Source organism: Mustelus asterias, chromosome 23, assembly GCF_964213995.1.
Source record: "Mustelus asterias chromosome 23, sMusAst1.hap1.1, whole genome shotgun sequence".
Taxonomy (NCBI): Eukaryota; Metazoa; Chordata; class Chondrichthyes; order Carcharhiniformes; family Triakidae; genus Mustelus; species Mustelus asterias.
Window position 1 is genome coordinate 44,627,516 of NC_135823.1, and position 144,179 is coordinate 44,771,694.

Sequence of the window (144,179 nt, forward strand, 5' to 3'; positions counted from 1 at the left end):
AGAGATTTCAATCCAACTGTCCAATTTCAGACTGACACCATAAACTTTGCCACTTAACTCATGTCAAATTCCATGATATTTCATATCTGTAAAAGACTAACATCCGGAACTTTCCTGAATGCCTTCTGGAAATCCAATTAAATTATTGACTGAATCATAGAATCTTACAGTGCACAAGGAGGCCATTTGGCCCATCAAACCTGCACTGCCAACAATCCCACCCAGGCCCTATCCCCATAACCCCCACATATTTACTCTGCTAATGCCCCTGACACTAAAGGGCAATTCAGCATGGCCAATCAACCTAACCCGCACAGCTTTAGACTGTGGGAGGAAACTGGAGCACCCAGAGGAAACCCACGCATAAGCAGGGAGAACAAGCTCCACACAGACGGTAACCCAAGACCGGAATTGAACCCGGGTCCCTGGCGCTGTGAGGCAGCAGTGCTAACCTGACTGGATTGCCTTATCCACCAGTTTAGCCACTTTTCAAGAATTTCAAATCAGTGACATGACAGAGTTTTTAAATGCTTGCTGCTATTCCCCATTACGTTCCCGCTGCTATCAGATGTGCACTGACAACAGATTGCGACTTTAACATACTAAAACATCTCAACAGCATTTCACAGCAGAGTTATCAAAGAGAACTTGATATCAAGCCACGTAAGGTGACATTAAAATAGAATTGTAGAATCCCTACAGTGCAGAAAGAGATCATTCAGCCCATCCAATCTGCACTGACTCTCCGAAAGAGCATCTCACCCAGGCCCACACCCTGCCCTATCCCCATAACCCTGAGCATTTACCCCGCTAATCCCCCTAACCTACACATTTTGGGACATTGAAGGGGCAATTTAGCATGGTCAATCCACCTAACTTGCACATCATTGGACTGTGGGAGGAAACCCATGCAGACACAGGGAGAACATGCAAACTCTACACAGACAGCTGTGGAGTTGTAGAGTCAACCAAATTGCTCCAAACCAACTCTCTGACTTGTAGAGAACAGGTGACCAAAAACGTGGCCACAGAAGTAGGTTTTAGAGTATGTTAAAGGAGGTGAGGTAGAGAGTCAGACAGGTTTAGGGAAGGAATTTCAGAGCTTAGGATCTAAGCGGCCGTGGCCAAAACCACTAATGGTGGAGAAATTAAAACAGGGGATAGGCAAGAATTGGATCATCGCAGATACCAGGGAGCGTTGCTGGGCTAGAAGTGATTCCAGAGACAGGAAAGGGCGAGGTCATGGAGGGATTTGAAAACAAGGATAGGAATTTTAAAATCAAAGCATTTGATTTTCTGGGAGCCAGTGTAGGTCAGCAAGCACAGGGGTGGTGGGTGAACAGGACTTCATGCGAGTTAGGATATGGGCAGCAAAACTTTGGATTAATTCAATGGGGGGTGGAAGAGGCTGGCAAGGAGGATGTTAGCACCGGCAAGATAACAAACGCATGGATGAGGACTCATTTAACACTCTCAAGTATTTTCACCACTAATGCCTTCAAGATCAATCACAGTACTTACGAATTCGCCACCTGGTGCAAGAAATGTCCTCTATTCATCCTCTGTTCCTTTCCCCCCCATCATAAATAGTTGTATTTTCAGCCATCAGGCCCTCATGCTCTACAACTTTCTCTTTGAAGCTCTTCACCCTACCAGCACCCACCTCACCGTTTCCTCCTAACAAGACTCTCTTTGGAGCCCCTCTCTTTGACCAAACTTTGGTTACCTCTCCTAAACATGCCCTCTTTCATAGATCATAGAATCCCTACAGTGCAGAGAGAGGCCATTTGGCCCATCACGTCTGCACCGACCACAATCCCACCCAAGCCCTATCCCCATAACCCTAGCTAGTCTCCCTGACACTAAGGGGCAATTTTAGCATGGCCATTCCACCTAGCCCGCACATCTTTGGACTGAGAGGGGAAACCGGAGCACCCGGAGGAAGCCCACGGAGACACGGGGAGAATGTGCAAACTCCACACAGACAATGACCCAAGCCGGGAATCGAACCCGGGTCCCTGGCACTGTGAGGCAGCAGTGCTAATCACCGTGCCATTGTGCTGCCCTTTGTCTCGGCATTTCTTCATATGTCCCTGTAAATTAACTTGAGATTGTTTTTATATTAAAGATGCAACATATAGCTTTGGGGGCAAAAGAGATCAAAGGAATTGTGGGGGGAGGGCAGGAAATGGCTATTGATTTGGATGGTCAGCCATGATCAGAATGAATGGCGGAGCACGCTCGAAGGACTGCATGGCCGACTCCTGCTCCTATTTTTTATGTTTCTATAAATGTAAATGAAAACAATTGCTGTGTAGCATTTTGCCATTTTACCCATTTCTAACCTATCTCTCCTTCTGTTCTAACCACTTTCTGAACAGTTGCTATATCATCTCGTGAATCCACCATTTGATGAACATAACTCAAAAAGACAATATTAGCATAAAAAATTTAAGTAGCCTGTATTACATTACATGTTGTAGAATTGGTTCCAGCGGAGATTCACACGGATGATCCCAGGAATGGTAGGCCTGACATACGATGAACGTCTGAGGATCGTGGGATTATATTCATTGGAGTTTAGGAGGTTGAGGGGAGATCTGATAGAAACTTACAAGATAATGAACGGCTTAGATAGGATGGACGTAGGGAAGTTGTTTCCATTAACAGGGGAGACTAGGACGCGGGGGCACAGCCTTAGAATAAAAGGGAGTCACTTTAGAACAGAGATGAGGAGAAATTTCTTCAGCCAGAGAGTGGTGGGTCTGTGGAATTCATTGCCACAGAGGGCTGTGGAGGCCGAGACGTTGAGCGTCTTCAAGACAGAAATTGATAAATTCTTGATTTCTCGAGGAATTAAGGGCTATGGGGAGAGAGCGGGTAAATGGAGTTGAAATCAACCATGATTGAATGGTGGAGTGGACTCGATGGGCCGAATGGCCTTACTTCCGCTCCTATGTCTTATGTCTTATGGTCTTATGGTTCTGAATATAGACCTAGATCTCTGCAATTTATTTTTTTAAACAATTCATTTAAAATACCTTTTATTTTTTTAAAAAGTGCTCCAAAAACAGAAAGAATTGTAAACAATATTTAGCTTTTCAACAAAAAACAAATTGGTGAACAACCAAGTTCATGAAACACATGCGCTGGAATTCTATCGCCGCGCCCGCCACAGAATCGGAGCGGGCAAGGGGCGGACAACGGAAATGTCTGTTGACCTCAGGGCGGGAATTTCTAGTCTCGCTCGAGCAAGGTTGTAAAATCCCGCCCATTATCTAAATTCAACTAAAAAAGTAAAAAGCACATTTTGTAGATATGTTTAATTACTTATTTTTTAAAAATCATGCACCTAAAAAGCAATTTATTATCCCAGATTAAATTGAACAATCAACACTGCCAAGACAGAATTAGTAATATCACCTTGCCAGACAATTTCCATCCCTTACACAAGCTGATCATTTGGAGCATGACTTTGGGAGCCCCATATTTGCTTATATTCAGGAGTTCCAATTTCAGCCACCTATGATTTGTTCAGAGGCTGACCCTAACCCTACCTTCACAGAAGAGATACAACTTGAAGTGTCATTTGATAAAGTGTCAGGATATAAATTGCATACGTTTTGCAAAGCCCTTTTGGAAAAGGATGAAAAAATTAATTGAATTACAGAAAGAATATTCTCAATTTGTTTTTACAATATTCAACTGAAAGTAGAATTGTTCAAAGAATCCTAGGAATTATTGTCCATCACATCATGTGTACAAATACATTGGAACCCTGTTTAAGATCACATCTACTCAGCTTTTCCTTTGCTTCAGCATCTCCAAGTACAGCTGGAGCGACTTCTGAATGGAATCTTTAGTGATGAAATTAACAAAAGCTTGTATGTCTGATTCCCTGTTGGCCAAAAGTCGATCAAGTGTTGGCTTTCTCATCATGGATTTGGTAATTTGCCGAGCATGATCTGTAAAGTAAATGATTAAGAAGATATGGGAACAGAACTGGAAGACGTAAACCTAACGACAATAATATGTTAATGTAGTAATTTCTTCCACTTAATTAAAAAATTGGGAATTGAAAAAAATTGCCATTCCAACTTATGTCATTTTTTAAAAATGTTTTACTCCATCCAGAAAGTTACAAAGCCAATGCTCAGAATGGACCGGGCAAACCCAAATCCATTCCTTGCCTGCTCCAAAAGCCAAATTCGAAATCAAATTAAATCCAATTCAGGGTCAAAGAGAAGAGACAAACAAGAGTCAAGCCGACAGGATAAGGCACCGTATCCCATCTTGGGCTTGATCTGATGCTTGATCTTAGTCAGTAGGCCGAGATTATGTCATGTCAAGTCAAATATTACACCGTGGTATTTTTCTTTAAGAATTGTATGCAAGTTGGGTACACCTAGTGAATTGACCCCATTTTCAGCACAGAGTAGATCCTACAAAGAATGTGCTGCCTTACAACAAAACTGACAGCAGGTTACAAAGTTGTGCATAAAACAATTTAGTTCTCAAACAGCATACCACTCATGAAAGACAACCAAATTCTCAGAAGCATGCTGAGATACTGACTCATTGGAATACCAAATGATGATGGCATGGAAATTACACAACTTAAATCTGTAATTTTTTTTAAAATTAATTTTACGGAACATGAGCATCGCTGAGTAGGCCAGCATTTATTCCCCATCCCTAACTCCCCTTTCAGAGGGCATTTGGGAGTCAACCACATTGCTGGGGGTCTGGAGTCACATGTTGGCCAGACCGGATAAGGCAGATTTATTTCCCTAAAGAACACTCGTGAACTAGATGGGTGTTTATGACAATCGACAATAGTTCCATGGTCATCATTAGACTTTTAATTCCAGATTTTTATTGAATTCAAATTTCACCATCTGCCGTGGTGGGATTCGAACATGGGTCCCCAGAACATTACCCTGGATTACTAGTTCTGTGACAACACCACTATGCCACTGCCTCCCCTTAATGTTGCTCAGTTGCAGATCTCAGCTGAACTACTCTGGTGGTGTGCCAAGGTGCGAGTTCAATTATTAATTTGGGGATGTAAAATATATTTTATACATAAAGAACATGCAGCATGAGTCACACGGTTGTTGTGACATGCTGGGCATTTTAACTGCACCCTCGGTGTAAAGAGGAACCATTTACATGAAACCCATGACCTAAATTTGTAAAAGGTTTCTGGTGTACTCTAATTCTCTGCTTTATGCAAAGCAATTTCTAAGTATATTCAGCTCATTTTCAGCAAAAATTATAAAGTATTTTACATAAGTATTTTAACAATTTTTATTCAGGAACAACAAGATATTCCCCAAAAAGATCAATCAGAACTATTGTACATTTTACACTTCAAATTCAAAACAGCTTTACCTGGAATAGCCAACCATTCTGACATTACACTCAAAGCTGTTGGCATAATTTTATCTTGTGCTACCAGTTGGTCAACAAGTCCATTTTCCAAGGCCTCTGAAGCACTGTACATGATACCAAGCTGGAGAGAATACTCTGTGGCCCTCCTTCCAATGGTATTGATCATGGTGTCCTTGAACCTTTGATATTAAAAAAAAAGCTACAACTTGGAACCAAAACAGCAATAAAAGTTCAGCTACTTAATCAAGCACTTACGGAAAAACAATTAGAATGTGAGAATATGTGAGAACACCAAGGCCTCAATCATCATTAGTTTATTTTTAAAATATTTTTTTTCTCCCAAACAATTAGTTGGTAGCCCAATAACCCTCTCTTTGCTCCCAGACCTAATCTACTTCTCCTCCACTCCCTTCCCAATACAGTCTTGAAGACAGGACTAGAAAATAAAATATATAGAAGACTTTAAAAAACCAGGTGAGTAGATGGGTGGCATGGTAGCACAGTGGTTAGCGCTGCTGCTTCACAGCGTCCCTGGGTTCGATTCTCAGCTTGGGTCACTGTCTGTGTGGAGTTTGCACATTCTCCCCGTGTCTGCGTGGGTTTCCTCTGGGTGCTCCGGTTTCCTCCCACAGTCCAAAGATGTGTGGGTTAGGTTGATTGACCTTGTAAATTGCCTCTTAGTGTCCCGGGATGCGCAGGTTAGAGGGATTAGTGGGTAAATATGTAAGGATAGGGCCTGGGTGGGATTGTTGTCGGTGCACACTCGATGGGCTGAATGGCCTCCTTCTGTACTGTAGGGTTTCTATGATTTCTATGAAGCGGGTTTAGAAATAAACATGGATACCGAAGGACCAAACAAAAGTACCGTATATACACATATAAAAGTTGAGTTTTTGAGACTACATTTTTAAATGCATGGACCAACTTGTACAGGAGCAATATTTCTGAGATGCTGCAATCCACGTATGGTTTCTCCTCACTGTGAACAGTGCTTTTTCCTTCCATGTTTAATATTAAATGACTTTTTCTTTGTATGTTCTATGCATGTTCTTGAGTACAATCTTTGTGACTTTTTCTTCAGTGTTGTTTCGCGCTGGGACCAACAAGTTGTGCATGACCAGATCAGCACCATTTAGCCAGAGACAATTCTCCCCTCTAACACCTTCCCCTTAGTTTTGAAATCACTTTACCTGTCCAACCTTGCGACTGCCCCCATCCCACTTGCCCATACAGTTCACATTAATATTTTACCTCCTTAACGTGCTCCTTACTGTCAGCCTTGGATGCAGCTCCTACCTGCTGTTCTGAGATCAGCTTCTGTACTGCAAGTGAAAATTGCCATCGGCAACAAGAGCCTGGTCCCAGACCAAAGCAGCAGTTACCAAAATGGAACATGAGTGAATGGAGTGCAGCAATCTCCTGACCAGATTTGTCAGGGCAGCAAATCAGCTGTTGCAACATAAAAACTGATCCTGCAACTGGATTTTTGCTCTGATTAAAAGGTGCGTAAATTGCATAAGCTTTACAGTGCCAGAAAGATGAATGGAGTGTGTGCCAGACAAGGAAACACGCATACACAAAAACAGATACAATAATACAGAGAAGTTAAAACACAAAGAGGGATACAGTGGAGACATCAAACTTACTGAGAAATGGAGACAGAAGTGTGAGAAATACTCCAACAGATTTGGAGATGACAGCAAGAGTAAGAATTGGAGAAAAAAAATAATGAATTACAAATAAAGTTCAAGGGTAAAAGATAAGCGGAGATGAACATTATGAGGAAAAACAACTTTTTCTTTCCTATTGTGAATCAACTAATGCAAGTAAAATTCAACCGCTACAATTTGTGAGGTCATACCAGAAAGGTGCCACAATTCCAAGCTTGGTCTCATTTAGGCCTATTGCATATTTTGGATTATCTGCCATAATTCGGTAATCACATGTCATCGCCAAGAGGCACCCGCCAGCAGGGCTCATTCCCTGGAATAATAATGGGAACCGCATTATACACCAGTAAAATTTTGTCAAGACATCAATGGGTAAAATATAGGCATCAATAGATTTACACGGGCTTCTTCTTCTGCTTAACAAAATCACAATAATGGGAAATTTCAAAAGAAAATTTCAGAAATCAATGGCACTAAAACACTGCGTTACTTCAACATTGAGATATTCAAACATGTTTTTTGTTAAAACAACAATTGTTGGAATAAAATGCCCATGATACGCTAAGCGGCTGTGGACAGGAAACACACTGAAATAAGTAAGCCCACTGAAGCAGACCTGGTGTTGCAACAAACGTGTGCAGGGCAGGTGATTTGTGTAAGACACTCTATTTATTGTTTCAAAGGACAGGAAGCTTTGCTTGAATCAGGTAAAGCCAATAGGCAAAAGCAAAATCGTGCGGATGTTGGAAATCTGAAATTAAAAAGAAAGAAAATGCTGCAGAGACTCAGCAGGTCTGGCAGCATCCGTGGAGAGAGAAAGAGAGTTAACGTTTCGAGTCCATATGACTCTTTTTTGGAACTAAGAGGGGTAGAAATGTGATGGGTGAATGGGTGTAGCAAAGGGGCAATGGTGACACGCTTGACTGGTTTCTTAACAACCTACTTTTGTGCAAATTACAAAAAAGATTGCTTGTCTACTTAGTTTATTGGTTGCTGTCACACTGACGTAGGCTTACAGTATTGTGGTCCAGTAATCAGGCAGGAACGTTCATTAGGCAGCAACAAGGATAAAAGTTTATTTATTAGTCACAAGTAGGCTTACATTAACACTGCAATAAAGTTACTGTGCATACAGATGGCAGTGGGTTTAACAAGGACCAGCTAACTACCTCATGTGACGTCCTCCAGTCTAAACTTTACTGCTCACCTATTTTTTCCTTTTCTTTCACCTATTTGTGTTTCAATTTTAAATACTTTTGTTGCGATAGCGAATGATAATCATTAATGATGTCAATTATTACTTCATAATGTTGGAAATATTGTTCAGTAAGAAGTCTCACAACACCAGGGTTAAAGTCCAACAGACTCAACTCCACTCCACTCACCTGAGGAAGGGGCAGCGCTCCGAAAACTAGTGATTACAAATAAACCTGTTGGACTTTAACCTGGTGTTGTGAGACTTCTTACTGTGCCCACCCCAGTCCAACGCCGGCATCTCCACATCATGGAAATATTGTTGGAGACACACCTTCTTCAAAAACCTTTTTGATTTCACAAATTGACATTGAAAATGAGTCTGAACTGAGTGTGGATCCAAACTTTTCCATATTCTAATATACTACTGTTTTTAACAGTTATTCTGTATGCAGCCTCAGTACTAGACAATAATCGACGCAGATAATGTGCAAATTGTAAAGACCATTGTGTCACTTACATTGATTGCAGCTATTGTCACCAGATTGGATCCGTACAACTTCAACCATATTTCTTGAACAGCTCTCCAGAACTCCCCAGTATGCTCTGGTGTCTTCCCATACATCTCATTGATGTCCAAACCAGCAGAAAAGATCTTAGGAACAGACTAAAATGAAAGCATTATGATTAAATTTCTTCCTCACAAAACAGAAAACAATCTATATTGGAAATAAGCTCAGATAATTTTATAATTTGGTGTGTCACGGTAGTTAGCACTGCTGCCTCACAGCGCCAGGGACCCAGGTTCGATTCCTGGCTTGGGTCACTGTCTGTGTGGAGTTTGCACATTCTCCCCGTGTCTGCGTGGGTTTCCTCCGGGTGCTCCGGTTTCCTCCCACAGTCCAAAGATGTGCGAGTTAGGTGGATTGGCCGTGCTAAATTGCCCCTCAGTGTTGGGGGATTAGCTCGGATAAATGCATGGGATTATGGGGATAGGGCCTGGGTGGGATTGTGGTCGGTGCAGGCTCAATGGGTGGAATAGCACTTCTGCACCATAGGATTCTATGGATTCTACGATAATTTGCAGTCGTTTAAGTTGAAATTTCTCAATCTACTTCATGTTTTTCTGCTGTTGACACTTCAATGCAGATACCTAATGTTCACAGGGAGCATTGTTTTATGCAGTGATAGGATAACTGCATAAACAATGCTGTACCAGTATACAGCAATCCAATTTTGTCAGGCATATATGAGCAAAACACGGCATCAAAAATTTACACAGGCCTTTTCTTTTGCTTAACAAAATCACAATATTTCACTTCCTCTTTTTTCTCTATTTTCCAGTGGAAATAGTTTGTCTATTTAACTTAACTGTTCCCGTTAATATTTTGAAAATTAGATCAAATCACCCCTTAGTTTCTATATTCCAGGGAATACAACTCTGGTTTGTATAATCGCATCCTCGTAGCTTAACCCCTGGAGTCCAGGTATCATTCTGGCAGATCTACACAGCACTCTCTCCATGGCTATTACATTCTTGCTACATTTTGATGTCTGAACTTCTCAGAGTTAACCAGGTGTGGTCTAATTGGGCCTTAGCACATCTGCAGCATAACCTCTACTCTCTTATATTCTAATCCACTGAAGGCCAGCATTCCATGAGCCTTTTTTGATTATTTTCATGTACTGGTTCATGACATGTTAATGATCTATGCACCTGGACCTCCAAGTCTCTTTGGACCTTCTTTGTTTCTAGCTTTTCACCACTTAGAAAGCACTCTGTTCTATCCGTTTTAGGTCTAAAGTGGACCCACTCACATTTTCCAGAACTGAAATCCATTTGCTGTGGTTTTGCCCATACGCTTAACCTATCAATACCTCCATAATTTTATGCTTTCATCTACACACTTTACACTGTGGCCTATATTTGTGCATCAGCAAATTTGGATATGTTGTTTTCTATTCTATCATCTAAATCGTTAATAAATATGGTGAATTGTTGAGGCCCCCAAACATATCCTGTGGATTACAGGAGCTGATGGATAGGGCAAATTTCAAAATTTGTGAATGATACAAACCTTGGAAGTACTGTGAGCAAGTTAGTATAGAACTTTAAAAGGACAGAGACAGGTTGGTGGAATGGACGGACGAGCAGCAGAAGAAATTTAATGCAGAGAAATGTGAAGTGATTCCTTTCTGTCAGAAGAATGTGGAGACACAATATAATAGAAAAGATACAATTCTAAAGTTGATGCAGGAGCAGAGGCATCTGGTTGTATATGGACATAAATCATTGAAGGTGACAGGACAGGTTTGAAGAGCAGTCAATAAAGCATATAGCATCCTAGGCTTTACTAATAGGGACGTAGAGTGCAAAGGCAATGAAGGTATGTAAAACTTGTGTAGAAACTAGTTCAGCCTCAATTGCAGTATTGCCTTCAGTTCCGGGAACCACATTTTAGGAAGGATGTGAGAGCATTAGAGAAAGTGCAGATAAGATTCACAAGAATGATTCAAGGGAAGAACTTCAGTTGCATAGATGGATTGAAGAAATTGAAATTGTTTTCCTTGGAGAAGAGAAGGTTGAGGGAAGATTTAATCCAAATATTCAAAGTCATGGGTGGTCTGAACACAGTAGATAGGGAGAAACTGTTCCCACTGGTGGAAGGATCAAGAACCAGAGGGCACAGTATTAACGTAACTGGCAAAAGAAGTAATAGAGACATGAAGAAAAACATTGTGACACAGCGAGTGACTAGAATCTGGAATGTAATGCCTGAGAGTGTGGTGGAGGCACATTGACACACCATTAGCTGAAAAGGAAGAATGTGCAAGGCCTTGGGGAGAAGGCAGGGGTTGGCACTAGGTAAATTGCTCCATCGGAGAGCCAGTGCAGGTATGATAGATTGAATGGTCACCTTCTATGCTGTAGGGCAGCATGGTGGCACAGCGGTTAGCACTGCTGCCTCACAGCGCCAGGGACCCGGGTTCAATTCTGGCCTTGGGTGACTGTGTGGAGTTTGCACATTCTCCCCGTGTCTGCCTGGGTTTCCTCTGGGTGCTCCGGTTTCCTCCCACAATCTAATGATGTAAAGGTTAGGTGGATTGCCCATGCTAAATTGTCCCTTAGTGTCTAAAGATGTGTAGGTGGATTAGCTCTGGTAAATGTGCGGGGTTACAGGGATAGGGTGGAGGGAAAGGCCTGGATGGGATACTCTTTCGGGGAGTCAGTGCAGACTCGATGGGCCGAATGGCCTCCTTCTGCACTGCAGGAATTCTATGATTCTATCAGGAAGTTATGTTAAACCTTACTAAATCATCAGTGAGGCCGAAGCAGGAGTGTTATATCCTATTCTGGGCTTCACACTTCAGCAAGGATACAAAGACCTTGGAGAAGGTGCAGAAGAGACTTAACAGAATAGTACCAGGATTGAGGGACTTCAGTTATGTGGACAGACTAGAGAAGGTAGGGTTCGTTTTAGAGCAGAGACAATTAAGAGAAAATGTGTTCAAAATCATGTATGGTTTTGATAACAAGAAACTGTTTCCAGTAGCAACCAATAACCAGAGCTCACAGATTTAAGGAGATTAGCAAAAGAACATGAGGAGCAATGTGTTGTACACAGTGAGTGGTTGTGATCTGGAATGCACTGCCTGAAAGGATGGTGAAAGCAGATTCAGAGCAACATTCAAAAGAGAATTGGCGAAATACTTGCAGGAGGGGATAAAACTGCAAGGTTATGTGGACTAATTGGATAGGTCTAAAAACCTGGCACTGGCACGTTGGACTGAATGGCCTCCTGTGCCAGATCATTCTATGATTCCATCAACCAGAAGTATTGTTCAGATTTTCATACATACCGAAGTGATGACTACACCCCGACACTCTCGGTCCATCTCAAGTTTCTCCAGACTAATAGCAAATTCTGTGAGGAATTCCAGGCTTAGACTGTTAACTGGAGGTTTCTTCATCTGAATTACTGCAAGACCTAATAAAAAGTTATAGGAAAGGTTTTTAGTCATTAATGCATTAAAGAGATCATATATAATCAAATTGTATACATTCAATTGTTAAAATTTGTAGTTGCACTTTCAAGAGGCTGCATGATGGCATAGTGGTTAGCACTGCTGTTACAAAGGGTAAGATGCACTTTCAGAGAGTCAGTGCAGACTCATTGGGCTGAATGGCCTCCTTCTGCACTGTAGGGATTCTATGGTTCTATGATTTAATTGGTCCACTACTGCTCTACTAGGTTTGCTGCCCACTTTGGGAACACCAATAGTGGAGATGCTTAAAACCACCTTCTCTATGTTGTCAGCTTGACTCAGTTAGAAGTACTCTGCCCTCTGTGCCAGAAGATTTAATCCCCATGCCAGAGCTTTACCATATAGTTTGCCAGTTCAGTGTAGCACTTAGCCAAATCCAACTTGCTAGTTTGCCTCATTCCCCTTTCTTTTAACATTCAGACACATAATTGCAGAAATTGTTATAGATAATACAGGTATTTACAAATTCACATATATTTAATAAAATCACAGCACAATCAAGGAAACCCTAATTTAGAATATCTGTCATTGTACATTTAACAATTCACACTCTCATACATGCATTATGCAGTCACCGTGCATCCCAGTTATATAGCTGCCTGTCAGAGGAAAGCATCAGTGATCAGCTTGCTTGCAGTAGATGCAATGCAAACTTGCATACCCAGGGTTCTCAAGATACTTAAGTTACAGGACAATGGGGAGTGCCCTGTGTATTGAAGATCACATTGACTGGGTTAGTGCTTCCATAGTTAGCGGTTGCTTCCCATGGGGCTTAATTTGTGCTGATTGGGCCTTCACAAATCAGACTGGTGTTTCCCAGTTCCAGTGGATACACATTTAATCAGCAGATACCCCACCTCTGTTTCAGCCACATTTGATGTAGAGGGGGCACTCAACCAGGAGAGAGGGTTGTGCATCTTCTTCCAGCTAGTAACGAGTTGTATTACCTATTAGTGATTATGGGGTCCTTTCTCTCCAGGAGACAAGGATAGAAAGTACTAAAATAGATCTTCTAGAACCATGAGATCTGTCTTATTTCTGATGATCTTCCAAAGTGCTATTCAGAATGGCCAGATGTGGCGAAATGACCAACATATGAGTAGGGAGTTCTCCCTCTGCCCATGTCCTGCCAGCAATCATCTGATGTGGAGGGTTGGAACTGCGGAGTAGGTGCAGGGTTGGAACTGCGGAGTAGGTGCAGGGGTGGAACTTGCGGAGTAGGTGCAGGGGTGGAACTTGCAGAGTAGGTGCAATGTGTGGTACCGATAGGTGCAGGGTTTTATTCTGAAATTGTCTTTGTGATTTTGCTGCAGATGGTACTAAGGGACTGACTGTATTTTCCTTTGCCATTTCTCCTACCAGACAGCCAAGCTCATGATTCCAAGGATTCTTTCAGGTTTTCTGTCCTGTCATTGACTATAGAGGAGTACATAAAGTTTGGAGTTGCTTCAGTAAGGGTTAGGGTAACTAGAGGAAAAGCTCCGACAGGGTGTATCACACTGACATTAGTAAACCATTGAAACTTCTGAAGGGTCAGCTTCATCTGGACATATTAATAGTAGTCATGTTGGGTGAAACGAAAATTGTCAACAACCAGTAGAAGTGCACAGTCTGGTGATCCCTTTTTCAGGTCAAACTTTGCATTCAGCACAGACAATCTTTTCTGCGAAATTCCCATTATTCTACATTGGGGAGAAGGCTGACGTAACCTCGGGAATACTTAAAGAGTTTGTACATTTGCCTCGAAGAAAGAAGCTTGTAGCAACGGTAAGTTACTTACAGCTCGCTACTGGTCTCCCCTGAGGGTTTATGAACAATGTGCTGTATAGGGGGGGTTTGAAAGGAGTTCCTGAATTCCATTCCCAACCACAGTGATGTTCTGGGGAGGAGATTGGGAATCAGGTCACCTGTAGTTAAGGAAGTTGCCCAGAAATAAGGGAAACTTACTTTTTCCTCTTGTTTTGGGAACAAGGGGTGTTTGAGGCATATTGCTACACAAAGTTTAAAAAATAAATGTCTCTTAAAAAATGTTTGTGCTGCATGGTAGGTTCTGTCCTGAGTGATATTCATAAAGTTTATAATGAAAAGAATTCATGTAAGAAAATTCAATAGCTGTTGAAAAATAAAAGTTCCTTTGCAAACCTCCTATGATGGAGGAGGTTTAGCCGTCAGATAGCATCTCAACTTTGACTTCAGCCCCGTTTCCATAGCTTGCAGCATTCATCTTGACTTTGAAACAGAACATTGTTCTGCCTTTCAAGAATGACTACCTTTCGTTATCTTTCTGAATTGTGTGTTAATGAGTTGTCAAACTGTTTTGTGTGTGTTTGTCATTAATGCCAGCCACCCTACTGGCTAAATAACCATAAAATGAATGTGATGGTTATCAGGCATAACTCCCATGTAATTTCTGCAGATAGTACAACACCTATTCACTTTACACAATAGGTACATCCTGAAATACCACCAAAATAGCTTATTGCCCAACCATTGATAGGTACCATTCCTGAGCAATGGAGTGCAAGGATATGGACAGCATAATAGGCACATACCAACTCATCGAGCCCGAAGCTGTTAATTCAACTAGAAAATAAAACATTCAAGGGTAGGGGTGCTTTTTCTTTCTGTGCCTGAGGGAGTGGTGCCACCGTTGTTCTTTGTTGTCCAATGGCAGTCCAGACAGCAGATAACACTCACTCGTTCAGCTGAGACGTCCAAGCGGAAACTGGATTATTATCTGAAAAGGATGTGCAGGGCTACAGGAAAAAGTCAGGGGAGTGGATTTCTCCAGCAGAGCTGTAACATTCTATGTTTCTATTTAATGATTCTGCCCTGAAATAACTACTCCTTGAACCTTACTAGGTACAGATGAGAAGGATCATTCAGCCCAATTATCCCAGGGTCTACTTCAGAAGGTCTCTTTTGCAATTACTCCATGATAGAAATATGAGAGACTTTGCTTCAGTTTATGAAATGCTTGCTGGACTGAACGACTACATTCCACAGAAATTATACATTTATCATTCCATACTGGAAAATAAATGGTACAATTAATGTTCTTAAATGTAAAATGATCTCACAACTGACTGATTATCATGCACCATTTTTACATATCACCTGTTTTGGACTGCAACACATTATATACATACATGCACATAAATCTGAAATTACCTGTGCTGCTATCCAGTTCCACGATCAGATTCTTATTTGTGAACAGTCTCCTCTGGTATGATGACTTGCATGGCGACTGGCATAAAATCCTTGTTGGTTTACAGTGTAAACTTCTAATACCATAAAGTGACAAGTGTCCTGAAACACACAAAAAAAATCACTGCTACTAAATGCTCAGGGAACGGGGCATCTGATCCCAAATGCTTCCCATTCATTGCAAATTAACTTAGGTAACATCAAAATGTTAACGTTGAAATTTGAGTGCAGTAGCAAGCCCAAAGACAGCTTCCAAACAATAACAAATGACAGACTATGATGATAGGTAGACCATAGAACCATTCCCAATCATAAACCAAATAGTAATTCCCACAGAAAAAAACTGCCAATGTTAAATATAGGATGAAACCAGCAAAACAAAAAGTCCCAATAACTATCAGTGACAAGTCCCAGTAACAAATCCTTGGTAGAAAACTCTAATAATAAATTCTAAAGCATCTAAACTCTACTTGAAACAGAGCAGAGAGGATAAATAGAACAGTAGGATGGTTTTAAAATAGATGGTCGAGAGAAGAGCAAGAAATGAGGTGTACCCAATAGCAAGCGTACTGAAAGTCGGTACTTTGCAGAAGAATATGAAGTGAAGAACAATCAAAAGGAGTAAGAACTTAAGAGTGGGCTGCACCAAGGAGTGGAAACAATTGTCTTATAATACAAACACAAGGGACACTCAGAATAATCTAGTGATCTGATGTTCCAAAGTGACAGAATTACATTACCCTTGTGCTTAAATAAGTACAGTAAGAAGTCTCACAACACCAGGTTAAAATCCAACAGGTTTATTTGGCAGCACAAGCTTTCAGAGTCTCGCTCCTTCATCAGGTGAGCGAGGAGTTCTGTTCACAAACAGGTCATATATAGACACAAACTCAATTTACAAGATAATGGTTGAAATGCGAGTCTTTACAAGTAATCAAGTCTTAAAGGTACAGACAATGTGAGTGGAGAGAGGGTTAAGCACAGATTAAAAGAGATGTGTATTGTCTCCAGCCAGGACAGTTAGAGAGATTTTGCAAGCCCAGGCAAGTCATGGGGGTTACAGATAGTGTGACATGAACTCAAGATCCCGGTTGAAGCTTGTGCTGCCAAATAAACCTGTTAGACTTTAACCTGGTGTTGTGAGACTTCTTACTGTGCTTACCCCAGTCCAACGCCGGCATCTCCACATCTTAAATAAGTACACAGGAGGGTGGCAATGTCACAGGACATAAATTGGACCAAAGAGACAGAAGGACTCGGCCAGAGGCAACATTGCATTCTATACAAAACAAATGGAAGTAAGGTAAATAATTAAACCTGGTCTCAGTGTAGGGGTGTTGTGGACAGAGATAAGAAATTAAAAGGCACTATCCATGCCAGGTCATGACGGCAGGTTTCGATTACAGATGCTGAACGATTCAAAAAGAATTAGGGAGGTCTATCTGAGCATGAATATGACTTTCTGGGGGGAATTTTAAATGACCATAAATTAAGTAGGTGAATGGGGAAAGCAGAAACAAAAATGATTTATATTGGGGAGGTTGGGAAGAGACCATACAAGAAGAAATGATCAGAAAACCTGATGATTTAAGTGCAAGCCATATAATTACAGGCAGGAGAAAGAAATAAAAGATTTTTTTTCCAAATAAGGTTAGATGCAGAGGGTTGGGAGAACACTCAGAAAGTTGGACTAAATGGTTGGTTTCTATGCTGTACATTCTGTGTACTTCGGAGAGCTAACTCAGCTAGTGGATAAAGAGAACTTGGTAAACATTGGTTATTTAGATTTCAGTGAGGCTTGTTAAAGGACTGTTTATGAAGTTGGCCAATAAAGTTAGAATGTATGGGATAGTTGGATGGATATTGAAGTGGATCGGTATAGACGCAACAAATGTGTCAGGGAAACTTAAATAGCAGGAGGTGATTAGTGCATTAGCTGGAACACTTTATCATTCATGTTATATATCAATTCCTTGGAGACAGATGAATGCAAAACTTCAAAATTTACTGAACGTGGATGAGAGTGGGGATCAGTCAAGAGCAAATCAGTCAAGAGCTTGAAGAAGATCGAAAGGCTGGCTGAGAAATGATGAGTTCAATGGTGAAAATGTAAAGGGGAAGGGGGTGGTGAAGGAGAGCCTATTGGCTAAAAGCAGAGATTTACAGACACACTGAAAACAGTGCAATAAATGAACCAAACACAGATCAGGTAGTGAGCTGTGTATTATCGCTATGTCGGGACTATGGTATTGGCAATGAGCATTGCGTCACAGGGTGCTATGCAGTGTGAACTGGCAGTTAGTAGGGTTCAAGCACTGGCCTGTAGGTCAGTGGGGTGCAGTAGCTGGGCTGGTGGTCAGTGGGCTGCAGGCGCTGGTCTGGAGGTTGACGGGGAGCAGGCAGCCAGCGGGGTGCAATTTGCCAGCGGGGTGCAGGATGCCTTTGGGGTGCAATTTGCCAGCGGGGTGCAGGTTGCCAGCGGGGAGCAGGCAGCCAGCGGGGTGCAATTTGCCAGCGGGGTGCAATTTGCCAGCGGGGTGCAGGTTGCCAGCGGGGTGCAATTTGCCAGCGGGGTGCAGTGAATCTGAATTTCCAGATAATTTACCCAATTCCCTGTGGTGAGCCCCAAACTCCGCCGTGGGGAATAGGCACGGTCTGATTTTAGGCAATACGGAGTTGCCTCCGTACGTGCGGGATTTGGGGACAGACCTGAGCGAAACGCCTTCAACACAGCCGCCATTTTCCACCGGAAACCACAAACCGGAATTGGGGAGCCGCTCACACTGCCACCAATCGGACTGTGTGCGTATTGCAGCCTGGTGACAGCATTGGCTTATTATAGTGCTGGAGTTATGTACTCTCAATGACTATGTACTCTCAATGGCTATTTACTCTCAATGACTATGTACTCTCAATGGCTATGTACAGCCAATGGCTATGTATTCTCAATGGCTATGTACTGCCAATGGCTATGTACTGCCAATGACTATGTACTGTCAATGACTATGTACTCTCAATGGCTATGTATGGCCAATGGCTATGTATTCTCAATGGCTATATACTGTCAATGACTATGTACTCTCAATGGCTATGTACAGCCAATGACTATGTACTCTCAATGGCTATGTACCACCAATGGCTATGTACTGCCAATGGCAATTTGATTTGATTTGATTTATTGTCACATGTATTATCATACAGTGAAAAGTATTGTTTCCTGCACGCTATACAGACAAAACATACTGTTCATAGAGGAGGAAATGAGAGAGTGCAGAATGTAGTGTTACCGTCATAGCTAGGGTGTAGAGAAAGATCAACTTAATGCAAGATAAGTCCATTCAAAAGTCTGACAGCAGCAGGGAAGAAGGTGTTCTTGTGTCGGTTGGTATGTGACCTCAGATTTTTGTATCTTTTTCCCAAAGGAAGAAGGTGGAAGAGAAAATGTCTGGGGTGCGTGAGGTCCTTAATTATGCTGGCTGCTTTGCCGAGGCAGCGGGAAGTGTAGACAGAGTCAATGGATGGGAGGCTGGTTTGCATGATGGATTGGGCTACAACTCTCAATGCCTATGTACTCTAAATGGAAAGACAGTACACTATTATAGACTTTAACTGCCAATGGGAATATTTTCCATATCCAGTTCACACCATCACCCAGTGCCTCTGAAATATTCCAAGGAAATGCAATCATACAGCACTGCCTTTTTAGTTTATCTGACTGTTTATTTTCTTTTACTGGTTTAACATTATATTCTCCACCCTTTCCTTTCCTTTTCTTCTCCCCATGCACTCTATGAACGATATGTTTTGTCTGCATTGCACACGAGAAACAATACTTTTCACTGTATCCCAATACATGTGACAATAATAAATCAAATCAAATCAAATAATTATAAAGGGCCCCAATGCTTTGTGATTGATTGATCAGTATCAAATAAATTACAAATCCTGAGGAAAAAAATTGTTCTGAGCAGATGTAGCAGAGAAATGTTCATCTGGGATCTTGCTGCAGGATGAGGATAATCATCTGATGATCCACAAGTGATGTCAAGTGTGTAAAAAAAAAATCTATATGATAGGCAAAACTCTGTCAATTATCCAACATGCTCCAGACTACCAATGAGCAGAGCATGGAACAATAAGAGTGGTTGTCTCACAATAATTAATTGTGTTTGATAGTATTCATTAAGGAGGAAAACAAAGAGGTGAAAAGGAAAAATGGAGAAAGTTAGAGGGGGGAACAAAGGTTTGGTTAAGAAGAACAATTTTGAGGAGAATTTTGAAACCAAGGAAATTGGTTTAGCATATAGCTGCAGAGATTTGAATCGGTGGTGCTTGAAGACGATGGGAGAAGGGTGACTGGTTAACAGAGCACAAGAGACAATTGAGATGTTGACTGAGTTGTTTCAGGGGTTCATGGGTGGAGAGGGACACCAGTCAATCTTACAGGAGTGGAAGGAAAAATCTGAGTGTCAGAGCAGATGTGGCAAGGAACCTGAGCTTAGTGGTAGGCATACAACACAATTCCACTGCTATGTCCCGCCACTGACCTCCTCCCCCTTCGCAAATTCAGTTTGCGACCACCAGGGACGTCTTTAAGAGGAAATAGAACATCAGTAAATGTACTGTAATAGCAATCAGCTGCCTTCTTGAACTTTCAATATGGTGTAGGTACATCCACAGTGCTGTTAGGGAGGATGCTCCAGGATTTTGACCCAGTGACATTGAAGGAATGGCAATATTGTTCCAAGTCAGGATGGTCTGTAACTTGTGGGAGAACTTGCAGGTGGTGGTGTTCCCAGTCTTCTTCTGCCCTTGTCTTTCTAGGTGGTAGATGTTGTGGGGTTTGGAAGTGCTGCCAAAGGAACCTTGGCAAGTTGCTGCAATGCATCTTGCAAATGGTACCCCCTGTGCCACTGTGCTCCAATGGTGGGGAAAGTAAATGATTAATGTGATTGATGCATCCCAGTACTACCCAAATACTCTCAGATGTTGAGCCTTCATTCTACAAAGCCACCGGTTTGCAGGACCAAGGAGGTTCTCAAGGCCTCTCTTTCCAGCATACCAGAATCCCATCCTTCCAGTGGCTTCCTATTTTTTGGATCCCGATTTATTATGTATGCCCACCTTGTTAGTCTCCCTAATAAATACTGAGACAATGCAATTATTCAGTATTTCTGCTATTTACATCATTACCTATGAGATTGTCTTGTGCCTCAATTTGTATTCTGATTTTTTTTGTTCTTTATGTGTCTGTAAAATACTTTATTTTTATCAATAGCTTAATTTTGAGTTCCTTTCTTGCTTTCCTAACAGCTTTGTACCTAAAGTTTATTTATTAGTGTTACAAGTAGGCTTACATTAACACTGCAATGAAGTTACTGGGAAAATCCCCTAGTCGCCACACTCCGGCACCTGTTCGGGTACACTGAGGGAGAATTTAGCATGGCCAATGCACCTAACCAGCATGTCTTTCAGACTGTGGGAGGAAATCGGAGCACCGGGAGTAAACCCATGCAGACATGGGGAGAATGTGCAGAGTCCACACAGACTGTGTTCCAAGCTGGGAATCAAGCCCAGGTCCCTGGTGCTGTGAGGCAGCAGTGCTTACCACTGTGCCACCGTGCTGCCGTGTCCTTTTGTCATCCTGTCTTTAATGTCCACATTTTTAATTTATGCCATTTTCTTTAATTTCAATTTCATCCTCATCTCTCCATTATTTCAAGCTATTTCACTATGGTCTATTGTGCAGTCATGTTTAGTGGAATATACTTCTCCTGGACTCTATTGATCACAACTTTATATCTTTTCCTTTATGGTCCTTTTTTTGTTTCATTTTTTTCCCAGATTTCTAACTCCAATTTCATCCCCTCAAAATGAACTTGTTCCAATCTATTAGTTTGGTCTTGGCCAATCATTATTTCAAGCTGTATTATGTTCTGATTACTAAGGCCTAGATGTTTCCCCATCTCTTACCAACTCTGGCTTATTTCCCATTGCTAAACTCAGCAACTCTCTTGTTGGACTGTTTAACATACTGGGTCAGAAATGAATCCTGAACACAATAGTAAGAACTCAATTCTCTTTTCCTACCTCTCCTTGCCAGTTGGGGGTAGTCAATATCTTCTGTAATTGTTATTCTATGTCTTTTTACTCACTTGATAAATTTACCTACGTATTTCTAGTCTATCTTCTCCTAGGCACTGGCAAGCCACCACTGACAATACAAACTGCCAAGCAAACAGCTCAGGATGAAGCTTCAGCAGACAATAGCCTTCAGGCACAACACAGATCAATTAATGAAGAGTGAGATACTTTTCTTTCACTATTAAGTGGTTTGTAGTATATACCCTATCAATGATATCAATCCTTCTCTACCGTTTGTCTCAATCCATATCTGTTTCTATTTTAATGAACTTACATTAGAAGCAATAGGAGCAGGAATAAGCCGATACGCTCCCTCAGTATGATCATGGCTGGTCTGATCTTGGCCTCAACTCCACTTTCCTAGCTGTTGGTCATAACCCTTGATTCCCATATATTTTTAAAAATCTGCTTATAGAGTCATACAGCACAGAAACAGGCCCTTCGGCCCATCATGTCTATGCCGACCATCAAGTACCAATCTATACTGATTCAATTTACCAACACTTGGACTCAGCTTTGAATATATTCAATGATTCAGCCTCCACAACTCTCTGGACTGGAGAATTCCAAAGGTTTCACTATCCTCTAAGAAAATAAATTCCTCCTTATCTCCCTTTTAAATGGCCGATTTAACCATGTTTCAGTTATCACTGTAACATCTGGCTCCTGGCTATGGATTGTTGTCCCTGGGTCTCACCATTTTATTCAGATACTGTCCAGCTAATTTAATTTGATTTTCTTTAGGTTTAATTATTTTCACTCACCTCCCCACCACTTCACTAATTTACAATTCTAACCACAACCCTATTTATTCATTCTGCCAGTACTCTGGGAAATCAATCTAATCGCTATTATTCTTGGCTAGAATGTGGAACAGTGGAGGTGTAAGTGCAAAGAACTGTACAGGAATTCGGAGGATTGGAATGAGTACAGATAACAAACTGTTCTATTATTTTCACAGGTCTGCTTTACGCGAGGTGTCCAGCCAAGCGGGTTGTTGAAAGAAAATCATTGTTTTTTGTCAGACTCGACTATATCCACGGCATGTAAGGAAACTGAATTCAAGAGGATCAAATGCAGGAGGCCTCAATTGAAAAAAAACAAAACTAGTCTGGAACTGTGTCTGCTTGTCCATGCCTTGACTTACTGATATTATGTGTTTCTAACAAGTGTGCATTCTGTAACTAATGTGAAAACATTTGCTTCAACAATTGCTGATCACCGGGATGGCACATAAGAAATAGGAGCAGGAGTAGGCCATCTCGCCCCTCGAGCCTGCCCCGCCATTCAATAAGGTCATGGCTGATCTGAAGTGGATCAGTTCCACTTACCCGCCTGATCCCCATAACCCCTAATTCCTTGACCGATCAGGAATCCATCTATCCGTGATTTAAACATATTCAACGAGGTAGCCTCCACCACTTCAGTGGGCAGAGAATTCCAGAGATTCACCACCCTCTGAGAGAAGAAGTTCCTCCTCAACTCTGTCCTAAACTGACCCCCCTTTATTTTGAGGCTGTGCCCTCCAGTTCTAGCTTCCTTTCTAAGTGGAAAGAATCTCTCCACCTCTACCCTATCCAGCCCCTTCATTATCTTATAGGTCTCTATAAGATCCCCCCTCAGCCTTCTAACGGTGACACAATGGTTAGCACTACTGCCTCACAGCGCCAGGGACCCGGGTTCGATTCCATCCTCAGGTCACTGTCTGTGTGGAGTTTGCCCATTCTCCCTGTGTCTGTGTGGATTTCCTCCGGATGCTCTGGTTTCCTCCCACACCCCAAAAGATGTGCGGGTAAGGTGCAATGACCAGGTTCAATTGCCCCTTAGTGTCAGGGAGATTAGCAGGGTAAATATGTGGGGTTAAGGGGATAGGGCCTGGGTGGGATTGTTGGCTCGATGGGCCAAATGGCCTCTTTCTGCATTGTAGGGATTCTATGAACTCTCCTGTTCTTCTGGTTAACTGATCGCGCCTGTTTTAGCCCAACTAAACGATTCAACGCACTGTGATTCAACTGACAGTGAGCTGCAGAATGTAGAAAGGAATTAAAAACCTCAAACTGCTGGGATTCCTTGATCAGATGAAGAGTAAACACCTACCCTCCTCCCCCTCACCCCCCCTCCGCTCCCCCTCAAAAACAAATTCCAAACCTGCTTTCCTCTTCAGGGACATTGCCCTCTCTGAGTATTTGCAGCATGTTCTGTTTTTACTATACACTCCCACCCGAGAAACAGCTCAGGCACAGCAGATCAAGTTGTGGTACTTCAAGGGCGTCACATCTCATTACCGGAAAGCCTTGTCAACAGTTGGAAATCATTTCAATGCATTCGGAGGAGTCTGCAAATCTCATCTTATTGAACTGACTGCCTTTATTCCCATTCCACCCCGCCCCCTCCCCACTCCAGTAACAGAACCCAGGGGAGGTGAAAGCCATCAATCATGTAAATGACTTAGCTGCCAAATATAAATCAACCCCCGTCCCAATCCCCTCCCCACCAACACCACATCACCACCAGCCACCGTTCATTTACAGGTTTAGTTCCGTCTCTGCAGGGAGAGCTATTCTATTCCACCGTTAAGGAATGGGTTTCAGCAAAAGGTTTCACTGGATTTTTGTCACCTGGATTTGTTGCAACCTGCATGTCAGCGGCTCGCTGCCTTCTGAGAGTGCGAAGCAAAGGAAACCTTTCTTTGAGCGGCTCAGACGGCTGGAGGAGCAGGTGGGTCCAGGAAAACACACCTGGCGGGATTTATGTCACATTATCAGTAACCCCCACAGCTTTCCTCCTGGTCTTGCAGAATCTCACTAGCTGTTCTGTCTGGAGACAATACACATCTCTTTAACCTGTGTTTAATGTTCCCTCCACCCACATTGTCTGTACCTTTAAGACCTGGCTGGCTGTAGGGATTCGCATTCTAATTAGTATTCTGTAACTTGATTTCTGTGTCTCTGTGCACTGTTGGAGAACAGATTTTCACTCCATCTGACGAAGGGGCAGCGCTCCGAAAGCTTATGGTATTTGCTACCAAATAAACCTGTTGGACTTTAACCTGGTGTTGTGAGACTTCTTACTGCAGCCTTTGGTGCAGCCCCAGCATTTTCTCTTTTGGTTTCAGAGTTTGCTTTTGTCCAGTGTTTAACTCACTGCCACTTCCCTTCCAGAGCTTTGACAAAAAGGGTCATCTGGACTCGAAACGTCAGCTCTTTTCTCTCCTTACAGATGTTGCCAGACCTGCTGAGATTTTCCAGCATTTTCCCTTTTGGTTGGGTTGCAGCTTTTGTTGGGGCTGGCTTTGTATAGAGTGCGCCTGTTGTATAGAGTTCCTCTTGGTGGGGGGAGGGAGGGAGGATTGCTAGCCTGCCCTGTCTGTCCACAATGCTAAATCTTTTTAGATCCTTTCTCATCCAGACTTGGCTCTATTCTCCCTCCACAGAGGCTGTCAGACTGGCTGAGATTCCCCAGCATTTTCTGTTTTTGCTCCAGATTCCAGCATCCGCAGTAATTCTGCTTTCATCTTGGTATGTTGAACATATTAGTTGATGGGGCTCTTCCCCGGTTAGTTGCTTGAGTGAGATAGAAACGAAGCTTTGACAAAGGGTCATCTGGACTCGAAACGTCAGCTCTTTTCTCTCCTTACAGATGCTGCCAGATGCTGAGATTTTCCAGCATTTTCTCTTTTGGTTTCAGATTCCAGCATCCGCAGTAATTTGCTTTTATTATGATAGAAATGAAAATGTCTTTCATCTGCCTAAGGGGGGGTTTCAACTAGTTCTGATCAATTGGTCCAAGGCAATATTTGCTAAAATGCATTTAAGTGTGGTGTTTGGTAAAGCTTCCTTTTTAATGTGTATCTCTCCCGTTTCATTGCCACAGTTTCGGCGATTTCAAGATCTTAGCTTGACCCGGTTACAGATCATTTCGGAAAACTTCAATGTTTCTTCCAATGTAGACCTTCGGCTCCAGTCGCTAACCGACCAGTTCAATAACATCAACGCCACGGCGAACAGGTTCCACACTGCAGCAGAAAGTGACATCGGGAGCTTAAAATCCTGGGTGAAGAAACTGCAGAAGAAAGCCAAGAAAATCGACCTGAAGATGTCAACCTTGGAGAAGGTCCTCAACGAGCGAAGCAAGCAGGTGTCGAGGGACAAGAAAGAGCAGGATTTGCTGGTGACCAACCTGACCAGGAAGGTGGAGGAGCAGAGGGAGGCAATCGGTGCCCTGGCCGCCGGCAGGATCAAGCTACAGAAGGAAATGGAGGGCATTCGCGATGAGGTTAAGGGCCAGGGCGTTAAAGTAGCCAGTTTTGAGGAGCAGATGACAAGTGCCTTGCAGAACGACGCCCTCTCGGTGAAGCCAAGCCCCATGCAGTCAGCAGCAGCCACAGCACCGCTGGGGCACCGGGCAAAATCCTTCAACCAGGCACCCTCCACCAAGCAGCCACTCTCCAAAAAAGAAGGGTCAAGTATGTCTGAATTCCAACAGGGCTGGGGAGATGATATGGTTAATTTACAAAGCAGAAGTTGATTTAAGTAAAAAAAATACCCATTCTGTATTCAAACATTAGCCTCTTTTATATATCATGGTTGGCATGGTGGCACAGTGATTAGCACTGCTGCCTCACAGCGCCAGAGACCCGGGTTCGATTACCGGCTTGGGTCACTGTCTGTGTGGAGTTTGCATGTTCTCCCGTGTCTGCGTGGGTTTCCTTCGGGTGCTCCGGTTTCCTTCCCAGATGTGTGGGTTAGGTGGGTTGGCCATGCTAAATTGACCTTTAGTGTCAGGGGAACTAGTTAGGGTAAATGCATGGGATTATGGTGATAGGGTCTGGGTGGGATTGTGGTTGGTGCAGACTGGAGGGGCTGAATGGCCTCCTTCTGCACTGTAGGATTCTATGATTCTATGATCATTCCTCAGCACTTCTTAAAATGTACTTGTCAGCTTGGATTAGGTTAACATATTTTCCAACCCCATAAAATCCAACCCTTCAAATGTAACAAGAGATAGTTCAGTTCCTGCTCACCCTGGGACATTTTTAAAACAAATATTTAAGTCCGCATTTAAAAGACTGCAGTGGGGAATGTGACACAAAAATGAGGGACTTCTTTTTAGAAACACCAACATACATTTGCAAAGGCAAAGTGAATTTTGGGCAGGGACATGTCAGCACTGTACTGCATGTAGGATATTTCCTTTAGGCAGCATTCAAATGATTGGGTGTTTCAGTAAAACTAATACTTTCAAACTGCTGATTCTTCAGTAACCGCCCCCCCCCCTGCCCCACCCCCACCCCCATCTCAACAATATAACTCAGCTCCAACCCCAACCCCTGAATAGCCACCCTCTTAAAGAAACCGGAGCCTGCAGAAAGGTCAGGGGTCCAGAGCATGTGACTGCCAAATTGCTTCCACAGCATCTAAATTAACTTTCTATAAATGCAGAGGAATGCATATTAATATCACGCAACTATTTATGATCAATGCCACTCGGCAGAGACTTTAAAAAGTTCAGCCTGAATAAGTGTAAAGTCATGGAGTTGACTTGTAAATGAATAGTAAAGAGATTGGAGATTTTGGTACATGCATTGTTAAAAATCATAGGCTCAGTATGCACAAACGGTGAAAAACAACACGCATAAAATTTTGAAATATCTACTGCGACTTGTAAACCAGAAGGGTGGCACGGTGGCACAGTGGTTAGCAGTGCTGCCTCACAGCGCCAGGAACCTAGGTTTGACTCCTGGCTTGAGTCACTGTCTGTGAGGAGTCTGCACGTATACCCTGCGCCTGCGGGGGTTTCCTCCGGGAGCTCCAGTTCCCTCCCACAGTCTGAAATTCGCGCTGGTTAGGTGCATTGGCCATGCTAAATTTCCCCCTCAGTGTACCCGAACAGGCGCCGGAGTGTGACGACTAGGAGATTTTCACAGTAACTTCATTGCAATGTTAATGTAAGCCTACTTGTGACACTAACAAACTTTAAACTTTAAATTGACGTGGATCTTGGTGAAGCCACACCTGGAAGTGCAGTGTTCATTGTTCTCTGAATGACAGACAGGTTTTATAGGATGATTGCAGCAAGTCTGAACAAGGGCTGCAATGCAAATTCATTAATTCAGAGGGCGAAATGATGAGGACATGTTGTCTAAACCGAGTCATTTAGTCCCTGGAGAAGAGAAGGACAAGGAGTGACCTGAGATCATGAAAAGTTTAACAAGCTTCGTAGAGTTTGAATTCACAAAATTTCTTCTGACGGACACAGGATTTGGGTGATTTGGGGACCATTTAAAATGAAGCATACCCATCGGAACCTGAAAATGTATGCAACCTTTCTTAGCAAATGACAGATTTTAGAACTTGGAGTAGTTGAACAGAAAGTACTTTGTATAAAGGAATTATATAGAAATTATAACAGATGAACGATTCATTTGACTGAAACAATACCTATGTGTATACACAGTTCGGTCGCTTCATGACAATCTAGAGAGAAAAGGGAGTGCTAGAATTTGTATCTGCTGACCTGCATTCTACAACATACTGTTCTCAGACTGGTAACTTTAGTACAGTTGTAACTTAAGGTGAGTTAAGAATCTTCAGTGAAGCCACAGCACCTTACACTGAACATCTTGTAACAAATTATGGTTCAACTGAAAGATTAACATTTTACAACAGTGTAAATATTTATTAGTGTCACAAGTAGGCTGACATTTACACTGCAATGAAGTTACTGTGAAAATCCCCTAGTCGTCACGCTCCAGGTACACTGAAGGAGATAATTTAGCAAGGCCAGTGCACCTAACCAGCATGTCTTTCAGACTGTGGGAGGAAACCGGAGCACCCAGAGGAAACCCACGCAGACATGGGGAGAACATGCAGGCTCCACACAGGCAGTGACCCAAGCCAGGAATTGAACCCAGGTCCCTGGCGCTGTGAGGCAGCAGTGCTAACCACTGTGCCACCATGCCGCCCTGAATAGGCACTGAAATAAACAGTTAAATCAAATTAATTAATTCATTAAAATCAGTTAATGAAAAAAAAGTTTAAAGTTAAAGTTTATTTATTAGTCACAAGTAGGCTTACATTCACACTGTAATGAAGTTACTGTGAAAATCCCCTCGTTGCCACACTCCGGCACCTGTTCGGGTACACTGAGGGAGAATTTAGCATGGCCAATGCACCTAACCAGCACGTCTTTCAGACTGTGGGAGGAAATCGGAGCACCCGGAGGAAACCCACGCAAACAAAAGGCGAAAGTGCAAACTCCACACAGACAGTGACCCAAGCTGGGAATCGAACCTGGGTCCCTGGTGCTGGTCCCTGGTGAATACAGTTTATAAAGGAAAAAAGTTAGATTGCTAAAAAAACAAACAAAAATAGCCCAACATTAACTAATGCTTAACATTAGACATTATTACAAAAACCATCAATTTATATAGGATGATGAATGCACAGAGATGAGTTGAATTTAATGGATCTTCATTCCTAAGAATGGATACAATAATAGGGAAAATGAATGGTTGTAGCTATGTTGATGTGGATGATGTTTACTAATACAGATCTTTCTGGCAATGAAGAGTCTGAAATGTGTTACAAACTTAAGATCAAATACTCTGGCTATTTTTTGCAGGTATTGTACTGATTTATCAGAAGGTCATAAAAGAAAAAGTTATAGTGCAAACGGAGGCGATTTTGGCTTCAGGCTATGACAGCTCTCCAGCAAGAGCTTTCTATCCAAATCTCATTTCTCTATGTCTTAATATCTTCCTCCTTAAATATGTATCCAATCTTTCAAAAGTTATATTATTTTCTCCATGTTTCAAGCATTCATGGTGTAATAATCTTCTGCATGAAAAAGTTCTCCAAACTTTGTCCGTTGCTGTTCTATTAATAGTGCCCTTGTCAATGATTGACCAACTGAAGGAAACAAGTTCTGATTACCTACCATTTCAAAACCTTTCATAATTCTGGAACATCCATTACATACCCCTTAACCTTCTCTATTGGGATCGAGTTTGCATAGAAGACACAGAAATAGGTGGAAAGGTAAGTTGAGGGAGGGATACAAACAGTTTACAAAGCGATATTGACAGGCTAAGTGAGTGGGCAAAAAGTTGGCAAATGGATATAATGTGGGAAAATGTGAAGTTGTTCACTTTGGAAGGGGGAACAAAAGAACAGAATATTACTTAAATGGAGAAAAACTGCAGAAAGATGCAAGATAGAGGGTACTTGTGCACAAAACACAGAAAGCAACAGGTAATCAGGAAGGCTAATGGAATGTTAGCCTTTATTTCAAGGGGTTTGGAGTATAAGAGTAGGGAAGTCTTGCTGCAACTGTACAATGTACTGGTGAGACCACATCTGGTCCCCTTATTAAGGAAAGACATCAGCCATGATTTTCTTACCATATTGCGCCTGGCACAGATCTTGCTAATCCGGGAAAATTGCATGCGGGCCTAAAGATGGGTTTTGCGCCTGGCGTCTTGCATTCTTCCCAGTCCCCTTCTCCAAATCTTGCCCAGAGAGGGTGCAAGGCTGGTTAGCACGAGATTGACTTGATTTTCTCACCTTAAATGACACAATCATTTTTTGGGAAAATTCCAGCCATTATTTCATTTGAGGTCGTTCAGAGAAGGTTCACTAGGATGTTCCGCGGTATGGAGGGATTGTCTTATGAGGAAAGGTTAAACAGGTTCTGACTCTACTCATTAGAATTTAGGGATTTTTAAGGGGCTCGACAGGATAAATGCTGAGAGGATGTTTCCCCTCATGGGAGAGTCTCAGACCAGAGGGCATGGCCTCAGAATAAAAGGGCACCAATTTAAGACTGAGATGAGGAAGAATGTCTTCTCTCAGAAGATTGTGAGCCTTTGGAACTCCTTGCAGCAGAGAGCTGTGGGGACATAGTCCTTGTGTATATTTAAGGCTGAGATGGATAGATTTTTGATCTGTAAGGGAATCAAGGGTTACGAGGAAAGGACAGGAAAGTGAATGTGAGGAATGACAAATCAGCCATGATCGTACTGAATGGCGGAGCAGGCTCAAGGAGCCGAACGGCCTACTCCTTTTCCTATTTCTCATGGTCTTATACTCTGATATGTTTTAGAAGACTTCCCAATTTGACCACAAAATATCAATTTGTAAAGGGGCTGCAAAGACACATCATTCTTTGCTTAATCAATATGTTGTGCACATTCTTATCCCAGCCTTCCTCAGGAGCCTACCCAAGCATTCCCCATTCTTACAACTCTGAGACTATAGCAAACCTCCAACCGGCCCATAAATCTTCTTAATTTCTTACCCTCTAATTATTGCTGTATAGTGTACACCCAAGATGGTAACAGATCCCTTATTATTTACTAACATAGACAAGACAGACTCTCCCTGAGCACCCACAGCACTAATAGAATCTCCACTTTGATAATTGTCATTGTGCTCTTAATTAACAAAGCCACCCTTTTCCCTTCAGTATCAATCCTGAAAATGTAAATGTCCACTTACATTAATTGTATATTTAGTTGCAAGCTTGATCCATATTTGGCAGAGTTCCTGCGTAGTGGATTAAGTTCAGGGGTTTAAGGTATTAAAAATATATTCACAGAAAATTAGTTTAACTTTTTACAAAGGCTGCAAAAACCCTCAATCTGTTTTACACTTAAAATTTGCATATTATCATAGATTATGTAAATGCTTCCATTACATCGCAATGGGTGATAATATTTGGTGTCATGTGCAACAAAAGCTGGCATACTTGATACCCCAAAGAAGATCTGAAAAGTGAGGACCAATGAATATTTATCGCTTAGGATGTGCATTACTTGTAATACTCACATTTAATACTCCCCAAAGGTAGGGAAGTCTAAAACTAGAGGGCATAGGTTTAAGGTGAGAGGGGAGAGATACAAAAGGTTCCAGAGGGACAATATTTTCACACAGAGGGTGGTGAGTGTCTGGAACAAGCTGCCGGAGGTAGTAGTAGAGGCGGGTACAATTTTGTCTTTTAAAAAGCGTTTAGACAGTTACATGGGTAAGATGGGTATAGAGGAATATGGGCAAAATGCGGGCAATTGGGATTAGCTTAGGGGTTTAAAAAAAAAGGCGGCATGGACAAGTTGGGCTGAAGGGCCTGTTTCCATGCTGTAAACCTGTACGACTCTATGACATTTGATCATCCATGTGTTTCTCTTCTTGCAGTCTGCAATGTGAATTCAGTGATGCACTTTCCCAATTCTTCCACTGAGAACTATGCAACCTTCGGCAAAGGCTTTTCAACCGGGCTATTTGAAATGACCATCTGCTCCTGGCTCAGAACCAAATCAAACTATTTGGGAACTATGCTGTCATATGCAACAGAGGATAATGACAACAAATTGGTACTGCACGGCCGAAATACAAGCAAACAAACCACCATCCATTTTGTAATTGGAGATCCGGCATTCAGGGAACTTCCTGTGATACCACTCTTAGATGGCCGGTGGCACCATATTTGCATAATTTGGTCTTCCTTCGAGGGTAAGTACTGGTACTATATAGACAGGCGTCTGGCAGCAGCTGGTTCCAAATTCCAAAAAGGCTATGAGATTCCAGCTGGTGGAACACTTATAGTAGGCCAGGAACAGGATAATGTGGGAGGAGGCTTTGACTATACTGAATCCTTTGTAGGGAGTTTGGCTGGATTCACAATTTGGAACCGGGCTTTGGTTCCTGGGGAAATCTCGAGCATCACTACAGGAAAGTCATTACCTGGAGGCAGAGTTTTAACTTTCAATGATGTTTCCACACTTAATGGTGCAGTTCGACATCAGAATTGTACATGCCTAGAGCATTGTTAGTAAAAAAAAACATATTGGACAGGGAGGACTCATTAAACTCTACTTTATACTCAGTATTCCGGTCACTTTGTTTGCAATGGCTACATTTTCTGTACAGCAATTCAGAGTTGTCGTATTCACGTCTCTGCAATGTGCTTTAAAACTCAAGATCACTTTCATTCTTTGAGAAATCAACCAGTAATATTTGGCTATACATATGGGATTTTTAAGGGACTTGACAGGGTAAATGCTGAGAGGATGTTTCCCCTCATGGTAGAGTCTCGGACCAGAGGGCACAGTCTCAGAATAAAGGAGTGCCAATTTAAGACTGAGATGAGGAGGAATTTCTTCTCTCAGAGGGTTGTGAATCTTTGGAACTCTTTGCCACAGAGAGCTGTGGGGGTAGAATCCTTGTGTGTATTTAAGGCTGAGATAGATAGATTTTTGATCAGTAAGGGAATCAAGGGTTTCGAGGAAAGGACCGGAAAGTGGATGTGAGGAATGTCGGATCAGTCAGGACTATAAGCAAGTAATAGAAAGAAAATCTTTGGAGAGAATTAATGGTTACATCCAAATAAGGCCAATGCATTTTGAATAATCATTACAGAATGTAATACAGAAGTACGTATAAGACCAAGTACAGCTTACTGCGGTTTTAAAGACTGAAATAGCCTTGCAGAATGTATAACACACCTAATTCACTCTCTCCACCAATGGTGCACTATCAATGCAAGATACAAGGCAGCAACTCAACAAGGCTTCTTGAAAAGCACCTCCCAAACCCATGAACTTTACCACCTAGAAGGCCAAGGCAGCAAATGCATGGGAACACCACCACTGGCAAACCACACACCATCCTGACCTGGAAATAAATCATCATTCCTTCTTCGTCACTGGGTCAAAATCCTGGAACTTCTTAACTAACAGAACAGTGATGTACCTACAGTGCATAGACTGCAGTGATTTAAGTAGGCAGCTTACCACCACCTTATGTGCATTTAGGGATGGGCAATAAATGCTGGCCTTGTCAGTGATGCCTACATCCTGTGAATGATTTAAAAAATTATAAACTTTGTGTATCTTACTAATTTGAATACTGATAAAATTTAGTTGTGTACTTTAGGGCTTTCATATTATGTCCTATAGTTTCGTATGAAGAAAATTCTTATTGAAATGATGTATTGGTCTTGTTTGTGCTTTCTATTTTTGTAGAATGATTTGCTCATAAAGTGATTTGATATCAAACAGCTGTTAACTGTGTCAAAGTTTCTTATCATCGGGAGTATTCTGACCAAGTTCAAATGCTGGATGATGCGTTGTGCCCTAAAGGCAGCTAAGCCAAGAATCTCCCGCCTGTCATAGTGCAAGAATCACTGATGGACAATAACAGTCACCCTGAGGCCATTGCAAAAGCACGTGATATATAAGATCCTTACCTTGTGCAATGTCTTTGTCTGACCACATCTATAATATGATTTTCAACTTTGGTCCATTCACAAGGTATTAAGGCCTTGGCAAAGGATTGACTGATTCCTTGTTTAAGGGCTCTATGTTATCAGGATAGGTAGCTGGGTATTTACTGCTTAAAAAATGGAAGTGTCAAGGGGATATGATTCAGTTCTCTCAAGTTATGGAGGGGTTAGATTTTGTCCATGTGGATAATTTGAGTTCGATGAGCAGGGGAGAATAAAGTACAACAACAGTGGAAAATGCTGGAAATAATCAACAGATTTGATAACATCTGTGGAGAGAGAAGCAGAGTTAACATTTCAGGTCAATGAACTTGCATCAGTTCTAGTGGAATAATGGAACATGCTTGAGGGCTGAATGGCCCACTCTTGTTCCAATGCTCCATTTCCCTACCCACACCAATAAGAAAGTAAGAATTTGGAGTGAAAGTAGGCCTTTTGGGCCATCAAGCCTGCTTTGCCATTTAACATAATCTTCCACTTCAACTCCACTTTCTGAAGCTATCCCCATATCCCTTAATTCCCTCAGTATCCAAAAATCTATTGATCTCTTTATTGAACATAGTATGTTCTGAATTCTCGCATTTTTGTTAAAATAATGTAAAATCTTGTTGAACACCTCCAAGAAGGCCATGTAAATAACATTCATTCACACTCACTTATCGAGCACATTGGTTACGTCCTCAGAACATTCCACTAAGGCTATAGTTAATCCATTTAGCACCGTTCCTCCTCAGAGTTAGTTTCATTATTTTTTCATATGTCTATATGCAAACATTCAATAACACAAAACATCCATTGTTTAACCTTTGAAATATTTATATTTAAGTTATTTAAATTGTATCTCAGCCACCTATGAATAATCAGATCAATAAAAATGCTAAGTGTGATTCAGTTTGAATGAAAGAGAAACTAATTCAACATTTGTGAATAGATTACAATGATGACCATAAGAAAATTGTGCTGACATTAGCCAAATTTGATTCAGATATTGAATGCCATACTTGATTCTATTCACCTGAAGTTCACCCGTGATAAAGGAGTTGGGGGCGTATTGACAGAGCAGAAGATGCAAATGGCGATGGATTTGCTGGAACCAGTTTACATTGCTGGTGCATCACACAAAACAAGGCACATGTATTCTCTGGGATTGTATCAGACATCTTCTCTATCGTGCCAGAAGCATGTACAGAACTGATCAGGAATATTCTTGGTACGTGGTGTTTCTATTGCCAATTATCGTAGATACAAATACCATTTTTAATATGAATAAACAGGTCAGTGATAACATTGAAGATGTACTGCACCAAAAAGAGGAGTCTTAGCAACACAGAAAAAGTAGCTGGAAGAGGTATTGAATTGTCTTGTATATCTTTTTTTGAACATAGAATAGATTTATTTTAATTCAATGCAACAGACAATGAATCTTATTTAGATATTTGCAGATGATTTTGAAAGTTCATTTGGGGACAGTAGAACTCTGGCACATGTGAACAAAGAGCACAGACTAATGGCTCCGTCCTCCAGCTTAAAGGTTGTAATTCTCTTTCTGTTCACTTCAGCTGACTCATTTTCTTATTTATACAACAGAATAAACTTGAATTTACACAGTACTTTTAACATCAGAAGTGCTTCACTAAAGGATAATCAGACACTAATGGATGCTGAAGAACAGAGACATCAGGAGATATGACCAAAATCTTTGCTCAAAGGAGTAGGTTTTGAGGAGGATCTTAAAGACATAGGGAGGTGAACCAATTTTGGAGGGAATTTCATACTTTCGAAGGTATGGCTGCCAAAGTTGAGCAGGGTGGGGCGATGGCAGAGGCAGAGGAACAGAGAGTTGGCGGGCAGTGTGTATTGTAGGGCAGCAGAACGTTACATATATAGAGTACAGGGCGAGAATTAAATAATTTAAACATGAGGATTAATTAGGGGAGTTCAGCCATTGATGACAGCAAGGATAGGGATAATGGGTGAGCAGGACATGGTGAGGGATGGATACTTAGAGCAGAGTTCTGAATGAGCTGAAGTTTACATGTGGCGGAGATTGCAAGGCCAGCCAGAAACAATGGAAATAAGCAAGTCTTTTGGTCAGAGAGGCAGGGATTTAGGTTTCAGTGGCAGGTGGGCTGAGTCAGGGCTGGAGACAGACAATCTTTGTGATGGAGAGGATGAGATGTCAGAAGCTGATCTCATGCTTGAAGAAGATAGAGATTGTGAACAGTAGGATTAAGCAATAGTTAAGAAAGTACTGCACTGTCAGACTCTGCCTATTAAACAAGACATCAAACTTGAGACTCCTTCTGCCATGTAAGGTGGGAACAGTAGATTCCATGTAAGAATTCAAGGAAGGACCAATATCAATCGATACCACTAAAACAGATTATCCAGTCATTCATCTCATTGTCATTTGTGGGACCTTCATAGGTGCAAAGTGGCTTTCATATCTTCCGACATTACAACAGCAAGTATGTTTAATTCACTATGACGCACTTCAAGACATCCTGAGATTATAAATTAAACTATACAATGCAAGTCTTAATTTTTTTCTAACACTTTCCAATAATTAAATTTCACTGTAAAGATGTCTCCTAACCTTTCTCTAGGGCCGTATGAAAGTGTAATTATATCCAGCAGGAGAGCTCTAACCTCAAAACATTGAACCTTGATAACAATAACAGTAATGCTGTACTCGTGACAATTTTGTAATAATAAAGATTTCTTTGTGCGATTTATTTGTTCATGTTGTCATACTGATAATATTTTCCATGGCTCTGTGAAGAGATCTTCACCCCCATGGGCAATTTTAAGAAAAGTTGTCATCTTTTCACACACTCTCAGAATTAGATTCAGCCTACATGATTATATTTTTGGTTAAACAATGCGAATCAATTTTAAGTGAAGTGCGAAGCTTTAACAATATATGATCAAAATGAACATTAATATTCAGGACTGCTCTACATTTATGTGTTTGGCAAATTATCTTGAATTAATTTTGTTCTTGTACATTGCTAACACATATCTGCATGCAATCTGAAAGTGCCAACAGACAAGAATAAATGCTGCCATGGACAGAGCTTATGGATGGAATTTTCCTAAAACATGACTAAGTATCATTTTGGGTGAGAAAACCAGTGGTGCAAATCATGCCCCCTTCACAACCCCCCTTCACAACCCCCCTTCATGACCTCCCCTTCATGAGCCTCCCTCATGCCATCCCTTCATGACCCCCTACATGCCCCATCACTCGCAGGCCCCCCCCCCATCAGGACCCACACCCCCTGTAGATCCATGCCTCCCCCCAAGACCCAGCTCCCTTGGAACTGCCCCCAGCATCCTGGCAGCACTGCCAGGGCAATAGTTGGCACTGCTGGATTGGCATTGCCAGAGTGCCAGTTGACACTGCCAAGTTGGCATTCCCACATGGAAGTGGCCCAGCCATTTCCCCGACTAGCTAAGGGTTGCAATGGCCTCCGAGCCCCCGACCCCCACCACCCCACCCCTGCGCTGGCATGGTCATCATGTCTTGTCTCCGTTTGTGTAGATCAGTAGTAATTCTAATTGGGTTCCCGCTATGCCCAAAGATTGGAGAATCTCAGGGGCAGGGAGAATCTGGCTTCAAAATGGACTAAGCATATTTAAATGCTTATTTAAATCTGCTAATCTGGTTCCCTCACTGGGCAGGAATCAGATTACACCCAGGCACAGTGGCTGGGAGGATTGCAACAGGGTTTTGCGCCAGTGCTGAATGTGCTAGACCCCTCACTGCAATTCTCCAACCTCACCCTGCCCCAACACAATCTGCGCCAGGCATGATGTGGCCAGTAAACTGCGGCCTATGTGTTTAATATTGTCTGTGATCAAAGCTTTTTTATGTGTGCGGTTAATGAGTGTTCTTACCCGGAAAGTGGTTTGTCCTGATTTACATAATTTCCAGCAGCAAGCTTTTGTGAATTTAAAAATAATGAAGGTATTTATTATCACAATATTGCCCAGAACTTTAACATGACATCTCACATCTTATCTCATATGTACAAAGGCCCATAACTTCCCAGCTCTTGGGTGTGATAACTAGGGTGAGGAACTGCCTACCCTCCAGATGTCACCAGGTAATGTTGCACAGCAATTTCCTGGGGAGTTCAAACTTTTGTTGCATAATTGCAGTTGGAACCATCCGAAAATATGATATAAATCACAATCTTCAAATGGTTCCACCTGCATTACCAGCACTGTTAACAGAAAAGGTTAGAAGAATTAAAATCGCTTTTAATGCCACCTTCTCTTAACCCCCCACGGAACTCCACCTGTCTATCCCTTAACTCCCCATAACCCCCTCACTGATTCCCTCAGCCCCTCTTGACTACATTCTCCTAACTGCCCCATGGGACCCCCTTGATCACCTGACTCTCCAATGGACCACTCACCCACTGACCACTTGAGCATCCTGAACACCTAGCCACCACCCAGCCAGTTGACCAATTGTTCCAGACCCCCAAATCACCTGAACCCTACTCCCGAACAACCTACCCCCTCCATTGACCACCCAACCCCCAAACATCTGATACCCTCACTGAGCACCTGATCCCGACCCCCCCCATTGACCATTCAACATACACACTCACCACCTGCTCCCGCCAACCACCTGGTCCCCCTCGACCAACTGAAGCACCCCCTAACCAAGCAACCACCTGCCTTCCAAGAGACAGCCTCACCCCCAGCCCCCAACTCTAGCCCACCCATGCTCCTGCCCACTTACCTGACAAACTTACTTTCTCCATGACTTTTCAAACTGGCTGGACCTTTAAAGTTGTTCTGCAAGAAAAGGGGGCATAATGTCCTCACTTTCAATTCTGCTGCCAGTGACACAAGATCTTGAGAACATGATGCACAGTAGACAGTTCTTGCCCGGCCTGAGTTGGAGGGTGAGGAGAGAAAGAAAAAGTTGGATTTTAAGATGTGAAAATAGGGCCAGAATTCTCCAGCCGTTCATGCCAGTGGGATTCTCCAGTCTCGCCTGTGTGTTTTGCAGTGGTGTGGGGTGAACATTAATGGAAAATCCCATTGACAATGGTGGGACCAGAAAATTCCATCACTAGCAAACAGCATGCTGGCTTCCAACACTGGGAAACACGTGGAGTGGAGTGGCAATTGCACTCCATGGGAGTTCAAGGCCAAAGAATAGAAACAGACGAAAAAAAATAACATTACAAGTTAAAATGATTTCAGCCTCTTTCATAGCATGTCTATAGCTTCCTCAAAGAATTATCATAGAATCCTACAGTGCAGAAGGAGGCACCGACTACAATCCCACCCAGCCCCTATCCCCATAACCCCATGCATTTACCCTAGCTAGTCCCCCTGACACTAAGGGGCAATTTAGCATGGCCAATTCACCTAACCTGCACATCTTTGGATTGTGGGAGGAAACTTGAGCACCCGGAGGAAACCCACGCAGACACGGGGAGAATGTGGAAACTCCACACAGACAGTGACCCAAGCCGGGAATCGAACTCGGGTCCCTGGCGCAGTGAGGCAGCAGTGCTAGCCACTGTGCTGCCCTTGGTTGAACTAAAGCTACAGATGGAATAGAAGTCAGGTGAAAGTAAAGGATTCTCAGTAAGCTGCAATGTTTCTTGCAGTTAAATTGCCAGGAGGTCAGCACTCAAGTGAACTTGTAGCTGGAACAGTTTGGGGATAGATTCATTGGGTGGGGTTTTATGGCCTCGCTCGAGAAAAATCCCACTCAAGGTCAACGGACATTTCCATTGCCCACCCCTCGCCCACTCTGATTCCCTGTACATTCTTAGGTGAGAGCCCAGAAATCCATTAGCCTGCAGAAACACCTGCACCCAGGAAAAACATTACTCGATTTACATATTTGGCTCTCTGATCTATGCTGTCAATTGCACATTTTTTTATTTCCATAAGATCAAGAGATTGCAAGTGTTTATAGTTTCTGCTATTGATACTTTAAATTGTCTTGGAGATTGATACTTCTATTGCCCTGTAGTAAAGCTTAGTTTATTTTTAAGGGAGTGGAAAACTGTCAATGAAAAACAATTTTTAAAGCATTTTTACACACCTTACTGTAACTATAGCATTAATTGCTTCTATACAGTGTATAGTGTGTGAATGGGTATTTAAGTGCCATGGCTTGGCATTGGGAGGGGGTCTATAGGGTTGTTTGCATGGTTGTTTGGCATAGGGAGGATGAGGGGCCATAGGGGTTGTATTGTAGGTTTATCGGGGATTTATAGGGGAATAGAAGCATTTACGTGTGATACAGTGTAAGAGAATCAGTCTTGTAGCAGTCATAAGTATTTGAAGTGTTTTACATTTTCCCAATAAAGATGTTATTTGATGAAAAGATAAAGATTTTATGTCTATCTGGAGCAACGTTCTCGGTTAACATCACACTGCAAGCGTTCCTCAATGAGAACATTCTCACAGCTACCCGTATTATCTACATGAGCGCCACAGAGCTCAGCCCAATCTGCCATATGCTGCTGCCAAAGGCCAGGGATGCTAGGTAGCGTATCTGGGCAGGAGAGACTCCCACGACTGAAACAATGCTAGCCCAAGGGGCTGGTTGTATGTCAGTCAGAGAGAGAAGGCGGGACAGACATCCTGAGGGCTAATATCTGACTCCCCATTGGGCTACAAGTCATAGTCCATCACTGACTGCCCGGGTGTATTGAGTATGATAGCATGGCAGTTTCATCCTGGGGCACTTGGATATCCCCAAGGTCTTCACAGACCACCCCAGGCCACTGGATGGCTCGTGGGAGTCAAGGGCTATCTGCTGAGGTTGTGGTTGATGACACCAGTGTGGAAGCCTGAGACTGAGGTGGAGACTCAATACAATAAGGTCCTTGCTGCCACCTGATCTGTCATTGGGCGGTATATTGGCATGCTGTGCTCCGCAGTATTTGCATCCTACCCTTTATCTGCAATTGCTCAACTCTTTCAGCTAGGACTGTCTCTCAGCATAATGTATCTCCTGATCTGCTCTGCCATACAAATTGTATGGCTGTTGTTTCACAACTTCTGCATTTTGACACATGTCCTTTTCTTTCTTTAGCATCAGTTTCTCATCTTTCAGTAGACTTGCTCTTACCAAATGGTCTCTCAAACCTAGGACTAATCTATCTGAAATCAGATAATCTTTTAGCTGTCTGAATTCACATTATTCTGCTAACTATATTACTGCTGTGACATACCGTTCAATGTTCTCAGCATCACCGTGAATTCTAGTGTTGAATACATAACGTTCATATATAACATTTACTTGAGGTTCTAAATGTGCATTCAAGGCTTTCAAAATCTTTCTCCTCTTTCTTCTTTGTTCATCTTTAGACTTACAGTGGACTTTGTAGCACTCCCTCCCAGCAATGTTAAAAGTATTACTCCTCTTATCATTTCAGTCTCCTTAATTGAGCCTGTTGCAATCTAATAGTCTTGCCATTGTAATTGGAAAAACTCCCAGTTTTGCATGGAGATGGGATTGGAAAGTTTACTGCAGCCATTTCTATTCACTCAGTAATTTACTTGCAGTCTTTGTCCTTGTTTCCTTTTTCTCTGCAGCCAGTAATTTCACTTGCAACCTGAGTGTGCTTTTCTTTTGTCTTTTTGTTTTTGCAGATTTTGAACCTTTCTGTACTCCTGGGTTCTCAGTGTCTTCGCTGAATCATTTCCGAGATTCAAAATTCTATTTTTTGCCACTCTCTAGCATCATGTTGTAAGCATAAGGACAGTTGTGCCCCTCCAATGTGTCTCTGTAAGATTTAACTTATCTCAGGATGTCTGCACCCAGAGGCAGACTCATGGCATGGCCACCTGAATACAGAAAGACTGAGGTGTCAATCAGACTGGTTACATTTTAAAACCCCAACATCAGCCACCCCAGATATTTTGGGCTGGGAAGTAGGAGCTAAGGAGCATGATAATTGTTAGTTATTGCCAATCAAGCTCTCTGGCACTGAACATTAACTATTACTAATGATAAGTCTCATTGATACAGGTTTTGAATCTTTCAGAAAAAAATTTAAAAATCCCATTTTTTTCTAACTTTCCTTTTGGTCTCTTTTCTCTCCCTTTCTCTGTTAATCTAATTTCTCTTACCCTCTCTTTATTTATATTTATGTACCTGATTTGACATTCAATTCACTGACCTTTCTAGTCCTTTCCATGTTTATTTCTCAATCTTTAAATGTCATTAGTTAAGGAGATGCCCTGTTCACTGAGGACCCAGATGCCCCATTTCTCTCACTATTGTTATTAACTCAGAGTTTCTGCAACTTTATGGGATTAAGCTGAAGGATGTGGGAGCAAGGTTAACAAATAGTAGACACAAGTAAATGCCCAGCTCCTGGTCCAGTAATTTAAAATTACTGATACCAAGGGATTGATGCTTGCAAGCACATTCCAAGCACCTTCATAGATGATCTGGGATGCATTAAAACAATGCAAAAGACCATGCAACTCCACAGCAGCGTGATGAAGCCATGAGGGATATTGAACATTTACTTGTTTTGAGTTGGTAGGAAAGTCTTATAAATATTGTTCAGCTGATATTCTCCCTATCTCTAATGTTACATTGTTGTATATAACAATAATGTTTCCCATCAACGGGAAAAATGCTTCCAGGAAAATTAATTTCCTATAAACGCAATTATCTGCTCGATCATTTTAAAAATGAAATTAGATAGCATTGCAATGTTCATATTATTACGTTTGTCTGGATCTGGATATATTTGGATGTTCAGTCACATGTTTAAACAATAAGAGGTTTGTATTCATACAGGACTCAGTAATGGAATCAATAAAGATATGTTACTCAATCACACAGGAGGAAAAAAGGACTTTGTTTGAAGAGGAATGAATAATTAGCCCACATGATAAGAGTGCTGCAAAATATTAAGACTACTTTCAAGTGAGAATTATTTCACATTTACGCTTGTGCATAACTATATCATTCAATAATAACCAGTGTGTTTTAAGATATTGTATGTACAGGTTTCTAGTAAAGATCAAAACTGCATTGTGTTCTAGTTTTTATAGTTACTAATCTGGCATTGCTCGTGCCTTTTTCACTTTGCCTGGCTTCTCTTGACAAACGATTGACAAACTAATTCCCACTATAGTAAGAGTGATTTCCAACACCCACCTTCGTACTAAGCGGGTGAAAGTCAAGTTTCGTTTTGCAAATCATTGATACATGCTGTCACATCGGGAACACAACTTTAATAGCACAACATGAAGGTAATAAAACAATATTCTTAAAACTAGGGGCTGAGAAAATATAGTCAGATTCCCCTACTTGGGTATTAGTTCTTAAAATATTTGTGAAAGCAGAGAGCATTGTTTAAGTTATTGTTCAAGTTGTGTTAGAAGACACAATGAATGCTTTGCAATGTATAGTACAATACAGATTCAGCATGGCTGATTTGCAGGATTAAATCAAATTGTGTTTTATTACTACTGGAGTGTTGTTTTCAGGCTTAAAGTTCTTTTGTGCATAAATCAGTGCCCAAATTGTTATTAAAAATTACTTTAACAGTGAATTTGATGCTATCACATAGCTTTACAAGCACGTGTGTAAAGAGAAATGGGACCTACAACAATTGTTGTCAGAGCATCCCACCCGTCCTTTCTCACCTTCAGCTAATTCCTTGCCTGTTACCAGTTACTTTTTCATCATAATTATTCCTGCCAATAAATTAGTAGCTTTCTCTGAGAAACATTCAAAGACTTTTTGAGTTCTTGGTGCAGTTACAACACACAAAGTTAACAAATTGTACATGCTTAAGTATATAAAATAAACAATTGGAAACAACTATTCTCTTCCATGTCCTTCTGTCGGGGGAAAAAGATACAAAAGTCTGAAAACACATTCCAACAGATTCAAGAACAGATTCTTCCCTGCTATCATCAGACTTTTGAACAGTCTATCACATATTAAGCTGATCTTTCTCTTCACCCTATCTGTAACTGCAACACTATATTCTGCACCCTATCCTTATGGCTGGTACGCCTTATGGGCGGCACAGTGGTCAGCACTGCTGCCTCACAGCGCCAGAGACCTGGGTTCAATTCCAGCCTTGGGTGACTATCTGTGTGGAGTTTGCATGTTCTCCCCGTGTCTGCGTGGGTTTCCTCTGGGTGCTCTGGTTTCTTTCCACACTCCAAAGATGTGCAGGTTAGGTCAATTGGCCATGCTAAATTGCCCCTTAGTGTCAGGGAAACCAGCAGGGTAAATATGTGGGGTTATGGGGCCTGGGTGGGATTATTGTTGGTGGAGGCTCGATGGGCCGAATAGCCTCCTTCTGCACAGTCTATGATTCTTTTCCTTTGTGCCTATGTACTCTATGAACGGTATGCTTTGTCTGTATAATGTGCAAAAGGCAATACTTTGCAATGTATGCCAGTACGTGACGATAATAAATCAAATCTTATTTCACAGTAACTTTCACAGAAACTTCATTGCAGTGTTAATGCAAACCTATGAGAGAAGAGAGAAAAAAGAGAAAGAGACAGAGAAAAAGAAAGAGAGAAAGGAGAGAGAGATAAGAGAGAGAAAAAGAAAGAGCGAAAGGAGGGAGAAAAAGAGAGAAAGGATAGAGAAAAGACAAAGAGAAAAGAGAGAGAGGGAGAAAGAGAAAAAAAGGGAAAGAAAGCTAGCAAGAAAGAAGAGAAATCTCATTAAGCGCGGTTTGCAGTATTTGTCTGTGTTGCTGTCTGGTACAGTAAGAAGTCTCACAACACCAGGTTAAAGTCCAACAGCTGTCTGGTTGCCAGCAGGAGTGGACACTGTGCTGGGGATGTGCAATGGGGAGATGTTTCGAGTTGCAGCGCAATGGGCGGAGTGAGCGCACTGAAGCCCGGGGCTCGCCGTAGAGGGGGGGAGGGGATCACGGGACCGGGTCTCTTGGCAACAAACCCGTCGGCACCGGCAAGATGGCGAACGTGGTCAACAAAGTTTCTTGGTCCAGCAAGGATGGCGAGGCGAGGCCCGGGGAGGATACCCCGTTACTGAACGGCTCGCCCAGCGCCTCCCAGAGCCCGGCGCTGCCCCGCCAGGTAAGCCAGCGGCCGCCAGGTGTGCCCATCCCCTCCCCTCTGTCCCCCAGGCCGCTCAGTGTTCAGACCCAACACGCCCAGCTTCTTACCTCCTGGCTGGCTGCTGTTTGTGGAACCACTCACAGGCTCAATCACTCTGCTGTTAGCAGTACAAACACAAAACAAAAGATCTGGAGATCTCTCAGCCCCGGGCTGCCTGATTAGCTCACATTTAAAACCATCTTTCTGCCCTCCCAACCCCACAAACAAGAGGAGAATTTCGACAATGGGCTTCAAACTGTGATGGATTAAAAAGTTGGGTATTGTTGGGTTAGTGGATTCCCCCCCTCCCCCCTCCAATCATTCAGATGTTTGAAATTAGAAAGTCGCTTCAGGTTTTTTTTATAAAAAACATTTCATGCTTGTGTTCTGATTCATGACCTGTAATTTAAAAAGGGCCAGTGTACCGCTGTAGTTGCTCTAATCATTCCATTCTCTACAAGGCTGTGATTTAATCTCTGGGTTCTGATAGTATTTGTAAACAATCAATGGTCACATAAATTTAGATTAGATTACATGATGTGATAACCGCGAATGGTATTTGTGCTCAGATTCCAACTCTGAAATCATCTTGAAAATGTTGATTGTCTTGCTCTTCTTACATATCATTAACAATCATATGGATGTTGTGGACCTGTTGGTGTTGGAAGCCCCAACTAGAGCATTGAGAATATTTTCTCACACAACTTGCTCAGTGTGGCAGTCTGTCTTTGGGTAGGGCACCCTAAACTTGCTTTCACCAACACTAGTCACACACATTTAATTGACAATTCTTCAGCAAGTCCTCAGATTGCTTGGCATTGTATCATAGGTGTCTGCTTGTTTGCAGCTTCAGTTGTGTAACTTCTAGACTGTTTCAGAACTGTACAGATGAAGTGTTTTTCTTTCATAGAAGGAAGGGGCATTTGGGCAAATTCTAGATTCTGGGGCTGATGACAACAGGAATATATTTGATACGGAATTGTAAATGTCACTGTTGCAACCGAACTTTATTTCATGAACTATTTGGTCTATCATGCTGATGCTGGCTATTTGATAACATTTGTGTTTTGTCTTATATCCCAGCCTGTGCATGCAGCTCAGCAACATTATTAGCTATGCTGTGAGCATTGATGTACATATAACTTGGTACAATCCTTCAACAACTTTCCTTAATCTGGTCCTTGTAATTTTTAGGATGCTTCCAATTTTACTGCTGTTTATAACCTGTCATCGGGAAGCCTTTTTGCTCAAGTCACAGGCTTCTGGGTTCACGTCCTACTCCAGGTCTTGAGAACAAAAATGAAGGCTGACTGTGCAGTGGAGTACCTCGGGAGATTTGCATTGTTAGAGGTGCCACTTTTCAGATGAAATATTAAACAGAGTCACTATCAGCCCACTCAGGTTGAGGTAATGGATCCCAAGGCACTATTTCAAAAAATGGTAGTGGAGTTATCCCTGGTGTCCTGCGCAATATTATTCCTCAATCGACATCACAGAAAACAGATTCTGGTTATTATTGCATTGCTGTTGTGGGAGCTGGCTGTGTGCAAATTGGCTGCCATGTTGCTTACATTACAACTGTGAATATACTTCATTCAATATAAAGAGCTTTGTGTCCGGTGGTCATGAAACACTCCATATAAATGCAAAACCTTTTACTCCTCTCAGATATTTTCTTCTTCCCCTCTCCCTGCTTCACACCAGCTCCTCCCAATCCTCCTCTTAAAACCCCGTAAACATATCCTTTTATTTCTTTCGCCCTCATCGGTTTTAAATGCCTCAATTACTCTTTGTGGTAAAACAATTCACATTTTTACTACTCTCCTGACACCCCTCCTGAATTCCCTGTTGGATTTAATAGTGACTATTTCACTTCAATGAATTAAGTTTCTCTTGAAGTGGAAACATTTTCTCTGTCTATCTTGAAAAAAATCTTTAATTTTCAAGACTTCTTATCAGGTTATGCCTTGGCCTTCCCTTTGAGTGAAAAGACCTCTAGTCTGTTCAGCCTTTCTCGATAGCTATATATGGCCTCCTTATTCTTGCCACCACAATGCACAACCCTGCACTTGCATCATTTTGACACTAATTTGCCAAATTGCACACTATTCTGAAAATCTATTAAGATATTGTATTTTGTACATACTTTCCCAATATTAGCTACATCCCAAATTTGGTGTTTTCTGCAAGTTTTAAAAAACGATACTGGCGATTCCCAAGCCTAAATTCCGGTGTAAAACTGTGAAGTTCAGTGGTCTAAGCACTGATGCCTGTGAAATACTACTTCTGACCTTTTTGCCATTGGAGTAGTTACCCTTAAGCACTACTGTCAGCACTCTGGCAGTTGGATAAGAAAAATACATTGTGTGTGCATCCAAGGTGCAAGAAAAACATGGAAGCCCTTTAGAATTACTAAATAACACTGCTAACAATGTGAAATGAATGGATCTCAATGTGATCAAGCAGACTTTGGGTTCATATCTCGATGTCAACAAGATTGGTTTAATGTGAATGGTGAAGTCAGCTGACTTCATGATAGGAACAGGAGAGCACATCAAAATCCACCTGTTGATCCTTGTTTAATGACTTGAGATGGTTGTTTATACAGATCCTTGCCTCAAAGTGTAAATCAGATGGCATCAAGTGCAAGACTCCTGTTGGAAAGCTCACAAAACTGAGTTGCAGGGATATGTTGACAGGCAACACATGAGACACTTGTAGACAGAGTTAACAGCTGTTCATGGTATCAGTAAAGAGCCAAGATAAATCACTGATAATGAATTGAGATGTAATCTGTTAGGAATGGGTGATCAACAATACTAAGTAGCTCTGAAGAAGCATTTGATCACATTCTGCATGTTGGATGTTTCACTGATCATTATGAAATAGAAGATGCCATGAAATCAATGCAAAATGGCAAGGTACCAGGATCTTTGTTCCTTTTAAAATTTAGTTGTTGTGTGCAGGCAGATTTTTCAGGCCTCTTTTAAAATCTTTATATGTGGTTTTGCATGATTTAGCATAAAACTAGGGCTGTGCGGTACCTTCCAGGCTGCTGTCCGGTTGTGAGCTGTGTAGCATAATGGGAACCAGGATTAGGACAAAATAACATTCCTGGAGATTTACAAGATTGGACACAGAACTCATGTTTTCCCTATTTGCTGTGCCTAATCTGGAGAGAGAATGTCACGTAGCACCTATAGGACGCAATGTGATATCTGAAAAATGTCACATTTATGTTTCAGGATCAATATTCTGTTAGCTTTTTCTGCTGCTTAGTATAGTGGGTAGGAAGTTCTTGGAATCACAATGCAGATTTGTGGCTAGCCTCAAGACCATGAGAAAAGAAAACCCAAGATATGATTTTTGGTGTGCATCCTAAATCAGACAAATGAATGAGAGAAACAGGAATTTTAGAAAGAGGCAAGAAAACAAACATTGTGGAGAGGGAATTATTGTCTTGAAGGATGTCAAATTGCACATTACTGCATGAAAATAAACAGGAATTTAAATACTTCAAGAACAACGCAGTTGATGATATCCATCCATCCAGCAAAAGTATTTTAAAAACATATTCAAACAATTGTGGCACTAAGTAGCTCCACAGTTCCACAATATGCTTTTTAAAATTTCTCACAGGGTAGGTGAGGAGTTCTATCTGACAACAGCTTTCAGTTCCAAGTATGACCTCCAAGCATTAAGGGTATGATTATCATTGGCAAGGTAATTTTTATGAACTCTCTCTCAAGTCTGCCCCAATGGTTAGCTTTCCAGAGTTCCATTTCAATTGACTAACCAACAATAACCTGTTTTCACAATTCACCAACCTCTGATAAAACACTCCGCTCTTTAGCATTATCAAGCTATTCACATAGCCTTTGAGTTTTTGGACCCTTTGAGTCCCTTCACACAGTGCCTCCAAGAGCCCCTGCATCTGTGTGCTGATTGCCTTCTGCTTCCAGATCTCTTTTGTGTCTGGCCACATGGCTTCTGTATATTAACGTCCTCCTTGTACCGCTTCCAGGTTAAGGGTCACCAGGTTACGTGAACCAGTGTTGTTACTATTATTATTATTCAAGAAAATTACAATTGATCCTACACAACTGATACAAACTTCTAAAGTCATTTTCAAACATACTGAAAACCAATTAGAGATTCCACAGACATTTTAAAGATTACAAATTTTCCATGTCAAAAGTTGCCATAACTATAAGTGTGAGGCTATCCATTTTGGTTGGAGAAATAAAAAGGCAGCTTATAACTAAATGGAAAGAAACTTCAAAATGCTTCGGTGCAGAGGGATCTGGGTGTCATTGTGCTCAAATCACAGATGGTTAGTAGGCAGGTGCAGCAGGTAATAAGGAAGGCAAATGTAATTTTGGCATTCATTAACGAAGTAGAGAAGTGCTGTTGCAATTGTTTAGGGCATTGGTGGGACTGCAGCTGGACTACTGCGCACAGTTTTTGTCCCTTTACTTGAGGAAGGATGTAAATGCATTAGAGGCGGTTCAGAGAAAGTTCACTCTGAGAATGAAGGACTTGGCCTATGAAGAGAGATTGCGAAGTTTAGGCCTATACTCTCTGGGGTTTAACATTATCTTCTGTACCTCAATCGGATCTCATCTCATTCTTCTAAAGGGGGTGGACAGGATATATGTAGAGTGGATGTTTCCCTTGTTGGATGTAGTTTTTCACGCAGATTTAAAATGAGGAAGAATTACTTCGCTCAAAGGGTCATGAATCTGTGGAATTCTCTTCCCCCAGAGTGCAGTAGATGCCAGAACGCTAAACAAAGGAGGAGATAAATAGGTTTTTGATTAGTGCTGAGATGGAGAGTTATGGAGAGTAGGCAGGAAGGTGGAGATGAGGCCAACATGAGATCAGCCATGCTCGTATTGAATGGTGGAGCAGGCTCAAGGGGCTGCTTTGCCCACTCCTGCTCCTTGTTCTTATGTATAACAGGCGCTGCTTAACCTGAGTATTTCCAGCATTTTCCATTTCTTTCAGATTTCTAGTATCTGCAATATTTTACTTTTCTATTGGTACCCTAAAAGTTAAGCTGCCTTCAGTGAAGTGTGGTAAGAAGTTTAACAACACCAGGTTAAAGTCCAACAGGTTTATTTGGTAGCAAAAGTCACAAGCTTTTGGAGCCTTAAGCTCCTTCAGGTGAGTAGGAATTCTGTTCACAAACGGCATATAAAGACACAAACTCAATTTACAGAATAATGGTTGGAATGTGAATACTTACAGTTAATCAAGTCTTAAAGGTACAAACAATGTGAGTGAGTTCCATTTGAAGAAGGAGCTTAAGGCTCTGAAAGCTCGTGGCTTTTGCTACCAAATAAACCTGTTGGCCTTTAACCTGGTGTTGTTAAACTTCTTACTGTGTTTACCCCAGTCCAACGCCGTCATCTCCACATCTTCAGTGAAGTGTAACAGGGTTTGTAATTGTGATCTCAACTGAACTCTGGCTCTGAAAGAAAATTGTGGCATAATGTTAAATTTCTCTCATGATTAATTTGTTTCTAATTTTTTTAAAAGTTTGCTCCTAATGTTTAAGTTACTAATTTAACCCCATGTAAATGACCAAATCCTTATTTTGCTCTCTGTAAAATTATTAAAAATTGATTTGATTATTAGTGCTTTTCGTTTCCTGGTTGGCTTTCTGTGAGAATTCTTTAATGTGATTGGCTGCTTGGATAGCTTGATGACATCACTGCAGCTTGGCACTGGGAAACCCCATTTAAAAATGCCACAATCAATTGCACATCAGGAGAGGTAAAGTTCTCACTACGGATTGCTGAATCTTTGAGCGAGACATTCCCTTGTTACGCTATTGATCGCAAGCTCCAGGGCACTATGTTGATGGGATGTGATGGAAGGAGGCTCACGTGGAGCATGAGCACCATCATAGCATCAGTTGAGCCAAATGGTCTGTTTCTGTGCTGTAAATTCTATGCAATGAGCCAGCTTAAATTGGAATAATTAGTGCCATCTTGGATGAATTGACTCCAATAATAGGAGCCCTACGGTTTTGGGCATCAGATAATCAGTTCATTAAAAGGCAATCTTTTATTTCATGAGCAGCATTAAAAAATACAGAGAGGGTGCCACAAACCTCATTTGGTAGTACAGTCGTGTTAGCATGTTATCTCACTAAGTCTCTTCTAACATATTCAGACTTCACTGAAGTTTCTACATGTTACTTGTTTACTACATTCCAGAGAACTGGCTTTGACAAATAGGAATCACATGAGTCTTAGACAGCAGTCTGAATGTTGTATCTTAACAGATTGGAATATTATCTGCTTTTGTTCTATTTACCCATACAAAGGCTGTCTGATTTAATATTCTCATTCTGTACTGTCAACCCTCCTGAGGACCCAATTATAAAAGAGACGAGTGCCTGTTTGGCTATGGAGACTTCCACCAATAGTAATTCTATATGTTATCGATGTCCAGCCCGAAAGAGTCACGCGCTCTCATGCTACTGATTGCAGGTATCCTCATCACCATTTGCACTCTGCAAACAGTCATCAATGTGGCGCTTTTGCTTTTAACAATTTGTATGCTGCGGTGATTGTTGTCGACAAGGGGAATGAAATATCACTGTTAGATAAAAGGGGCGAAAACCTATGCCATTTCTCAAGTCGTTTGAATTACCATCAGTTGCCCTAACAGGGGTGGGCAAGTTTGTGCCGAGATGCTGACACTTTCACTTGACAATGCACTGCGGTACCATGTAGGGCTGGTGTACATTGTAACGCATGTGCAATATGATATCTGATTGGCGTGGACTGAAATCTTAAAAGTTGTGAGGAAAAACCTGAAGAAACTCTAAAGAGTAGCAACAGAACTTCTGGCCATTTGGAAATTATTGTTAGAAGGGGAGAATGTAACAAATTTCAAGGAACCAACTCAATGTTAGGCTTCGGAAACAAAAACAGAAAATGCTGGGAAAAGCTCAGCAGGTTTGGCAGCTTCTGTGGAGAGAGGATAGACCCAACGTTTCACGTCTGAATGACTCTTCATCAAAGTTTCATTGCCTTTATCATTGTTAGGTTTGCCTTTTCATTGTTTCTTGCCACCTCCCTTGTGTGAGCTTTTCTTATTTATTTTTTCATATTTTGGCTGCTTGCATATCCTTTTGTCCTCTTAATGGCTTTTCACTGAGAATTTCCTGTCCTTTAAGGGTTGCAGGGTTATACTCTGCCTCATTGAGATTGCTGTATTTACTTGTTCGTCCCTTTTTTTCCCCTCACAATCCTACAAAAATAATAATTTTTCAATCTTAAAGTTTCTGAGCGCTGCAGTGTACTTGCAACATTTAGTTTGAATTCGAGATGTTATTGTGATTTTCTTCTACTGGTACAATTCATTCTAATGTGGAGTGAATAGTCCATTGAAGATATAATTGGTCGTGTTCATGGATAAATATTCTGAAACTATAATTTAACCTTGTGTTTGTGAACAAGCTGATATTTCTGTCCATTTAGAGTTAAAACCATTGTCATTAAGGCCACATGCACTTAGCATTTTGAGGAACTGTGTACATCTGTGGCTAAAGTTTTCAGAATAGTGTTAAAGAACAGTGAGTCAAACTGACAGCATAAGACTGTTTCTGCTTTTAATTTGTAAAAATGGCCAGAAGAGCAAGTGGTGGATTTGTATTTCAACGAGAGGTTATTTGCCAGTTCAGATCCTTTCCTTCCTCATTTCACAAGTATATCTTGGAAATGGTGGATGAGCTTGCAGTTACTGAGAAACAATTTTGCTCCATTTCTTTAATGTTTCCGTTGGGATTAGAGGAAATATACTGGAGGAAATATTAGTTACACAAAGAGGCTTATGGTAGATTTTGTAATGAGGCAGATCAAAGTCCCAAGTACAGAATGTACTGGGGAGCCTGAAGAGGGTTTTTAACTGAAGCATCCTGACCTAGCTTCTCTAAGGATTGGGCAAAGAATATTAGTGAAACGTAAACAAATTGTCTCAAAAATGAAATGTCGATTTGAAGAACAGATTACACACCAATCTAGTATTCAGCTGAGTGCCTGAGGGGATGCGCGTCTCAGCTTTGCTTGAAGCAGGAAATTGCTAAGAAAGTTACAGTTTGATTGCGAGAAGTATCTGCTGATTATGGAAGTCCAGTTCACTTTTGGCTGGGCGAGCTGTAGCTGCACAACATTTGATGCTTAATTTTCCTCCACCCCCTCCGATCCATCTAGATTCGCCCTCCCCTCTCGATTTCTGCCAGCGTTCATTAAAAACATATTTGATTTGTCTTCCATGGATCCAGTGTGACCCTTCACTTTTCCTCAATGATCAGCATCTGTCTCAGTGTCTCCCACTTGCTTAATGGCCTGGGTTATGCAGTTGGAATAACAGTGAGGCTGTCACTACCACCATTATTAAAGAGTAAATCAGACTGCAACTTCTGGCCCACATATGATTTTACTTGAGGCCGCAGCTGGAATACTGTGTGCAGTATTGGTCCCCTTATTTGCGGAAGGATATATTGGCCTTGGAGGGAGTGCAGAGAAGGTTCACCAGGTTGATACCAGAGATGGGGGGTGTTGATTATGAGGAGAGACTGAGCAGATTGGGTTTGTACTCGTTGGAATTTAGAAGGCTGAGGGGGGATCTTATAGAGACCTATGAGATAATGAAGGGGCTGGATAGGGTAGAGGTGGAGAGATTCTTTCCACTTAGAAAGGAAGCTAGAACTAGAGGGCACAACCTCCAAATAAAGGGGGGTCAGTTTAGGACAGAGTTGAGGAGGAACTTCTTCTCTCAGAGTGTGGTGAATCTCTGGAATTCTCTGCCCACTGAAGTGGTGGAGGCTACCTCGTTGAATATGTTTGAATCACGGATAGATGGATTCCTGATTGGTAAGGGAATTAGGGGTTATGGGGATCAGGCGGGTAAGTGGAACTGATCCACTTCAGATCAGCCATGATCTTATTGAATGGCGGGGCAGGCTTGAGGGGCTAGATGGCCTACTCCTGCTCCTATTTCTTATGTTCTTATATGTGTAATTAAACATGGAAATCAGGACCTTGCTGTTGGAGGTGCCCTGCTCCTCCACAAGCTTCACTATACCGTACCTGGCCAACTAGTTTGGCATTCAAGCACATGAAGGGACTTATGGTACTTAATCAGATACCCAATAAAAGCTGGGGCTTTCCCATTCGAGTGTAAATGAATTTCTATGTCTTGTAAATGGTCTCTGGTAAGTTGGCCACACATGCAGATAGCTTAAATGGACATTCCTTCATGTCTTCGGCTAATAAAAATGCATCCAACTCAGTCTTAAAAATTTCAATAGTCCCAACATCGACAGTCTTTGGGAAAGGTTTCCAGATTTTCACCACCTAGCCTAGCTCTGATTTTGCGATTGTGCCCGATTGTTCAGGATCTCCACCAGAGGAAATGGCTTCTCTGTATCTTCCCTATCAAATCCCATGACATTTTAAAGACCTCATTTAGGTCATTCATAAACCTCTAAGCCCAAGGGAATGCAAATCAAGTTCATGCAACATGTTCTCATAATTTAACATTTTAAGCCTCAGTATCATTCTGGTAAATTTGCTTTGCAGCCTTTTAAGGCCATTATCATCTTTGCTGAGGTTAGATGCCCAAAACTGATACTGCAGTTGCTGGAAGTCTGAAACAAAACCAGAAAGCGATAGAATTACTCGGGGTCTGGCAGTGTCTGTGGAGGGAGAAATGAGTTTCGGATCGATGGCCTATCATTTGTACTCCAGATGTAGTCTAAGTTTTATACAATCGTTAAATAAGTTGAACACTTTTTGTATTCCAACCTTTTTAGAATAAAGGGCCACATTCCTCCCCCACCCCCTCTCGATTTCTCTTTATTTTACTTTCTGTACGTGATATTAATTTCCATTAAAATTCAAATTTACTCTGAATATCTCAGTGAGCATTCTATAATCTGGTTAAAAAGAAGTTCCTGCACAAAAGTCCATAAAAGGCCTGCGGGGGTTAGAAGTGACACTTTTCATTCGCCACTGATCATAAAATCTTGGTCAATTTGTCTGTCTCTTTGTAACTGCACCAAAATACACAACTTACTGTATCTTCTATATTAATATCACATTCAAATTTAGTTATTCAGTTCTATTGCTTTCAGCTGTGACCCTGGGAAAGTTTAAAATAAAAGAAATAACACTTGAAAAGTGTAATACATTTCAGACAAGATGAACTTGCATTGGAATACAGATGAATGTGTAGACGTGCTGGTTAGGTGCATTGGCCATGCTAAATTCTCCCTCAGTGTACTCCAACAGGCGCTGGAGTGTGGCGACTCGGGGATTTTCACAGTAACTTCATTGCTGTGTGAATGTAAACCTACTTGTGACTAATAAATAAACTTTAAACTTTTTGTTCTTTTGGTCCCCAGAAGGGTAGGGGGTTTTAGTTCAGTCGGTGCAGGCTTGGAGGGCCGAAGGGCCTGTTCCTGTGCTGTAATTTTCTTTGTTCTTTAGGAGTTAGTGGGGATAAATGCATTTTGAAAGCAGCTGATGAAGTGAATCTCAGGTTGCTCGTTGCAAAATATCAAGTATATGACTGAGAAAGAAAGGTATAAATAATATGGATGAAAATTAGCTCCGGGGTGATGCCCAGCTAATCACCCAGAGAAAGAGAAGCAAAGGGTGTGGTTGGGCACTGAAATATCATCCGTACTCTTGGATTCTTGAAGTCAAGCCTGTTGTTGAACTTTTGTTAAATGATTAATAATTGGGCAGGCATGAATTCAGATAAGCATTCTATAAAAGGATTTACAATCTTGCATGAGAGCTAGTGAAAGGAATTGTAGGTTCATGGAGCTGCAAGTTTGTAGTAACGTCACAAAATCTCTGCTTTTCATTGAGTTTTGCAGTTGTGTCTGCTACTCTTATTGGCTTATCTTTGTGCTAAAACCATGTGGTTCTGTCAATGATATTGATTTTTTTTTTGATGTTACAGCCTTCCCAAACCAATTTTTTCCGTATTGACCGACTGACCACGGTGAATCTAGATGACGATATGGCACAGGACCAGGTAATTACATTATAAACTTTTTGTGTGCATCAAAGAATTGTTGCAACTTGGCAATATTAGAACACTACATGTATGCAGTGAATTTTTAATGCTGCATATTATGTGATGGAATTAAGGGATTTTCATGATTCCTAGTTTTTTTGATTACACTTTCAACTTTAAAAGGTTTCAGCGTAAGTTTCCATTTCGGTGATGGAGAACCTACATAGCATTTCTCTGATTGCACTTGCGCAGATCTCTTTGTTTCTAATGCTTTGCTGACTTCTGATCACTGGACACTAGAGCCTAATGTGGATCTGTGGGTCCAGTGTTTGCAGAGTGGAAATTGTGGGCAACATGGGTTGGGCCATGTTTTCTTCATTTACGTGAAATCACTGTTCATTCACTCATGTGGATAGAATCTGTTTTCATCAACAAACTTAGCCGCTGAAAATTGGTGGAGCAGGGAGGAACATGTTCCTGAATAACTTGCTGCAGCCTTCTCCCTGACGTCCATTGAAAAAGTGGTTAAATGCTGTGAAAAACCTAGTTTATAGTAACTGCAGTCTATCGTGGATGGTAAAATTTAAAATGGAAAAATGTTGCATGCTATTTACTGATAAAATGTGCTTTTCTCACATAGGATGGCGATCCATCTATTTATGCTTTCAAGGAAATTCTACACAACGAAAATCTTCTTTCACTTAAGTATGAGGTAATTGCAGGATTAAAACTATAAGGACTTGACTCCATTAAGATGTTTTGATGTTAATGAACTGCCATTCACAGAACACTCCCTGCTTGGACTGCAGAAGAATGACACCCCCCCCCCCCCCCCCCCCCCCCCCCCCAGTCCTCTGATGATGTAAAAACGATGTTACACAATTAAAGCTTTTTAAAAGTTTATTTATTAGTGTCACAAGTAGGCTTACATTAACACTGCAATGAAATGAATGTGAAAGTCTCCTAGTCACCCCACACTCTCTGTTTGGGTACACGGAGGGAGAATTTAGCTTGGCCAATGCACCTAACCAGCACATCTTTTGGACTGTGGGAGGAAACCGGAGCACCCGGAGGTAAGCCACGCAGACATGGAGAGAATGTGCAGACTCCGCACAGACAGTGACCCAAGTTAGTAATTGAACCCAAATCCCTGGCGCTGTGAGGCAGCAGTGCTAACCACTGTGCCGCCGTGCTGCCTGTCAGTATTCACGACGGTTTGATGCTCTGAGGGAAGGGGAGGGAGTGGAGTTGAGCAAGACCATATTAAGACTTTTTTTGTATGTGGTGTAATTCCCATGTGATGTAATTCCTATGTGATATAAAAAGGAAACATAATGTAGCTTAAAAGAACTGTGCTGTGTTTTTAAATATCAGAGAGGGCATATCTGCTCTGCTATATGGTTAAAGTTTCCATTCAAAGAATGGAGAAAATCTAGTCGGTAACTAAATTGGGTTTTTGAGATCACTACAAATTATTGGAGCCTTTGGGCACACATCTGCTAAGCTCTTTGAATTCCAAGTTCCAGATATCAATTCTTTATTCTGCATTTTCACACAAAAAAAGTATATACTTTCCACAGTCTGCACTTCCACTAACGTACGTTTCTTCAACTGAGTGATGCAACCTGATCAATTGGGACTGTGATCACCAAGGCAGCAATGACATTAATGAAGGGAGGAGAACCGTGTAATTGGCTCCTTAGACCCAAAATATGCGTGCATATTATTTTTTCCTCTCCTGTAGTTTAGTCGACATGTCCACAGGTGAATGAGCTCCGAGGCTTCAGCAACTGGCTCCATCTGAGCCTGTGAAATGATTGAGGAACAAACCACCTTCCAACACAAATCTTTCTTGCCCTCCCCCACATTCGCAACTCTTTTCTCTCCCCCGCCCCCCCCACCACCTCCCCACCATTGTCCCCGCTCTCCCAACCCTTTTCCACATCTCCCTTCCTCTCGCAACCTTTTCCTTGCCATCTCCCCCACACTCCCAACTCTTTTCCCCCATTGCCGCCACTCTCGTAACTCTTTCCCCCATCACCCCCATTCTCGCAATGCTTTCCCCCATCTCCTTGCTTAACACCAAAGAGCCATGCCAAACTAGTACGCAATTTAGGAGACATTTGTGTATAAATCGTTACAGCTTTAAAGGAACTATAGTTCAAAATTAAATGTGGTCAAAGGCTTTTGACCAATCTGTGACATTTGCTTCATTTGGCAACCATGCAGATGCTAATTTGAATTCGAGAGATGCTCAGGAAGAAGTGATGGAATTGCTTTGCTTACATTAAGAGAAGAACACAATGTAGGGTGTCCTCCAGCATCCATTTGGCTGCTCAATTAGTCGATGGTTCACTGCAGATTTTCATGCTAGCTCAGCTCCCAAAACACATTAAATTAAACGATGCCCATGTGGAGGGTGTGTAGAATTGGAAAAATGGAGATCCCACCAAGTAGATCATATATAATAATATATTCTTTGTCACCAAATGAAATAACATTTCCATGAAAATATACTGGTTTAACGTGTTAGAACTTAGTATTTTCTAAAAAATTTAGACATTATAATGAGTTGAACTAATAAAGGAGTGAGAAAAAGTAATGGCAATAATGGATGATGCAAATCACAAAAACAGAGAATTAAAGGATATGTTCAAAAATGGGAGGCAAATTTACACTCAGTTTTTGAATGTTTTCAAGGCTGTCCTTTCTGTGGGTGTTTGAGTTACATTTATAAAGGTGCATTACATTTTTGTATTTGTAGTGGTATCTCTGGCCTGTTCTATAGCCATGATGTGGAGATGCCGGCGTTGGACTGGGGTAAACACAGTAAGAGTTTTAACAACACCAGGTTAAAGTCCAACAGGTTTATTTGGTGGCAAATGCCTTTAGCTTTCGGAGCGCTGCTCCTGTGGACAGGACAGCCAGTGAGATTCAGTATTCTATAACTTGATTTTGTGTCTCTGTGCCCTGTTTGAGAGCAGATTTCCACTCTATCTGATGAAGAAGCAGTGCTCCGAAAGCTAATGGCATTTGCTACCAAACAAACCCGTTGGACTTTAATCTGGTGTTGTTAAAACTCTTACTATTCTATAGCAACATAATATATTTTCAAATATTTGTTCTCCTGTATCATATATACTCTCGTTAATGAGGGCCTGAAGATCTTGTGTCAGAACATACCTTCTGAATATAAGATTTATAATCTTTTGGTTACATTTACCTGGAAATAAATGTCCACTGAGCTTTGCCTTGTCCAATTCCTGTCCATGTACCACAGAATGAATTTTGATTTGTTCTTGATTTTTTTTTTAGAGCCTTGACTATGATAATAGCGAGAATCAGCTATTCATGGAGGAAGAAAGGAGAATTAGCAAAATAGTAAGTACGTTAATGCAATTTGCCCATTTGTTTTAGTAATATAATCATTTCCAATGCTGTTATCAGACAAAAATAAGTTGCCTTCCCCTCTCCTTTTATCTCACAGTATTACTGAAACCTGTTGGTTTCTCTTTCTTGTCCTTTCTCACCTTTGAACTTTTCCTTTCTTATGTTTCGCTGCTCTGTATGACTCCCCAATTCTTATCATAATGTCATCAATTTCTATGTCTTATGCAGCAAGGTGCCAGCAAACATGTACCCGGTTGGGGGTAGGATCAAGCTGTGTAAGAAGCTGGGCAAGTGGAAGTGAAATTAGGGAATTGAGATTGTGGCTGAGAAGTAGCATTTCTGCTTCACTGTCTGGCAATTGTCACTGAATATTTGCTCGGCTTTTTTTAATGAACTTGCATGTTTTAAATCATTTACCTAATGGTTTATATTTTGAATTAAATTGCTTTTTCATATGGCGATGTGTAGTATAAGGATATCAACTGCTGTCTGTATCACTGATTAGTTTGTACCGGCAGTGAGGCTACATTCAACAGAGCAGGGAGAGGGAGGTTTGGGATTGAGTACGTTTGCTCAAACTAGATGCAAGGCAAAACTTTAAATCTTTGACTGAGTGATTTGAACCTTAGCCAAAGGAATATGACTGGGGCTCAACTGCGTTGAGGCTGCACCAGACTCTGTCTGCTTAGAACTATTAGATGTGCATCCGAAGGTCATGCACAGGGAAGCAGGAATGGCGTTGTGGGAGGAAGAAAGCTATGTCAGGAGCAGAGGCTGGAGTTTATCTTTTTAAAGGCCTTTACTGTGGACAGAATAGTTGTACATATCAATATTGATGAGCCTTGAGTCATATTTCTGATGTCGTATAAGATTTTCAAGAGCTTTTTCATCACTTAATTAGCTCATTTACCAATCTGTTACCTACAAGCCAAGTGACATGCAAATTTGCTGTGGACTACATGGTTGGTCTTGGAAATAAATGCATTGTTATGGATGGAAGAGAGGTAGATGGTGGGATATCTTTTCTCTTTCCTCCTTCCTCGTCACCTCTTGGTTGTCTGCAATAGATCTGTGTCTGAGAGGGAGTATTTTAAACCTTGTGATTTTATAGACACAAAGCAGGCTTTCAGGTAAATTTAAATCATAGAAATCATAGAAACCCTACAGTGCAGAAGGAGGCCATTCGGCCCATCGAGTCTGCACCGACCACAATCCCACCCAGGCCCTACCCCCACATATTTTACCCGCTAATCCCTCTAACCTACGCATCTCAGGATTCTAAGGGGCAATTTTTAACTTGGTCAATCAACCTAACCCGCACATCTTTGGACTGTGGGAGGAAACCGGAGCACCCGGAGGAAACCCACGCAGACACGAGGAGAATGTGCAAACTCCACACAGACAGTGACCCGAGCCGGGAATCGAACCCAGGACCCTGGAGCTGTGAAGCAGCAGTGCTAACCACTGTGCTACCGTGCCGCCCCAAATCAGAAGAGAGGATAATTCACTCGAGACCCGAGGGCGGCACGGTAGCACAGTGGTTAGCACTGCTGCTTCACAGCTCCAGGGACCTGGGTTCGATTCCCGACTCGGGTCGCTGTCTGTGTGGAGTTTGTCATTCTCCTCGTGTCTGTGTGGGTTTCCTCCGGGTGCTCCGGTTTCCTCCCACAGTCCAAAGATGTGCGGGTTAGGTTGATTGGCCATGCTAAAATTGCCCCTTAGTGTCCTGAGATGAATAGGTTAGAGGGATTAGCGGGTAAAATATGTGGGGATATGGGGGTGGGGCCTGGGTGGGATTATGGTCGGTGCAGACTCGATGGGCTGAATGGCCTCTTTCTGCGCTGTAGGGTTCTATGAAAAACCCTGAAATGTAATTACAGCAGAAAACACTCACTCCTTCACGCATGACAGGAGCCAGTACAGGCCAGGCCACAAGCCAATCACAGACCACACTTAAGTACCACCTAACTCTCCAAACGGCCAGGACCTATTGCGAGCCAATCACAGCTCATGCTCGGGAACCACCTTACAGTCCTGATGCCAGGCACCTACTCCCCACACTCAGAAAAGCCCGACTTGGTGTTGGCAGGGGCCACTTGACAGAAATATCTGAGTGGCCTACAGACAACATGATCAGTGCTCCAATCAGTTGAGGCAATGCCCGCTCATACTGCAGAGCTAGAAAAAATGGCGCTCTTATGAGCTAACATGAGGGTTGTCTGAGACTGACAGGATGCTGGTATAGTGATTAATGAGTGATAATGTTATTAATTAGTGTCGGATTGAACTGGTAGTAACTGGGTGGATTGCGGTGCACTGTGTTCCCCGAGAGCAATTGGCTGGGGAGAGAATTGTTCAGGCTCAGTGGAATTTAGAGGGGACAGATTCATTCCCCCTCTCTGTGTCACATTAAATCAGTCGACGGGAACAACTGATGTGACTTGGGGCCCAGCTGGATGGAAAAGCTCAATACAACATAGCTGCTTTCTGCTATATCTTTGTTACTGCCAACCTCGCATTGAACTATATAAAATATACAGCACAAAGAGAAAATTCGGCTCAAGTGCCATGATGTCACTACTGCCAGCTTGCCATGACATCTCTTCCGCCAATGTGTTCTGGAATATGTCCAGCCAGAGTTGACAACTATAGTGGTACCTCACAGATATGTTAATTACAAGATTGCTGCTAGACCAGTCCTTTAGGTTAGTGATGCCAAGTTAATATGTGTAGGCAAAGATTGCTTAAGACAATGTCATAATATTATTGCGTTTCACAATCTTAGTGACTCTTTTTGGTAGCCATGCTGAATGTTGGAAAGTCCTGAACTAAGAGCAGCTGAAAGCTGTCTCATTTACTCTTCCTCTTTGGCACATCTAACTTTGGAATTCAGTTACCCCCCCCCCCCCACCCCCAAAATTACCTGAATATATATACTTCCGCACACACTGACCTTCTGTGAATGAGGGGTTTCATGGTCTATATTATGATGTGAAATAGTGTTGCTGTTGGATTATACTCTGTTCATTTTCAACACTGAATTATAGAAGCTTTTTCCAAAGTTGTAATAGCTTGATCATTTCTGATGGCTTGCTTACAGTTTTTTTCCCCTTTTTTCTCCGTAGGGCTTTCATGTACTTGAAGTCAAACGATGGGTCGTCTGTTGCTTCATAGGAATCCTTACTGGCCTTATTGCCTGTTTTATAGATATTGTTGTGGAACTTCTTGCTGACATGAAGTACAATGTAATTAAAAAGAGTATCCTTTTCCATGATTTTTTTACTGGATAGCGTATCCTTCCTTTGGCAGCACCTTCCAAAGCCATGACCTCTGCCACCTAGAAGGACAAGGGCAGCAGCTTCAAGGGAGCACCACCACCTGGAAGCTTCCCTTCAAGCCGCACATCATTCTGACTTGGAAATGTATCTTAGAAATCTTAGAAACCCTACAGCACAGAAAGAGGCCATTCGGCCCATCAAGTCTGCACCGACCACAATCCCACCCAGGCCCTATCCCCATATCCCTACATATTTACCCACTAATGCCTCTAACTTACGCATCCCAGGACAGTAAGGGCAATTTTAGCATGGCCAATCAACCGAACCCACACATCTTTAGACTGTGGGAGGAAACCGGAGCACCCGGAGGAAACCCACGCAGACACGAGGAGAATGTGCAAACTCCACAGACAGTAACCCAAGCCGGGAATCGAATCCAGGTCCCTGGAGCTGTGAAGCAGCAGTGCTAACCACTGTGCTACCGTGCCGCCCAATGTATCGCCATTATTCACTGTCACTGGGTCAAACTCCTGGAGCTGCCTCTCGAGCATTACTGTGGGTGTACCTACACCAGATGGACAGCAGCATTTCAAGAAGGTGGCTCACCACCACCTTCTCGAGGGCAATTAGAGATGGGCGATAAATACTGGCCGAGCCGGCAATGCTAATAACTCATAAACGGATAAATAAAGTAAAGTATCTCTGTCGCTGGTTTGTCTACTTGTGTTTGTATAATCTTTCCCTTCAACTATTCTATGCAGATTGCCATTGTCCTTCCTTAAATAATATGTAGATATCGACCAGTCTATTGGAGAAGGTGGATTATCCATTTCGCTTGTCCTTTGGGCATCACTGAATGCAGGTTTTGTGGTAGTTGGCTCTTTAATGGTGGCATTTATAGAGGTAATTAGATTTTCTGTTACTCTGCATATTTTTATCAACCTAATTTTATAAACCTTGTAAATCAATGAACTGCTGGGTAAGCAAGGTTGAAAATGGATTTTAAAATGTAATTTTATGACTGAGTTTATAATTTTGCAACAATATTATTCAGTATTCGCAAACAGTATCCTGTTATCAATATTCCTTTTAGTAATTAAATGTATTTAGATTGTGCAGCTTTCATAACGGACTGAATATCAATTGTTTTCTCTCTCTACGGATGCTGATGGACCTGCTGTGTTTTTCCAGCACTCCCTGTTTTATTTCAGAATTCCAGTAGTCACAGCATTTTGCTTCTACTAAAATGTCTTTGCTGTTGCCTTATGAAAGACATTTTTTCAACCTGTGTAATATAACACTTTTTAATGTGTTTTGGGTAATAACTGATGGTTGAGATCTTCTACCCCAATTGCTTTTTCTAATTTTCTTGCCAACTTGTCAAATTGCTTGAATATATTAGCAATTAATCCTAAAAGGTGGCTTTTTGCATCATTCAGAAAGCAATTGGATTTTCCTGTTTAAAGCTGCAGCATAATTTGAGCCTGACAGATTGATATTGTACACCATTAGTCACTGTGATCTCCTCCATTGGTTTGGTTATCATTGCATGTTTTTGAAACACGTATGACATGTAATACCCAGATACATATTATCAGGAATGAATGGCCATAAGAGTGAAGAACCACTGCTGTGTTCACTTTCATTAGACTCTGTTTTTCCTTGCAAAACCAGAGAAATTTATAGTGCACATGGACTCTTTTAGAATATTGTATATTAATGACTCTGCTGAAACAATCCAGGACCAGCCGTGTAGCCAAGCTATCTTACCCATTACTTTAAATTACTGTTTCATTCACTTTCCCTAAAATATACTGCAGTCTCTGCCTCAGTCAGTGGCCCTGGCATCAAGGGAGATGTTGAACTGTGGAGTGGGAGGTTAAACTAATGTATCCTTGGATGAGTTCAACTGCAGCATTCAAACAAAACTCAACACCATCTAGGGCAAAGGAGTTCATTTGATTGGAACTCCTACTACCAATACACAGCTGCAGCGGTTTGTACCATCTTACAGGATGCACTGTAACAATTCATCAAAGCTCCTTGGACTGTATCTTGCAAACCCCTGACCTCTACCACCCAAAAGAATAAGGGCAGCAGACCTAGGGGAACACCACTACCTGTAAGTTCCCCTCTAAGTCATATGCCACCACTACCTTCTCAAAGGCAGTTGGAGATGGGCAATAAATGCACCCCATGAAGAAATAATAAAAAATGTCCTAAAGTCGTTCAAGTATAATTTAATATGTAGGTGAATATGGCAGCCATTTTTCAAACAAGCTAGTTATATAAAAACGACTGCCTCATTCAACTATATAATATCATGAGAGAGTGCTGCATTGCCAGAGATGCTGTTCCGCAAATGAGACATTAAACCAGTGATACCATAGGATCTTTAATGCCTGCTTAAATAGGCAGATAGGAGCTTGCCTTAACATTGCATTTGCGGAACGGTGTCTTTTGGCAGTGCAGCATTCCCTTAGCATTGTACTGAACTAGTTGCCTAGGTTATGTACTCGGGTTAATCCACAGATGTTTGTATTATGACTTTGGTCTGAAACATAGTCTGTAGGGCAATGTGTGGATAGAAAACGAAAATATCGCAGATGCTGCAAATCTGAACTAAAAACAGAAGATGCTGGAAGTCATTAGGCAGCATCTGTGGAGAGGGTGAAGGATCGCCAACCTGAAATGTTAACATTGCTGTGTTCTCCACAGATGTTGTCTGACCTGCTAAATATTTTCTCTGTTTCTATGCAACATAGGCTGAATTGGGCAGTACAGTATGTGTATACTATATTTATTATAAAATGTATGGAAATTAGATTGGAAGCAAACCATGACCTCATGGAATCTGTTATTGGTTGTTCCATATTTAGGGTAATTGATTCTGATCCCATTTCTCTTCTGATCAAATGTGTCGAGTTTCCTTTTTAAATGGTAGTTCATGCTTCATTTGCAGTGAAGCATTTCATGTCCAATAATGCATTGTTCTAAAGTTTCACTAGCATTGATCCACAGTTTGTCCTCTACTAATTTGTGAATTAGTACAAACCTTTCATGATACTCAGTCTCAAAACCTTTCTCATTTTGTAAAACTCTTTTAGATTTCTCAGCGTTATCACTGATTTTGGTGAATTCTTTTTCCTCCTTTTCCGCAGCATTGCAATTCTTTGTTGGAGCAGACTTCCTGGAGCTGCCTGCAGTATTCCAATTATGAACTAATGAATGTTTTGTACAAAATCAGCATTTTCTTACTTTTCTATTCAATACATAAAACCCAGAATCACTTTTTCCTCTTTTGCAAATTTTTCTATCGATGTTCCCGTTATTGAAAGATCGGTATTTCTGCTCCCATGGATTTCTCTGTGCCTCCACCCTGATCAGAATTTTACCATTTAGGGTGTAGACTATAAGACATGGGAGTAGAAGGAGGCAATTTGGTCCACTGTAATGATGCTATGCCATGTAATGAGTTTATGACTGATTTGATATGATAATGCTCAACTCCACTTTCCCACTTTTTTCCCCATAACCCTTGATTCCCTTACTGATTTAAAACCTGTCTATCTCAGCCATGAACATATTTAACGACCCAGCCTCTACAGTCCTCTGAGGTAAAAACAAAATTCCACAGATTCACTGCCCTCTGGGAGAAGAAATTCCACATCTCTGCCTTAAATGGGCAACCCCCTTACTCTGAGATTATGCCCTCTGTGTCCTAGACTCTCACAAGAGGAAACAACTTCTCCGTATACTTCCCATCAACATTCCAATGCCAAAGATATGTGATTTTTGCATTTAACTGCATCTTCACACTTCACTAACCTGGCTTTATCCTCATGCTATCGCTTGCATTTTTTTGACAATGCTATGTCTCATAATAAATATCATAACTAATTCCTATTTATCTCAGCGATTGGTTTGCTTGGGGGTGTTGAGTTTGTTCTATGCAGCAAAAATGGTTTGCGATTAAACAAAAAACTTTTACAATCTGACCACCTCGAAGGGCAGTGCTGGATTATCTTTGTGACTTTTTTTATTGGATGTTTTGCTTTAGCCTGTAGCAGCTGGCAGTGGAATTCCCCAGATCAAATGTTTCCTCAATGGAGTAAAAGTCCCACATGTGGTTCGACTTAAGGTAGGCAGAACATTTTATTGAATGAACTGAGTGGATCTTGTTCTTAAACTCCAGTTTGGTGCCTGATAATTTGTATTTTGGACAGCACTTGGACGTGGAACCATAGTTTGTGCTCCACAGTACAAATTGATTCTTATTAAAAACTGAGTTATAAAAAGTTAACTTGTGGTAGTTGCATTTTTAGGTTGTGAAACGTGCTCCACAGAGTCTTTCATGATGGCAGGATGGCTCAAAGTGCTTCCCAACTGATGGAGCACTTTTTGAAGGGTAACCACTGATGTAATACAGGAAACACAACAACCAATATGCACACAAAACACTCCCACAAGCAGAAGTGGGTAAAAAAAAAATCAGGTGGTTGAAGTGCTTGCCATGGGTCAGTTGGTAACACTCTTGCATCCGAGTCACAAAGTTGTAAGGACAGAGTGGTGAAGAAGGCATTCAGCATGCTTGGTTTCATCGGCCAGAACATTGAATACAGGAATTGGGACATTTTGTTGAAGTTGTACAAGACATTGATAAGGCCACACTTGGAATACTGTGTGCAGTTCTGGTCACCCTATTATAGAAAGGATATTATTAAACTAGAAAGAGTGCAGAAAAGATTCACTAGGATGCTACCGGGACTTGATGGTTTGGGTTATAAGGAGAGGCTGGATAGACTGGGACTTTTTTCTCTGGAGCTTGGGAGGCTGAGGGGTGATCTTATTGAGGTCTATAAAATAATGAGGGGCACAGATCAGCTAGATAGTCAATATCTTTTCCCAGAAGTAGGGGAGTCTAAAACTAGAGGGCATAGGTTTAAGGTGAGAGGGGAGAGATACAAAAGTGTCCAGAGGGGCAATTGTTTCACACAGAGGGTGGTGAGTGTCTGGAACAAGCTGCCAGGGGTAGTAGTCGAGGCGGGTACAATGCTGTCTTTTAAAAAGCATTTAGAAAGTTATATGGATAAGATGGGTATAGAGGGATATGGGCCAAATGCAGGCAATTGGGATTAGCTTAGGGGTTTAAAAAAAAAAGGGCAGCATGGACAAGTTGGGCCGAAGCGCTGTTTCCATGCTGTAAACCTCTCTGAGTCTATGACAAGTCCAGGACTTTGAGCACAAAAATCAAGGCTGGTACTCCAATGCAGTACTGAAATGTCGTCTATCAGATAAGAAGAAATCATAGAAATCATAGAAACCCTACAGTGTAGAAAGAGGCGATTCGGCCCATTGAGTCTACACCGACCACAATCCCACCCAGGCCCTACCCCCATATCCCTACATATTTACCTGCTAATCCCTCTAACCTACCCATCTCAAGACACTAAGGGGCAATTTTAGCACGGCCAATCAACCTAACCCGCACATCTTTGGACTGTGGGAGGAAACCGGAGCACCCAGAGGAAACCCACGCAGACACGAGGAGAATGTGCAAACTCCACACAGACAGTGACCCAAGCCGGGAATCGAATCCAGGTCCCTGGAGCTGTGAAGCAGCAGTGCTAACCACTGTGCTACCGTGCCGCCTTAAACCGCTTTAAAGAAGTTAAAATTGAGGCGCTCTCTCCTAATGGGGATATAAAAGATTCCATTTCGCTTTTTTGAAGAAAAGCTGTTCTAGGTGTCTTGGGCAACATTTATCCCTCAATCAACATCACAGAAACAGACTGGTCATTATCATATTGCTATTTGTGACAGTCATAAAATTTAAAACCAAGATATTCAAGGGATGTAATCAGGAAGCCTCTTTTCACAAATTATTGTGAAAACCGAGAATTATTTTCCCCAAAGGGCTGTGGCTGTTGGGTCAATTGAAATTATCAAGAGTGCAGTTAACATTTTTATTGGGTAAGGATATCGAGTAATGGGGATGAATGGTGGGAAACAGGGCTGAGACATAGTTTGAATAGCAGAACAAGCTCCCTTATCCATGTAAAATATGCCTGATGCACACTGTGGTGTCACTCAAGAAAATGTTTTCTATTTTTGACTACTTAAAGGAGAAGGAAAATCAAGAAAAATGATACTGACGTTGAGTGAATGTAGAAATTCTGTGTTAGTGTTATAATGTTGGGTATTATTGATTTCAAGAAGCTCCATTTTCATGATCTTACAAATCTTTACTGATGGCTGAGATACATTATTAATCTCCTTGTGGAACGGCGACAACTCCGATTCAATCCTTGTTTTTTTTACCAGGAAGGTGAGGGCAGGAATGGAGTGAGGTGGAGGATGAATGTGTGGCTGAAGGACTGGTGCAGGGGGCAGGGATTCAGGTTCCTGGACCATTGGGACCTCTTTAGGGGCAGGGGTGATCTGTATACAAAAAACGGGTGGAACTTGAATCACACGGGGACCAATATCCTGGCCGGTAGGTTGGCTAAGGCTACTGGGGAGAATTTAAACTAGATAGGTTGGGGGGAGGGGAGCTAGAAGAGTTGACTAGGATCAAGGAACTAATTGATGGGGGGGAGGATGCAGGGGTAAGGGGAATTACAAAATTAATGGTAGAGGAGAGGGTGCAAATGAATGAAGGCGGTAATTTAGATAAGGGAGTAGAGGGAGACGGTGTTCGCGACTCATCAAAGCGGGTTCAGATAAAAGCTGGAATAAGGACACTTTGCCTGAATGCACGAAGCATTCGGAACAAGGTGAATGAGTTGATGGTGCAAATCAGCACAAGTGGGTACGATCTAGTGGCCATTACAGAAACGTGGCTGAAAGGTGACCAGGACTGGGAGATGAATATCCAGGGGTATCAGGCGTTTAGGAAGAATAGACAGGAAGGAAAAGGTGGTGGGGTCGCGCTATTAATAAGAGATAATATCAGGGTAGTACTGAGGGATGACATAGGCTCTGAGGAACAAAACGTGGAATCATTATGGGTAGAGATGAGGAATAGTAGAGGGAGAAAGACACTAGTAGGTGTGGTATATAGGCCCCCAAATAATAATGTTGAGGTAGGGAGGGCTGTAAACAAGCAGATAAGGGATGCGTGTAAAAACGGAACGGCAATAATCATGGGGGACTTCAACATGCACATTGACTGGCAGACTCAAGTCGGTAAGGGTGGAATGGAGGAAGAGTTCTTAGAATGCTGTCGGGATAGTTTCCTTGAACAGCATGTTACGGAACCGACGAGGGAACGAGCTATTTTGGATCTGGTATTGTGTAACGAGGTAGGTAGAATTAAGGATCTTATTGTGAAGGACCCTCTTGGGTCTAGTGACCACAATATGGTCGAATTTCTGATTCAGATGGAAGAGGAGAAAGTTTGGTCTCAAACCAGTGTCCTCTGTTTGAACAGAGGGAAATATGATAGGATGAGGGATGAATTGGCTAAGGTAGACTGGGAGAGCAGGCTGGCAGGTAGGATAGCTGAGGAACAGTGGAGGATTTTTAAGGAGATCCTTTTCAGTTCTCAGCAAAAGTATATTCCAGCAAAAAACAAGGATTGTAAGAAAAGGGAGAACCAGCCGTGGATAACGAAGGAAATAAAGGAGAGTATTAAAATAAAAACAGCTGCGTACAGAGTGGCCAAAAATAGTGGAGAAACAAGTGATTGGGAAAAATTTAAGAAACAACAAAGAGAGACTAAGAAAGCGATAAAGAAAGGAAGGATAGACTATGAAGCTAGGCTAGCAATTAATATAAAAAATGATAGTAAAAGTTTTTATAAATATATAAAAAGGAATAGAGTGGCTAGAGTGAATGTTGGACCCTTGGAGGACGAGAGGGGGGAGTTAATAGTGGGAAATGAGGATATGGCTGAGTCTTTAAATACGTTTTTTGTGTCGGTCTTCACGGTGGAGGACACAAATAGTTTGCCAAATATTAACGATAGAGGGTTGGCAGCAGGAGAAATACTTAATACGATTAATGTTACCAGAGAGGCAGTGCTGGGTAGACTAATGGGACTGAAGGTGGACAAGTCCCCGGGTCCGGATGGAATGCATCCCAGGGTATTGAAAGAAATGTCAGAGGTAATAGTGGATGCGTTAGTGATTATTTATCAAAACTCGTTGCATTCTGGGGTAGTGCCGGTTGATTGGAAAACGGCTAATGTTACGCCGCTGTTTAAAAAAGGAAGGAGACAAAAGGTGGGTAACTATAGGCCGGTCAGCTTAACGTCTGTAGTAGGGAAAATGCTGGAATCCATTATTAAAGAGGAGATAGCAGGGCATCTGGATAGAAATGGTTCGATCAATCAGACGCAGCATGGATTCATGAGGGGAAAGTCGTGCTTGACGAACATGTTGGATTTTTATGAAGATGTGACGAGGGCGGTTGATGGAGGAGAACCGGTGGATGCGGTGTTTTTGGATTTCCAAAAGGCGTTTGATAAGGTGCCCCATAAAAGGCTGCTGAAGAAGATTAGGGCACACGGAGTTGGGGGTAGTGTGTTAAAGTGGATTGGGGACTGGCTATCCGACAGGAAGCAAAGAGTCGGAATAAATGGGTGTTTTTCCGGTTGGAGGAAGGTAACTAGTGGCGTGCCGCAGGGATCGGTACTCGGGCCGCAACTGTTTACCATTTATATAGATGATCTGGAGGAGGGGACGGAGTGTAGGGTAACGAAGTTTGCAGACGACACAAAGATAAGTGGAAAAGTGAATCGTGTGGAGGACGGAGAAGATCTGCAGAGAGATTTGGACAGGCTGAGTGAGTGGGCGAGGATATGGCAAATGGAGTATAACGTTGATAAATGCGAGGTTATACACTTTGGAGGAAATAATAACAAATGGGATTACTATCTCAATGGAAACAAATTAAAACATGCTACCGTGCAAAGGGACCTGGGGGTCCTTGTGCATGAGACGCAAAAGCCCAGTCTGCAGGTACAACAGGTGATCAAGAAGGCAAATGGGATGTTGGCCTATATTGCGAGGGGGATAGAATATAAAAGCAGGGATGTCTTGATGCACCTGTACAGGGCATTGGTGAGGCCGCAGCTGGAATACTGTGTGCAGTATTGGTCCCCTTATATGAGGAAGGATATATTGGCATTGGAGGGAGTGCAGAGAAGGTTCACCAGGTTGATACCGGAGATGAGGGGTTTGGATTATGAGGAGAGGCTGAGGAGATTGGGTTTGTACTTGTTGGAGTTTAGAAGGATGAGGGGGGATCTTATGGAGACTTATAAGATAATGCGGGGGCTGGATAGGGTGGAGGCGGAGAGATTCTTTCCACTTAGTAAGGAAGTTAAAACTAGAGGACACAGCCTCAAAATAAAGGGGGGTCGGTTTAAGACAGAGTTGAGGAGGAACTTCTTCTCCCAGAGGGTGGTGAATCTCTGGAATTCTCTGCCCACTGAGGTGGTGGAGGCTACCTCGCTGAATATGTTTAAAGCGCGGATGGATGGATTCCTGAGCGGTAAGGGAATTAAGGGTTATGGGGATCAGGCGGGTAAGTGGTACTGATCCACGTCAGATCAGCCATGATCTTATTGAATGGCGGGGCAGGCTCGAGGGGCTAGATGGCCTACTCCTGCTCCTATTTCTTATGTTCTTATGTTCTTATTAGGTGATTGCTAAAATTGGCCAGGATGTTAATTCCAATAACACCGCATGGTGAAAGAATTAGAATAAAGCTAGTCTTTTACCTCAGGCAGGTTTATTCACAAGACAGCTCATGGTTCCAGTTGTGCCTATTTGTAGCTGAGCCAATACTTTAATACTTACACCCATCTTTAACAATGCAATTGGCATAATAATGTCATTGCCATACAATGCAATTGCTGATACATTGACAGAGGAATCCTCATTTAGGGGGTGGAAAAACAACTAGGGTTCCTAGTGACCTCCTATATTGTAAGTAGTTCACAGTAATCAATGCCAGGCAATGTTTGGGCCTGTTTATGTGGTTATCAATATTCACTGTCTAGCTTAGAAGTGAACAATCACCGTTTAGTTTAGAATTGAGAAACGATTATTCTTTCTGGAACCATACCCCTTACAGGTAGAGAGGAAATAGAAATAGGAAAGGAAATTAATTGAATGCTTACTGAAGTAAAGTTTATCTCCATTTGTATTTTACTATGACTATGGTTGCTCACTAGTTATTGCATGTTGCTTTTGACTCGGTGAGGGGAAGCAAAATAAGTGCAATCTAGCCTTTGGTCTTCCTTTCATCTTGCTACTTCTGCAATGGTCTTTAATATTCCTTATCCCCATTAAAATGCTTGCCATCTCCCACTATTATTTTCTTTGGTATGGTCCCCATTTTTAGTCCTGTAAGTCCATGCTTCTTCTTTATTGACTCTTAGTACAACTCGGGTGATAATGAGAGACAGTTTGCTTCAGGATTTAAGTAGGGCCTTTTTTTTGAAAAGTTTAAGATAAGGGAATGATGAACTGTGTATGGCTTGTTTCGCTTACTTAATAAATGTTCTTGAGACATTGAGGGTGTGATCTTACGAAAGGAATTCGAAGTGCCGAACGAGCGAGGAAATGGGAGAATGGCGCTGGTGTTTTTGGCGAGCCGTGAGTTGCAATCTTACTGTTCCGTTGCAATTCTCACCAGTAGGGGGCGGAGCATAAGCTCACCGGTGAAGCTGGCTGCAGAGTGCTTGGGACACCATTGCACAGGCACCCGGATCTCCCAGTGAACTGGGAGACCTCCTGCACTGTGCCAGTCCCTCCCAACCCTGCTGATTGCTCTCTGTGCCAGTTCCCCCACTAATCATTCCCTCCCACGAATCCCCACCTCCTTGGCACTCTTGGTACAGTAATGGTGCCTGGTGGGCACTGCCAGGGTGTGAAACTCGACTCGCAAGTTGATATTTGTAAGTGATCCCTAACGATCACATCCAGAACTCACCAGTGACATGTCAAACAAGTCATTAATATTTAAATTGGCTTCAAGCTGATTTCGCTGGCAAAACAGGGCCTGTAAGATTGTGTGAGCTGAGAAAATGGGTGTGAACCAGATTTTCCGCCACTCAAGCAATCTTACCACTTCGCCTTGCCGAATAACGGGTGGGATGAGGTTGTAATTTTGCGCCCTAGAGTCCTGTCATAATATTCAAGCACCCGGGATAATTACAAAAATATGCACCCTTCTTTACAATGGATGTAAACAAGTGAGTTTTCAATAAAGGGAGTTCTGAATAAAATTTTTGCCCAGTTATTAATCCGTTTTAAAGATGCATGTGGGATCCTCAGCTTTATAATCGCAAGGAAAGAGTACAAAGGTAAGGCTGTGATGGTCAGCCTTTCCAAATCGATGAATAGACCTTAAAAGGGAGAAAGAAATAGACTAGTATTTACAGGGAAAGTAAGCTCAACTTCTGGTGGGAAAGTATTGAAAGAATAAATCTTCCTTTTGGGAAGACACTGATCAACCAAAGGCAGCACGGATTCATTGAGAAAAGGTTTGACTAACATGATGCAATCTTTTGGGGAGTTAACAAGTAGGGTTGGCGTTTCATTTGACATAGTATATGTGGATTTTAGCGTGGCTTTTGAGGAGATCCCATATGACAGACTGGTCCCAAAAGTTAAAGCCCATAGGATCCAAGGCAAAGTGGCAAGTTGGATCCAAAATTAGTTCAGAGACAGAAAAAAAAGGCTAATGGTAATTTTTGTGACTGGAGGGCTGTTTCCAGTGGGATTCTCCCACTGTCAGTACTAGGTTGCTTGCTTTAAGTGGTTTGTATCAATACTTTGGATTTGAATGTAAGGATGTGTGATCAAGAAATTTGTAGATGACACAAAAAATGACCATGTGGTTGATAATGAAGGAATCTATAGACTGCAGAAAGGTATCAGTGAACATTTGGGGGGGTTGAATGGTGGGGGTTTCCTCTCCTCTCTCTCTGCTCTTTAAATTTATGGTTGTGCTTATCTTGCAGACCCTGCTGGTGAAGGTGCTTGGTGTGATTTCTTCTGTCGTTGGTGGACTGGCAGTTGGGAAGGTAATGTAAAACAGAGATAACCAGCTGTGTATTTTTGCATAATGTTTGCTACAATTATCTTACATGAACTGCATTGCACCATTTTCTCCGATGGATTTGTAATTGAGGAATGTGTTATGGAGAACAAATTCATCCAATAATTAAGGCTAATTCACATCAAGGCAAATAAATGCTGCAAAATGTGATATTAAAATTTTACATGCCACTCTTGTATTTACAAAAATGATACATTTAACAATTGGTGCAACATTTAGTACCAAGATAAATTAATACTAAAAAGCTATATGTATGTTACAAAACAAGTAATTTGTTTAGTTGTGGTTTTAGTTGTGGTCCAGTCTTAAGTATTCTGTTATAGCTACAAATTGATCAGTATTCGGACCTAAAATGTGCGTTGTCATTCTGCTGTGTGTGTGCAGACTATTCAGTATTTCCTGTTTGCACATTTTTTTTACGCGATCTATAAAGTTCTGTGGTTTGAATTAAGGAACTGCAATTAAGGAGCAGAAGTTTTAAGTTGGTTTCACAAAATTGTTTAGCAATTTGACGGAATGTAGGAACTTGCAGAACTCAAGACCATTGTGATCAATCTAGTAGGTCTGCACTGTTTCTTATAATGTGTGTGCAAAGAACTGCACATAACTTGGTGGAGTTGTGAATGTTACAAAGTGCAAAGTAAAAACAGGAAATGGAAATAGCCTAACTTGTACATGTTTCTATTTCTGAAAATTTCTTTCTTATACAATTTTGGATCATTGTTGCTAGCTCATTGGGAATAATCAAGATCTACCCTCTTGGCAAACCATGATTATAGAGTCATAGAGATATACAGCATGGAAACAGGCCCTTCAACCCAACTCGTCCATGCTGACCAGGTTTCCTAAACTAATTCCATTTGCCTACGTTTGGCCCATATCCCTCTAAACCTTTCCTGTCCATGTACCTGTCCAAATCTCTTTTAAATGTTGTAATTGTACCTGCCTCCACCATCTCCTCTGGCAGCTCATTCCATATCGCACTACCCTCTGTGTGAAGAAGTTGACCCTCAGGGCGTTTTATCCTGCTGTTCACTATCCAGGGCTAAAATAGTGCTCTTCCCCTTCCCACTTCCTCAATCCCACCTAAACACCACTTCTATTCTTCAACCCCTTGTCCATTGTATAGTCTAGAATGTTAAAACACACCAGTACAAGGTCTGCCGAACATTGTCGTCACAGCCTGCTTCTACCCCACAATCTTCATCGTCTGCCAGTGAAGTTTTCTACCTGATTTATCTTATTTGCGTGAATGGGTAATTTAATGCACTTACTGATATTACAAAAATAACATCACTTCGTGGATTTATTTTATCCAGAACTTTATTTCACAGCAAAGTTCTTTCCAGGCTGCAGAAATGCCCGTGGACTTACTGGTGTGCTATTTCTGGATTTTGATGTTGGATTCCTGAAAATCTGAGATTGCTCAAGCATCAGCCTAAATTTGTGACTTCTGATAACATGAGAATTATTTTTCTCACTTCCTCTTCCATTCAGTCTACATGTTTGCTGAATGAATACCTTACTGATAATTGACAAGTAACATTGGGCAATGACCATCTCCAACAAGAATGTATCGATCTCTTTGACTTTCAATGGCATTACCATCATAAAATCCACAATATTCAACATCCTATGCATCACCAATGACCAGAATCTTAACTGGAACAGTCACTATGTTAAGAGCAGGTCAGAATCTATGCATTCTGTGGCAAGTAACTCACCTTGTGACCCCCTGAAACCTTTCTATCATCTACAAGACACGGGTTAGCAATGTAATGGCATGCTCTATTCTTAACTTGCCTTGATGAGTGCAGCTCCAACACTGAAAAAGCTCAGTGTCATCCAGGTCAAAGCCCCCTTGATTGGCATCCTATCCATCACTTTAAACACTCCTTCCATCACCAGTACTCCATAACTGTAGTCTGCATCACCTACAAGATGCACTGCAGCAACTCACCAAGGTTTATTAAATATCATCTTCAAAAGACCGCAATAAACTACAAAGGGTCGTGAACGAAGCCCAGTCCATCACTCAAACCAGTCTTCCATCCATTGACACTGTTTACACTTCCTGCTGCCTCGGAAAAGCACCCAGCATAATCAAGGACTTCACACAACCTGGACATGCTCTCTTCCACCTTCATCCATCGGGAAAAAGATATAAAAGTCTGAGGACATGTACCAACCGACTCAAACAGCTTCTTCCCCTCTACCATCAGACTTTTGAATGGACCTACTTCCAGTTGATCTTTCCCTACAAGCTAGCTATGACTGTAACGTTACATTCTGCACTCTCTCCTTTCCTTCTCTATATACGGTAAGGATAAGGTAATCAGTAAGGATAGGCAACAACTCCTCCATGATCATCCTCAACACTGGTGCCCCACAAGGCTGTGTTCTCGGTCCCCTACTATACTCCTTATACACCCTATGACTGTGTGGCTAAATTCCCCTCCAACTTGATTTTCAAGTTTGCTGATGACACCACCATAGTGGGTCGAATCTCAAACAATGACGAGACAGAGTACAGGAATGAGATAGAGATTGTGGTGAACTGGTGCAGCAACAATAATCTCTCCCTCAATGTCAACAGAACGAAGGAGATTGTCATTGACTTCAGGAAGTGTAGTGGAGAACATGCCCCTGTCCACATCAACGGGAACAAAGTAGAAATGGTCAAGGGATTCAAGTATTTAGGTATCCAGATCACCAACAACCTGTCCTGGTCCCCCCTGTGCCGACACTATAGTTAAGAAAGCCCACCAACGCCTCCACTTTCTCAGAAGACTGAGGAAATTTGGCATGTCAGATAAGACTCTCACCAACGCTTACAGATGCACTGTATCACAGCTTGGTATGGCTCCTGCTCTGCCCAAAGCCGCAAGAAACTGCAAAAGATCGTGAATGTAGCCCAATCCATCTCACAAACCAACTTCTCATCCATTGACTCTGTTTACACTTCCCGCTGCCTCGGCAAAGCAGCCAGCATAATTAAGGACCCCACACACCCCGGACATTCTCTCTTCCACCTTCTTCCTTCGGGAAAAAGATACAAAAGTCTGAGGTCACATAACAACCAACTCACGAACAGCTTCTTCCCTGCTGTTATCAGACTTTTGATGGACTTACCTTGCATTAAGTTAATCTTTCTCTACACCCTACCTATGACTGTAACACTAAATTCTGCACTCTCTCGTTTCGCTCTCTATGTACGGTATGCTTTGTATAGCATGCCAGAAACAATACCTTTCACTGCATGCTAATACATGTACAATAATAAATCAAATCAAAAATCTGCAAACTGTACCATCTGGAAAGATGAGCAAGAGGTGCATGGGAACACCATGACCTGCAAGTTCCTTTCTGGATCACAAATAATCTTGACCAGGTAATATATTGTCCTACCTTCATTATCACTCTTATCAAAACCCTGGAACTCCATACCAAGCAACACTGTGAAAGTAGCTTTCCCATAGTGCCCACATTGGTTCAAGATGGCAGTTCACCCCCACCTCTGCGAGGGCAATTAGTGATGGGCAATGGATGTTCATCTTGCCAGTAATGCAGACATCCTGGGACTGAACTTTTTTTAAAAAAAAACTATTTTACTAGAGAAAAATAGTGTTGGCGATCCAGCTGTTGTGTGATGGGGTTAAAACTACGATGGTTCATAAACAGTGCTGCTGCATATGTCAAAAAAGGTGCTGCGACCTTGAAGTGGATTAACTTGAAAGAGGATCAATAACCCCTAATTAATTAAATTAATCAGTAACCCCATTTAATTACTTCTGTTCAAATTTTAACTCAGTTGTGTGTTCATTTCTGATTTCAAGGAAGGTCCTATGATTCATTCTGGTGCTGTCATTGCAGCTGGCATTTCACAGGGGAGATCCTCAACCTTAAAGAAAGATTTCAAGGTTAGTTTTGACAAAAGTCCAAATGTAAAATCTCAAGTATTATTGTTCTTGATTGATTGTTGACTAGCACACAGCCAATGGGGCCTCGATATGATGGAATTTAAACTGCAAATATGTTCAAGTAATTGTTACAACTGAACGATTGGTGACTTACTTGATTGTTAGTCACAGGTCTGGTGTATGAAGGGCAGATCAATTGAACTAATTTAAAGTAACGGACCTAGTAGGGGTAAAACCATGATCAGACAGGGGACGAGGCTAGCCCATTGCATTTGGGGTGTGCTGATGCCTACGATCGTGGTTTGTCCTGGCTAGGGAAGAGTAATGTGTCAGGGTAGCCAATGAGGCTAAACCAAGGCTTTACCTGATGCAATTTTTCAAAGCCATCCCGGTCTTTTGGTTAAGCTGAAGCGTTAGATCAAGCCCAGGAGGGGGTGCAATGCCTCATCCTGTCAACTTGGATCTGGTTTGATCGAGCCCAAGATTGGGTGCAATGTCGTGCCTTGTCAGCTTGGATCTTGTTTGTCTCTCATGTGGGGATCATCATTGGACTTAAAAAAAAACAAATCTGAATGAGGTTTTAGATGATCGCTGGTCACTTCAGCTGCACATCATTATTAATCGATCGCAAACACCATGTGCCCGAAATCCAGCTGTAATGTGATGTCAACCTCTGGCAGCTGGAAACTCACCATTTTGCCCTGCGGACATTTCCTGAGTGTTGGGTGGGGATTTCTTCAGACGAATGATCTTGTGAACCAGCATAAAAGATAGCAGAAATTCCAGTGTAAATTAGGTATGGGTGTAACCCAGATTAAAATTCTGTGATCCTTTATGCTATTTCATTTCATTCTGTCCAGGTGATCCTGCTAGCTGAGTGGAAATCATGCAAAAGCTATTGACATCATTAAACTTCTGTTCGTATTCATGTATGTGGGAGTAAACTTGATTTTAAAAATGAAGATGACTTATTTCTTCAGCAACCTTGTATATTGAAGTTTATTGATATCCTGGAATGTTACTAGATTGTTGTTGTTGAGAAAGAGGAAGGGGGAATTAATTGTCAAAAATTTTACTGGGCTGTGTGAAGTTGGGTATAAATTTCACCTATTTTGCCTTTAATTGTTATGTCATCTTTGAACAAGGAACTTCTGAAAACTTATCACTCCAATTGCGGACAGGAGCAGTTTTTGAGTTTTCAGTATCCCATCAAACCAAGCCCATAGTCTTGAACAAATTGACGGAACATGAACCTTGTCTTACTGCTCTTCGTTTCAGATATTTGAGTATTTTCGCAGAGATACCGAGAAAAGAGATTTTGTGTCAGCTGGTGCTGCTGCCGGGGTTTCTGCTGCTTTTGGTGCCCCAGTAGGTAAGGAGTAATATGATAACCAGTGTGCCATGTTTATGTTGAATACCCAAACAGAAAATTCTGGAAATGTTTAGCAGGTGTGCAAGGATCTGTGGAGAGAGAAATAAAGTCAATGTTTTGGGTCAATGACCTTCCATTGAAACAATTTGTGTAGTTTAAGTTTCCCATGTGAAATTATGTTTTGTATATAGTATGTTATATATCACGTTGCATACAAGTGAACCTCTGATCTTTAGAACAGCAACAGAAAAGAGCAGATAGTATTTCTTTTAAATGGGAGGGGGTGGGGTGCAGTGTGTAGGGGGAAGGCAACCTGGATTTTCACTAAATGGCCAACTGTATCATGAAATGCTTCTAGAGGGAGCTGTCATGGGAGTTGATCAGCGTCCTGTCTTTTTGTCACTGGGACTTGGGCTTGTATCCAACTCGGTTTGTTCGAATGGCAGTCTTCTCTAATTGGCTGTAAAGATCTTGCATGAAATACGCTTTGGTAGTTACATAGGTGGTGCACCAAAACACACGACTATCCTTATTTGTCATTAATTGACTAATATTCAGTTTCCCTGGTATGGCAACTGCAGTACATTTAACCATTACTTTTAATGAAAAGACCTCCAATCTTGATAATGTTGCACATTATAGAATCATTAGAGTGCAGAAAGGGCTCTTCAGCTCATCAAGTCTGCACCGACACATGAGAAACACCTGACCTTCCACTTAATCCCATTTACTGGCACTTGCCCCATAGCCTTGAATGCTATGACATGCCAAGTGCTCATCCAAGCACTTTTTAAAGGATGTGAGGCAACCTGTCTCCATCATCCTCGCGGGCAGCGCATTCCAGACTGTCACCACCCTCTATGAAAAAACGTTTTTTCCTCACATCCCCCCCCATAACCTCCTGCCCCTCACCTTGAACCTATGACCCCTCATGACTGATCCTTCAACTAAAGGGAACAGCTGCTCCCTATCCACTCTGTTCATGCCTCCCAGTCCCATGCCTCTCATAATCTTGTACACCTCAATCAGGTCGCCCTTCAGTCTTCTCTGCCAATTAAAATACTGTATTAAAGACAACTCTGCAAACTTAGTCCTGGTTGCCTTTTGAATTTCAAAATCTTTGGAAAGTGTAGCCAAATATGGTTTTGATGTTTAATTACTGTTCAAAAAATTGAACTTGGCCTAATAGTTTGTAGTGAAGTCACTTTTATATGCATTATATTTGGATGAGTGACACTTTTTGGATTTACTATTGATAGATGTAGTAGTTAGTGATTTTCAAGTGAAGCTTCCCTGTAACATAAATTTATCTTGCAGGTGGTGTTCTTTTCAGCTTGGAAGAAGGGGCTTCCTTCTGGAATCAAATGCTGACTTGGCGTATTGTAAGTGTTGGAGCTTTACAAAATAGAATACCTAATGATTACCACATTATTACCACAGCTGTTGCCCCGCTGACTCTTTTTCTCAAAATACTCAATGAAACCCTTTGTAACCATGCTTCCAGTTACTCATGGTCCTCCCCCGTTTCCTACCCTTTCTCCATATCCCATTCGGATTACAAAGTGCTCTGGGATACTTATTCTGTGACATTTGTCCTGGCGATGATGGTGTCTATGACATTGGTCTGATTCTGGGAGCATGACTATGTCAGACTGTTGGTTGTCTAGTCTGGTCAGTGTAGGGAGGCTTTCCCAATTTTGGCACAGGGCCCCAGATATTAGTAAGGAGGACTTTGCAGGATCAAGGGGGTGGGGTATACTGTTGTCATTTTCTGCTCCCCAAGTCAATCCCTGCTGGTCTGTCTGTAGTGACTTTGATACAACTGAGTGGCTTGCTCGGTCCTTTCAGAGGGCAGTTGAAAGTCAACCATATTGCTGTGGGTCTGGAACCACATGTAAGCCAGATTGGGTAAGAGTGGAACGTTTTGTTTCCCTAACAGACATAAGCATAGAATCCTACAGTGCAGAAACAGGCCATTCGGCCCATCGAGTCTGCACTGGCTCCCTGACAGTGGAGAGCATCTTATCCCCATAACCCCACGTATTTACCCGGTTAATCAACCTAACCTGCACTGTTAGGACTATTTGGACTGTGGGAGGAAACCGGAGCACCTGGAGGAAACCCATGCAGTCACGGGGAGAAGATGCAGACAGTCACCCAAGGCCGGAATTGAACCTGGGTCCCTGGCGCTGAAAGGCCGCAGTGCTAACTACTGTGCCACCATGCTACCCATGATTCTATAATGAACCAGATGGGTTTTTACAACAATAAATGATGGTTACAATGCACCATTACTGAGACTTAACTTTCAAGTCTAGATTTTTATTCATTAATTTAAGAACCACGAGCTGTAATGGTGAAATTTAAACATGTATCTTGAGCACGGATTACTAATCCAGTGATTTTACCACTATGCCACCATCTCCCCCAGTGGCATAGTGATAGGAAATTCTAATTGCTGTAGCAGGATCCAATTAAATTGAGCTTTTGCCAGTGTCCTGGTCCAAAGTGTTGGTTTCTGGATCAGGCTACATATGCACTCGGATGCTTCTACGGGCCTACATTGTTGAAGAATCTTTTCAGTTTGTAAGATGGCCTGGGGGAATGGGCAATGATCGTTTGTTATTTCAAATCATCAATCCCTTCTCAAGCGCAATTAGGGTATTTTAAAAATTCTCACATTTTCAAATCCTTCCATGTTATCACCTTTTCCTATCTCGGTGACCTCATCTAGCCTCCCAGCGCCCAGAGTTTTCTACACTTACCCCTTCAGCATTCCTGGCTTAACTGCCGGGCCTTCAGGCCCTAAACTCTAGAATTTCCTGAAATTGCTCCAACTCTTTCCCCATTTAAGACCTCTCTCAAATCTACCCCTTTGACCAATTTGTGGCCTTGTGCCTTCCTACATGTCTCGATGTTAGATTTTGTTTGGTAATGCTTATAAAGTGTCTTGGGACACCTTATTACATTGCAGTTGCTTTATAAATGCTTGTTGTTCATATAAGCTGTTATATGAATTTAGATACTTAAAATTCAAATACATGCTGATCTTTCATGAGATTGGTGATGGGTGGGATGGATTCAGAAGGCTGGACACTGTCCACTTACTTCCAGGTACAAGAGCAGTGTTGCAGCAACATTCTAGACAACAAATTGCGAGGAATAGTTGCCTGTTTGTTTGGGAATCGAGTCCTGGCACCTGGATGATGCCACTTTTCCCAGGTTAGGAGACACTGTTCAGCCATTAGTATTTACATTTTGAAATGATACAGATTGGTGTGACTGTCATGGTTTCAGTCTCTTTTCCTGATGGAACCATGCAGATGTGAAAAAAAAAGATTCTTGGGGAGATATTTTATATTCATAATGCATAATTTAATATATTCATAACAGTCTTTTCTGTTTCTTCGTGTAAAATTAAATTTAATTCCCAGAATCTTTTATCTTTGTTCTAGTTCTTTGCATCAATGATTTCAACATTTACTTTGAACTTTGTCCTGAGTATCTACCATGGCAAACCAGGTGATCTGTCAAACCCAGGTCTGATCAATTTTGGGCGATTCCAAAATGAGGTAAGGAAAAGTGAAATAATGAATGATTTTATTGTTTTGTAATCATAGTCTCATTATCTCATTAGCAATTTGTTGCATCAGGGAAGAAGTGTGATGTACAAATTCCATTACTGACGTAGACAAATACAGGTTTCAACTATCCTTCATGCATTTTAAACATGGCTATTATTTTTAAAATATCTCTGCACTTGGAGTCACAGTCTCTTCTTGACAGTTCCTAGATTTTCACTATTTTTTTATTTAAAAACTTTTTTTCTTTGGGTCAAAAGGGGCTGAGTCAAAAGAGGATGATCTCACATTTTCCCACTTAATTAGTCTTTGACCCCATACTACTCCCTGCCAGTCCCTCCCTTCCCACTTTAGTGTCGACTGCAAATTTTGATATGTCTCCATTCCTTCATCAAGTCATTATTAAAAAACACAACCAGATTTCTTAGTGTTAGTTTTTATTAGACGATAGAATAAAAACATTCCTCCGTCACCTCTAACCTATCAATCTCCATGTTACAATTTTTCTGTGTCTCCGTTTTATCAATGCTGTTATGGATAGTGCTTCTCTATAGTGCCATAACTTTTGATTTACCTCAACTCTCTATCACAGTGCCCTTCAGAATAATTTATGGTCCTTTACCTAGCTTTCTTGCTTGACCATCTTTAGTATTGTTGAATATTGTAGGATAAATCTTGGGTATTGTGTCCACTAACCTAGAAAGTGATAAGTGGGTACAAATCTGTGCCAATATTACTATTTCTTTTGTTGCTTTCAACTTACTTGCTTGTTTTCTTTACAGGCTGTCCAGTATAATTTGTATGAAATCCCTATATTTATATGCGTAGGTGCAATTGGTATGTATTATCTTATTTATCAATGCAGTAGTGGAGGCCGTTAACATAGACAAAGTGCTACTTTTCTTGAAAGTTTGCAGCAAATTGACAAAATTGCAGACTATCTGAGATGAACTGCTGTCTGCGTTCATTGAAGCAAGCTGACAAGTTAGATATTTCACACACAAAATCTTGATTAGCATTATTATTTTTCTAAAAGGAATTTCACTCAGATGCAGTTTAAATTTTTGTATGTTTAATATTATATCCTAGAAAGTGCAGTTTGGTGACTAGTATGATAAACCAGCAGTTATTACTGCAAACTCATTCTGACTGAGTCATACACCAATGATGTTGTGAGAGCCTTTGTGATGTGGTTGATCTCTCGTGTCAAAAGAATCCAAAATTAAATAAATATCTTCCATAAACTTTATCCTATATTGTGGAGAGGTGAAGGCGCTTTCAAGATGAACATTTATTTTTGGATTTCAGATAAGCTTTATGAACTACTTGAGCTTCACATTTTGTGGTTTGTGATAACCAAATGGCCTCTATGAGATTAGTGTAATGTTATCTCTTTCAGTTAGTTCTCTTTCTTTAAATGTCTTTTATGCAGCAAAAGTTTCTTTTAGATTTCCGCTTGTGAAACTAAATTATAATTTTCAATTTATATTCATATTTGCAACTTCTCTTTCCATCCACCCTCCCAAACCAGACACACCATCAGCATAGTTATATCTCCACTGCAGTATTTTGTTTTTAATGGATATAGTTTTTCTCTGACTATGAAATTCCGGCACGGTGGTATGATTTTCTGCCTTTTACAGGATATTATAACTGAATCCCATCTAAGAAACAGTTAAGGGGACCATCTGGTTTGAGTAGTAGGCAATTTTGCTATTCAGACCTACCAATATTATGCTTGGAAAGTGACCGTAAAACCAATTACATTACTATCTTGCTTGGTACCCCATCCGCAAAGAATCACTTCCTCCACCACAGAAACACAGTGACAACAGTGTGTGCCACCTATAAGAGGCACTGCAGGAACTTACCAAGCCTCCACAAACATCACCTTCCAAACCCATGAATGCTACCTTCTCAAAGGACAATGGCAGTGGGCACGTGGGAATACCACCACCTGGAAGTTCCCCTCCAAGCCACTCCGCATCCAGATTGGGAAATATATCATCATTCTTTTCTGTTGCTGGGTCAAAATCCTGGAACTCCCTCCCTAACAGCACTGTGGGTGTACCTACACCACATGGACTGCAGCAGTTCAAGAATGCAGTTCACCACCTTCTCAAAGGCAATTAGGGATGGGCAATAACAGCTGCCATAGTCAGCGAGGCCCATATCCCATGAATTAATTAAAAAAAACTTAGCTAATGAATTGTTTGCACATAAGTCAAATGACATTTTTGATGTACATCAACCTGGAGTGGATGATTAAGTGCTTTGCACTTAAATTCTCTTTCGATCTTAACTGATATGATGATGCATCCCATTCTCCTTTGGTCTTCGAACAAATGTTCCAGAGGATGAGTGGGTGTTCTCCCACTGAGTGCATTTTCAAGCCAGATGGTTATTTGAATGCAGGCCTTATGAATACTCACTGGAGATTCTGCCAGGGCAGTGGATGATCTTAATTCTGGAGCCTGGTCTATACACTGGGATATCATGAAGTGGTTGGTTCTGCATCTTTGGAGTTACCAAAGTAACAGCAAGTCAAGCTGTAGACGTTGCCCTTTTGAGTCTGCTTGAGGGTTAAAAATTCTTAGCAGAATAACCGCAAGGATCTTGTCACAGTATAGGGACTGAGTCACTTAAGTTTACAATAAATAGAAGCAGTAAGTAGTCTCACAACACCAGGTTAAAGTCCAATAGGTTTATTTGGTAGCACGAGCCTTCGGAGCACCGCTTCACCTGATGAAGCAGCAGCGCTCCGAAAGCTTGTGCTACCAAATAAACCTGTTGGACTTTAACCTGGTGTTGTGAGACTACTTACTGTGCCTACCCCAATCCAAACGCCGGCAACTCCACATTATAATAAATAGAAGCAACACTCTCTCTTGATTTCTGTTGGGGGAATAGATCTTGGTGCCTAATTGAAGTTCAGTTGTGTCCATGTAGTAAATATTATTGCTGTTTCTGGTATTCCATGTAGCAATAATAGGGATCATCCTCAAGCTGTGTTTTATAGTCCTGTCTCTCTGCTTATTGACTTCTCCCTAGGACCTGAATCTAGATCTGCACAAGCTTTCCAGTAACCTTGTTAGCTTGTGGTGATATATGGTATGAATGCCCAGGAAAAGTAATTTGCAAGCATTCAGAGTGAATCCTTTCCTACTATTTCCCTAGTAGGACCATTTGCCTCAGTCATTTCCTAGATCTGCCACCCAGCTTGCAGGCATTCATGTAATCAGTTAATTGGTAAGGTAGCACTCATCAAACATTAGTGTTTGGACAACATTTGTGGATTATTTATTTATGTATATTTGGCACAGAAACATGAAATGTCATACAGGGAAGGCTGTTGACACCTAGTCCACTACCTTAACGGTTCATTTGACATTTCCCATGTTGTGTGCTTGATACCTTTTCTTGAAATAGCAAAGCTAGGTAATCTGTCTCAGTCTTTGGTTGCTGTGCTGACATGTATTTAGCAGACTTATTTGGTCATTTTTGAAAGCCTATTGACAAATTAAATTTTCTTTTTACTTCAGGTGGCATATTGGGAGCTGTGTTTAATCGGTTGAATTACTGCCTTACGATGTTTAGAATCAGGTAACTTGTACAAAACCAATGCCTTTATTGAATGAGAAATGGAGCAATGGCTTCAGTGCAGACTTGTTGATGTAGATGTGGAAAATGCTAAAGAATTGGAATAATCCACCTAATGTTTTGGATTTTTTGGGAGAGTTTTGGTGAGGTATTTAATTTAAACCAAAAATAAATACATTGGATGTTTTTTGATAATTTTTGATCCATAATTTGGGATCTGTGGGTTGCGAATATCTGGAGAGAAGAGGTTTTGCATATTTGCAGAAAAGTTAGAAACATTTGGTGAAATGCTATTGTAAGAAAATACCTTGCCAACAAAGGAATAGGAGTAAACAATTCAACCTTCAAGCTGCTAAGCTGTTGTCTTGGATCATGGCTACTCTGTACTTCAGCTTCATTGACCTGCCATTGATCCATATCTCTTGACTTCCTTACCTGACAAAAAATTTAATTAGTTTTGTTCTTGAAAATTTCAGTTGCTTCAGTGTCCACAGCTTTTGTGGAAGAGAGTTCCACATTTCCATTATCCTTTGTGGAAAAAACGATTACTTCATTCTTAAATTAACTAGTTACAATTTTTTTGACCCTTCCTAGTCCTGATTTAGATGCTTCTCGCAAAGAAAATAGTTTATCTTTATCGTACTGAATCCTTTTACAATTTTATCATTCATTTACACCAAAGTTGTTCACAAGGCCCGCTAATGAGCTGTTCAAAGAATGACCATTATTTCTTTTCAAACTATTGAACCATTGTGATTAACTAAAGTAACTCCCATTCTATTCCTACACAGCATTTAACTTTTCTGTTCCAGAAAGCATCTTTCTTAAGAAAGTTTAACGTAAAATTCAGACGCAGCTTTGAAGTTTCAAGTATCTATCCAAATACACACTCCCACGATCACAGAGGCCTCATCAGAGACCATGGCTCCTTTCTGGGCTAGCTACAGCTTTCACCATTTAAAATGACCATTTAACTACAGAAACAAAACCTTAAAACAGTTTCACAAAAACTAAACTTGCAGCACGAACCTGTTCCTTTACCTATTAGAAGCTGATTTTATACATGTTGCACATGTAAAATATTAAACATTTTTAAGGTAACAATGTTTATTTGCTTTTCTTTTGTCTATGAAGGTACGTTCATCGTCCTTGCTTGCAAGTAATTGAAGCTGTGCTAGTTGGGGTAGTGACTGCTACCGTTTCTTTTATCATGATTTATGCTATAAAAACTTATGACTGCCAGCCTATTGGAGAAGATCCTGTTAAATATCCACTCCAAGTAAGTCACTGTTTCATTTCTGCAAGTTTGGAGTTTATAGTTTTGTGTTTCCAAAATCACTTCTTTCCTTGAACAGCCTAACAGCAGCTCCTTCAGGTGGGGAGAAAGTTGGCAAAAAAAAGTAAAGATATTGTATTAAAATTTAGAAAGAAATGGAATGGGACTGTAATGACTTGAATTGCTTTATCATGATTTAACTTTAGTTGGGGCAGTGGTACAGCTGCTACAGTTTGCTATTTCTCCCACAGGTTAGAGAACAGTATACTGGCTAGATTCCCAGATGATTGCTGGTCAGTGACCTCCTTCTGATAGTGAGGGGGACAGAGTTGTGATACCCTCCACAGTCAATTAGCCTGCTCAAGGCTTCATCGAAAAATAGCCATTGGCTGTTTTCACTACCACAAAATAGATCCCGAGGGCCACAAGATTCTGGACAGCTCATCCAGCGTGTTCAACAGGAGTGGAAGGGAGAAAATCACCCACAAACAAAAAAAAAACTTGCAGATCATCATTTTCTAATATGCTGAATAGACCAATGTTTCTTTAAATGACTTGATTATACATCTCAGTTATGGATATTTAAATTTGTTGCAGTAAATAATTTGGATACGTTCTTATGGAGCCTTAGAGAGCAGCTACGTGCAACTTATTAACTTAAATCTTGAGAATCATTTAAAAAATTTTATAGCCTATGTCTGCCTAGTGCATAAATTTTGACCTGTGTTGGACAGAAAACAACAACTGTATCTGGTAACATAAATGGAAACTAAAACTGTCAGTGGTTTCTGCAAATCAGTTCACATTCTGCTGTTCAGATTAAGAGCTCCAAAGGTCTGGCCCAGTGGGTTTGCATTGCATGTCGTGAATTGACTGATTTCACTTTGTGTGGTAACTGAAATGTTTAATTGGGCTCTGTACCTCTGAGTTAGCGATCAGTTAATTAGCCACTGCTACTGCTCATGATGACTATCCAATGAGTTCCAGCATGTGTGGGTGAAGGTGAAATCTGGCTCGACTGTTATATCTCCTTTTGGTTGATTTAACCCCTCACTGCGATTGCACGTGAATGATTGTCACTTGGGTAAGGTGCAGGGGCTTTCCATGGAATTATAACTCAAAAACATTCTGTGCATTCGGGAGGGATGACTGAAAACTTAACAGGAATGAACAATAAAAAAAATCATAAGAAATAGGAACATTTGGTCCATCGAGTCTGCTCTGCCATTTAATAAGATCGTGACTGATCTAATTGTGGCCTTCACTCCACTTTCTTGCCAGCCCCCCATTACCCTTGATTTTCTTATCCATCTAAAGTCTGTCTACCTCAGCCTTGAATTTATTCAGTAACCTAGCCTCCACTGCTGTCTGCAGAGAGAATTCCAAAATTAACAACCCTCTGAGAATAGAAATTCCTCTTCACCTCCGTCTTAAATGGGACATTTTTTACTTTGAAACTGTGCTCGGTAGTTCTAGATTCCCCTGGAGGGAAACCTCCTGTCAGCATCCACCTTGTCAAAGTCTTTTAGAATCTTGTATGCTTCAGTACGATCGCCCATCACTCTTCTTAACTCCAATGAATTTAGACCCAATATTTCATAAGACAATCCCCATCATGGCAGGAACCAGCCGAGTGAACCTTCTCTGCATTGCTTCCAATGCAAATATATTCTTTGCCCACTCATTAACCTATCTATATTCCTTGGCATTCTCCTCACAATTTGTTTTCCTACCTATCCTTGTATTATCTGCTACAATACAGTAGGTCCCTTCATCCAAATTATTAAATGGATTGGCAATAGTTGAGCCCCAGAACTGATCCAATTTTGTTACCGTTTGCCAACGTGAATTGATTCTTTTATCCTGATTCTGTTTCCTGTTAGTTGGCTAGTTCTCTATCCAGCCAAATATATCACACTCAACATTGTGAGCTCTTATTTTGTGCAGTAAACATTTATGTTGCCCCTTATCGAATGTCTTCTGGAAATCTAAATACTCTGCATCTACTGGCTCCCTTTTGTCCACTGTATGCTTTTATATCCTCAAAGAGCTCTAATAAATTTGCCAGACATGATTTCCCTTTCACAAAACCATGTTGACTCTGCCTGAGTGTATTGTGATTTTTGTAACGATCCTGCAACTACCTCCCTAATAATATTTTCTAAGTAACTGTTACATATACACTATGAACTCATCCTCTAGACAACCTTTGCCAATTTCATTTGTCCATTCTGTAAGAAGATTAAAATCACCAATAATTATTGTAGTTCCTTTCTTATTAACATTTTATTATTAATAGAGCACCTCACCTTTTCATTTCTTTCTATCCTTCTGAAATTTCAGATACCCTTGAATATTTGTATTCCAGCCGTGGTGCTTTTCAGTCATATCTCTTTAATGACCATCATATCATGCTCATTTATTTCTATTTGTGTTATCAATTGGCAGATGGAGTTTAATTTAATTTAGACAAATGCGAGGTGATGCATTTTGGTAGATTGAACCAGGGCAGGACTTGCTCAGTTAATGGTAGGGCATTAGGGAAAGTTACAGAACAAAGAGATCTAGGGGTACAGGTTCATAGCTCCTTAAGTGGAGTCACAGGTGGACAGAGTGGTGACGAAGGCATTCAGCATGCTTGGTTTCAGCATGTTGGTCAGAACATTGAATACAGGAGTTGGGACGTCTTGTTGAAGTTGTACAAGACATTGGTAAGGCCACACTTGGAATACTGTGTGCAGTTCTGGTCACCCTATTATAGAAAGGATATTATTAAACCAGAAAGAGTGCAGAAAAGATTTACTCGGATGCTACCGGGACTTGATGGTTTGAGTTATAAGGAGAGGCTGGATAGACTGGGACTTTTTTCCCTGGAGCGTAGGAGGGTTAGGGGTGATCTTATAGAGGTCTATAAAATAATGAGGGGCATAGATCAGCTAGATAGTCAATATCTTTTCCCAAAAGTAGGGGAGTCTAAAACTAGAGGGCATAGGTTTAAAGTGAGAGGGGAGAGATACAAAAGTGTCCAGAGGGGCAATTTTTTTGCACAGAGGATGGTGAGTGTCTGGAATAAGCTGCCAGAGGTAGTAGTAGAACCGGGTACAATTTTGTCTTTTAAAAAGCGTTTAGGCAGTTACATGGGTAAGATGGGTATAGAGGGATATGGGCCAAATGCGGGCAATTGGGACGAGCTTAGGGGTTTAAAACTGGACAAATTGGACCGAAGGGCCTGTTTCCATGCTGTAAACCTCTATGACTCTAATTCATCCACCTTGTTATGTATGCTGCATTTATTGAAACAACGAGCCGTACCAATTTTTCTGACCCTGACCTTATTTGCTGGTGCACTCTTATGTTTGTACCATCTGCCCCCTCCCGTCTCACTGTGGTTATTATTACCCATATCTCTACCTTGTATTATTGCTTTGCCTTTTCTCTTTAACTTTCCAAATCTCCCCTCACATGAACACCACCTCAGCATCCTATTTTTATTTATTCTCTCTTGGGATGTGGACGTTGTGAGCAAGGCCAGCATTTGTTATCTACCCTATGAACTAAGTGGTTTACCATGTCATTTCAGAGGGAAGTTAAGAGTCAACCACATTGTTGTGGGTCTGGAGTCACATGTAGGCCAGATCCGGTAAGGATAGTAGATTTCATTTCCTCAAGGACATTTGCAAACCAGATGGATTTTTACAATTGATATTAGTTTCATGATCATTTGCATTCAATTCTGGATCTATTAATGAATTTAAATTTCACCAGCTGCTGTGGATGTTTTGCGCCCGGGCCTCCAGATTACTTGTCCAGTGACGTTACCACTAATTACCATTACAACTGTTTCCCCCTGTGTTTTACTTAAAGCCCTCTAAATTTCTTCAGCTTAACTTGTTACAGCCTGTTCTTATCCCAAAGGTGCTCAATTCAATTTTTCAGCGCACAGTTCCTATTTCACTATGTTTATGTTTCTGTTGGATAATTAGAAAGGAACCACTTCAAACTGTTCAACACCATAGTATTGAATCATAGATGACATAGAATACTGGGTAACTTCTGCCCCAAGGAGTTCACAAATGAAAATACGTTCAACGAAAGTTGTTATTAAATAGTTGTTCACTAACTGTTCAATAGATGTTTTCTATAAAATATCACCCATTAATCAGATTAATGTATTTGAGTGACTGAATCCAAGAAGCTTCTGTTGGAATCATTTCTATGGGTGGCACAGTGGTTAGCAGTGCTGCCTCACAGTGCCAGGGATCCAGGTTTGATTCCGGTCTTAGGTCACTGTCTGTGTGGAGTTTACACGTTCTCCCCATGTCTGCATGGGTTTCCTCCGGGTGCTCCGGTTTCCTCCCACAGTCCAAAGATGTGCGAGTTAGGTTGATTGGCCATGCTAAATTGACCCTAGTGTCAGGGGATTAGGGGGGTAAATATGTGGGGTTACGGGAATGAGGCCTGGGTGGGATTGTTGTTGGCCCAGACTCGATGGGCCAAATGGTTTCCTTCTGCACTGTAGGGATTCTATGATTCTATTCTATGAAAAGACTTTGGTGTCCTGCTTCCGTTGGAGGAACTTGGTTGGTCGAACTAGAAAGTTGTTTGCACTGTCTGTCTAAACAGCTGTGTAGATATTAATCCAAAATATCAAATAGTCTCGTTTTTAATTGAAATGCATTATCTTAATGACATCGTCTTTGTAATTCCAGTTATTTTGCCCTGATGGAGAATACAATGCAATGGCCACAGCATTCTTTAACACTCCTGAAAAGAGTGTTCGTAGTCTATTCCATGATTCTCCAGGTCAGTGTTAATCCAGTTGTAAAATCCATTGAACTGGCATTTAGTTGTGTTATTAGTATGATTTGAGCATGTTAATTAATAACTCTTAACTACAATGCCTCTCTATCAAAATGGCACATAGTATTCTTTTGAACTGATGTATAGTTTTTTTTGCATGTTGTATTTCTAAAATCATTTAGTCAGTTCACCAGCTTGGCTGGACAGCTGGTTAGTGATGCAGAGTGACACCAACAGCCTGGGTTCAATTCCCATACTGGCTGAGGTTATTCATGAAAGCCCCACCTTCTCAACTTTGCCCCTCGCCTGAGGTGTGGTGATCCTCAGGTTAAATCGCCATCAGTCAGCTCTCCACCTCAAAGGAGAGAAGAGCCGATGGGTCATCTGGGACAATGGTGACTTTATTTCTTCTCCCACCCCCAAATCTCCTGACCAAGGATAATTTTGCATTCCTTTCCTTATTTTCCCCCAACAGACAGTAGTAATGGTGCATTTATTAGCCAAAGAAAACTTGGCTATAAATGGAAATTGAACAACAGACTTCAAATAGTAATTCCATACAAACCAAACTGTATTCACAGTAAAAGAGTTGGCTCTTGTGCAATTTCTGAATCTCTACTGACTAGCTTCTGTCTAAAAATCAGCAGTAACCACGTGAGTTTATTCACCATTTAATCAAGCACCACATAGCCTCCAACCCCTTTAAGGACATCCCTGCTTTTGTATTCAGTACCTCAACCATTCGTGCATTTAAGTGATGTTGAATACAATAATTAGTACTGTTATTAGTATGACCTCTGACAAAGGGTCATCCTGACTTGAAACAGTGGCCCTATTCTGTCTCCAAAGATGCTGTTAGACCTGCTGAGTTTCTCCAGCATTTTCTGTTTCCGTGACAATAATTAGTATGTCCTATTGAAGTGGTAAAACATTTAAAAATGTGCATTAACTATCTTGTAATGCTATCCTGACTCATCTTTGCCTGATTGTTTCCAACATGCTTTAGCTGTTATGAGTATAATTTATGCCATTAGAGCACTAATATGCTGTAAAGATATTTGAACACTGAATGCTTTAATTATCAATGGATCACTTTTGGGCAGTACCGTACATCTGAAACTTCAAATACATAAATTCATAGAATTACAAATATATAAATTAATTGTTTTCAGCTTGCCTTCATGACCCTCAATATCACTGAAAGACTCCAAAATTTTAAAATCTCCATCTTGAGCTACGAAGACTAACCTACAACCACAGCTAGTATTTATATAGCACCTTTTAATGTAGGAAATCATCCCAAGCTGTACTAAAAAAAAGAATGCCAAGGTAAACAATCAGATAAGAGAAAAGCTTTGTTAAAGTGGTGGGCTGTAAGGAGGATCTTGAAGAAGTGGATGGGCTTTTAAACATAGCTAGGAGGCGAATTTTACCATTCCACAGTCCACGGGATTCGGAGCGGGTGAGGGGCATACCAAGGGACAGTCTGTTGACCTTGGGCGGGATTTTCTGGTTTCAGGGCTGGAAAATCCCACCCTCGGTGTTTGAAACATGCAGACAGATAATATGATCATCTTAGGAACAAATTGCAAGCATAGTAATAAATGGAACAAAATGCCATGAAATAATAAATAAAATCTGGTAACCAGGTTAGTTATGTAACACAACATAGGCTTTCAACTGCCCATTTCCTTCCTCCTCCTTCACTCGCTCACCCTCTCTCTTAACGTCCCCTATGTTGGGTCATAAGTCTTAATTTTTCCATCACCTTTTTGGATGGTGGGAGAAGCTGCAACTCCTCCTTTCCACAGCTTAATTCCTCATAATTGAATGAGTTAATTGTAGATGCTATTGTGTTGCTCTTACTCTAACTTCACTCAATGTATATGATTTCTTATCAAATCCATTTATGTGGGTGAGAGAGGAAGTTTTCTGGGATTCAACGAGGCGACATTAATTTGATGTTGAAAATGAAAAAGAAAACTTTTTGTTTTATTTGTTCATGGACTGTGGGCTTCGCTGGCCGGATCAGCATTTATTGCCCATCCCTGAGATGTGTTTAATTGTGGATCTTGAGTCGCATGTAGGCCAGACCAGGTAACGCTGACAGATTTTCGTCCCTAAAGAGCATTAATGAACCAGGTCAGTTTTTACGACCATCGTCAGTGGTTTCATGGTCAGCATTAGACTTTTAATTCCTGATTTTTATTGAATTCACATGTCGCCATCTTTCATGGTGGGATTTGAACCTCAGTCCTCAGAGCGTTACCCTGGGCCTCTGGATTACTAGTCCAGCAACAATACCACTACACCACTGTCTCCCCTGATTACTGTGAAACAAAATGTTATTTGTTGATGTTCAAGAATAGTATTTGCTTGACAAGTATGATCTATTTTTGCAGGTTCATTCAATCCTCTCACTCTCGGCTTGTTCACTTTAAGTTACTTTTTTCTTGCCTGTTGGACATACGGTTTAGCAGTGTCCAGTGGAGTCTTCATTCCATCTTTACTGATTGGGGCTGCATGGGGAAGATTGTTTGGAATATTCCTTTCCAATGTTTCATCAGTCTCTGTGAGTTTTTTTTTGCATAACTTTGAACAACAGTTAGGGTGATACATAGAGTTTTGGTATTTTCTGAAGGGTGGTCTAAGTGGAAAGGCCAACATGATAAATGTTGAATTTCTTAGTGCATATCCGAAAAAATAATTTCTGACATTTTCTTTTCAACATAAAATAACGGATTTGTTACTGTTCATAAGTTTATTTCATAAATTTGTTATCTAGCTACCTTGGTGAAGGATTGTTCTTGCTTCCCATGAGTAGAGGATATCATTCAGATTGGGCCCAGCCCTATTGGGCGAGATTTGATACAATCCATCATGGTGAGAACCACAGAAACTGAGACCATTTAATCCATTGGCAGTTGCTTGGCACTGGAAGAAACTCCCTTGATTAAGTCGGAGAGCACAATTCCCAGCTTCTGGTGAGAGGATGTCAATTAGGCTCATATTTAATGAACCAATTTACACCATTATCCCTGAGGCCACTGCAATTTAGTGATACCTCAGGAGTTTAAACAGAACTGCCCGGCTTTCCCACCCCCTCGAAATACTGCCCAGCGGATGCTGTTGGGTTTACCAGAGGCCTCCCAGGGGGCTGGGGCTTGGCGTGGTGTGGCTTCCCTCATTATTAGACAGTCCATGCCTGGTCAGGACACCCAGCATACGATCCCCCTGCCGTCACCCTCCCCTTCAATCCATGACCCTTATCCCACCCACAATCACCTTTGACCTGGGGTCTTAAGATGTTCATGGGTCTCTGATGGGTCCACTGCCATATTGCATGTACTCACTGATATTTTCAATCTATGACAAATTTCATAATTATAGCTAACTGCGGTTCATGTTGGACTTTTGTGCTTATTTTAATGTGTTTGCTTTTTATTACATTCCACAGACTTGGGCTGATCCAAGAAAATATGCTCTAATGGGAGCAGCTGCTCAACTTGGTAAGTATGGTACACGACCAGTGACTTATATACTGGAAAGTTAAAATTTCCAGACTAACAGTCTTGGGATATTAGATAATTTCCTGTTGCATTTCCTATGCAGCAAAGTAATTTCTATAACAGCACTGCAGTCTTCAAACAATTCCCTTTTGCTGTGATCCGGGTAGGATCATTGGCAACAAATTAGTTGTAGGGGATTTTTCTTTTAGTCCCAAAGCACCACATTTCATGTAACCTGCTATTGTAAAGTAAAGCTAGTGCTTGAACTAGATGAAGGAAATGATTTGACATTTTTCTTTCCTACATATCTTTGAACAAAAAGCTTAAATGATTTACCTACACTTCAATTCTGTAAATACTATTTAACTGTTTAACATAGAAACAAGGCCAGTTAGCCCTACAGTTTCATCTCTCTGTTTTTATGCTCTATATAAGTGAGTTGAGGGTTATATGGGGGACCAGGTAGGAAAGTGGCATTGAGGCCACATTCAGATTATTGAATGGTAGGGCAAGCTAAAGGGACTGAATGGCCTACTCCTTATTTCTTAAGTACGAGCCCTCTCCCACCCATTTTCAACTAAGCCCATAACATATTTCTAATTCTCTCTCCCTCATGTGTTTATCCAACTTCTCCTTAAAATGAATATTTGCTATTTGCTTCAATTCTTTCTTGTGATATTGAGTTCTGTGGTATTGAGTTCCACATTCTAACAGCTCTGTGGTAAAGAGGTTTTTCTTCAATTCCCTCATTGGTTTATCTGCAACTATTTTATATTTATGGCTCCAAGTTCTGGATTTACCTAACAGCGGAAGCATCTATTCTACTATTACCCTACTGAATTATATCTTAACCTTAACAGACTTTGATCTGGTCTTTTTCATAATCCTAACAGACTTAGATCAGGTCACCCTTCAGTCTTTTTTTCGAGATGAAAAAGCCTCGCCCGGTTTGATCCTTCCTGATCGATACAAACTCTCAGCTCTTGTATCACTCTAGTTTTTTAATTTTGCACTTCTCCATTCCCAATTTCCTTTTTATAATATTTAAAGTTTATTTATTAGTCACAAGTAAGGCTTACATTAACATTGCAATGAAGTTACTGTGAAATTCCCCTAGTCGCCACATTCCGGCGCCTGTTCGGGTCAATGCACCTAACCAGCATGTCTATGGAGACCAGAACAGTTCACAGCACTCTTGTGATTTAATAAAGGTTCCATACATATTTAACACGAATCGTCTGCTTTTTGTTTCCAATCTTCTAGAAGTGAACCCCAGTCTTCAGTTTGCTTTTTAACTAACCTCTGTCATTAATTTTAGTGATTTACATATCTGACTTAGTTGTGGAAGTAGGGATGGGGGAAGTCAAACAGATTCCTATACCTAAGAAGCTAGGGACTCTCTGCCCTCTTGTTGAGCTGACAGATTCTGTGGCTCAGAAATGGTTGTAATGGTGCATGCCACTTTATGTTGATGGTCTTGGCTTTCAACAACAAAATGCTATTTCCTCCCCCCCCCCCCCCCCAGTTCCCAGTCGGAGATTATCCTGATGCCTGCAATTTGCAGAAAATGATGCTGATCCAGGAAGTTATGGTTGGCACTGTGCTCATCACGTGCACTCAACCAAGATTGACCCAGTCAAAAAATATAAACTTGGTGGGAGGGAGGATTCAATTGAATTATAATTTTCCAGCATCTCGTTTTGTGTGTCTTGTTTCTAAGTTGGAATAGCTACCACCTCCTACTGTTGTTTTTGATAGAAAAGAGCAAACATTGTTAATGTGAAAAGAACACTGTTGTAGAAACAAATCTATTTATGATTGGGGGGGAGAAAGGAAACAGTTAAAAGTTAAACTATTTAACTCTAAGGAAGTTTCTTGCATTATGTGCAGTTTGGGTCTTATTACATTTGTTTCAACAAAATGTATTGTCTACCATATAAATGAAAAAGCTAAATTTATAATATATTGATCTGACTTGTGAGAGAGTTGGCAGCCCAGCAAGATGGTTTGTGTATATAGTATATGCATATTAACTATTATCTTCTATCAGATGCTGCTGAGCTTATGGTCTATCACATTCCATTCGCAGGAGGTATTGTACGAATGACGCTGAGCCTGACCGTCATAATCATGGAGGCAACTGGAAATGTGACATATGGTCTTCCCGTCATGGTGGTGCTAATGACTGCCAAAATTGTTGGGGACCTCTGCATTGAGGTGCCTGTTCATTTATTTCAAATGTTTAAACGGCGACAGTGTAGCCATTTTATGAAACAACCTGGATTAACCTTTTCTTCCAATCTCAGATACTGTGCCTCGACCTCAATTATTTCTGCTTTCTTAGCTCTTGTTTTTAAATTTAATTCTAACTTTTTGGCTGGTGCAATTAACCTAGCCTAGATTAATTGGTGCAAATCACTCGGGGATATGTCATCCCTTTCCAGAAAAGTTTTAGCAATTGACAATGCTTTTCAATCAGCACAGTAAAATTCACCTTGCAAAGCTCATTAACCTTAACCTCAGCAAGTAACAACACACGTACGTATATCACTGCTCCAAAGGGGAACCTTTGTCCCAACGGCTCTTCAAGTCTGTTCCCCATGCTTTTTCTTTAACTTAACTGGGACCTCTGCCTGTCCCTGTCTCTGTTACACTTGTTGGCTGACTCCCTGAAACTGACTTCCCCCCTGGTTCACTGACCCTGAGTCTGATCTGATAACTTATCATCATACTCCAAGAGGGTCTGACCCTTGTTACTAGGCAGGAAGCAATGTAACAAGCATGGGAGCATCCTCTACATTAAATGTTATGATCTCCACAGACTGCCAATTTAGCAGAGACACAAGAGGTAAAAATGGATTTTGTGACAATGTAAGTGGTTTTAATTGTCAACATAGTTTGTTGAATTTCCCAGTTTTCCTAAATTATGAATTGGGGAACAAAGGGAATCAACCAGTTGTGTAGTATCTTTCAAAGATGGGTAACCACCAAGTAGATTAATGAATGAATGGTTTATTAAGTAACTATGTACAGAAAGCGATATAAGGCTGATGTCTTGCATGACTCCAAACTCCTAACTGGCAAGGAAAACCCAGGCATTCCCCCCACCCCAGGATTCTTGCACTCCGACCTGATTGGCCAAATGACCCTCGGAGAGCTTGCCCCCTAAAGGGGCATGCTACCACAAGTTGAATCTATTATTTCATCATGCTCTTGCAGCTCAGACCGGCTGTCAAACATCTAAAACAAACCACAACCCTTGACCCCCATCGCTCTTGCAAACTGCCACCCCATCTCCAACCTCCCTTTTCTCTCCAAGTCCTTGAAAATATTTTTGCTTTCCAAATCTGTGCCCTTCTTCCTGGAACACAATGTTCAAATCCCTCAAATCACAGTTCTGCTGCTGACACTGTAGCGAAACAGCTCATCATAAATGACATCCTGGGTGACTATGACTAAAGTGAACCATCTCTCCTTGAATTCTCTGCAGTCTTTGACATGATTGACCACATTATCCTCCGTCACTGCATCTCCACATTCGTCCAACTTTCATGTGGTTCTATTCTTATCTATCTAATCATATCCAGAGAATCACTTGCAATAGCTTCTCTTTCTGCGCCCTCATCATTACCTCTGGTCCCAAGAATCTATCCTTGAACCCCATTTATTTCTCAACTCTATGCTGCCTGTCAAGATCATATGAAAGCACAGCATTAGTTTTCTCTTATATGCTGCCAACTCCCAGCTGTACATTACCACCATTATTACTTAATTGTCAGACTGCTTATCAGACATCCAGTGCTGGATGAGCAGAAACTTCCTCCAGTTAAATATGGGGAAGACTGAAGCCACTGTTTTCGATCCCTGCCCCAAACTCTGTTACCTAGCTATGAACTCCATCCCTCTCCCTGCCAATAGTCTGTTTAGAGTCTTGGTGTCGTATTTGCCTCAGACCAGCGACTGACCACATTTTGTGTCATCACTAAGATTGCCTATTTCCACCTCTATAACATTGCCAACTTCGCCCTTCTCATCTTATCTGCTGCTGAAATCCTCATTCATGCCTTTACTACCTTTTTAAAAAATCTTTACCAGCGTAAAGATTCCCCCAACAGAGGCAGCTGAGTCACAGACTACAAAATCTGACAAAATTAGAAGTGGTCTAGGCTTTCACTCTGCTGAATAAATAGTGGTGCAGTGTATATGGCTACAAATAAAATGTCTATTTCTATCCTGCTTCAGTGTGTTTACCATTTAAGGATTGGGACAGGAACATTTAAAAATTAATGTGTGGTTTATTTTTAACCTGTAAACAGACCAATGGAAGAGAGTTTCTGTTTTGCAGTTTAATCTGAGAGCAATGTCTTTCATTGGCTCAATCTGCCAAGTGTTGAATTGCACCCGGGGATTAGTATGGATTCGATACTTAACCCAATATTAACAAGTGCATGTAAATCAATATCGCATTTGGAAATACCATACATATCTTAAATTGGTGACTGTTTTGAGAACATGAATCTCTTTCTGTTAAGGGGATTCGCAGCTTAGTCTTTAAGTACTTGATAAATCACAGCTGCTTAACTCCGATTTCAGTATAGTTTATCATTGTAACAATATGTTTAGCAACTTGGGCTGCATTGCCTAGCCTGTGGACTTTATCTTCATTCATGTGGGTGTGGGCACAACAAAACACTTATAACCATTTTGATTTACTTAGAAATTTGGCTAAATACATTTTTTAAAGCAACCTTTTGCTTTAAATAAGCATGATATGTTGACTAATTAATTCCTGCTATTTGGCTGTTAGAGGTACACTCGTGGGTAATTTTCCCCCCCGTTATTTTGGCCCTGATATTTCCATCTCCAGGTGGTCTTATCCTGGAAAATGCGCTGGGTGAGCCCTCGGAATTATCAAACCCAGACCTGCCTGGGAAGTTTCAACTTCCGATGGGCAATTCCCCTGTGTCAGAATGCTCTGACTCTAACTCCGAGACAGAGATGTCAGAGGGTTTTGACTCAATTACTTGGATAATAACTCAGGAAATGATATACAGGAAAGAAACCATGTGTAACTCCTGGGTAACTATATAACTAACCCTTCTCAATCCCTGCTGACCCTCCAACTCCATCCTGACCAACTCGACCTCTTTCCCACCCCACCAGACCCTCCCAATCCCCTGTTCGGACCTCCTCTCATCACCTTTCCCCCTGCTGCCCTGTCCACTGACCCTCACTCACACTCATTGAAATAGCTTTTCACTCTTAGTTAATGTCCCAAAATGTCTCACAGTTGATGCTGTTAAAGTGGATGATGTGTAATTTGTTTATATTTTGGGACAACGAAGAATTCAGATTTCCTGTTGCCAAGTTTTTCACTGAAGATGCTTTGAAGTAGTAAAAACAATTAAAATCTGAGTAAACATAAAAATTGCATTTTTATTGTCTGCACTGGCCTTAGTGGACAAGGATTTCAAAAAATTACCTTTGGAAGAATGTGTTGGGGATCAATGCCAAATTCTGGAGTGGTCTATCTCCTGTAGCGACGCATTTCAATATGTTGTTAACTAACTTACATTTGAACTATATCAATATAAGGTAGAATTTGGAAGTACAAAAGTCTTAAATTTCAATAGTTAAATTATTTTTGCTTTTAGGGACTGTATGATATTCACATTAAGCTGCAGAGTGTACCTTTCCTTGGCTGGGAGCCTCCTGAAAAATCTCATGCTTTAACTGCACGGTAAGAATGATCATTCTGTCCAGTACGCTAAGAATTGCGCCTATTACATGAATTGAGACACATGTCAGTTGGTCATGGTTTCTATAATGACACACGTCCCTGCTGCTCTTCATTTGAAGACCTGCCCCTCTGCTCAGTTGTTTCAGATTACATCACGGCTGTGTTTGTTGCCAATACTGTGCATGCACAATCCTAGTGTTTTACTCTGTTATGTGATTGCAAGTAGGTCGCGGCCAGGAGCAGCGATTTTATCAGTTTCTGGAGTTGCAGAGCAGTATTTTACAACTTTTGCTCCTTTAACTAGTACTCCTCATCCCCCAGATCTACTGGATACTCGAGGAACTTTCCCAGTTACATAAAACATTTTGACAGCTCTTTAGTAGCGCACTCAAAACATTTAAAATCTAGTAGTGGAAAGGGGAGACGTGTGTATGGATGGATGCAAGTGCACCACCCAGAGTTCTCCCAATGATCCTGAAACTGGATTGGCAGCAGGGCAATAGAATCCAGGCTCTGCTAGGTCAGAATCAGCTCCGTAATTAAGGTCACAGACTATTCGATGTCATATAAACACAAGCAGAGATATGTAAATAATCCCCAGTGTCTAGAGTAGCATCTTTAAGTGAACAATTCTCAGTTGCTACTTCTCCAAGGATACCATTGTTAACAATCTGTTCAACATCATTGGCTTATCGTGATTAAATAAATCAAATCCATACACTCTTCAAGTAATGAGATCTTAAAGGGTCAAACAGCCACACTTAATTCAAACTCATTTTAAACACATGGGAGAGACAATGAGAATAAACATTGTGGTGTTAATTTTCCTGGCTTTCTGGCAGGCTAGGGTGCAGCGGAGAGATGTCAGTGGTTTTCTGTATATGCGCAGACCAGTGCATATGTACAGATAGGTATCAGTGGCCATCTTCCATTGGGAGGCGACACAGTGTTACATCACTGAGCTCTCTGTAAACTTAACTGGGGTGGGGTTTGACATGAAATCCCACTTCTCCCAAAATTCTTGTTTTTCACTTTAATTAAAATCCTTGTGAAATTGCAGGAGGATTCTATTTATAACAAGCAGCCTCTGGACATTCAACTTCTTTAAATGGAGAAAGACAAACATGCGTTTGTTGTTCTGTCGGTGGCAGTTTTGGCCCCTCAGGAATCTGCCCCGTGATCAATGCTGGGTTGTGTTAGTTTGGCTTTCTCCTGATAACAGATTTATAGCTGCTGCAAATCTGGGTTTGTTCCAAATTTATTCCTGCTCTGAATTTGCAGCTGTATGTTGGCAAAAATAGAAATTAAAACTCGAGTTGGACAGATTTTACAACATTTTACATAGCTGTTCTTAAATCCAAGCTCACACTTTGTGTTTATGAGCACACATTGTATCTTGCATGTTCTTGTCCACGATGTTATAACAGATACATATAACAGGTTTGGAGGTACTTCTCGGATGAGGGGAGTGTATTTGAGAGTCTGTGGAAGGTTATGTCTGATCGTTGGCTGCGGTGTGACTAGATATCAAATATAATAAAATATTAATGGGATGCTTTTGAACTGCATGAACTTAAAGTATCACTTATCATTGAGCTTTATCAAGGATAAAGGATGGCAGATATTTTTCTTAGGATTTTATTTTTATCCCATTTTATATGAAGCTCGATGGATTTTATCACACTTATTAAATGGGCATCAACAAGTAGATTTGGGTGCCTGCGAGAAGCTATAGTTGGCATTTTTAATAATGTAAAAAATAACGAGAGCCCACACCACGATTTGTCTTGGTTTAGTTCAGATATTGTGGATCTGAACACCAAATTCATATTGTCAGATTTCGCAGTTCATAACTTTTAATGTTTCATTTGTTTTCAAATTCATTTTTGTCTGTTTATTTTAATTTTGTACTAGTTTAGTGTGTAAGAGAATCGTAAAATTATGACGTGATTTCTGACACGGGAGAGAAAATAGTTTCAGTTGCATTATTGTCCATGGATCAAGACATGTTGCATAAATAAAGAGAATCTGGTCAAAAAATAATTTAAAAGTAAATACTTTCATTCAATTTCAGTGAAGTAATGAGTTACCCAGTAACTTGTTTCAAACAACTTGAGAAGGTTGGACGCATAGTGGACATTCTTAGTGACACATCAGCTAATCATAATGGATTTCCAGTGGTAGATGAGAATCATGAGGTACGTAAATATATTTTTTTAAATCTAGATTTTGGTGCTTAATTCCCATCAAGTGAAATTTATGATGTTGAAGATGATTTTCTAGTTGATCAACTAACCACTTTATTTGGCCATGCTCCATTTGCTGTGATCTGTCAAATCTAGATTTGTTTCATGAGATTTTTCAAATCCTAGAATCACTACAGTGCAAATGGAGGCCATTCAGCCCATCGACAGCAATCCCACCCTTTCCCCTTAGCCTCACGTATTTACCATCCTAGTCCCCTGACAGCAAAAACAGAAAATGCTGAGTAAACTCAGCAGATCTGGCAGCATCTGTGGAACAAAACAGAGTTAATGCTTCGGATCCAAGTGATCCTTCTGCAGAAATCTTGCAGTCCTGCTTGGAGCTTGCACAGCTAGCAGAGTAGTGATTCTGTATTCAGCTATCCCCACAATGATCCCATTTTCCCCACACTTTAGTAATGGCTGTTTCATTGTTTTTGCAGTTACTTCTTTTGTGCAGGGATTTCTTCAGCCAGAGAGTGGTGAATCTGTGGAACTCTTTGCCGCAGAAGGTCATTGAGTGTATTTAAGACAGAGATGGATAGGTTCTTGATTAATAAGGGGATCAGGGGTTTTGGGGATGAGAAAGATATCAGCTATGATTGAATGGTGGAGCAGACTCAATGGGCCGAGTGGCCTAATTCTGCTCATATGTCTTATGGTGTTATGGATTTAAAATTAGACATCTGTGACAGGGTATTCTTTTCTGCTTTTTCTTTTGATTGTTATTATTCATTTACATGTTTTTTTTAAACAAATGGGCAACGTAACCAAAATGAAGTTCCATATGGACAAAAAATGAATTTGAATTGAATCCAAGTTAAGCCGGATTTCTGTACTCGTGGATCATACATGCACACTGGTGGAAGAGCTTTTTTGTTTTTTTTCCCCATTTTCCTTAACCCTTGGATGCTGAGGCAGATTGTGTATTTTCACTGCCAATTGGCTAAGATTACCTTGCTCAGCAAAGGCTGGAGTACTGCCTACCTCCATCCTGCACTTTAATGACTCGGGCGCTAAACATTTAACCCATTTGAGCCAGCGGATAAGTTCTTCATTGAATTGTTTGATTAGTATGTAGTCATCATTGTCTCTGGTGTAAGTTGCAGATTCTGGTCCCCATACTGACAAGAGTATAATTCCTCTTCATTTATCTGAAGGCCATAACAAATGTTTAAGACCGACTGCTTCACTTTCTCCCTCATTTGCTCCCAAACATTTTGCATTATTCTGCTGTTAGAATTGTATCTAATCTTTTGAGAAAGAATCAGAGACAGTAACTGGAGCAATCAATGTAATCATTTTACCTTTTTATCTTTCCTCCCCATGACAAAAGATATTTGCTTGCTTTGTTGTCTCAGCTAAAAATAGCAACTCATTTCTTGAGAAATCGTTGATGTGGGGAGGCGATGGCCTAGTGGTATTATCGCTAGACTATTAATCCAGTAACTCGGCTAATGTTCTGGGGACCCGGGTTCAAATCCCGCCACGGCAGATGTGGAATTTTAATTGGATTAAAAATATCTGGTATTAAGAATCTACTGATGATCATGAAACCATTGTCGATTGTCGGAAAAACCCATCTGGTTCATTAATGGCCTTCAGGGAAGGAAATCTGCTGTCCTTACCCGGTCTGGCCTACATGTGACTGCAGAGCCACAGCAATGTGGTTGACTCTTAACTGCCCTTGGGTAATTAGAGATGGGCAATAAAAGCTGGTCAGCCAGCGATGCCCGTTCCCACGAATGAATAAAAAAATGTAAAGTCAACTATTCCACAGTAGTTTGTCGATGTACCAAATGCCACTGAATCATCTGGGGTTTTTGGTGTTCTGTTAAGTTTTTTTTTTGCAATTTAAATGACATCTGGATATTCAATCCAGAGAAGTTAAAATATTTGGATTGGAAAAACTTGTGCACCCCAGAGACTAGTTGCCGTTTGCTATGAAAATGTTATTTCCACCCTTCTCTTTCTCATTTTGCTTTATTCTTTCTACACTCAGCCAACAATAGCACAGCGTGTTTTTTTTTAATCAAGTATATTATCTACTCCAAAATAAAGCAAAACGCTGTGAATGCAGATCTGGCAGTATCCGTGGAGAGAGAAACAAAATTAATGTTTCAAATTTAATCTGACTCTTCATTGGAACTTCCTCAAACTTGCTGAGCACTTTCCAGCACTTTCTGTTTATATTTTTATCTACTCCTGATTTTGCAACTATATTTTCTTGCACCTACTTTCATTTTACCAATACAGGATACCCCATACCTAATCTGGCATTGTTTTCGGTAAAGTTTAGTTTTTTCTGTTTCTCATTACCTGCCATAAACATAGAACATAGAACAGTACAGCACAGAACAGGCCCTTCGGCCCACGATGTTGTGCCGAGCTTTGTCTGAAACCCAGATCAAGCTATTTCCTCCCTATCATCCCGAAGTACTCCATGTGCCTATCCAATAGCTTCTTAAATGTTCCTAAAGTTTCTGACTCCACTATCCCTGCAGGCAGTCCATTCCACACCCCAACCACTCTGAGTAAAAAACCTACCTCGGACATCCTTCCTATATCTCCCACCATGAACCCTATAGTTATGCCCCCTAGTTACCGCTCCATTCACCCGAGGAAATAGTCTTTGAACGTTCACTCTATCTATCCCCCTCATCATCTTATAAACCTCTATCAAGTCTCCTCTCAACCTCCTCCGCTCCAAAGAGAAAAGCCCAAGTTCCCTCAACCTTTCCTCAAAAGAAAGGGAAAGTGAGCTAAAAAGTTTGGTTGAGTGTTTATAATTTCTGTCTTTGGTGCAGTAATTCTTATTTCCAGTCATAACTATACAGTTATCAAATGCTTTCTTTGTTTACAGCCTGACGGTGATAATGTTGGAAGATTGTGTGGATTAATATTGCGGTCGCAGTTAATTGTCCTTCTGAAGCATAAGGTAATCTTTCAAATAGAAAGGAAGACTAAACAAAAATGCTGCTAATCTGAATAAAGTACTGGGAATACACGGATAGATCTCTGGTGTGTGCGCGATTATATAGAATATTTTCTTGTGGAATTGTGTATAATTTCCTCTGAACAAAACTAATAAGTTGTAGTTACATGGAGACTTTGAGAAATTCAGATTAAATTTATTTTCTCTTAATTCTGAAAATGGCAATTATGAGTGACACACCTGTATTAGCTCTTGTTTCTTTGTCTTTCCTCTTGGTTCTAATTATGTTTTTATGATTTCAGGTGTTTGTGGAAAGGGCAAGCTCAAACCTCACGCAGAGGAAACTTCAGCTAAAGGACTTCAGAGATGCTTACCCACGTTTCCCTCCAATCCAGTCCATTCATGTTTCACAAGATGAGCGAAACTGTACAATGGACTTGACAGAATTCATGAACCCAACTCCATATAGTGTCCCTGGGGTAATGAACTTTAAACTGCTGTCTTAGACTAGTGTTGTCTGGCTGATTGGTCAAAACATTCAGTTCAAATATTTTTACGTTTTATTAGTTTTCTTGAGTGAAGTTATTTTAAAGTTGGATGCTCACAATTATGTCTACATTATTTGGCAAATGAGACAAATTGATTTGATTATTTAGCAGATAAATGTCTACTTAAAATATTGCTTATTTTGTTTCAGATTCTAGCATCTGCAGTAATTTGCTTTTAAGCTTAAATGTGTTTGTACAAATTTTCAAATCCAATATTTGTTGTTTCTTTACAGGAGGCATCTCTTCCCAGAGTCTTTAGATTGTTCCGTGCTCTTGGCTTGAGACACTTAGTGATATGTGATGGATCTAATGGGGTAAGTAGTCAAGTTGTATTAGAAAATGTATTGTGATTGTGTTAATTTTTGGACTGAGTGTTTGTTTTTCTGCAGAAAATGTAAAAAATATGAAATGAAGAAATAGGAGCAAAAGTAAACCATTTGGCCCCTCAAGCCTGCCTTGCCTTGCCATTCAAAAAGATCATGTCTCATCTGTTTGTGTTGAGTTCCACATTCCCCAAACTACCTGTGCCTTAAAAATATTCAGTGACCTTGCTTCCACGGCCTTCTGAGGCAGAATGTTCCAACATCGCAAAACCCTCTGAGGGGAAAAAAAAATCTCCTCATCTCTGTCCTACAAGGGCATCCCATAATTTTAAAACAGTGCCCCTAGTTCTGGACTCGCCCACAAGAGGAAACATCCTTTCAATGTCCACTACGTCAATACTATTCAGGATCGTATAGTTCAATCAAACCACCCCTCATTCTTTTCTAAACACTAGTGGAAACAAGCCAAGTCAGTCTAACCCATCCTCCTAAGAAAACCTGCTCACTCCAGTTATCAATCTAGTAAGCCACCTCCAATGCATTTGCAACCTTCCTTAACTAAGACGACCAATACTGCACATAATATTTGAGACACTGTCTTACCAATGCCTAGTATATCTGTTATTTATTTTATGTTCAATTCCTCTTGTAATGAAGACTGATAGAATGCTATCCTTTTTGATTACATGCTGCACCTACATACTAACTCTTCAGTGACTAATGCACAGGAACACCTAAAGCCTTCTGCACCTCGGCATTTTGCAGTCATTCTCCATTTAAGTAATAGTCTGCTTTTTTATTCTTCCCAGCAAAGTTAACAACTTCACACTTTCCTACATTATACTCCATCTGTCAGATTTTTTCCCACTCACTGAGCTTATCTATATCCATATGTCTTCTTCACAACATACTTTCCGACCTATTTTTTTGCCTTCTGCAAAGTTTGCTGCCATGCCTTTACTGCTGTCATTTAAGTCATTGATGTAAATTGCAAAAAATGAAGAACCCAACACAAACTTCAGTTGTCACATCCTGCCAATCGGACAAAGACACATTTATGCATACCCTCTATTTCCTGCCAAATAGCCAATCTTCAGTAAAAGTAAATTATTGCAGATGCAGGAAGCTGAAATGAAAACAGAAAATGCTGGAAAATCTCAGCAGATCTCTGAGAGAGAACAGAGCTAATGTTTCAAGTCTGGATGACTCTTTGTTCATTATTTGAATACAAGTACCAATTGAGGGAAGTGAATTTGATCTAAATGTTCACTTCAATATGGTCTTTACAGTACGGAACAAGACTATTCAACCCATTGTGTTCATGCTGGCTCTCTTTGGAATAATCCAATCAGTCCCATTCCCACATTTTATCCCAATAGCCCAGTTTAATTCTCTCAAGTGCCAAGCTATTTCCTTTTGAAATCATTGTGTCAGCTTCCTCCGTAGGCAGTGGACTGTAAGTCGTTACCACTCAGTGCGTTAAAAATCTCTTCCTCACATTCCCCCCCCCCCCCCCCCCATCCACATCTCTTGCCCAAAAATGCCAAGAAGTAAAGCAGCTTTTCATTGAGCCCCGTCTCACCAAGTGTTTTCTGAGTTTGCCTTCAAAATATTGAAGAAGCACATAGGTGAAAGACACCAGTTCAGATCACAAGCAGATGCTGGTGTTATACCTCACATTATATTTAATTGTTCAGTTGGAATTGGGAAGTACGGAAATTTGCCTCAACACTAGATGCTCAGAAAGCATATGAGAGAGAGATGAGTGTAGTAACATTTGAGGATATATCTAAAGCAAGACATGAAATTTTAAGGGAAATAAGCAATGCTTGGCTTAGGAACTTGAAGTTGTAACACAATTTTCCAAAATATCTTCAAGGAAGTAAAAACCTGGGATCATATCTGGTTGAGCACAGCTGAAGGGTTTGAGTTGAGTTTTGTGATGTAAATCCAGCCAGATCACTTCAGTTAAATCAAGCTCACTGTAAAGTAATTCTGATTTTTTTTAATGCCAACTGTGTTTATTATTTTGCATGTAGATAATTGGAATTGTTACCAGAAAAGATCTTGCCAGATATCGTTTGCATAAAGGACAGCTGGAAGAACTTGAAATGGCACACACATGATTGCATTTTGTACCTTTGGTCAGAAATGGCAATGCACTGGTGTTTTAACTGTTTTCTAATTCTAGTTAAAACATTTTATTCACTCAGCATTTTCTTGCACTTCACATGGATGGAGCCTAGTGCACCAGGGTATTTTCTGGAAGGGTTACCATATTGTGCCAGAATTGACTTGTTTGCACTGTAATTTGTTAAAACTTAAAATTGTATAGACTTATATTAATATATTTTTTAAGTTCAATGGACACATGCCTTGCACGTTTTTCTGCTGTTCCTCTTGGTCATGGTAAACTTTGGCACGTGAATGCAAATGCGTTTATAAAGTTGCTCCCGTATCATTTGTTGGCCATTCGAGACTTGTGGAGATTCCGCTATGTTTTGAGAAATCCAGCTAATCTCATTCTGATGTTTGATGGTTAGAGGGGGAATACAGGCTGGTTTTGTTTTGGAAAAAATAAATAACAATTTGGTTTGTTCAACAATTGACTATGCCTGTATGAAGATACAAAGATCATTGTACTTGTACTGTAGCTGCCAGTCCCCATATGGTATTTCAAAAGTCAACAGGGTAGCATTATATTGCTGGCTGTGTCTTGTGGGTTAGCAGCTAGTGGGGAGCTCTAGACATACAGAATGCATGCCTATGCAGATCTCTGCTTATTTCTAATGTTAGAGTGCAGGCAGGAAATCTGCTTTTCCCATACATGAAGATACAGTATTGGTATTTTTTCCCCAAGGCAGTCCAACAGTCTGATATGAATCCTTCAAATGTGCCTTTGCACTGTGGTGGAGTTTCTGTGGGTGCAACTAGTGTAAGACTACCCTCTGACGGAAGTCTTGTGGTGCTTAACTATAGGTGAGAGCAGTCTCTGAGGTACACTGCCACTTTGTTGTTGTTAGGCACCTGAAATTGCTTCGCATTCTACAGATGATTATATAAGCCTACTCTTGAAACTGAGCACAATGCAGTTTCTGCAGATTTTTTGTTAATTAGGTAGTATTAGCATTTGAATCATTGAGTATAAATTCTGTAATCTAGCTTATACTTTTTGTCTCTACTAAATCAGGAGATTTTTTAAATGCCGGAAGTGACAGGTGTGCTTTCCAGGGAGCACAATTTTTTTTTAAAAATCGAATTTTGACTTCTACAGCAGAAGGTAAAATTAGACAATAAATGGCGAGATTTGATTGTAGAGGGTCTTAATATATCAGTATTGTGTTGTTCTTCCGTAAATTCTGATATAATGCTGATATATGCACACCTCGCATTTAATTTTAGATCATTGTTTATCGATTATTTTACACTAATATAATGTGAATACATGTTGACCTGACTTCAAACATGAGATGGCAGCAACACCTGGGGAGCAACTAAAATTCCACATTTTGCAAGGTTTTACAAAAATACCATTCACACAGCTAATCAGTGTTCTTATTGCTTCAACAGTGACTTGCATTTCATAAATTTAAGTTTTATTCTGCTTTATTGATGTCTGAACCATTAATATATTGATAACTATATGGAGGTCAAACTGTAAAATAGACAAGTGTTTTAGACTAAGTATGATTCAAGTTTATTTGACTAAAGTTTTAAGGTATCTTGGTGCTCAGGCATTCTATTAAATGTTGTGACTTTTATTTCCTGTAGAAAGAAATGTGTTTGCTTAGGTAGCTTGAATGTTTTCCTCTTAGAAATTTCATGTTCATGAAAGTTAATGATTTTAATATTTGAAAATATTTATTTTGGTTTCCCAAGTCAATCGGCTGCAGAGATAAGTTCCTTGTACTCTGTCATACTAATATGTCTTAACCGCAACCTCCGAGGAGCATTTCTTTTCCCCCACCCCATCTTACTGATGTGATATCCTATCTTCCAAACCAGCCAGCCTTATGACCCCTGAGTGAAATTGCCTAATCTGTGGGCCCAGGTTGCAGCTTCTGGATTTAGACTGCCCAGAGACCATTTCTAGCCGTAACACCGCTTGAGATCAGAGACATTGATCACATGGAATGGTTTCAAACTCAGATCCTAGAAGAGAGAGGCCATGATCTAATTCCTTTCTGATGCCCAAGGAAGTCTTTCATGCCCCCAGATTTGTCAGGTAGTTCATCATTACTTAAGTAAGAAAGTTCTTTCAAAATTACCGTGTCAATTTTTTTGTTGAAAGCTTAGTTTTTGATAAAATGTACAATTGTGACTGTGTTACATCTGAAAATGCATGGTGATGTATATGCAAACTTCAGCTGCAATCTGATTAAAGCATATTGAACTTTTTACAAAAGGATAGAACAGCGGTTGCAACACTTTTTGTGTGTGGTTGTGTTCACATACATAAAACGGGTAACAAATCTTCATTGCTGGTCAGTACCAGGGGATTATGAATCTGACTATGAATGTTCTATAATTTGTTGAAGTGAAGTACTTAGAATGGACAAATACATTTACGATATAAATGTTAAAGAGACTTATTTATGATGAAGATTCAAACCATTTGTTCAGCTGCTGCTTCCTCCCCCTCCTCCTCAAAGCTGAACATCCATCTTTGTTCAGTTTTGCATCCATATCTACCCATGCTGATCCCATCGCATCCATGGATCTACCACATATTACCTTCATCCCACTCATGCCCAAACGCTGGAGTACGGTTTCTACTTTGGGGGGAAAACTTAGCCAAATTTTTGCTAGTTTTGAGAGAGATTTTTGTCCTGCGGCTTTCTGCTTAAATTAATTTGCATGTTGCTGAACACAAACTCTGCTGTAAGCCATGCCACCAGGCAGCATTTTAAACTGTAATCTTGAAAAACGTTTAGTTTAAAAAGAATTGACATATTCAAAAGTGGTAACTTGCTGCAGTTCAATCAAAGCAGTTAACTCAAAAAGTAAGCATTTTGTCACTGTCCATGTGAGGAATCCAGTTTTATATCACAGAATATATTTAAAAACTTTCAGAACCATTTGCTGGTTATATTGGTTAAGTCATTTTCTTTTAAAATAAATTTTTTAAAAATAGTAAGCTTTAAAACATACTCATTAGTATACCTGTACCAAATAGAACCATTTTAACTTTCTAAGAGCTGCCCTGAATGCCCACAAGTGACGCAATTATTGTAAATTTGCAAAACTGGTTAATTCAGTCAGATGGTGTGGCCAGTTTTGTGGGTGGGGCCAATATCTAGAATGAGTGTGATTTTTTTTCTTGAACAAGTGCGAAAGAGTGTATTTAATTTACACTTAAATTCTATGATGTTTTGGGCACTTTGCACTGAAAGTAGAACAATCAAGCGAGAATGGCACTCCGCTTTCCGTTTGGCCTCATACTAGCTCACGTTGCAAATCATAAAATCTCTACAGTGCCGAAGGAGGCCATTTGGCCCATCGAGTCTGCACAGTGCTCAATGCTACCCAGGCCCTATTCCCATAACCCCACATATTCGCCCTGCTCATCCCCCTGACACTAGGGTCAATTTAGCATGGCCAATCAACCTAACCCGCACATCTTTGGACTGTGGGAGGAAACCGGAGCACCCGGAGGAAACCCACGCAGACACACAGACAATGACCCAAGGCCAGAATTGAACCCGGGTCCCTGGCGCTGTGAGGCAGCTGTGCTAACCACTGTGCCACCGTGCCTTTTCTTTGAGACTCCCCACCCCGCTGCTGAATCTGTTACCATCTCCCTCCTTACAATCCATTCTTGATCCCTATCATATTGCAAACTGCCACCCCATCTGTTTACCCACAAGTTCCTGAACTTGTCATCACTTCCCAAATTCATGCTAGTCTCCTGCTATTTGTTGTCTGAATCAGTCAAATCAAGTTTCCACTGCTTCCATAGCACTAGAATGACCCTAACTGTCCTCATACTACTTTTCAAATCCCTCCATGGCTTTGCTTGTCCCAATCTCAGTAATCTCCTCCAGCTGAACAACCCTCTGAGATATCACACACACCCAGTTCTGTTCTCTTGAGCATCCCTGATTTTACTCATTCCATTGGTGACCAGACCATCAGCAGCCAAGACGCTAAGCTTTGGAATTCCATCCCTTAATCCACTATCCCTTCTGACCTCTCTCCACCCTGAATGAATGGATCCTCAGTCAGCCCTTTATTTTCCTTGTCAACATGTTACCCCCTGGCAACATTATCTATGTGCCATGGAACCTTACAGCACAAGTCTATAAAAGAGTTATCCAATTATTCTCACACTCTGCTCTTTTCCTGACCCTGCACATTGTTTTTTTTCAAGCATATATCCAATTTCCTTCAAAAAGTTATTGGCTCTACTTTCAGCACCCTTTCAGGCAGTACAGTGCATTAATTCCAAACCAAAACTTTGGAAAATATATTTTCCTTGTTCCTCCTCTGGCCCTTGAGCTTAAATCGGAATCTGTCAGTGGAAGCAGTACCTCCTTATTTATTATAGTCTTGAAGCTATTAATCTGCTCTGATATAAATGAGCATTCACGGTCTCCAGCTTCTGAAGCCCCTCGTCGCTGGTATCATTCTGGTAAATCTCTGCGTGCTATTCAAAGGCTGTCGGTAAACCATCACTGAATATATTCAAAGTTGAGATAGACATTTTCGTCTCTTGGGGAATTGAGGGATCTGGGAAATGGATGGGGAGGTGGAGTTGAAGCCCAAGATCTGCCAGGATCATACCGAATAATGGAGCAGACTTGACAGGCCTTATGGTCTTCTCCTATTTCTTATGTTCTTAAAACCTTCCGACATTGTGACATCCAGATTTGAACACTAATCTTACCTGGCGCTTCTGACATGTATCTGCTCTGATGAAGGTGGCCCTTCGAAAATGGCCCTTCTGAAATATCTGGCTTTTTCCTTGACTAAGGTTGACAAGACACTCAACTGGGTTTGACCAATTTCCCACACCTCCACCCTCACCCCTATCCACTCCCCTGAACCATGACAGAGTCCCCCTTGTCCTCAGTTTCCACCCACCAGCTGCTGCATTCAAAGGATCATCCTCTGCCATTTCTGCCAAATCCGGCATGATGCTACCATGAAATGCATCTTCCCACCCCCCCCGACCCCCACCCCTGTCAGCATTTCCAAAAGGACCGCTCTCTCCATGACACCCTGATTGATTCCTCCATGTAAGAAGTTTAACAACACCAGGTTAAAGTCCAACAGGTTTATTTGGTAGCAAAAGCCACACAAGCTTTCGGAGCTGCAAGCCCCTTCTTCAGGTGAGTGGGAATTCTGTTCACAAACAGAGCATATAAAGACACAAACTCAATTTACATGAATAATGGTTGGAATGCGAATACTTACAACTAATCAAGTCTTTAAGAAACAAAACAACATGAGTGGAGAGAGCATCAAGACAGGCTAAAAAGATGTGTATTGTCTCCAGACAAGACAGCCGCCAGTGAAACTCTGTGGGGGTTACAAATAGTGGGACATGAACCCAATATCCCGGTTGAGGCCGTCCTCGTGTGTGCGGAACTTGGCTATCAGTTTCTGCTCAGCGACTCTGCGCCGTCGTGTGTCGCGAAGGCCGCCTTGGAGAACGCTTACCCGAATATCAGAGGCCGAATGCCCGTGACCGCTGAAGTGCTCCCCAACAGGAAGAGAACAGTCTTGCCTGGTGATTGTCGAGCATGGATTCCTCCATGCTCAGCTCTCCATCCCCTTCCCATGTCACCGTCCCTTGCAATCGCAGAAGGTGCAACACCTGCCTGTTTATCTTCTCCCTCCTTGCCATTTTAGGCCCCAAACGCTCCTTTCAGGTTAAACAGCAATTGACTTGCACTTCTTTTAATTTGATCTACTGTGTTTGCTGCTCCCACTGTTGTCTCTACATTGGGGAGATTAAATGCAGACTGGGTGACCACTTTGACAAACACTTTCGTTCAGTCCGTAAGCGTGACCTCAACATTCCTGTTGCTTGCATTTTAACTTGACATCTTACCCTCATGCCCACTTGTCCTCTGACCTGCTGCAAGACTCCAGTAAAGCCCAACACAAGTTGGAGGAGCAACATCTTCCAATTAGGCACGTTACAGCCCTTGGGACTCAACGTCGAGTTCAACAACTTTAGACTATGACCTTTCTTCTCCATCTTGAACCTTTTTAAAATATCCTATGGATTTATTGTCTCAATGCAAAAATCCTCCCTCCCACACCAAACCATCTTATTGCAATCTCTCACAGCTACAATTTAATATCTAATACATTAATTCTAATGTAGAGTCAATCAGACACAACATTGACTCTTTTTGCTCTCCCTACAGACCTGCTGAGTTTTTCCAGCATTCACTGTTCTTGTTTCAATTCCAGAATCCAGTATTTTGCTTACTCTTATCTGAAGCCAGTGATTTATAAAGATTTAACATAACATCTTTGCTTTATGTTTAATGCCTCTATAAATGACTTTTCACAACCTTACGGCAACACAAAAAACCTGCAACCAATTAAGCATTTTTGAAGTGGAGTCACTGATGTCGTTCAGCAAATGAGGCAGGCAATTTGTACACAATACAAGAACTTCCATGCTCGCCTTCGAAATAATGTGAATAGTGGCCTCCACTTTAATGAGCAGTCTATTAAATGGCATTCTTTCAGTCCATTGTGCTGGATTGAACCAAACTGTTCACAACTCGAGTGTTTCTGCTTGACTATAAACTTGAGCTTCTGATCCCTCATTCTCGACATCGCAAAGATAACATCCTTCCAGTCCCATGACATTGCTGGTTTCTACAACCTTGATCCATCTGCTGTTGCAATCTTTGGGCTGAATTAATTGACTGTTCTCCTGTCCTTATTCTATTCTAAACTAAGTCCTAGTGACTCATCACTTTGTCCTTAATGACCCACATTACCTATATTCCTCAGTTGAAATATTCAGCCTTGTTCTTAAGTCCCTTTGTAAACTAGCCCCTCCTTATCTCTGTAACATCCTCCATCACCACATTCTCCTTCCATCACTAACTCAACACTCCTTTATATCCAATTCCTTGTGCATTTCCTTTCCTTGGTGCAACCTTTAGCGACCATGTCTTCAGTAGCCTATAAGCCATGCCATGAATTTCCTGACCTAAAAATCCCCACCTTCTCACATCAAGACTTTCCTTGAAATCCACCTGCCAGAGCCATCCCCCCCGCACCCCCACCTCATCAAAATGTCCATCCACAGCGGTGTGACAACAGAGCAGCTTGAAGCCCGACTGGTCTCAAGGCGTGCACCTAGCAAGCATCCCTCCCAGGGCAGCTCAAGTGAATGCTGCGCTAAGAGGGTACAGAGGGTTATGCCCAGGTATGGTCAAGGTGGTGCCTAGGAGGTGCTAGGGAGTCCAGGGTTAACTGGTTTTGTTGCTGTGTGCTGGGGGTGACCTTTAAAAATAGTGCTCCGGTCCTCAAGTTTCGAAGTTGCTAGCGGGATGGGCGAATCGGAGACCACCCTGCCAGCGATGCATCGTGAGACCCGTCCCTTTGAAGTTTTTAAAAGTCCCATACTATATGGCAGAGCTTGGGCTTCAACGCTGCTTTTCCTGCCCAACATTGGCCTTTGGGTGAGATTTTCCCTGATCTCGGCAAAGTGTTTTCTGATATTGCAGCATTCTTTTGGGAAGTCATGTATTTGTGTGAGGTGACTCTCAAATTTTTGGGGGTATTTATATCCAATATTTGAATGGTAGGTCATACGAAAAGATGTACACTTTCTGGGGTTAAAGTAACAGATGGGTGGATATATGTTAGAAAGTAGCTCACCCTACTGTAGCTGAACGAAGGAATGCAGCACAGCATTGCTTCATTCACACAACAAAGGATAACGAGTAAATGAGAGAAGCAATTGTTATGTATGTGAAAATAGAACAAGATGATCAAGTATGTCCAATCATAATCATCCCCCTCTGTGCTGATAAGTCATGGGAGAGGCAAAGTTGGAAAATAAATTTCTGAACTTCCTCTCCGATCCTTAAAGATAATCATGCAAGTTGCAGGAAATCTTGGTGACCGGAAGACTCATTCCTCAGACCCAAGCATCATCTTTCCATGGTTACGTCAGCAACATTCCCCCTTTGGCTCAGCGCCCATGTGTATTTGCTAACACCCCGGTAAAGCACTTTGGGACTTTTTCCTACACTTAAAGGTTCTATAGAAATGCGAGTTATAACAATATTTTGGGCTTTTATCATCACCTACCATGTTGTGAGGATTTGTAAGAGAAGGAACTGTGACTCAAATTTTTAAGTTGTGAATTTTGAAAAGAAACAGTCCAATTTTAATTTTGCACCACATTAGATTATCCAGGAATTTGCATCACGTTGACTTAACAGGAAAGTAGAATCTTAGTCTTGTGGAAACATGCCGTCAATTTAATCCGTAGCAAATAGCTCTATCTGGTGGTAAACATTATTGGAGAAAAACTAGAAGAAACATCCTTTATTCTCCAACGCCTAGGAATTTGATGCTTGTTTCCAACCCTTGTTTTTTAAATTATTTTTCTGTAATGGATACACGCTACATATTTTTGTTTTCAGTTGATCTATGGATTCAAGTAATGAAAGTGAATTTGATTTGAAGCCTTAAGACTTACTGTCAAAGTTCAGTGGGGTTAGAAAATCATGGACTAATTTTAGCCCCTGTTTTGATATTTAGAAGTTATATATTGACCTTGATGGCAGCATAAGCTGCAGGATTTTCTTCAGTTATTTTTATCCAAATAATTTTGATAGAGTTGAAATAAATTGTATGCTCATCTATTTGTTGCTCCAGCAGCTTTTCACAACCCTGCTATCATTCTGAATATATAATAATTCCAGAGAATCTTTTTGAGGCTGCTGTAAGCCCGAGTTCACGTACATGCATATGTGTAGGTGACACAGTCATTAGCACTGCGGCCTCACAGCACCAGGGACCTAGGTTCAATTCCGGCCTGGGGTGACTGGGCGGAGTTTGCACGTTCTCCCTGTATCTGCGTGTGTGGTTTCCTCCCACAGTCAAAGATGTACAGGTTAGATGGATTGGTTGTGCTAAATTGCCCCTTAGTGTCCCAAGATGTGTAGGTTAGGGGGATTAGCCATGGTAAATGTGTGGGTTTACGGGTATAGGGTGGAGTGGAGATGTGTGATGCTCTTTCAGAGAATCAGTGCAGGCTGGATGGGTTGGACAGCCCCTTCCTGTACTGTATGGATTCTGTGATTGTAAACCAGAGATAATTCCAAATGCTGGACAAACATCCTTTTTGAAGTCATTGTGAAGGAGGAAAGAAACATGACCCAACCTTTGGCCTTTTACACAGTTTAATATTACATCTCTGATCTTTACAGCCAGACTGCTGTTTTAAGACAAACTGATTTGATCTGATTTATTACTGTCACATGTATTGGTATACAGTGAAAAGTATTGTTTCTTGCGCGCTATACAGACAAGGCATACCGTTCATAGAAAAGGAAAGAAGAGAGTGCAGAATGTAGTGTGACAGTCAGCTAGGGTGTAGAGAAAGATCAACTTAATGTAAGGTAGTCCATTCAAAATTCTGATGGCAGCAGGGAAGAAGCTGTTCTTGACTCAGTTGGAACGTGACCGAAGCAGGAAAATCCGTCAAAACTGAATCAAGATAATTTGCAGGAGAAAACTGAACATGACTCTGTCTCCACTCCACCAAGCTGGTCAAGTGGTCCCCACACAGAAAAGTCCCTCGTGCAGCAAGGATGATGGTATAGTTTAACCAACCAGTAACACATCAGAATGGAACCCCACCACTACAGAAACACTCCCTGGACTCTGAATTCTGGAACTAACATTTATTCGTGGTCTTTATACTGTAAAACTCCTTTTCACTATTCTCCCAGCACCATTTTTTTTTTACTGCGAACGCTGCTTTTCTTCAGGTTTTGAATATGCAAAATAAATTGACCTGAGTTAATCCTAAATTGGGTTTGCTGTGGATATCGGATAGAATTGGATCACAAAAGCAGACAAAATACTGACAAAATCCATTCTCCTAACCATAGAATAGAACTCACCTGATGGAGCAGCGCTCTGAAAGCTTGTGATTCCAAATAAACCTGTTGGACTTAACCTGGTGTTGAGACTTCTTACTGTGCCCACCCCAGTCCAACGTTGGCATCTCCACCTTATAGAATAGAATCCCTACAGTACAGAAAGTGGTCATCCAGCCAATCAAGTCTGCACCGACTCTCCACCCCATCCCTGTAATCCTGTGCATTTACAATGGGTAATCCACTTAATCTACACATTTTTGGACTGTGGGAGAATGTGCAAACTCCACACAGTCACCCAAGGCTGGAATCGAACCCAGATCCCTGATGCTGTGAGGCAGAGCAATGCTAACCACTGTGCCATCCTGATGACTAAGGATCATACGAATGTCCAGTGCTAACCATGAGGTCAGTTCTGATGTTTCTGTCTCTTGCCATATGTACATTTAACTTGCTGTTCAATTTATACAACACAATACCACCACGGTTCACTGGGGAGTTCATTTCATGATGTGGAGATGCCGGTGTTGGACTGGGGTAAGCACAGTAAGAAGTCTTACAACACCAGGTTAAAGTCCCAACAGGTTTATTTGGCTGCACAAGCTTTCGGAGTGTTGCTCCTTCAGGTGCGTGAGGAGTTGTGTTCACAAACAGGGCAAATATAGACACAAACATTTCACACAGTTGCCACTCTGATTGCTCACTTTCCTTGTCTGTGCGAAGTTCCTCTAATGTAAGACTGGCTATGAGCTAGCAGGATGAGGTAACCTCAGCCAATGGCTTCTGCAAGGGTTTGTCCAGACTGAGCTGAAACAATGATCTCTATACTTAAACACAGTAAGAAGTTTAACAACACCAGGTTAAAGTCCAACAGGTTTATTTGGTAGCAAAAGCCACAAGCTTTCGGAGCCTTAAGCTCTATACTAAAACTCTATACTTAAAGCAGACCGTAACCATTTAACAAATGAATTATTGCTTCTCGGCACCTGAGATTCAATGAAATTGTTCGAACTTTTCAGCCTTATAGTCATAGGGCTAAGAGAGGCAATTATGTTAGGTGGTTAGAATCGTGTTAGAAATGAGTCTGGGAAGGACAGTGAGATGTCTTATGGTCTTATGGAGATGCTCAGAAAGACATTGGCCCCGAATTTGCACTGAGCAGACGGCGCTCGTTGCTGACCTCAAAGGAAGCTGCCATAAAAATCTAGTGATCTCTGTGATGTGAACTTCCCCTTTCCCAATGGTCATTTCACACTGGTGCCAATTACAGGGAGTCGCAGAGGCATCCAGTGAGGAGATGGCGCCAGCTACAGGGAGATGGCTAAGCAGCCAATTGTCCTGAAGAATTCTCGAACGGCGAAGCAGCAAATAAAAAACACCGATTATCCTTCACTTCGAAACTATGTTACAGAGAATAAAAAAGATTGCAATAACCAAGTGGAATTAAGGAGCAGCTGAAATGTCATAAATTTTAAAAACATTTTTCATCGGTTTAAAAATCAAATTGAGAAATTTGAAACACCACCAAACAAAAATATAATTTTCCGGGCAGCGAGGTTGCTGGGTAGTCTTAGTGTACCTTTAGAAATGTAGTTACATCGCATTCAATAAAACATAACTTTTAAAAAAGGTTTTTCTCTCCACAGATGCTGCCCGAGATGCTGTGTTTTCCTAACATGTTGTCTTTTTTTATATTACCGGCATCCGCAGTATTTATCAGGTGGAATGTGGATGGACAGCACAGCAACAGCACTGTCGCTGGTTGTAAAGTTGCGGCAGTTTAGTAGGTTGGGCAGTTCGATATCAGATGAAATTAATTGGAGGGAAATGCGAGGTAATGAATAAGGATGGTATAACTTTAAACAGCAGAGAGGAATATACATTGATAAACTGAGTTGGTGAGTCGTTAACGTGACAATTCTAAACTGCTCACAATAAAGCCAAGGTTGCGAGAATTTTTGTTTCGCGTTGAGATCATAGACTCCCGAGAGTGCAGATATGGGATGGTGAAAACAGAATTCATATCAGGGTTTACAGGCACTGTGTGAATTGCTCAGCGGGCCAATGGCATGTTTATGGACAAATCTCTGATAACACCAGAAGAGTGCAAGGGAGTGAGCAGAGATCTCAGGGGAGTGAGTAAAGAGTGCAGGGGAATAGGGAATAAGTAGAGAGCCCAGGGAGTGAGCAGAGGAGGCAGGGGGATAGAGAGTGAGTAACAACCTACACCAACACTGTGCTCCCTGCACTGAACATGCAGCCACTCGGGGTGAATGTTACAATTGTCCCACGTGATGCTCACCTGAGCGCGCGCTCCCTCCATCTGCCCAATCCCTGGGAGCCCATTGTGACGTCAGCCCAGCTCACAGCTGCAGAAAGGGGGCGCCATGAATGTGAGCAGGTAAGGCAGAGCCTGGGAGCAAATGGAGCAGCCTGGTTGGTGCTGGGGGAGAGGGGAGCAGCCTGGTTGGTGCTGGGGGAGAGGGGAGCAGCCTGGTTGGTGCTGGGGGAGAGGGGAGCGGCCTGGTTGGTGCAGGGGGGAGGGGGGAGCAGCCTGGTTGGTGCAGGGGGGAGGGGGGAGCAGCCTGGTTGGTGCTGGGGGAGAGGGGAGCGGCCTGGTTGGTGCTGGGGGAGAGGGGAGCAGCCTGGTTGGTGCTGGGGGAGAGGGGAGCGGCCTGGTTGGTGCAGGGGGGAGGGGGGAGCAGCCTGGTTGGTGCAGGGGGGAGGGGGGAGCAGCCTGGTTGGTGCAGGGGGGAGGGGGGAGCAGCCTGGTTGGTGCAGGGGGGAGGGGGGAGCAGCCTGGTTGGTGCAGGGGGGAGGGGGGAGGGGGGAGCAGCCTGGTTGGTGCAGGGGGGAGGGGGGAGCAGCCTGGTTGGTGCTGGGAGAGAGGGGAGCAGCCTGGTTGGTGCTGGGGGAGAGGGGAGCAGCCTGGTTGGCGCTGGGGGAGAGGGGAGCAGCCTGGTTGGCGCTGGGGGAGAGGGGAGCAGCCTTGTTGGTGCTGGGGGAGAGGGGAGCAGCCTGGTTGGTGCTGGGGGAGAGGGGAGCAGCCTGGTTGGTGCTGGGGGAGAGAGGAGCACCCTGGTTGATGCAGGGGGAGAGGGGAGCAGCCTGGTTGGTGCTGGGAGGGAGGTGCAGCCTGGTTGGTGCTGGGGGAGAGGGGAGCAGCCTGGTTGGCGCTGGGGGAGAGGGGAGCAGCCTGGTTGGCGCTGGGGGAGAGTGGAGCGGCCTGGTTGGCGCTGGGGGAGAGGGGAGCAGCCTGGTTGGCGCTGGGGGAGAGGGGAGCAGCCTGGTTGGCGCTGGGGGCGAGTGGAACAGCCTGGTTGGTGCAGGGGGAGAGGGGAGCAGCCTGGTTGGTGCAGGGGGAGAGGGGAGCAGCCTGGTTGGTGCTGGGGGAGAGGGGGGCAGCCTGGTTGGTGCTGGGGGAGAGGGGAGCAGCCTGGTTGGCGCTGGGGGAGAGGGGAGCAGCCTGGTTGGCGCTGGGGGAGAGGGGAGCAGCCTTGTTGGTGCTGGGGGAGAGGGGAGCAGCCTGGTTGGTGCTGGGGGAGAGGGGAGCAGCCTGGTTGGTGCTGGGGGAGAGAGGAGCACCCTGGTTGATGCAGGGGGAGAGGGGAGCAGCCTGGTTGGTGCTGGGAGGGAGGTGCAGCCTGGTTGGTGCTGGGGGAGAGGGGAGCAGCCTGGTTGGCGCTGGGGGAGAGGGGAGCAGCCTGGTTGGCGCTGGGGGAGAGTGGAGCGGCCTGGTTGGCGCTGGGGGAGAGGGGAGCAGCCTGGTTGGCGCTGGGGGAGAGGGGAGCAGCCTGGTTGGCGCTGGGGGCGAGTGGAACAGCCTGGTTGGTGCAGGGGGAGAGGGGAGCAGCCTGGTTGGTGCAGGGGGAGAGGGGAGCAGCCTGGTTGGTGCTGGGGGAGAGGGGGGCAGCCTGGTTGGCGCTGGGGCAGAGGGGAGCAGCCTGGTTGGCGCTGGGGGAGAGGGGAGCAGCCTGGTTGGTGCTGGGAGAGAGGAGAGCAGCCTGGTTGGTGCTGGGGGGAGAGGGGAGTAGCCTGGTTGGCGCTGGGGGAGAGGGGAGTGGCCTGGTTGGTGCAGGCGGAGAGGGGAGCGGCCTGGTTAGTGCTGGGGGAGAGGGGAGCGGACTGGTTGGTGCAGGGTGAGGGGGGAGCGGCCTGGTTGGTGCTCGAGGGAGAGGGGAGCGGCCTTGTTGGTGCTGGGTGAGAGGTGAGCGGCCTGGTTGGCGCTGGGGGAGAGGCGAGCGGCCTGGTTGGCGCTGGGGAAGTGGGGAGCAGCCTGGTTGGCGCTGGGGCAGAGGGGAGCAGCCTGGTTGGCGCTGGGGGAGAGGGGAGCAGCCTGGTTGGTGCTGGGAGAGAGGAGAGCAGCCTGGTTGGTGCTGGGGGGAGAGGGGAGTAGCCTGGTTGGCGCTGGGGGAGAGGGGAGTGGCCTGGTTGGTGCAGGCGGAGAGGGGAGCGGCCTGGTTAGTGCTGGGGGAGAGGGGAGCGGACTGGTTGGTGCAGGGTGAGGGGGGAGCGGCCTGGTTGGTGCTCGAGGGAGAGGGGAGCGGCCTTGTTGGTGCTGGGTGAGAGGTGAGCGGCCTGGTTGGCGCTGGGGGAGAGGCGAGCGGCCTGGTTGGCGCTGGGGAAGTGGGGAGCAGCCTGGTTGGCGCTGGGGGAGAGGGGAGTAGCGTGGTTGGTGCTGGGGGAGAGGGGAGCAGCCTGGTTGGTGCTGGGAGAGAGGGGAGCAGCCTGGTTGGCGCTGGGGGAGAGGGGAGCAGCCTGGTTGGTGCTGGAGGGAGAGGGGAGCAGCCTGGTTGGTGCTGGGGGAGAGGGGAGCAGCCTGGTTGGTGCTGGGGGAGAGGGGAGCAGCCTGGTTGGTGCAGGGGGAGAGGGGAGCAGCGTGGTTGGTGCTAGGGTAGAGGGGAGCAGCGTGGTTGGCGCTGGGGGAGAGGGGAGCAGCCTGGTTGGTGCGGGGGGAGAGGGCAGCAGCGTGGTTGGTGCTAGGGGAGAGGGGAGTGGCCTGGTTGGCGCTGGGGGAGAGGGGAGCGGCCTGGCTGGCGCTGGGGGAGAGGGGAGCGGCCTGGTTGGTGCAGGGGGAGAGGGGTGCGGCCCGGTTGGCGCTGGGGGAGAGGGGACTGGCCTGGTTGGTGCTCCTGCAATGGCTGTCAGACCTGCTGAGCTTTTCCAGCATTTTCTAATTTTGTTTCAGATTCCAGAGTCCGCAGTAATTTGCTTTTATCTTAATGCAATATTGTGCCACTGACTGAAGATTTGACCAAGTTGCCGTCTAAAAAAGTGGCAGATGAACTTTGCATTGGAAACTATGTAAGGGTGTGAAGTTGCAGTACTTGTTCATTGTACCTATTTTTATTAGTACCTGTTAAACTTGCCAGAAAAGTCACCTCAAGAAACTGGAACACTTGCTGAGTTTAATGTGTTGCTGACATTTTTAACATTAAGGGTGATTTGATTGTTCCATTGCTGTATATATTTTATAACATTGCCTTGTGTTTATGGTGTGTCTACTTTTGTATATTCGTAATTCCTAAATAAATTGTGTAACTAATGCCTATATCAGTATGCCCCGAGTCTGATTACTTTGTTTATCTTGCTCGATTAAAGACATAATTGAATTCCTATGTCAATCCTGGCATTTTACTTGCAGTATTTTGATTATTTGACAATGGCTATATTATTCTGAGGCCATAGCTTGGCGAGAGCATACATCCACTTAGTATTTTTCATTCATTCATTCTGATGTAGGCATTATTGGCAAGTCTAGCATTTAGTGACCACCCCAAGTTACACTTGAGAAGGTGGTTATGTGCTGCCTTCTTGAACTGCTCCATCCATAAATTGAAGATGCCCCCACAATGGAGATTTGAGGATTTTGACACAGCAGCAATAAAGGAATGATGTAATTTCTCTGAGTCAATTTGGTGTGGGACTGGGAGGGAACCTTGGAGCTGATGATGTTCTCTGGCACCTGCCGCACTTTCTGGAGGTGATGGAGGTCATTGTTTTGGGAAGTGGTGCAGAAGGAGCTGTTGGAGAGCAGCTGTAGATTGTGACTGTCGTGTAGTACGTACAGATGGTGGACAGAATGGACAGAATGCACAGCACTATCCTGGATAGTGTTGAACTTCTTGCATCTTGTTGGAGCTGCCAATTTCCAGGCAATGGGAGCTGATGAAGATGTTATCTGCCACTTGCCAGCCCAAGCCTCAGCTTTGTTGACGTTTTTCATTATCAAATATCAAAATGTGAACTGAATGCAGGGGTATTGTCAACAAACAGCCCCGACTTCTGAACTTTTGGGAGGAAGTCATTACCTAAATAGAAGGAAAGTTTTGTCCCATCAGTCTGGGCTTGCTGAAAACCAAGGTGTTGATGGCGAAAATACACTGTGCTAACTTCCTGTAACATGCAAACTATTGAACTTGGTTTTACTGGAGACCAGAAGATTGATACATAATTCAGATTTCTAAAATGATTAACAATCTGGCCAATAAAGATATGAGCAAGTTACAAGACCGCAGAGGGTTTGAATGTAAAATTCACAAATCCCAAACGCGATATTAGATTTTTTTTCCTTGGAGCATATATTAAAACCTGGTGTTGGTAAACTTCTTACTGCATATATTAAAGTCATAGAGGTTTACAGCATAGAAACAGGCCCTTCGGCCCAACTTGTCCATGCCGCCCTTTTTTTTTTAAAACACCTAAGCTAATCTCAATTGCCCACATTTGGCCCATATCCCTCTATACCCATCGTACCCATGTAACTATCTAAATGCTTTTTAGAAGATAAAATTGTACCCGCCTCTACTACTACCTCTGGTAGCTTGTTCCAGTCACTCACCACCCTCTGTGTGAAAAAATTGCCCCTCTGGACACTTTTGTATCTCTCTCCCCTCTCACCTTAAACCTAAGCCCTCTAGTTTTAGACTCCCCTACCTTTGGGAAAAGATATTGACTATCTACCTTGTCTATGCCCCTCATTATTTTATAGACCTCTATAAGGTCACCCCTCAGCCTCCTACGCTCCAGAGAAAAATGTCCCAGTTATTCAGCCTCTCCTTATAGCTCAATCCATCAAGTCCCAGTAGCATCCTAGTAAATCTTTTCTGCATTCTTTTTAGTTTAATAATATCCTTTCTATAATAGGGTGACCCGAATTGCACACAGTATTCCAAGTGAGGCCTTACCAATGTCTTGTACAACTTCAACAAGACGTCCCAACTCCTGTATTCAATGTTCTGACCGATGAAACCAAGCATGCCGAATGCCTTCTTCACCACTCTGTCCACTTGTGACTCCACCTTCAAGGAGCTATGAACATGTACCCCTAGATCTCTTTGTTCTGTAACTCTCCCCAACGCCCTGCCATTAACTGAGTAAGTCCTGCCCTGGTTCAATCTACCAAAATGCATCACCTTGCATTTGTCTAAATTAAATTCCATCTGCCATTCGTCAGCCCACTGGCCCAATTGATCAAGATCCCATTGCAATTGGAGATAACTTTCTTCACTGTCCACTCGGCCACCAATCTTGGTGTCATCTGCAAACTTACCAACCATGCCCCCTATATTCTCATCCAAATCATTAATATAAATGACAAATAACAGTGGGCCCAGCACTGATCCCTGAGGCACACCACTGGTCACAGGCCTCCAGTTTGAAAAGCAATTCTCTGCAACCACCCTCTTGTATCCATTTCGATACCTCACCCTGGATCCTGTGAGATTTAACTTTATGCAACAACCTACCATGCGGTACCTTGTCAAAGGCCTTGCTAAAGTCCATGTCGACAACATCAGCTGCATTGCCCTCATCTACCTTCTTGGTTACCCCTTCAAAAAACTCAATTAAATTTGTGAGACATGATTTTCCACTCTCAAAGCCATGCTGATTGTCCCTAATCAATCCTTGCAACTCTAAATGCCTGTAGATCCTGTCTCTCAAAATACCTTCCAACAATTTACCCATCATAGATGTGAGGCTCACTGGCCTGTAGTTCCCAGGCTTTTCCCTGCAGCCCTTTTTAAACAAAGGCACAAAATTTGCCACTCTCCAATTTTCAGGCACCTCACCTGTGACTATCGATGATTCAAATATCTCAGCTAGGGTACCTGCAATTTCCTCCCTCGCCTCCCACAACGTCCTGGGATATACTTAATCAAGTCTCGGGGATTTATCTACCTTGATGTGCTTTAAGACTTCCAGCACCTCCTTCTCTGTAACATGTATACTCCTCAAGACATCACTATTTATTTCCCCAAGTTCCCTAACATCCATGCTTTTCTCAACAGTAAATACTGATGAGAAATATTCATTTAGGATCTCACCCATCTCTTGTAGATCTGCACATAGATGACCTTGTTGATCCTTAAGGGGCCCTACTCTCTCCCTTGTTACTCTTTTGCCCTTTATGTATTTGTAGAAGCTCTTTGGATTCTCCTTTGCCTTATCTGCCAAAACAATCTCGTGTCCCCTTTTTGCCGTCCTGATTTCTCTCTTAACTCTACTCCTAGACCCTCTATACTCTTCAAGAGATTCACTTGATCCCAGCTGCCTATGCATGTCATGTGCCTCTTTCTTCTTCTTGACCAGGGCCTCAATATCCCGAGTCATCCAGGGTTCCCGACTTTTGCCAGTCTTGCCCTTCACTCTAAGAGGAATGTGTTTACCCTGAACCCTGGTTAACACACTTTTGAAAGCATGCCACTTGCCAGACGCCCCTTTGCCTTCCCACAGACTCCCCCACTTAACTTTTGAATGTTCCTGCCTGATACCATCAAAATTGGCGTTGCCCCAATTTAGAATTTTAACTTTTGGGACAGACCTATCATTCTCCATAGCTATCTTAAAACTTATAGAATTATGGTCACTGGTCCCAAAGTGATCCCTCACTAACACTTCTGTCACCTGCCCTTCCTTATTTCCCAAGAGGAGGTCAAGTTTTGCCTCTCTCTAGTCGGGCCACCCACATACTGAATGAGAAATTCCTCCTGAATACACTCAACAAATTTCTCTCCATCCAACCCTCTAATACTATGGGAATGTTGGGAAAATTAAAATCTCTGACTATTACCACTCTATTTTTCTTGGAGCTATCTGTAATCTCCTTACATATTTGCTCCTCAATTTCCCATTAACTATTTGGGGGCCTATAGTACAACCCTATCAAAGTGATTTCCCCCTTCTTATTTCTCAGTTCTACCCATATAGGCTCAGTGGCTGAACCCTCGGATATATCCCCTCTCAGTACGGCCGTGATGCTTTCCCTAATCAAAAGTGCAACTCCCCCTCCTCTCTTACCTCCTGTTCTATATTGGATATAGATAATAGATTCTCAACAAAAAAATTAATGCTATGGTGGTTTAATTCATTTAAAAAGTGAATTGTTTGGTTTCTATTTAGGAAGAGATTTGAGCAGATTTCAATGATCAAATACTATATAGAATACATTGGACCAAATCTTCCTAGCATGATTTTTCAAGCAGAAGGGTGCAAGAAGAAGCTTAGTTAATGGCACAGACAGCATAGAATCCCTACAGTGCAGAAGGAGGTCATTCAGCCCATCGAGTCTGCACCAATCACAATCCCACCCAGACCCTATTCCCATAACCCCACATATTTACCCTTCTAATCCCCCTGACACTAGGGTCAATTTAACATGGCCAATCAACCTAACATGCATATCTTTGGACTATGGGCGGGAACTGGAGCATGTGGAGGAAACCCACACAGACACGAGGAGAATGTGCAAACTTCACACAGACAGAGGCTGAGGACGGAATTGAACCCTGGTCCCTGGCTCTGTGAGGCAGCAGTGCTAAGCACTGTGCCACCTATGAATGGCTCATTCCAGCAACATTTGGCCCAATGATCCCAATGTTGGTAGAGTCATGGATGGAATATCTGTGGAATGTATCTAGCGGGTGTTCTATGGTGTCAGTTTAAATTAATATTCTGAAAGTTTGTTCAGGTACTTCTAAAGCTGAGAATGAGGTACTTTGTTGTTTGTTGTCTTGAAGGTTTTACTTGTGCCTCCCTCTGATTGAGTTGATTAGAACCTATGCAAGGGAGTTGGCCAAGGTGCGCTGAATCACCGTTAACTCCAAATCAACTTATCATTCGTGTAACATTTGTGTATCATTTCAGATATTCTCAGCTAATTAGAGCACAGTGTGACAAAACATTTTTTTACAAACATTGTGTAACCCTTGAAAGATTTGTATTTCTTATCTTGATGAAGAAAGCTAATTGATTACAGGTTCACCACCCTTTGAAACACACAAAATTCTAACAGGGCTGGAAAGACTAGATACAAGGTGGATGTTTTCCTCTCTGCATCTAGTCTATGGGTGGCACAGTGGTTAGTACTGCTGCCTCATAGTGCCAGCAACCTGGGTTCTATTCCCAGCTTGGGTCACTATTCGGAGTCTGCATATTCTCCCTGTATCTGCGTGGATTTCCTCTGGGTGCTCTGGTTTCCTCCCACAGTCTAAAGATGTGCTGGTTAGGTGCATTGACCATGCTAAATTCTCCCTCAGTGTACCCGAAAAGGCACCAGAGTGTGGTGACTAGGGGATTTTCACAGTAACTTCATTGCAGTATTAATGTAAGCCTACTTGCGACACTAATAAATAAACTTGAAACTTTCTCTGGCTGAGGGATCTAGAATCAGGGGACACAGCCTCAGGATACAGGGTAGACTATTTAGGACTGAGACGAGGAAAAATTTCTTCAATTAAAGGGTCGTGAACCTGTGGAATTCGCTACCACAGAAGACTATGGAGGCTAAGTCACTGAATGTATTCAAGAAAGAGAGGTTTTTAGATTTTAATGGCATCAAGCGATATGCGGAGAAAGCAGGAATATGGCATTGAGATATAGGATCGGCCATGATCATATTGAATGGAGGATTTGAGTATAGCAATGTTTTGCTGCAATTGTATAGGGCTTTGGTGAGGCCACACCTGGAATATTGTGTGCAGTTTTGGTGTCCTTATCTGAGGAAGGATGTACTTGCTATAGAGCAAGTACGGCGAAGGCTTACTATGCTGATACTCGGGATGGCAGGTCTGTCATATGAAAAGAGACTAAGTCGGTTAGGATGATATTCACTGGAGTTTAGAAGAGTGAGAGGGGATCTCATAGAAACTTACAAAATTCTAAAAGGGTTAGACAGGGTAGATTCAGAAGGAATGTTCCCAGTGGTGGGGGGAGTCCAGAACCAGGGTCATAGTTTGAGGATAAGGGGTAAAGAACAAAGAAAATTACAGCACAGCAACAGGCCCTTCGGCCCTCCAAGCCTGCACCGACCATGCTGCCCAACTTAACTAAAACCCCCTACCCTTCCGGGGACCATATCCCTCTATTCCCATCCTATTCATGCACTTACAAACCTTTGAGGACTGAGGCGAGGAGAAATTTCTTCACCCAGAGGGCAGTGAATGTGTGGAATCCGCTACCACAGAATACAGCTGAGACCAAAACATTGTGTGATTTCAAGAAGAAATTAGATATAGCTCTTGGGGCTAAAGGGTTCAGGCTTTTGAACTTGATGATCAGCCACGATCAAAATAAATGGGGGAGTAGGCGAGCAGGGCCGAATGACCTACTCCTGCTCCTGGTTTATGCCTCTATGTTTCTATTACATTAAAAATGATATTTTGGTGTTTAGTTTTCACTGTCACACAAACTGAAATTATGCATCATCTTCCTTGTTTCAACCTTAACCTTTTAAGATTTCCTATGAATAATGATTCAGTTAATTTGCTGCGAGAAGCTTTACGTATGCTGTTTGGAATATTTTTCTGATGGTTACTTAATGATTCGAAAGGAAGGCAAGAAAACAGTACCAGTAGAAAATAAGATTAGCTAGTTCACTGAAAATATGCTCAGGTGGTTAAAATATGTTTCTGTGTAGATGCAAATGAGAGTTTCTTTAAAATTAAAGCCGACAGCGCAACACTTTATACTTCAATACAATTGGGGTAAGGATACTTGAATTACAACTAATCTTAAAAAAAAACCTATGGATTCATCATGACCCAAGTTTTGCATGCAATTTGTGAGTGTTAAAATTGCTTTACGTGTTCATGAAATTATAGCCAACCTTTTTTTTCAAAGTTGGTTCTGATTTTTAAATGATTTTTCAGATCAAATAGTAAATCTGGTCCTCAGGTTGGCATTCTCCCGAATCTCTACATGTCAGACTCCAATAAAGAGAGACCCTATGGTGTGGGTAGACGGGGCTACAACTTACAGGACAATGACTATAACAGAAAAACGCTGCCATCCCTTGAGACTGAGAATCCACACAATGTTGATGAAAGTTCAAAGCTATCTTTGTTAGAATCCAGAGTGAAATCGGTGGAGGATACAAATCATTCCTTACGTGAGGAGGTTGTACAGCTTCAGAATGAACTCAAACAAATGGGAACCAATGCTATTAATTTCCAAGACCAACGTAGCCCATGGCCAGTGGTCATGGACAGTATTAAAGCCAGCAATAACATGATTTCAGAGGTTGTGTCTCGTTTAAAGGAAACAGAAGGGATGCTTTACTTGGAGAAAAGGACAGTTGATACATTATTAGATCATATGAGCCAACTGGATGAAGTTATCACTGACCAGCAGGAAGATATGAAAAGACAAAATATTAGTCTTGAGCTCAGGTGAGAATCATTGCCATTAATGCAACTCGCCATGAAAGTGAAATGCTATATCCTGTATTTGGATTGATTGTAATTGTATTGTTATTTCACAGATCCTCGTGAGTTATTAATGTTACGATCCCGGTAGGGGCAGATAACTTTTAAAGAGAATTGAATTCCCAGTGACTGACTCGAAGGACCACCCAACAAGATTTCACGTTTTAAGACTTTTACTGTAACAAACATACTTTAGAACGTCGACTAAACATTACTAAGTAGACAACTAACACATTAAATTCCAGAAAAGATATTCCCTTTAACTTCCCAACACAACCAAAAACCCCTCCACAACATTTACACATTACACCGCACTCTCTGCGGAATTGTAGACTTTGCAGGAATCGGCCTGAAGTTCCTCCCAACTTCCAACACGTTCACTTTTTTTCCCAGTTCAGGAAGCCATAACATCCACTGTCTATCGAAAATCATTTCCCTCAGACCTCTGAGAATTCCTGAAGGAATTCCTAATTCCTGAATCAACATCCAGCAGCTCCACTCTGAGGATTCCTCCTTCCAGTCAGACCAGGGGGAAGAGCCCAAGGGTTCTGCCTCTCTGACTAGAGGACAGCATTCTTACTGCTGGTTAACAGAGAATAGCTTTTCCCCCCCGCCCTTAGAACAGCTGCTGTTTCTCTCTCTCGCGCTAGTTCTTGCTCTCTATCGTGCTGGGGAATCCCTCTCGGAGAAGCACTATCTTCCCCTGGGCAGCTGCGCTGGGAACCATCCGACAAAGCAATTTAAATCACTAACTTTGGCTGGTCCTGCCAGTGTTACACTAATAGTTATTCTGAAAGAGTAAGAAGAAATGAAAGCACTACTAACTTCAGTGTAACTATATAAAAGACACAGAGACACTGCTGGATGCCCTGGGAGTGTTTCCCGCCCCCCTGCACAAACTAAGCACGCCTTTCCACTCGAATAGGATTCCCCACCCATCCCCTCGACCTGGCCCCACTTATCCAACTGGCTGGATCCTCCCCCAACTCGACCCCATCCCCCTGACTTCTGAATCTAACTCCACCATCCTACCATGTTTATTCCCCCCTGAATGTCCTACCCACCCACCACTCCCAATTCCCATCCCCCACTCCCAATTCCCATCCCCTTACCTTACACACTTACCTTCGCCTCCTCTGTTATTTTCAATGGGACCCTCAAACTCACCTGCTTTATGCCAGCGAACGCTGAACAAAAGGGGTGTGTCCACCTTTGCGATTCTTTTGAACTTTGACGCTGGAGCGGGGGACGGGCTGCGCTGCCTGGGTCTCACCCGGTCTGGGTCAGAAAAGTCGTGCAAGACAGGTGCCTAATCTGAGTACAGATAAATGGGCACAGAGTGGCAATTTGCTGCTGATTGCCTCTCTGAGGATCTTATGGACCATAAATTATTTAGAATCATACGATTTTACAACACAGAAGTCGGCCATTCAGCCTATTGCATTCATGCTGTCTCTCTGAAAGGTTTCTGTAAAACCTTATTCCCTTGATTCATCCTTTAATTTTACATTTTCTTTGTGAAATATGAATTTTCCTTTTTTCCTTTTTCTTTTAAGAAAGTTGATTGTCCTTCTCCTGCTGTTTTCGGGTGAGGCTTTCCACATTCTAACAACCCTCTACGCAGTGTCCTTCTAACCTTTCCCTTTGTTATTTGAATGGTAATCTTGAATTTATGGCTCCTAGTTACTAGCTCATCAACCAGTGGGAACAATGTTTTCTAATTTACCTTGTCAAAAACCTCTCAATTGGGAAAAAGAAACAGATTTCCTTGTAATCTTCTATTTAGCACCCTGAATATAAAAACTTCAGTGTGTTAGCTGTGGCTCAGTTGTAGCATACTCACGTCCCAATCACAAGGTTCCAGTTTCAAGTCCCACTCCAGGGCTTGAGTGCAAAAATCAAGCTTGATAGTGCAGTACTGAGGGAGTGCCATACTATTGGAGGTGCCATGTTTTGGATGTGGCATTAAGCTGAAGCCCCATTGCCTGCCCGGATGGATTTTATGACACTAGTTTGATGAAGATCATGGGAGTTATCCTTTGTGAGAAATTGAAATGGCTAATGTAATTATGCAATAATTTCAAGTATCAATGCAGTTGTCACCATGTACCCATCTGAAGCCAAGTGTGATTATTTCTTGGGTTAATAGCTATACACCCATGATATGTCACAACGGTTCTGCATTATTTTATCTGCAATTTTAAGTTAATAGATTACAACTTGAAAAAGGGACAGACAAATTGTAGCTTTTTAATTAGTCTATTTTGTCCATAATTCTATTTACTGATGCACCCAGAAAAGTTTACCAAAATAATTATAAGTTACACCCCCTATACTTATACCCGTTATACTAAGTTATTAGCTTTTCATTCTGGATTTTAAAAATTCTGTCACTTAAAAATAGTCACTTAGAATATGAAAATTCTGAAATTCTGCTTTTTCCATGATCCCTGTCGGCTGCCACTTAATATAGTGTAGGAATTAATTAAACAGCCAGTGACTGGGATTTTAGATTGCCTGTCTGCCTTTATGATCAGCTAGTGGGCCGATTGGCCGGGTGGGCCTTTACATTGAAATTGCAACCTCAGTCCAGGGCGGGATGGAAGGTCAGGGCTCAAACATGCGGTCTATGTGTGATTTGCTGCCTAGACACTTGTGGCACCACATTGTGGAAACCACTGAGGTTCCCAGCAGTGTAAAGAAGAAGCTAGAGGTTCGCCGTCAAACATTTCGAAAGCGACAACCTCCAGACTGTCTGACTTATTAATAGTGACTGACACTGATTTTTATTCGAAGTAAAGTTTATTTATTACTCACAAGTAGGCTCACATTAATTGCCACACTCCAGCGCCTGTTCAGGTACACTGAGGGAGAATTTAGCATGGCCAACGGGGATGTTAAATTTAAGGGAAGAAGAAATGCTACTTATTTGTATTAATTCTTATTGGTTTACTGAGCTCTGCTGTATGAATGTATTCACTGAAAGTGATGTCATAAGCCCCTAGTGTGGAAACAGGCAGATTAGAAGCAGCCATGTAAGAGAACACACACCTGTAAATAAAGCTCCAATGTGCTCCACCAGCACAATCAAGGACCCCACGCACCCTGGACATGCTCTGTTCCACCTTCTTCCATCAGGAAAAAGATACAAAAGTCTGAGATCACATACCAACCGACTCAAGAATAGCTTCTTCCCTGCTGCCATCAGACTTTTAAATGGACCAACCTCATGTTAAGTTGATCTTTCTCGACACCCTAGCTATGACTGTAACACTACATTCTGAACCCTCTCCTTTCCTTCTCCCCTATGTACTTTATGAACAGTATGCTTTGTATGGCATGCAAGATTTTACTGTCCAATACATGTGACAGTAATAAATCAAATCAAAAGTCACGTATCTCCAAAGTACAACAAAAATAGTTCTTTATTAAGTTATATTCCATTTTCAAAATTATAGACAACTCCTTTGATTATTTACTGTGCTGACTCTTATATTTCACAATATTTGAACATATTGTATGATAAGGAGCTCTTATTATGCGACCTTCAACACCAAGGCATCTCTTCTAATTTTACTGTATTAAAGTGAGTTGTGTTTTTGTAGGATGGCAGAATTAGAGACTGCAGTGCGTGAGATTCAAGACCAAAGAAACCAGGCCGAGCAAATGGTTTCCACTTTGCTAAATGACCTCGGGCAGGAAAGGAATAAAATGGGATGGCAAAACTCCGAAAATAAACAACTCAGAGCAGAGATGGAGCAAGTTTCTAAAAGAATGGTCAATGATATCAACATTGCTGTAAGTGTTGTTGAAAATATACATTTTAAATTTCAGGGTTAGATAATCCTCATAATTTTCAAGGATGTAGACATTCACAGACTAAATATTTTTCAGACACTTCAGTGGTTCAGATTTTGTTGATCTCACTTTCTCCTGTGTAATTGGCTTGACTAAGGTTTCCAGAAGCAAACTATTTTCTTACCAGCTCAAATCTACATAGTTTGTTTCCGGCTGTACTGATTTAGCATTGATCTTAATGAGGAGACCTATAATGCGCCTGCAGTCAAGGGACATCAAAGAGCCTGGACTGCTCTGGAGGAGGCTTACAACTCTAAGCGGTGCGGGTGTCTAGCCATGCCGGCGTCTAACCGTGCCAATGCCTGGCTGTGCGCGTATCCAGATGTGTGGCAGCGTATTGCACAACCTGGCTGTCAGGTGAGAAACTGAGGAACTGGAGGAGAAAGTACAATAGCAATGAGGAAGAAAGAGGAAGGTCACAATGTAGACTGCCTCTTCTTGCCCTGACTCTACATAATGAAATAATTCATGACTGATGCCAATAACTTCAACCACACACCTCCTCCTTCAAAAACAGCTCCACACTCTTCCCTTCCTCTATCACAGACCACCTCATGGCCCTTTTTTATTCAACACAAAAGTAAAGCCCACCAGAAAATGCACATTCCAATCCATATTTACGAATTCAATCACTATGTAACCCATGCAAAAATCGACTAATCACCCTTGTGCATAGGCTTTCCAGATTTTCTTGTGTTTTTGCCTATTGCTACGATGAGGTTTTCATTCTGTAAATGTCTGTGATTCTGTAACTCTAGGAGTGCTAATAGCAGGTTGTAAGGGGGCTTTCCTGCGGGTTTCCTTCTAGTGCTATGTATTGAGCTGAACCCAGCTAATACAAAGACTCGCGAAAGACAGTATGCAGTTAAAGATGTTCTTTATTTGACTAATATACATTGGGAGAGAGCTAGCTGGAGGATTCCAACTTCTCTCTGACGTTACATTAATGTGTAAGACAGATATAGCTTTTCAAAGGTTCGTTTCACCAGCCCAATCTGTCATCCAAACTGGATGATCCAATTATATTAGTGCACATTATTTACCTAGGCCAATAGTATTCTACCTTCTAGCAGAATTGGAAATTCATTGGTTGATGCACCATCAATCGAGCAAAGACTAGTTTGTATGCAAGAACAAATAGGCTTTTATTAGCAAAAGACTTGGAGCACACCCATGCCAATGAACTGGTCCAGACTGAGGCAGGGGGGTGGGGAGCAGTCGCCTTTATACCTGGACCAGGGGGGGAGGAGTCTCGGGTAGGGCCGGCAGGGGTGTGTCCAGGCATGTCACATATACAGGTAATAAGCTAACAGTGGTTTACCACATTGGTCAAATGGACCTGGAAGTTCTCTCTCTCTCTCTCTCTCTCTTCCCCCCCCCCCCCCATTGCCTAGCAACCTTACTTATGCAAATCCGGTACGTTCAAGTGTCGCTCTCGCCACCTACAAACCATGGGAACAGGGAGGGAGTCATTTTACTCTGCTAGCTACCCCCTTATCAGTAAAAGCTGAATATATCTAGTCACTGCAACCACAAGCTAAATGCCTCTATTCATTTTAATACCTTGATATTTTGCAGCTCCAGGGTCCTTTACTGATAAAAGTGAATATATTCTATACCTTATTGTTTCCAAAGAATGTGGCTTGTCTAGTTCTGCTTGTTTCCCATTATGCTTTGGGCGGGCTGCATCTTGGCCAAAGCTTACAAGGGATTTGAAAATACATTTTAAATCCACAATACTTATTCAAAATTCTCTACTAATATATGTGTCTATGCAGACAATACGTTCACATGACATACATATATATATATAAAGCACTTTGTGATTCATTATGATATATATATAAGGCACAGTGTGGTCCCTAATCTAAACTAGTCTACTTTGTTTTAATAGTCTTCAAAATCCCAGGGGTTTCTGTACCCTCTTCTACACAGGTGACCATCTGTTTAATTTTGGAAAGGTTAGACAAAATCCTGTGCTGTGTTGGTGCTGGACCCCACTGTGCTCCTTGAAGTTGAGTGTGGGCTTTCTGACTTGCTTACCTGTGCAGCAAGCATTTGGGCAATGTGTGCCCATCAGTTTGTCCCATCAAGGTCCCAGTTTGAGACTCCTGAAACAGAACTAGTATGTCAACGTTCCCTCCAGTACTATTCTTTCTCATTCTCGGACTCCTGCCCAGTGTCTGACCCTGCAGAGATCCCCCCCTTCCCTTCTCTGAGCTTGTAAAGTATGTGCAGTGTCAGCACCTGAGTTGATGGCTACAGATAGAAGACAGAGTGGCAATGTCTCTTCGCATTCATTCTTGTCTTCCTGGATACCCGAACATCTAGACAGATATGCACACAGCTGAGAGCTGCATGCCTCCTCCAGTGACTGGGGATGTTCCAGTTCTCGTTGAGTGTCATGTGATATGTTTGGTGATGTGACTGTCATGACTGAATATTTGCCGGTGTGTGGGAACTGAATTGTGTGGGCAAGCTTTGCAATGTTGTCAAGTGTATGTGGGTGAGGTAAAGCATGTAAATTGTAGGACTATGTACTGAATGATAGAAATTGTTGGAAGGTGAACGATGTGACTGTAATGAGCAGTGAATGAAGCTGTTAGTACAGTTGGTAGGATAGGCCATTTTAAGATGAATTCATGACCTTGACAACTCAAGATTGTTAGTTTCCTGCGCAGATTTCAATTTTCGGAGCACTGGTACATTTGCCTTCTACCAACTGAGAATTTGTCTCCCTGCCTATATTTGCCTTCCATTCCACCACTTCTACTAAGATTTCCAGTGCAGCATCAGAAATCTTTGCTGTATGTTTTCTGTGCAAAAACTCCCTCTACATCTTGCATCCATACATTGAACTTCCCCTTTAAGAGAGGGACAGGCAAACTTTAAATAGTACTAGCCACTTGTTCTGTATGTGTCTTTTTCGCCATGTTTATTATTATGCCTATGTTATGGACAGGAGGGGGGTTAATTTAATTTCTCCTCTCACCATCTGTTCCTAAACGAAAAGGTGTTTTGATTTGTTTCCCTCTATGTGTTGGCTTATTTCCCAATCCTTTAGTTTTGGTGTAATTCCATTTTCTATTAATAGCCCGGCAGCAAACTCGAGATAGGATGAACTTTACCTACACTCAGAGTGGAAAGAGGGTTTACAATGTCCCCTTCGCATTCAGATTGTAAAGAGGGGATTAAGAAAAGAAATTTTTACGCTACAGAGACCACAGAGAAAAGAAAAATTGTTACGCTTGGGTTCCAGGGACCAAAATCAAAATCAAATAAAGTATTTCAGCATGGAGGTTGGTGCGCTGAAAACTAATGCTGGGTAAGCCACTCTCCTGGTGGTGTTGACTTCACTTGGTGTGATACACATGCAGAGGTGAATCAGTTCTGTAGGTGATCATACAGAGTCTCCAGCAGACGCAATGTGAATGGGGGCCAGGCATTTCACCTGTGCAGAGCTCCTTGCCTATGAGGCTGCTAGTTCGATGTAAGCAGCAGTCAGACGAATGCAGGTCAGCAAGGGCAGTATTGCTGGTTCCACAAGCCAGAGACCCATACCCACGGACCTACCTCGCTCTAAGTTGGTCTTTCTCTACACCCTAGCTATGACTGTTACACTACATTCTGCACTCTTTCGTTTCCTTCTCTATGAATGGTATGTTTTGTCTGTGTGGCGCGCAAGAAACAATACTTTTCACTGTATACTAATACATGTGACAATAATAAATCAAATCAAAATCAAAGCAACTGACTCCCACCTCTCGGCCAGCTCTTTGACAAAGGATGTGTGCCCATTGTCCAGATTCCAAAGACTGTTGAATGTCTCATCTAATAGGAATTGAAAGGAAGGTTTTGGGACCTATGTTTTAGCAGACAGTCCAGCTCCTTCTGGCCAGCCTGAATGATAACATGCAGACGGCCTTGCATAAGTCTTTTTGAATTAAGTTGTACAGTCCACAGGTGGCTGCTAGTGGCTCCTCACCAGATAATGAATGAGGTGGGAGTTTTCCTCAAACCACCAAATAGCTTCTTTTGTTCAGGGGTCACAGACAGACATAGGTTCAGCCATTTTGAAGGTCATAGTTCAGTTTGAAAGTTTTAGAAATAGCAATGGGCGTGTCTATCTATATATAATATATTACATAAAATACAGTGTGAGATCTCAGTGCCTCACACATGCCAATAGATTCTTCTTTGCTTCTTTTTTTTGATTGCCTTTGTAAAGCTCATTGGTGCATTTTATTTTCTCTGAGATGCAAATAGCTCTTATTTTTCATCCTGGTGTACATATTAATAGCTAGTACAGAATAAAGTCAGCATTGTGCTGTGCATGTTTATATATAAATTATACCTGACAACAACACTTCATTCTGTTGCTTCTACCTGTGAGGGTAATTTTCATTTCTCTCAAATTTTGCCTCTCTCCTGTCTCCTTGGGGGATGACTTCCCTGATTGGGCACAATTCCACGAATGCTGATGCTTTACCTGGTCGATGGTTTGACTTTTTGTGTTGGCAGCCGCTTTGTGGCGGGACCGATAGGGCGGAATTGCTGCTGAAATCCCCACACACCCATTTCTGGCCTGGGTTATTACACAGCAAACAAGTGAATTCTCTTCCTGTGCCTTCCATTGGGGCATTGAAGCAACAGGAGTGTCCCAACCATTGCTACAGCTGTGGTGTACCTTGCTGTGATCACCCTGTTGTGACTACTTAGATTATTCGGTTTCCGCTGAAATCTTTATTGTAAGTTCACCTTAAAATGTTTGATTAGTGCTGATGCCTAGTACACAAGTAATTTTTAAAAATTCATTCATGGGACTTAGGCATCGCTGGCTGGCCATCATTTATTGCCCGTCCCTAGTTGCCCAAGGGCAGTTGAGAATCTTAAGTTTATTTTTTATTATTAGTGTCACAAGGAGGCTTACATTAACACTGCAATGAAGTTACTGTGGAAATCCCCTAGTCGCCACGCTCCGACACCTGTTTGGGTACACCGAGGGAGAATTTGGCACAGCCAATTTAGCACAGCACCCAACCAGCACGTCTTTTGAATTGTGGGAGGAAACCGGAGCACCCGAAGGAAACCCACGCAGACACAGGGAGAATGTGCAAACTTCACACAGACAGTGACCCAAGCCGGGAATCGAACCCGGGTTCCTGGAGCTGTGAGGCAGCAGTGCTAACCACTGTGTCAAGTCAACCACATTGCTGTGGTAATTATTTGTACGTTTAGTGGAACTTACTAGAAATTCTATTGCCAGTTAAACATCCATATTTATAATTGGGTTTTGTTTGTTATAAAATAATAAGTCATACCAGAAAAGATTAATTCTAAATTTTCATATGGACTTCCTCTGGCGAGAAACAAAGAATGTATTTCTATTTATTGCAGCTGTGTAGTATACAGAAACAAAGAATGTATTTCTATGTATTGCAGCTGTGCAGTATACAGAAACAAAGTGACATTCAAAGAGAAGCTGAACGATCAGTTATGCAAATGAAGACCAACTTTGAACAGAGGTAAATGTATAATTGCTGTATGATGTGTAGTTTATGGGCAAAAGGATTAGCACTGACAGGATCTGTTTTATTATTTTATTATTTATTTTGGCTTTGCTTTCCCCATGTCAAAATATTTGAAGAATTTTCTTCTCCCAATATTGATCTTGTTTGAAAAGGAATCCAACAATTATTTTTTTCCTGCTCATTTCCCTTGTTTCAAAACAGGTTTATTGTTGGATGCTTGTATTTAAACACTTGTGGCTATGATTGTAAAGTTCGTATACATGTCCCTGAACACTATACATTTTAGATGAATTACCTTTCAGGTTTCCACTGAGAAAATCAATGTCTCCACTCCATTTTCATCAGACACAAAATGAACTGAGCCGCATAGTCCAAGGTTAGCTGGTGCTGAATGGGGGAAGGCAGCAAAGGGCCAAATGTTGGTGAACCATTTTTTGGTTTGAATTCAAGAGGGGGGTTGTTAAGTAGTCAGGTTGTTCTCCATTGGATGTGGGCTTCCATTTGTAATGGACCACCTCAGAATGTGGGCTGGTCAGTCCAAACTCGAAAAACATTAAGACAGTTACACCCAAAGTTGGGGATGCTCATGTCTAGGGTTGTGTTTGTTTGCTGGTGGTTTGGTGGGTGGGTGGGTGGGGGTGGGAGGGGCTAGTGTGGGCACGGGAGGAGCGGGGAGGGGCTAGTGTGGGCACGGGGGGGATGGGAGGGGGGCTAGTGTGGGCACAGGGGGGATGGGAGGGGGGCTAGTGTGGGCGCTGGGGGGGGTAGAATGGTTATTGGTAAAGTGTTTGAAAGATAGAATGACAATTTTTCATTAATTTAAATTTGAAGAAATACATTTACTTCACTCAAAGGGTTGTGGATCTTTGGAATTCAGTACCCCAGGGGGTTGTGGATGTTCCATCGTTGAATGCATTTAAGGCTGGGATAGACAAGCCTTTGGTCTCAGAGGGAATTAACGGAGACAGGAGGTGGGCAAGAAAATGGAGTTGATACCAAGATCAGCCATGATCATGTTGAATGGCAGAGCGGACTCGACTGGCCTTATGCTTTATTCCTGCTCCTACTCATCTTTGGCAAGTAATACCAGTTCCCCAATTTCTCACTGGATAAAAGCAAATTACTTTGTCAGCTTTGACAAAGGGTCATCTGGACTCGAAACATCAGCTCTTTTCCCTCCTTACAGATGCTGCCAGACCTGCTGAGATTTTCCAGCATTTTCTCTTTTGGCCTCAAATTCTCATGTGTGATAAATGTTATAATGCCTCTCCTACTAACACGCTAACATTTTTTTTTGTTGTATGAGTGTGAATGATCTTTGCT

The 144,179-nt window shown here is 41.9% G+C and overlaps 3 protein-coding genes across 4 annotated transcripts; 2 read left to right on the forward strand and 1 right to left on the reverse strand.

Moving 5' to 3' along the window:
• Positions 1-3,027: 3,027 nt before the first annotated feature.
• Positions 3,028-18,288, reverse strand: eci1 (enoyl-CoA delta isomerase 1). The gene is made up of 7 exons (XM_078240409.1): positions 18,222-18,288; positions 15,477-15,614; positions 12,120-12,247; positions 8,779-8,925; positions 7,256-7,377; positions 5,395-5,573; positions 3,028-3,965 (listed from the first exon to the last, which is right to left on the reverse strand). The coding sequence occupies exons 1-7, from the start codon at positions 18,250-18,252 to the stop codon at positions 3,799-3,801; spliced, it is 912 nt and encodes a 303-aa protein (XP_078096535.1). The 5' UTR covers positions 18,253-18,288; the 3' UTR covers positions 3,028-3,798.
• A 5,859-nt stretch (positions 18,289-24,147) lies between these two features.
• ptx4 (pentraxin 4, long) lies at positions 24,148-36,665 on the forward strand. 2 transcript variants are annotated; one of them, XM_078240413.1, is made up of 4 exons: positions 24,149-24,374; positions 25,530-26,121; positions 31,847-32,164; positions 34,921-36,665. In XM_078240413.1, exons 1-4 carry the CDS (start codon positions 24,237-24,239, stop codon positions 34,938-34,940), a joined length of 1,068 nt encoding a protein of 355 aa, XP_078096539.1. In that variant the 5' UTR covers positions 24,149-24,236; the 3' UTR covers positions 34,941-36,665. The 2 variants fall into 2 exon arrangements, with proteins under 2 accessions (XP_078096538.1, XP_078096539.1); XM_078240412.1 differs by lacking the exon at positions 34,921-36,665 and having other exon boundaries at positions 24,148-24,374; positions 31,847-33,705.
• Positions 36,666-44,833: 8,168 nt separating this feature from the next.
• clcn7 (chloride channel 7) lies at positions 44,834-113,080 on the forward strand. Its single transcript, XM_078240414.1, has 25 exons — positions 44,834-45,014; positions 56,025-56,099; positions 56,722-56,793; positions 59,397-59,462; positions 62,597-62,729; positions 63,543-63,652; positions 66,810-66,890; positions 74,727-74,789; positions 78,661-78,744; positions 80,023-80,116; positions 81,434-81,498; positions 83,572-83,688; positions 84,480-84,534; positions 87,240-87,300; positions 88,432-88,576; positions 93,283-93,376; positions 95,776-95,945; positions 96,831-96,882; positions 98,972-99,099; positions 102,537-102,622; positions 104,697-104,820; positions 107,729-107,803; positions 108,103-108,279; positions 108,582-108,662; positions 110,711-113,080. Exons 1-25 carry the CDS (start codon positions 44,892-44,894, stop codon positions 110,795-110,797), a joined length of 2,418 nt encoding a protein of 805 aa, XP_078096540.1. The 5' UTR covers positions 44,834-44,891; the 3' UTR covers positions 110,798-113,080.
• The last annotated feature ends 31,099 nt before the right edge of the window (positions 113,081-144,179 follow it).

Bases quoted from the DNA above. Each gene is read 5' to 3' on its own strand.
- clcn7 (XM_078240414.1), top strand. From the start codon at position 44,892: ATGGCGAACGTGGTCAACAAAGTTTCTTGGTCCAGCAAGGATGGCGAG. The intron at 99,100-102,536 runs GTGCCTGTTCAT...TTTTGCTTTTAG, and splicing joins TTGGGGACCTCTGCATTGAG to GGACTGTATGATATTCACAT. The intron at 107,804-108,102 runs GTAATCTTTCAA...TTATGATTTCAG, and splicing joins TTGTCCTTCTGAAGCATAAG to GTGTTTGTGGAAAGGGCAAG.
- eci1 (XM_078240409.1), bottom strand. From the start codon at position 18,252: ATGGCGGCTGTGTTGAAGGCGTTTCGCTCAG. The intron at 12,248-15,476 runs GTAATTTCAGAT...ACTTTTTATTAG, and splicing joins GGAACTGGATAGCAGCACAG to GTCTTGCAGTAATTCAGATG. The intron at 8,926-12,119 runs GTATGTATGAAA...CTTTCATTTTAG, and splicing joins GGGGTGTAGTCATCACTTCG to TCTGTTCCTAAGATCTTTTC.
- ptx4 (XM_078240412.1), top strand. From the start codon at position 24,237: ATGGGTTTCAGCAAAAGGTTTCACTGGATTTTTGTCACCTGGATTTGT. The intron at 24,375-25,529 runs GTGGGTCCAGGA...TCATTGCCACAG, and splicing joins TCAGACGGCTGGAGGAGCAG to TTTCGGCGATTTCAAGATCT. The intron at 26,122-31,846 runs GTATGTCTGAAT...CTCTTCTTGCAG, and splicing joins CTCCAAAAAAGAAGGGTCAA to TCTGCAATGTGAATTCAGTG.